At 43.2% G+C, this 144,179-nt stretch overlaps 1 protein-coding gene across 3 annotated transcripts; it reads left to right on the top strand.

Annotated features, from left to right (window-relative positions):
- The first annotated feature begins 56,937 nt into the window (after nt 1-56,937).
- Nucleotides 56,938-114,226, top strand: LOC147446258 (calmodulin-binding receptor-like cytoplasmic kinase 2). Of its 3 annotated transcripts, XM_086525524.1 has the most exons (9): nt 56,938-57,131; nt 70,937-71,148; nt 101,655-101,960; nt 102,934-103,187; nt 103,420-103,588; nt 103,671-103,760; nt 103,843-104,141; nt 106,788-106,884; nt 113,438-113,575. In XM_086525524.1, the coding sequence occupies exons 2-8, from the start codon at nt 71,037-71,039 to the stop codon at nt 106,842-106,844; spliced, it is 1,287 nt and encodes a 428-aa protein (XP_086381650.1). In that variant the 5' UTR covers nt 56,938-57,131; nt 70,937-71,036; the 3' UTR covers nt 106,845-106,884; nt 113,438-113,575. The 3 variants fall into 3 exon arrangements, with proteins under 3 accessions (XP_086381650.1, XP_086381648.1, XP_086381649.1); XM_086525522.1 differs by lacking the exon at nt 106,788-106,884 and having other exon boundaries at nt 56,950-57,131; nt 113,438-114,226; XM_086525523.1 differs by lacking the exons at nt 56,938-57,131; nt 106,788-106,884 and adding an exon at nt 57,230-57,454 and having other exon boundaries at nt 113,438-114,226.
- Nucleotides 114,227-144,179: the final 29,953 nt, after the last annotated feature.

Genomic DNA, 144,179 nt, shown 5'->3' with positions numbered 1-144,179 from the left:
GAGACGGGGCCCATTTTTTACCACCCTCAATTTGCCTCGAGATACCCCCTTTCGACCTCCACCACCGATCCCAGCGCTCTCTACCCGTGCCCTTTAGTGGTGAGGTTCTCCCTCCCCGGCTCTTGGCAGCACACAAAGAGAATCACTCTCTCTCTCTCTCTCTCTCTCCTTGCTTTTTGTAGCAAGCCCTTTCACTCACTCTATTGCTTCAATATGCTACAGGGAGACCCTCTCACTCTCTTTCTTTTTTGATATAGAGAGATGATTTTTCTCTCCCTTCAATTGAATACAGAGAGCGTCTCTCTCTAAAACTCTCTCTATTTTTTATAGCCCACAGAAGCCTTCCCTCTCTCAGGTTTTGATTCAAAGCAAGGCAAAAGCCCCTTTCTCTATCTCCCAATCTCTCTCCCTTTGATTTGCTACAGGGAAATACTCTCTCTCTTCGTTTTGATTTTCAGCAGGGCCAAGTCCTCTTTCTCCCTCCCTCGATTTCCTACACAGAGAGAATCTCTCTATGTCTCCTCGTTCCTCCACACAAAATGCTATAGGCTCCCTCTCTTGCTTGTTTATGCTCAAGGCAAAGCCCACTCTCTCTCGGCTATGCAAAAAACAGAGAGGTTTCCTCTCTTGATCTTCTCAACTTGATACAAAAACTCTCTCTCTCTCTCTCTCTCTCTCTCTCTCTCTCTCTCTCTCTCTCTCTCTCTCTCTCTCTCTCTCTCTCTCTCTCTCTCTCTCTCTCTCTCTCTCTCTCTCTCTCTCTCTCTCTCCAAGTCTTGGTCTATCTCCTATGCACGCACGCACACTCACACAATACTCGAGGTGCTCAATATTGCTCACAGCATGCTCTCTCTCAGCAGGCAGCCGGCAAAGAGGCAATGGGTGCATCTCTTCCTCTTCCCTTGCACGAGCAGGCACAAGCCCAAAGGCATCTCTTCCTTTTATTTTCTTTAAATCAATTTTAACAAGTGATAACATCACAAGGCCTGCAAAGGGCACATCAGTTCTCCATTAATATAGCTACCTTTATAAAAGAAAATTCCAAGCCAGCTTTCTCTCTCATCCTCGATGGACAATCAAACTAGAGACTACTCAGATGATAAAGCAACACATTGGCTTGTGTTTGGATGAATCATTTCCAATGAGAAAAATCATATTTGTTTAATGTTCTCTATTGGGGTTTATAGAGTTTCATATCAAGTATCATGTTGGGAGCATGTATAATTCAATGTGTTGCACTAGGCTTCATTAAAAAACCAAGTCTTTGAAGATTTGACAGTGTATCAGAGAGTATGGGCCATGGACTCAAGTCTTGAACGCAGTGAGGCATTAGCAAGACGATGTGAAGCTAAGGGCTGGTGAGCTTTGAGAGCTATTGAGGTTTGGGGATTGTTTGTGCCCGTCCTTTGTTGTCACCCTTGTGTCACCTTGCCTTACTGGATTTTCTTTTCGCCCTTGAGGTGGTGGGGTTCGCTCTCTATTCTATGTGCTAAGGTTCTACCCCCTGCCATTTGGCTAGGTCGCCTGTGGCTCCCAAGACTACCTGCGGCAATCCCTAGTTCTTGCATTGGCGCGCCAGATCCGAATAGCCTTGGGGGTTAAGGTCTAATTCACTAGCAGATGCACGCACTCAGACTCAATAATCGCGATTCTCCCATCTCAAGTTAATAATCGTCATCAGCCTTCTAAAATAATCGTTGTTCTTGCTCCCAAGTTAATAATCGTCACTTGCCTTCTAAAATAATCATTGTTCTTGCCTTTGATTGGAATTGATAAGTTATTAAAAGTATTGCTGTTTGTTTAAGAGCTTGAAAGCTTTGTTGCTCCGTGGGGCTGGAGGTTAACCAAGTCACCGGAGAATGGAATATGATATCGTCAAATTTTTAAAAATGCTAGCGGCGGGTAAAATACCCGAAATGGAGCTATCCGTGCCGATGGATGAAGGCAACAGCTCGGCCATGAGAGCGTTGGAGGATGCGACAATGTCGAGTCCCAATTCACCAAAAGCGGTAAAATGATTGGGGCCGACCCTAACAATAGCAAAAGAACGTGCTCCCAAACAAACCACAACGGGCTGGTTGAAGACGAGTTGGCAGATCGGTCCTATTTTGCTTTAAGAAAGTCCTTGCCACAGCAGGTGGAGGTTGTCGAGGCTATTACTGTAGCGATTCCACCAACGATTATCAAAAAACAGTTAGCCAGGCAAGCTCAACTAATGTTGGTTTTTAGGTTCATTGGAAGAATCCCAAACAGGTTTGAGATGATTCGATGGCTTCAGGGCCGTCAAATTCTTGGTCATGGAGGAGCAATTGAAAGTACTTTTTACCTAGCTAAAGGGTTTTGTTCACTGAGATTCAAAGAGGCCTCCATTGTGGAAAAGATCCTCAACAAAGGGCCCCTAGTATTTAATAGGACTATGGTCTGTGTGGAGCCAGTTTTCGACTCAGCTGAATCTCTACAAGGGTTCCATCCGGTCTGGGTGGAGTTTGTGGGACTGCCTAGCTGGCCATGGGATAATCTCAGGATGATAGCTAGTCAGCTGGGCACTCCCTTGTTTATACCTAGCAAGAGAGGGTTTGGCAGAACCTCAAACAGGGTTTGTATAGGATGGGATTTGTTTAAAACGCCACCTAAGAGCATGGTAATCAATGTCGGAGCTGGGCTTGTTACTATTCCGCTCAACTTTGGAATATACTTTGGAGCATGTTTTAAATGCGACAACTTTGGACACTTCGCCAAGGATTTCCCCTTGAAATCTAAGGGTATTGCAGCTCCGGCAACACAGGCCACCAGTGAAATGGCAACCCAGATGGAAGGGCTAGAGAAGTAAGGAGGGAGTAACGAAGGAGCAAATGCAGAGAAGGATAAAGAAGGTATGATGGATGTAAAAATGCAGGAAAAGACTATGGAGGAATGGATTTCCATACAATGAATTTCTGAAGGTGCATGCAGTAATAATAAGATCATTATTCCCGCCGTTACACTGAAATTTATGACAGTGACAACGGGGACGGCTGTTCAAGTCCCTGGTCTGAAAAGAGCTAAAAGGGTGAAGATAGTGGCAAGAGACTCCAAAGTACTTCAAGTCGTTAGAACACTTGAGGTGAAAGGTTCTAGTCCGTCTTCCACCCCATTAAAAGGAGGGGGGTTCATTGTCCCCATGCACAATCCTTTTGCAACACTACAGGAAAAGAAATCCCTAGAATTCAAACCCCGGATTCTCCTGAGACCAAGGAGAGGGGGCGGAGAATGGTTCGGATGTTGAAGAATTTGTTCCTCTTTCTCAATATTGAACTCCTCATTAATGATGGAGTCTCTCACTATCCAATCTTGGAACATAAAGGGGTTGAAAACTCGTAAGAAGAGTACCCTATTCTGGGAGGAAATAAGAAAGGAGAAGGCAGTCAACTGCTGGGCCATCCAGGAACACCACTTAGATGCCCATAGCAAGAGAAAGCAGGCGCTAGGAAAGAAACTAGTATTCTGGAGAAGGAAGTAACGGTTTCAGTGGCTTCCTCAGCAATGTGGACAGAGAATTGGAGCCGAAGCTGGTTCTAAACCACCCATCCGGCAGAATCTTGGGGATTAGAATCAAATGGGAAGGGCATCTCTTCACCATTGTGAATGTGTACGGCCCTTGCAATGCAAAAGATAGAGCTAAACTATGGATGCATCTTAGAGATACTCCTGTTGAAGGTGAGTGGTTGTTGGTTGGCGACTTCAATATGGTAGAAAAGAGCAGGGATAGAACAGGATCCTCCAGTATGCTGGCTGTCTCAAAAAGGTCTAAATGGCAAAGTCTGTGTGAAAAATGGGCTATTATCAACTTATGGGAAATCGGCCCATGGAATAGCACGCCTGGGTTCACCTACACAAGCCTCCAGTATGCCCGCATTGCCTCCAGGTTGGACAGATGTTATTGCTCACACCAAGCTGACTGGATACCGTCGTTGATGGAGATGAAGGTAGTCCCAGCAAAAAGCCTTTCGGATCACATACCTTTGTACATAAATTTTAAGAAGAATACAGGGGAGAAGCAAACCCCAAGAGGTGGGAAAAAAATGTTAGTAATAGGGGCACACCTATTCAAAGACCCTCTTTTCAGGAATCTAACCAAGAAAGCACTAGGTGAGCTCAAAAAAGATGTCGACCTCAACAAACACAAGGCGTGGGACCTCTTTGCTTGGAGCATTCAGAAAGAAATCAAAACCTCGGGCCCCTCAATCAAGAAAGTTAGGGAGGCACACCTACAGCATCATACTGCGGAGGTACAGTTGCTTACCTCCAGAAAAGCCAAGGGGCTTGCTACTGAGGATGAGCACAAACGATGGCCCGAAGCCAAATCTAACCTTGTTGATGAGCAGTTAGAAGATATCAGAAAGGCAAGGCTTCTCTCCAGGGAGACTGCCCTTCAACCTGAAGCCTCTAATCAAGCACATTTCTTTAGGTCTTTAAAAATCAAGAGGAGCCGAGGCCACCTCCGCTCGCTCGATGATGAGAAAGGGACAGCAGTCCATAACCAGGATGAGATGGCTAGTTTGAGGCTGAGCTATCTTAGTCAAATCATTGGACGGCCAGAGATCCAGCCCCAAGAAGTGGAAGAAGCCAAAGGGTCCTTACTTCAGAGTGTCAAGAAGAACATTCCCCACTCGGAAGCTAATTTCTTGGAAAGGGCATTTTCCAAGGATGAATGTTCAATAGCATTGCAAGCCCTTGGCAAGGAAAAGTCCCCTGGTTGGGATGAGATGATGGTGGAATTCTTTAGAGAATTTTGGGACGATCTCAAGGTCCCAATCACAAGGTTGGCCAATAAATCCATTGTCGAAGGGTCGTTGGAGATAAGTGTAAAGAGAGGGCTTATCAAACCCATCCCCAAACAGATCTGTTGTTCTCAACTGAAACACTGGCGCCCTATAACGATGATGTTGGTGGCCTAAAAAATTATTGCTAAAGTTGTAGCCCTCAGACTAGCCCCCTTACTAACCAAGATCATCTCTCCCCATCAGCATGGGTTCATCAAAGGAAGGTCCATTTATGATAACATCTTGGCAGCGATGGTGGGCATCGAGTACGCAACTGTCACAAAGCAAGAGTGTGTACTGCTATAGTTGGACCTGGATAAGGCTTATGATAGAATAACATGGACATATATAGAAGCCATCATGGAAGCTTTGGGCTTTGGGCCGCGCTTATGTGGACTGGTAAGTGTATTGGGAGCTAGGAGCCAGTCAGAGCTCCTATTCAACGATAGAATTGTGGGGTCTTTTGAGGTCAAAAGGTCTATTAAGCAGGGATGCCCTCTGGCCCCGTTGCTATTTTCCATAGGATCACATCCTTTAATCACGAAGCTCAAAGCTAGTGCGGAACGAGGGGAGTTGCACGGCCTGGAGTTGCCAGGAAACAGCCAACTCCTAGCAAAACTTTTTGCAGATGATTCTCTCCTCTTCTTGAAGGCGTGCCCCCGGGTCATCAGTGTTATGGAATTGATATCTATTATTTATTGCAGCTATGACAAGTGGAAAAGGCTTGACCGAGCTAAGCTATTGCAAAAGGATATCATATTTTATGTACATTTTATTATTCAAGTGCTCTTTATGAGCTTTGGCCATTTATGACCGGCCGGCCAGTTTGTACTCACTTTGACCATTCAAGAATCTATAAATTAAATACGTGCAAGAGGGAAATGGTCACTCTTGCACGGGGGGAGATTTCACCCAATGCTCGTGTCTATTCTTCTCTCCTTCCCTCTCTTCTCTTTCGCCGTGCCAGGCATAGCACTCCGCACTCTGTCTCTCTCTCGCACTCTGTCTCTCTCTGTTCCTGTATCTCACGATTATGCGTCAATGTGGTTACCAAGTATGCCGATTAGTATGTTCTATGGTTTGTAGTGTGCTATTTTGAGTATTATGCAGGGTAGCCAGGCTTCCAGCTGTAGCAGTGGTATCAGAGCTTTGACTACGTTCGTGGGCTTGTCGTAATCATGGCTATGAAGATTATCATGATCAAAGATAAGTAATGCATACCGTCGACTTGATTCTTTTTGTTTAAAATTGCATGTAGATGTTTACTAGTAATCCTTCAAGATCAACGTTGTGCTTTGATTATTTATGCACCATAGATTATCATGATTGCACACCAATTTACTTGGTAAGTATAATTGACTATTTGACTAGCATAAGTTGGTACTAAATTACGATGGATTTAAGTGTTATGATTGACGAGAGCGATGTACGCAAGCAAATATATGCAAGGATAGTAGGAGTTAGGCTACCATATTATTGCCAATATTGGGATCTAGAATACTTAATTATGTAGAAGGTGTGAAGAACATTTGAGGTGGTATGTTGTAGAGACAATTTCTGCTGGTGAGAACGACCCTCAAACTATCTTTTTCTTTTTTTAAGTCACACTTATTAAAATTCAAGTAATATCGTGCATCTCCACTGCTGACGAATGAACATTCCCCCTCTGCAGTTCGTTCACTGCACCGCCGCACAACTTGCAAGTGCGCGCATACACGCAAGACACCTCCTGTTGGTTTCCAGTTTCCGTAATCCTTTATTGCTAATGTAGATCAATTAGGAGCTCACCAAACTTATCAGAGGAGTCTTTATGCAGGAGTGGCGAAAATCTCTCTCTTTCTTGCATGGCTGATCAGGGCAGCAGCATGTAGCATGGATGATTCGGGTAGGAGCATGCATACCTTATCTCTCTCTCTCTCTCTCTCTCTCTCTCTCTCTCTCTCTCTCTCTCTCTCTCTCTCTCTCTCTCTCTCTCTCTCTCTCTCTCTCTCTCTCTCTCTCTCTCTCTCTCTCTCTCTCTCTCTCTCTCTCTCTCTCTCTCTCTCTCTCTCTCTCTCTCCCCCCCCCCCTCGTGACTTTCCCCATGCAGCCACCCTACCCTCCTTTTTACCCACAAAACACACGCTCTCTATCTCTTCCTATCCCCATTGCAGTGTTCGACCAAGCTGGGCCTACGCAGTTCGAGAGCCGCCCACTTTTGGGGTGCTTCTTCCTTGCCGCATGCAGGCCACAACTGTGCCAATCTCCTTCTCTCCCCCTCTCCAGTTGTGCACATGGAGCAACAAAGGCTCCACGGACAGTTAACAGTAAAGCTAACCACAAAATTTCACTTTCTTTAGCTCTCTCTCTTGCTTTACTTTACTACGCCGCCATGTAGCCAGATATTAACCACCCGCCAGTACTCCAATCCTCGCAAACACCTCTCACACACACCCAGACATGCTGTTATTTGATTAAAAAAGGTCAACCATCGAAGAGTTGTGAGTGTGCCGAATTGCAAGGGTATGAGCCCACTGAAACGATTAGATGAAAACAAGAGTGTTATGAGGGCATTGCAATTGGCTAGGGAGTTTGGTAAGCTTCCTGTCAAACCATTAGAGGCTACACCCAACTGTATTACACTTGTAGCGTCGCCGAGTTTAGAAGGCATAACTCCCTCTAGCTGGTTGAAGGACAGGTTTAGGCATTGGAGGCTGCTAAAACTTCCCAGAGACGAGGGTATACTACCTGTGAGTCGGTTATCCCCTAGAAGCAAATATGGGAGTGATGATAAACAGCCCAGCCAGCTTGGTACATCACCTTGGATGTGGTTGCTCTTTGAGTTGAGAAACACAAGGGCTGAACAATTTTGTAGAGATGGTGGGATGGTTACAATCAACATATTATTGGCAAGTTTAAGTCCGTGCTGTAATAGTGTGAATTTCCCTAACCAAGAGGACACGGTGCCACTCAGAGAGTTGGAGCATAAGACTAAGGCAGCAGGGATGGAGCCACCGAATTAGTTTCCGGACAGATTGAGGGACGCAAGGCCTTGAAGAGAGGCAAGGGCAGGGCCAAAGGTTGTGCCATGCAGGGCGAGGTCTGGCAGGGAGATGGACGAGACCTTCGAGTGTGCGGAAGCCAGGTTACGCCATACCAATGCCAACTGCTGTTGGCGAGGGAAATGCTCCAGCCCATGAGGGCCTGATAGGGATCTCTTGTAATGGCCTGCTTCAAGGCAATCAACGCTTGGGCATGACCAGCCACCTCCTCCCAGCTTAAATTTGTGGAGCTGCTGGTTGCAGCTGCACTATTACATTGCATGCTCATGAGACCCACCGTTAGCACTAGCTGTAACAAATTCTGGCGCCACCGTTGTTCGCGAAGTGAATATTTGTCTTTCTATATAGTTATTACAGCTCACCGAAATCTCCATCTCCATATCTAGAAAGCAACACGTCTACACATGTTCAAATTCAAATTTTTATTATTTATTTTATATATATATTTATTTATTTCCAAGGTGAACTTGACGATAGCCTACACATGTTCTCTTTGATGGTCGCCTATAACAAACTTTGAAGTGCAAGTTTTGGGGTATTAGGTTTATGGAAGATGGTATAATCAAGTGATGCATTAGATGCGACGGTATATTGAACCGATTGGTACATTGACAAACCACACATCCAAAGCTAGTACAAAATGTTATATGCTCCTATCTACAAATAATCCTACTGCTACCTTACTTTGTGACCACTTTGTCCAAATTCATCCAATTACAGCTAGGCTATACCACATGATTTTCTTCGTGTTTCCGTCCATCAATTTAGGTTTTCCAAGGTCATGAATTCATTAGTGGGTGTTGCCTTTTGAAGACGCCTCATAAAATAATTCATTTCATTTTTCTCTATGGCTCTCTCAACCTTAATGACTTTGCTGGTCAATACACCTTTAGTATAGGTGACCTCCAAAGTCTGCCGTGAAGTTTGCTTCTTTCAATACCGCGTCTCTAAATTATCGCATTCAATGATCTCCCTCTCTAAATATCCCGCATTGTTTCCTCTTCTCGAGAAACTCTCCTAGTGTCTATTCACTTCTAGCTAGCCCCCCCCCCCCCCCCCCCCCACCCTCAATTATATTGCCAATACACCCCATCAACAACTCCAATTTGGCTAGATAATAATATATCCACAACTCTACCTAAAGCATTAACGAATGATACACATTTGTGATGGGTAACAACACAAATCTATGCAGCAAGTGCTTCGAAACACAGGATGGATTATATCACACTATTTGCAGAGACATTATTTTACTGAAGATTCTTTATGGTATTATGTCGGTACGTAGCACAATATTTTAAACACCTTTGCGATTCCTAGCAAGGCTATTAGCATTTTATATTCGGTTGGTTAATGCTAGCACACATTAGTACAAAATGTTCTATGCTCATGCTCCTACTGTCAGTTTGCTTGGTAACCACTTTCTGCAACTTCCTCTAATTACGACTCGACTCTATTGCATGCTCTTTCTGAGATTCCTTGTATCGATCAACATTGTCAAATATCCTGCATTCTTAATTAGGGACTTAAAATTTGCTCGACTTCTCAAACTGTGAAGATATTTTTGGGTTTTCTCCTTTTCGAATAGCTCATTGTTACATTTTACTAGTTGTTGTACATTAGCACTGCTCCACACCACTATGTTTAGTTCGTTTACCACAATTTTAAGGAAATAAACGTATCTGCCTTGCTTGACCGTAATCAAATGATTTTTATCATAATCTTCATTTTTTTTTGTTACATTTCTCTAACTCATCTAAGAGTACTCAAACACTGCGAAGATTGTATTCAAAGGAATTTTTGTTGAGATGATTTGTCAATAAGCTATGCAGCTACTCAGGCGAGCTAAGGTGCTCTGGGATAGTGACCAACAAATTGTAAGGGCTTTGATATAATGCACTGTGATGTTGGCAACGTGGTAAATATATTTTCTCCTTTATGTCTTGTCTAGTCCATTGGTCACCTGCACACGGATTCGCCAATTTAGGCAGTGTGTCAATGCTCATCTGGTGCAGATTCGCCGATTTAGGCAGCACATTGATAAATTGCAGATTCATGATTTTTTAAACTTACACAAAATGTAGATCCGCCGATTTAGGTAGCATTAGTGCAGATTCGCCGATTTAGGCAGCACGTCAGGTGTAGATTCGCCGGTTTAGGCAACACCGATCACAAAATCATGCTGCAGTGGCTGGCCACCACTGCAACTGGTATGATTTTGTTACCCGGGTACATCATGAAAGTGATTTGGATTTGGTCTTATATTGTCGAATTGGAATTGGATTGGGATTTGGTATTTAATGATTTTATCACGGTAGTGTTTATGTGATGAGACTTGACATTATGAGATTACTGATGAGTGTGACCAATGATATCCTGATTCATCAGGGTATGACATATACTGCTTATTCTAGTGGTATGGGACACTAGAATAGGTAGTATGTGGATGACGGCAGGCATAAGCTAATGTTGTTTAGTTTCATAAATTTTTCTTTTATTATGTGATGTTTTTGACACAACATACTAATCACTGTTTTTGACAAGTATTGTTTGCAGATTTTCATCTTCGCCAACTGAGGACAGTTGCTTTCCAACGGAGAGGTATGTTATGGAATTGATATCTTATTATTTATTGCAGCTGTGATAGGTGGAAAAGGCTTGACCGAGCTAAGCTATTGCAAAAGGATATCATATTTTATGTACATTTTATTATTCAAGTGCTCTTTATGAGCTTTGGCCATTTATGATCGGCCGGCTAGTTTATACTCACTTTGACCATTCAAGAATCTATAAATTAAATACGTGCAAGAGGGAAATGGTCACTCTTGCACGGGGGGAGATTGCACCTAGTGCTCATGTCTATTCTTCTCTCCGTCCCTCTCTTCTCTTTCGTCGTGCCAGGCGTAGCACTCCGCTCTCAGAGGTGCGCTTGCACATGTTCTCTGCCTCTCTCTCGCACTCTGTCTCTCTCTGTTCGTGTATCTCGTGATTATGCGTCAATGTGGTTACCAGGTATGTCGATTAGTATGTTCTATGGTTTGTAGTGTGCTATTTTGAGTATTATGCAGGGTAGCCAGGCTTCCTGTTGTAGCAATAAGGAAAGCTCTGGAGATTGTACAAATATTCTCAGTAGCTTCGAGGTCCCAGTGTAATATAGAGAAGTCAAGGCTGATCTCCCTATCTGAAAATGACTCATTTGACCCTTCTAACTAGTCGAGGGAGATTGTCACAAAAGGGAATATCTTCAGACATCTGGGAGCCCCCTTGGGGGTGGACATAACTCACAAGCAAACATTTGAGTGGGTGCTAGAAAAAATCAAAACAAAAATGAGTAGGTGGGAGTATGCTCTTCTCCCATTCCCAAGTCGGATAAAAGTGATAAATGCCTTTATGATTCCTTATATTGCCTTCACTAGCCCGCTTCTCAAGATGGCTAAGTGTCGCTGGAAAGAGTTCTTAAAACCAGTGAAAAGGTTTTTATGGAAAAACAACACTAAATCCTCCAAGCCATGGCAATGGGCCCAATGGGAATCAGTTGCTCGGCCGGGGAATCAAGGAGGCCTGGGAATTCTGAACCTTGTGGCCCATGCAGAAGCTTGGTGCACCAAATTTGTTGTTTCCTTGGGTAAACAGGATCAAGTTTGGGCTATCATGATCAAAGATATTATAGAAGCAGGTCAACTTGGTTCAAAAGGTGGAAAGTGGAGAGGGGTGGAGGTTCATGACAAGCTGTTAGCCCCAACGTGGACTACCCTAAGATTGGGGGGTAGCTCAAGAGAATTGGTAATAAAATGCAACAGAATAGAAGGAGTCTTAAAGTGGGGGGGAAAATCCAGATACTTCAAGAACTCCATTTTGCATTGGTCCCCCTGGCTTTCCAAAGTTGTAGATCCGCCACAAATTCCCTATTAGATAGAGACAGCCAAGAAGCTGAATAATAAGGGTCTTAATCGACTAGGGCACTTCTGGGAAAGTGACAACAAGAGTTGGAAAACCATTGATCTCTTGGCTACCCAGTTCCAACTGAATAGCTTGGAGGTCTTGCTGGTCCACAAAGTGAGGAAAGAGCTTGACAATATAGTGATGCCTATCTATGATTCGGAGTTTGATTGGAATGCCTGGAAATGGCCCGGAAGCAGTCTCTTAGGGAAACCCCATACGAAAGACATTTACCATACAATGATGCAAAAGAAGAATTGGTCTAGCCCCCTCAACAAGATATGGAAAAAACAATGGTTGAGGAAAGGTGGGAGCAAGTAATGGAGAACATCTAGAAGCCAAAGGTTCCGTAGCACGTGAAGGTATTTTTATGTAAGGTAATTTGGGGTGCTCTACCGACGGGGGTGAATGTTCAGGAAAGAGGGATTGGGTCAGATCGATGCTTGGGGTGCAGGTTGGCTAGTGAAGATCTGTCCCACCTCTTCATGGATTGCCCAACTATCAAAGGCCTCGCAGGGAAAATATGTAAATGGGTCCAAAGAACATGGAAAATTGGTTTTTACAAGACTGATCTATTCCTTGGAGGGAAGAATTCAGGTGGTCCTGCCATCCTCATCAGCACTCAAATTGTCAGGTACTTCTTCTTGCATAATGTATGGCAGGCAAGGAACCGCCGTGTGTTTGAAGGAGGTCTTGAGGTGGCAAGCTTCGCAGAAATTATACAAGAAAGAAAAGTGCTAATTTGGACGCTCGGGCACAAGCAACACTCGGAGGATTGGTCTAGGACTACTTGTGCCTTGGTGTCAGTAGAGGATATGCCTAGGATGGGGGAAAATCTTGGCTATTGGTAATTAAAAGATCTCAGAAGAACATGATAATGGACCTTTTGTATCAAGGATAACGGGGCAAGTTGGTTGGGATCGCTGCTGATGTAATTATGGTCCCTGGATGATGTCATGGCTCAACACAAGCATGACAAGACATTGTAATTTTTTGGGTTGATTAATATAATTCAGTCACAATCGTGAGTTTTGGGGAAAAAAAACCAAATCTTTTGCAAAAGAATGGTGATGAGTTTTTAGCTTTGTTTTGCAAGTTCGTGCATGGGTAGATCATATTAACAAAATGATGCCTCTCATTCACAAGTTGCCTTACAAGCTACAAGATTTCCATCTTTAAAAAATTCCTTGTATGTGGGTCACTTTCCAATGAGGAGCTCTAGCAAGATCACTCCAAATGAGGTGTCTCCTTTGAAAGTGCACTAAAGCTTTTGTAGTGTTGTGGAGTGTGGAGGCACATAGTGCCCTCCACACTTATTGGTCCTGCCATGCCAAAATCAAGATTTTTGTCTCAAGGTTATCTTCCGACACATTGGCACAAAGGGTTGACCGAGAGAGGTCCAAAAATCCTATGGTTCTTAGATGCATTATACTCTCGAGATGGGAAAGGTCCAAAAATCCTATGGTTCTAAGAGCCCCGTACCACCATACTAATGCCCTTTGTATTGCAAACATCCTTGCTTAAAAGTGAGACCACGTCTAGAAAGATTTGCCACTGCTCAGGGAAATGTATGTCTCGACTTATAACAGTGAGACGGAAACCAATTATTCCCCCCCCCCCCCCCCCCCCCCCCCCCCCCTCTCCCAAATGGAAACGTAATGGTATAAAGTGGCTATGCTATTCCCTCTGAAAGACTCCTGAATCAGATTCAATTATTTTCCTTGTATTAAGGAAGGCATTGCCAACATCACCGATTTTCATAACTTGTAAGCAACTCGAAAGGCAACATTGTTCACACAGCAATTGATTGATCTCCCGAAGAACTTTGTCATTTCATGTTCAAAGTAGCCAAAAGGCAAGTTGGAGACCACGGGCACATTAGGTCACTTTTTACATTGTGGAAGTGTCAATGGCAAGGTGGACCCAACACGAAGAATTCATTGGAAAACAAAGAATTTTCAACACATCAACTATCATTCAAATCAAGATGATAATATAATTCAAAAAAGAGCTTACAATTGCCTTGCACTACCTTGAGTTTGCAAATTAAGTTAAGCATAGGCAACAAGCTTACACTACTTCTAGAATTTAGAAAAGAAAGTTGTTCGTAGAAAAGATGCGATAGCTCGACGGAAAGGGAAAATATTCTTTTTAGTTTCACATCCTCCACAACAGAATCATGAATAATGAGTGTTACATATGTAGATGGCGATTACATAATTTGCCCTTTGAAGGGCCATTTGAAGGCCTAATGCTATTCTAAAATAATAAGCAAAACTGAGTCGCCCCTTCCTTTCTCTTCCAAGATCCCAATTAGTTGTGCATGAGTGTAGCCCAGTTGTAAGAATAACATCAGACAGACGAACAGGTGCTTTCAGGACATGAAAACAGTGTTTAATTTTAGAGTTACAAACATTAATCTTGTGAGATTTGGCGAAAGTGATGTACAGACTGGCATGAATGTGACTATGGGAACTAGCAGAGCAATAGGCAGAGGGGCAACTTAGGGGCAATGTGCTTCAAACACACAATTTGGCTTTGTTGGGCATAGGAAAAGGCGCATTGCAGGGAGTTGAAGGTAGTGGGTGGAGCTCAGGCTAAGGGTACGGTGTTCTAGACTTATTTTCAAGAACGTCATGGAGTCTGGACCCGAGATAAGAGGGAAATTGCAAGAGCCTATTGCAAGGGGGCCTGTACAAGTCTGCAGCAGCTCTATGAGGCAGCACAAGGGCACCACAGTGGCGCACACAACAAAGGAGAAGGAAACATGAGGAAGGCAGTAAAGGAGAATGGGCTGGAAGAGTTGGATGCACATAGGGCTCGTGCTCGACATAGGAGATATTGGGCAGCGGACTATGGCGTAGGGTTGCAAACTGAGTAGAGGTTGTGGACCAGTACAACATGGTGGGTGTAGAGGTGTGGGGGGGACAACGTGGAGCTTGAGGATGGTAGCACCAAGGGCAAGTTGCAACGCATGGCTAGACAGAGCATATGGACACCAGGCAAGCTTTGGCATAGACTGTAGATTAGGCTGGACTATCGAGGCAAAGTCATTGGCAATAGATTGTCCCTATGGGACTCTCTAGCGTCATCATTTGGCTCGTTTTTTCCATCCCACACAGCTCCCCAAATCCATGGTGGCTCATGTATATCTCCTACCTTTGCTTGACACAGATGGAATCTTTCTCTCTCTCCGTGCGATTGTGCGACCTCTGTTTCCCACAGCATGCAGATGTGCATGCCCTCAGCACAGACCGGCCAGCGTAGCACCTCTCTAGACGTGCTCTTACACCCTCCCCTTATATGTGCAACCTACTCCCACTATCGCCTTCGAACCTGCCTTGAAAGCCGGTCATGCCCCTCTCTATGATTGTAACAATCTACCTTGTTGAACCATTGGAGACAAATGAGAGAGAGAGAGAGAGAGAGATAGAGACTGAGGATTACCTCTGAAATGATCCCCTGAAGAGAAAGTCAGAGAAGGGTCTATCCTTGCACCAGTCCATCTTCTCTTCTTCTCCTTTCGTCTCATGTAGCTAAATGCCCCACCTGCATCGCAAAAGAAACACTTTCCTCACTCTTGCGTGCTTCCATGTAGCTTCTGAAGCCACTTGCTCTAGAGTCTGCACGCCTCTACCTGCCAGGTACTGCCATAACCAATTTGCTCTTGCCTATTGTAATCAGGGGTTGTCATGCCAACTACAAGCTAATGGTGTATCTTTTTGGGTACCCCTATAATGAAGGCCCCCAAAAAGTTGTATCCCACGTACCTCCCTCCACGGAGTAATCACCCCACTTCCAATCTTTAACGCTTGCATTCAATCTACATTTGCTTACGAGCAAAGTCTCTGATTTTCAATAGTGTGTCATTGATATCATTTCCATAACCACTGACCTCCTACTCTTAGAAATGAGTACCAGTCATCCAAATGAGTGCCCACTATCTTATTTCAACCAATCAGCATTTTAAGCCTAGCAAAAAATGCTTGAAAATATAACTTAATTTTGTTCTATTCTAGTTAAGAAAAAGAGAATGCATCTCTATAGCCTTTGCCCTTTGGGCAGGCTAAAAAGGACAACCTTAGACTTTTGCACTTTTAATAACTATTCATAAATGGTAGCACAAATGCAAGCATAGAAAATTTTTGGTGCAGCCTGTCAAAAACCGACATGATGGTAATCCTTGCTTGCATTGCCCTTTTGCCATGTTATCCACCTACAAATTCACTGGTGACGCTTCGAGAACTACAAAATAGCACATGCCTTCCTCAACCACAATTAAGCATATCTATCTTAGGTAAAGCTGGTGTCGATGGTTATCAAATAGACACAAATGAGTGCAACACGACGGAAATGCAATACATGTATTTGGATGAAAATGCATGCAGTGGTGCAATGATGCGGGGATATAATCATAGCATTCACTCCAAAAAAAAATGCAACAAAGTCATGAAAAGGGTTCTAATGGTCACAGCTTACTCAAATGACATCCAAATTGAAATACAGGCATATATCCATGATGTACATGCTATGAGCTAGCACATATGAAATATCACCTCCTTCTGAGCACGTGAACATCATATGTGTATGATGTCTCACATCATGATTCAAGCATCAAAATGCACTTTTGTCAACATGCATAGCACCCTTAGGCCGTAATTAGCTTATGTTTCAATTTTGAAGTCCTTTGGATAGCTAGAAAGTTGATCAATTGCCATATTTTGTGAAAGACGCTAACTTTTACACTTGGAGTGCACGCAAGATCAATGGAAACCAGCAAATTGCCATCAAAGAAGAAGAGACTTTCCTTGAGAGATATAATTGCAGTAGTAGCAGAGTCCTATATAATCCCCAATGAGACACTGAAGCCAGCAAAGGCTTGGGTGGATGAAGGAACTCTAGAAAAAAAGGGCTGACAATTTACAAAGGCACATTCAGAGACCCGTCAAGAAACATGTGTATGTCCCCATGAATCCACGAGAGATCATGGATTATCCCAATAAGGAAGAGACCCTCACCCATCTGGAGAGAGCTGACTTGCACAACTTCTTCACAGTGCAACCAATAGAAGTGGATACACAAAGATTCTATCAGCTAGCAATTCCATCAAAAAGGTGGCCAAAAAATCGAGGTAATAATCACCCCTCAAATCATTGCAGATGCTTTGGGGCTACACAATGTTGGTAGCACAAAAAAGAGACGGAGTGAAGGTCTACTCTCACAAGAAAACCAACCACACCTTCAAAGACCTAGAGGATCCAAGGCTGGCAAAGATCTGCAAGCTATACAACCAATACTTTCATGCATGCAGCAAGCAACAGCAAAAGTATAAAACAATGCCACATGTAGTAGCTACCACCATCACATGGGCATTGAGAAGCAACGTGCCCAAGGGAGTCAAATTATGCCCAGTACATGCGTGAGCAAGTAATCAGAATGGGCATGGACAAACCAAAGTACATCGGAGGCGGAGAAGTCTTAACAAAGATCACATACAAAGCTATTGGAGTAAGAGGACGATGGCCAGACCCACCGACCCAGAATGAGTGGTTGAGATTTAAAGAATACACAGAAGACAAACCACCAACGGCACCACTGGCTGCGTCACGGCTCAAGAGGAAGCTAGAGATTGTACCAAAGGAAAAATCTGAAGAACCACCAAAAAGGAAAGGAAAAATGGTGATGCCAAAGGAGCAAAAACCAAACTAAACAACCAATCAAAAGGCAGGTCAAATCGTGAGATTGATTGAACAATTCAAGGCTGAACAAGCTCTTAAAGGGTACTTCAAGGAGTAGTGGGTGCCAGATCTAGCAAAGATCGGGGTGGCTCCTCAAGGCCGCTAGAGGATCAGTTTGATCACTATATTTGAGCTTATGAAGAATCTGAAAGGTTGATTGAACAACAAAATTCAAAGCCCTTCAAAGAGGTACAAGATATCAAAAGGAAGTTGAAAGAGATTCCAGAGTGAAGGAGGACAAAGAAAGTGAGCAAGGTAGAAGTACCCCACCATCGAAACCTTCCCCGGCGCCTAACTCTCAACCTCCAAGCCCAAAACCCCCAGCATCTCAACAAAAGTATTTACCTAGGAAGGAATCCGAGGTTGAACTGATGCCAGAGGAGAAAGAAAAGGCCAAAAGATGCACCTATGACGACCTCCTCAAAGCTATATATTCCTTTGAGGATGCATCTGAGGTTGTATATGGCACCTCTATCCCACCATGGTTACAAAGGATGAAGAGAAAGCTGAAGCAAAGCCCAGGGACCAAGATTCACAAAAGAAGCCAGAAATGTAGTCACCACAACCTGGAGTACTAGGGTTGGTATAGATTCCATCGGTACCACAATGGAGACCTTTGGCCAGCCAGACCTTCTATAGTAGGTGTGTTGCTAAGTCTAGGGCATCAAATTCCACTATGAGGCCCACTGACCAAACCATCGGCAAGAAATATAATGGTTGATGATGAAGAAGATTTGGAGATTCTCATCATATATTGGACAGAATCCGATAACGATCTATCACACTAGCAGAGGAGAACAGTATGCTCCAAACAAGAGATGGGAATATGCAAGAAGAATATGACAACCTCACAAGAACTCTTTAGGTAACAAGTCAAAGAGCTGAGGTGGCAGAGCAGGATCTTGAGGCTCTCACTAAAATACTAAGGGATGCTGAGAGTAAAAGAGACACAATTACACTGCAGATGGCAGAGGTCTCAAGCGATATAGAGAGCCTGCATGATGAGAAAGACAAGATAGTAGATGAGTTGGAAGCGGCTGAGGATGAGCTAGTGGAGCTAAAGGACAAATTAGCGCTCCAAGAACTCACCATACAAAGACTCATAACAACCCCAAGGGCTACAAGAGCAAGTGTTGGAGCTGATAGCCAAGTTGTGCAGGCCTTGGAAACCCAAATCATAGCACTCAAAAAAGAGCTAAAGTTAGAACAACAACAAAGAGTGCACATGGCAAAAGGATCTTTGGCAACAGAAAAAAAAATTAAGAAAACAAAAGCAAGAGCTCCAGAATGAGAATGATGAGCTAAAGAAGCAACTAGAGATGATGCAAGAGCTAGTGGTTAATCAAGCAGAAGAGGCTACGAGAAGCGATGAGCTTGCATAGCAACATCTATTGAAGCTCCAGCAAGAAGTAGAGGAAGCAAGGCCACAAGAGACGAAGCCAGGGCCTAGTGAACTTGGCATCAACGCACAAAATGAGCGCATGAAAATCCCTGAAGGTGCAGAACATCCTAGCACTTGGAGGAGAAGGTACTCATGCAAGAAGAGAAGGAACAACCCTTAACAATGGAGGAGGAGGCACACCTCCGAACATTGATTGAGCAGGCCATTGCAGAAGACCATAAGGTAGCCTTGGAGTGGGAAAAGTGGATGATCCACTCAGTTGGAGTCCAAGGGATGGCCACAAATGTGCTTAGGGAAGATTGGATGCAACCATCACTCCCCTGCCCTCTCTTAAAGTACAAAGTCATTACAATAAAGAAAAGTATCGAAGTCGAAGGAATGGAGCCAGTGTCAAAAACATATTCAAAAACATCAAAATCAGGTTTGAAACATTCAGGTGCTGAAAAATCAGATACAAGCTTTGAAAATTCAAGTTTTGAAACTGCAAGTGCCTTAAAAACTACTGGTAGCTTAAAACTGACAAATTGAGATTGTTTTAGGTTGGAAACAATAAGAGGTTGTTGAAAACACCATTGAGAATCATCATCACTATGGTGGTCATCAAACTCATCTTCATATTCTCTGAAATACATTCACATGCTTCTTGTAACCTTGATATCCGGCAAGCCATAGAGCATGACTTCCTCTTCTTACTGACACCAGTACCATGCCGCTTGTGTGCATCATCAAGAAGATCAAGAAACCAATCCAAATCCTCTTCAACATCGCACGTGTCCTGATGACATGATGCATCCTGAAAACATTGCATAACTTGATACAACTCCTTGGACAATTTTGGCATGTAATACTTGACACAAAGCTCCTCTTTTTGACAATGCTTACACATGTAAGGACATCGCTTTGCATAGTGCCCATGTTTTTGACAAAGAGAGCACTTCTTCTTCTTCTTCTTCTTATTTGCCGCCATAAATAAATATCAAAGTGATAGCAAACAACAATGGCCGCATACTAAAATAACCTTTAGAAAACTACATAAAGTTGTGTACTGCATAACTTGCATACTTTTAGGAAACAAAAACTGCCTACAACAGCAAACTGCAATTTCCTGAACTGAATTGCAATTGGCTGCACAAAAACTGCGTGAAACTGCACATAAACTATCAAGAACCTGTAAACAATTGAAAATGCATGAAAACCATTTCAGACTCCTGATACTCTTGTTTCAACCATCCTTTGTGCTCCTTCCACTTTATCATCATGGCTCTACCATCATAAGTTGCTTGTGCCCCTTCTAGGCTCGCTCCTAATCATGCTCAAGGCATGAAAAATCCTAGCATAGGATTGCCAAGTGTTATTGCCTCTCATCCCAATGCCCGAGAAAGACAATAAGAAACCTCTTACACAAGATTCATTCACAAAATAATTTATATCATGGCATTTTTGTACACAAACAGAAACCAAGAAATAGTGAGTAACCTGCATTACTAAATCATAATTGAAGCGCAATTACACAGAGAATCTGAAACTGATAGTGCACATAACCTTTATCCTCTTCCATACATGAAATTCCCATAGGTTGCTCCACTTCTTACGAAGATAGGAGTAGTTACCACTTTTAGGTTCCTGAAAACTTCCCAATATCCAAAAATGGAAATTAAGGTATAGACTTGAGTGTTTACATTAAAGTAATGCCCATAGCCTAAGAAGGTATACCCAAAACACCGTTTAACATGATTGACACCCATCTATTTGTTTCCATGCGCCTCTACTAGTCAAGCTCCGTCCTTAGTTGACATCTTGTTTGTTGGCCTAGTTCTCACTTTGCTAGCAACTGCGAGCAATGTATCTGCCCGACAACAACAACCCACTTGAGAAATTTCACTATTGACAACCACACTTGATGAATGTTATGTGTATGTTCCATAGTTGATTAGTGAAGTACTATGCTCAGCTAGTGAGTGAGATCGCTCCTTTGACCCCCAATGCACGGCCTAGATCTTGTGAGCATCTTTGAGTCTCAAAGATGGACATGGTGAAGGGGCATCCCATTAGGAAGGCTTCTATGACATTAGAGGAGTTACTCATCAAAAGTTGATTAAGCCCATGATCGGCATCAACTTTATCTTTGTCATGAAGCCTAGTAAGTAGAAACCCTTCATTTATTGGTGCTAGTTGGGAAAATTTACCAAATGCACATAGTACTTTTTTGTTTGTATCTTGCAGCATGATTTCAAGTAGTCGATCAGGTATGAAAGGGTCATTGTAAGTATCCTCGGGAGGAGTAACCTTCTCCGCATAGGCTCCATTGACACGGTGAACTAATGCTTGACCACTTCATACGCCTCAAGTCCTTCAAGGATGAGGTTGATTGTTGGGTTCATAGTAGGGGAGGTTAAGGGGAATTTTGGGGGGGCCTTACAGCATACTTCTCCTTCTTTGCTACATAAGGGGGTCAATCCTCAATTTTTGTCCATCAAGGTCCATGAACCTACGCCTCCGTCTATTCTTTGGTGTCTTCATCAAGGATGGTATTGATATTAGCAATTAGATCTGATAATCTAGCAATCACAATAGTGGGATTTTCCTTAGCCATAGCATACAGTTTGAACCATGCATGTATGTCCAGTATTGTAAGAACCATGAGCTCACAGTGCTCTTCATTATCCAAGTTTTGCATATCATGTTGGATAATGGTATTGTGGAAGTTCGGGTCCTTGATGAATAAAAATAGCCCTTGTATAAGGCTTGGGACTACTGGCACCCTATCTCCATAACCCAAGGGTTGTAGTGCAACATTCCACGTCTACACAATTTCCTACATACCATAGTAACTTTTTAGTGTAGTTTGATCAAAGGGTAATCGATGGTGTTAAAACCATAATAACCATTAGCGTGTGTAAGAAATAAACAATTAAATACTATACCATTCAAGTATGTATACAGTGTGAGAGCAAAAAGGTGATGCTTTTATTAAGAAGGCTATTGTGTACAACAACATAAGTATGAAATGTAAGTGTTTGCTTATAAGTGATCCAAAAAATATCCTACCTAGCAAGCTTCAATCTAGTTACCTGCATCCATCATAAACCAAGAGCAGTAGGATTACTTTATGGATTGTAGGTGTCAAAATATCAAAGAACGTATTATAGATGTCCACATAGAGAGGTTTAAGGATATTAAGGACCTGATTGGCCATGGTTGGAGAGCGGATGGCAGTGTAGGGGCCAAGGAGAATTTATTATATCCTTTACGCTCACCATTTCCATGATTGTCACGGGAGGTTTCATCGGCAAATAACACCTCTATGAGAAGCTCATGTCAAAGAGGGAGCACACTTCACTGCCAAAAAGCTTGAAACTTCTAAAGCAAGTCTACAGACTTTAAGAAAGGGCATGGCAGAAGCTCTCTCTCTCTCTCTCTCTCTCTCTCTCTCTCTCTCTCTCTCTCTCTCTCTCTCTCTCTCTCTCTCTCTCTCTCTCTCTCTCTCTCTCTCTCTCTCTCTCTCTCTCTCTCTCTCTCTCTCTCTCTCTCTCTCTCTCTCTCTCTCTCATTGTTGTGTTTGTGTCTACAGGCTGTGACCACCTTGTGATCAGAGGGAAAGAGAGTGAGAGACGGTGATCACGGTGCACAGGCTTGTCCCTACAGGCTGCAAATGCCTTTTCTCTAGAGGGAAGAGAGTGAGAGACAGTCAGGGTGTCTCAGCAACGTGAAGAACGCATGTGGGCCTCGTAAGAAATGGTACATGCAGCTGCTTCTCTCGGAACAAGGGCGTGGACAGCGGGAATCCGGATGAGGCTCGGTTGGCAGCTTGCAGGCAGGGCAGACAAGGACGTGCCAAGCGGCAAGCATTGAGTCACTTGGGTGACATCAAGGAGGTGTCAAGGCTATAGACAATATATTGTTGAGTCACTTGCAAGATACCCTTTCCACTCCACGTGGTGGGCATGAGACAACGAGGAGTCGGAGCAGGAGACGGCGACGTGCGGGAGTAGTAGATGAGGGTCAGATATTTTGTTTTTGCTTAGAACGCCCTACAGGGAGCTGTGTATGAAGCTAGCTTGAGTGGTTACACAAGGTGCAATTAAGCCATTCATTTTCTTGGAGAAACTTAAGAGGAAAGGGAGCCAGGGAATATGTGAAGATTACACTAAATAAAACGAATAGAGTAGTAGTAGGACCCGGCAATTGTGGGACCAATGAGAAAACAAGAGTTTATTCTTTCACAGTAGACCATAAATTACATGAACCATCCCTCTTTTACTCTGTAGTGCTCCAATAAAAAGGATTAAGCATTCTATAGTGTGTTTTGAAGAGCAAATATTTTTATTTTTTTTCAATTTCTATAGAATCATCTTGAGTGACCTTTTTGCGAGTAAGTTTCTCATCCAGGCCCCCCTTACCTTACACAACCTCGCCCTCCAATCCCTTTCTATATTCAATGTTTAACAACAAAAAAATTCGGACTCTACCCTAAACTATCACATGGCGACGTGGGATCGAGAAGTTAGGGCAATGTCCATGAAGTTTTTGTGACATTTGAAAGTAGCAAAAAAGGAATCTATTCTGGTGGGAGGACGTCACTTTGGAGGCATGTTGTGGTGTCCCTTTGACAGATCCTATCAATAGGCAAAAGTCTATTGATGAGAAAATGGAGCCAGTGGAAGCCCTTCTAACAAAAAGTATCAAGAGTAGATACTCATAATTCTCGGCAAAAAATAATAATCTGCCGAGCAGTCATTTTCCGTAGGGTATGTCCAGCTTCTAACACTCCCCCCCTCCTTGCTCATGTCGTCCCCGACATGGCTGTTGAGTAGCTTCTTCATCTTAGGCTTTCTCTCATCTTGAGCAGTGACTCATATGTTGCATGTTGAGCCAATAGTGTCGGGCCGAATATGTCAGTGTTGATTGTGAGGAAGCCGGTGTAGAAAGCTTCTTCAAAGGCCTGGAGGTGATAGGATGTCAAAAACATGATCCTTTGATACAATGCATGTATCATCTCCTTGGAAGGCTGACCAGACAGATTGTATGCACATCTGTAAGTATCTTGAAAGAAGAAGATAATGTCTGTCGCTTGGCCTGGTTTGAATGTCTCGAAGAGTGCCAAATCTTTCTCGTCATAATGCAAGATAGGTCACGCGAGCCAGTGAACAATTGATGGCGCCCGTTAGGGTTTTCAACGTGTATTGAACACTTATTCTCTCTCCTGCCTTCAAGCCTGGCAGTTTTGGATAGTTTAGCCAAGTAGGTTGGCTTCTTTGCAGTAGTACATGGGCCTTCCATGTCCGCATCCTTGGTAGAGGACAGAAACTTAGGTTATCTCTAATGACTTTTGGTGCCTCTACCAGATGGATTCGATATTGCAGATATTTTGTCAACAATGCCTTTCTCCACCTGGGCTGAGAGTCAACTATCAAATTTACCCCTTCAGGCTTGGAGATGTCCGCTGTGTACAGTGGCACTATTGGCTCCTCTCTGATTCTTTTGTTGATTGTGGCAACTTCGTACTTTAGCAGAGGATATGGGAGAGAGGGCTGTAGCCATTCACGCCGAAGGTTCCTGGCGTCTATCTTCATTGAATTTAAAGACCCTCTGCTCCCATTCCAAGGCTTCTTTGGCCGTGTCTCTGATTTCTGCTTCTATGGCCTTTCGCAGCCTCTCTTCTTCTTCTTGTGTCAGATCTTATGAATCTTGAGAGGGTTCTACAAGGATTTCCTCTTGCATGGGTGTGTCCACAGGATCTGCCACATCTTCTAAATCTATTCCTTCCATGGCTACTATCTCGGTGCTGAACTGCTCTTCTGTCTGCTGGCCTCTCAGCTCTTCTATTTGCTTTTGGAATTTTTTCTTTTCTGCTTCAGCTTGCTCTCCCATGTTCACCAGGAGGTCGTTCAAATCGGCATTTATCTTCTCAACCTCCTCGAGCTTTCTCTTTATGGTTTCCAGCTCATTCTTTATTGCCTTGTGCTCCTCTTCCATGCGGGTTTGCATGACCACTGACCCCTCGGCCATCATCAGCCTCTGCTTTTTCTCTAAGGTCGACTCCTTTTGGAGCTCTTTCATTTGTTCTTCGTAAAGCTGACTCTTTGAAGTGGTGTGAGTCGAGCTAGTAGCTCTGACTCTGGCAGGAGATGCCCGCAGCCTTTGGATGGTTTGATCTTTAACTTTAAGCTGGTCTTTGAGCTCGATGACCTCATCTTGGCTAGCCTCCTGCTCTATCTCTGCCTTCTCTTTGGCATTCCACATGGCTTCCACTTCCTTGGACTCTTCAGCAAGTTGTAGGGTTATGTTGTCCCTTTCCCACTCTGCATCTGTCAATGACTTGCTGAGTTTTCTGTATTCATCTTCAGCTGCTTGCAGTCTTGAGCTATTGCCAGATTTTCTCTTTCCATCTCTTGGCATCTTTGCAATGCCTTTGCCAGACTGGCTTGCAGCTCTGCTTCTCTCTCTATATGCCTTTGGCTTTGTTTTTGTAGAGTGTCAACCTCAGACTTGATTTTCACTTTAGTGGCTTTGAGATTAGCCATTTCACTTTCTGTGGGCATTGATTGTGCCCTTAGCCCGGTAAGCTTGGTCATCACCACATCCCAATCATTGGGTGGTGGCTGCCGGTCCACTATATCAGTGGCCATCTCTTTTAACTCCACTAACCGCCGCAGGCTCTGCATCCGCTCCTTGGGCCCTGTTCTTGCCAAGTCAAATGCGACTGTGGCTGCCTCTTCATTTGAATATCCAGTAGCTAGTAGATCTAGAAACGTGTTAAACCTTGCTTCATTTGGCTCTGGTTGCTCACTTTTGGGCTTAGCTTCTTCTTTTTGCTCTTGCTCTTGGCTCTGTTCTTGCCTTGAATCCTCTTGATCTTCAAATTTGTCTAGCTCCTCCTTTTGTTGAGTTTGTGGAGGGCTACGAGGAGGTGGTGATGGCGGTGGGCTGGACTCCGAGCTGGACGGTGGAGTTGTCGGCTTTTTCTTGAAGTCCCTGTCCGCCTTTGTCTTTCTCTCTCTCTCTTGGCTTTCCTACTCTTCTAGCAATTGTCGTCGGACTTCCTCCACTTCTGCTTCTGTAAATGGTACATTTGGGATATTTTTTGTCGTGGCATCTAGAATCTCAAAATTATTAATATAATCTTCAAATATGTCTCTATGCACCCTTCGGGATGATCCCAACATTGCTTTTAGTGATGGCTTCCATAGCTCGCTCAAATCTCCCTTTAGGGCTCTTTCGGCTCTGAAACTTTCCATTAGCCGCTCTAGTCGTGCCGCCTTCTGTGATTTTGTCTCTTTGACCAGCACTTGTACAGATTCCTTCTTTCTTTTCTTCAATTCTGGCTGCTCCTCTTGCACGGTCTCCAACCGGCATTTCAACCTTGTGGCAACTCTTGGTGCTTTGGGCTGTTCCTCTTCCTTATCTTCCTTGAGCCGTACTAGCCAGTCATTCTGTGCTGGAGGGTCAGGCCATCTTCCCTTGGCGTGCAATGCCCCATAAACCACTTTCGTGATCAGCTCACCCGACACAATGTAGGTGGGGTTCTAGGTGCCCATCTTCACCAGATTATCATGGACATAAGCAGCATAGTTGATCACCTTCGGCTTGCTCTTCTGCATTGCCCAGGTGAAGGGTGTGGCAATTGCTCCAGGCGGTATTCGGTACTTTTGTGGCCGCTTTGTACACATGTGGAAATACTGGTTGTAAAGCTAACTCATGATGGCCACTTTGGGGTTTGCAATGTCTTCAAAGGTGTAGTTGCTTTTCTTTTCAAAGTACACCTTTACTTCATCTCTTCTTTTGGTTACACTATCCCCTTTGTTGGAGAGGTGTAGTACAGCTGCCACTACTTTCTCTGTGATTACAATCACAGTGTCTGGCTTTCCCTGCGACTCTGGCCACTCCATCTTCTTTGATTGTAGTCACAAACTCCCATACTCTTTTTATGTCAATTCCTGCCGGCACAGCTTCAAAATAATTATGGAGATCTATCTTCTCCAGGTACTCTGCCATCTTGCTTCTGACAAACTCCTTGAGCTTCTGAGGTAGCATGGGTAGCTCTATTACATTTCCTTCAGTGTCTTTGAACACGCCTTGGTAGATCTTTAGATCATTTGACTTTAGCAAGTCCTCTTGAATCCACGTGTTGGTTGGCTTTAGAGTTCCTTCCAGGATGACGAACGGCTCTACTTCTTCCAAGTAATCTTTTATGATCATCCTCTTCTTCTTTGCCGATGATTTTGCGGCTGCCATAGATCCTGTTGCAGTCAGTAGTCCGAAGTTAGCGTTTTTTTTTCATATCAAACTGAGAAACTGAGTTTTAACTATCCAAATGACTTGAAAATTGAAAATAAAACTTAAAAGGAACCTGGGCAACCTTGCATGAGCTCACAGTATGATTCTGGACAAAATTTATCATTTAGACATCCTACACGTAGGATGTCTTTTCATCAGATTTTGGTGATACTTGGCAGGCTGGTGGTCCTTGGCCTGTACAACATGGCTATATGATTGGAATTGGGTTTGGGCATCAAAAAGTGCATTTTTGGACAGATTCAGGCTTTAGGCTCACAAATCGGGTAGGATGTCCACGACAGGTGGCAAATGATATCCAAATGGGTTGAAAATTGATATATGTGCTCCTTGCACCATGGTAATGGTTCCCATGATGTCATTTTTTGCACAGAAGGTCAAAATTATGCTAGAAACATCCTATGCGTAGGATGTCTATTTCATCAAAATAGCTTGAGGTTTGTTCTGTGGGTAGCTCTTGGCCTGTGGAATATGGCCATGCTCTTGTAATTTGATTTGGACAAGAATTGATGTTTGTAAGACCATGTGTAGTGTTTTTGGGCTCAAAAAGTGTATCTTGAAGTTGTTGGGGGTCAAAAATGATTAGAATGGCTTCAAACTTGATATATGAGCTCTTGAAGGTGATATAAAAAGATCTGGAATTGAAAAACACTCTCTATAGGCCAAAAATGTCATTTAGACATCCTACGCGTAGGATGTCTACTTCATCATTTTTTGCATGTGACCATAGAGATTGGTTGGCAATGTGCTCATGAATGTATTGTGCAAGGTTCATGTGATTTGGACAAGTTTCGGTAGGTCTATGACCCATTATTGCCTCTATGCCGTGACTTTGCGTTTTTTCATGCATATGAGGTCAATTTTGGTCCAAATGTGATGAAACTTGGTGGCTAGCATGTAAAGGTTATTCAAAAACTTTGTGCACTAAAAAATGTTGGGTTTTGTGCCCAGAAATGGCCTTTAGACATCCTACGCGTAGGATTTCTCCTGATGAAATTTTTGTGGAAATTGCTAATGGTGCCTGCCCTTAGTCCCCATGAGTCCCTTTTAAGCCTTATTTCAACAAAAAAGTCAAGTAGATAGAAAGTAACTCCCTGTGTGGATTTCAGAGCCTCCGAGCCATTTTCTGACTTTTGGAGTGCTTTTTGGCGATGAAATTTCTTGATGTTGGTCTCCATAGCTTCCTGATCCCTTGGAGATCCTTGCCGTATGGTTTTTGTCGACTTTGGCTTCACCGAAGCTCCGTTTGGCAATTTGTCACTCTAGAAGCACCCGTGGTTGCGTTTACATGTCTTCGATGACTTATGGTGGTCTACCACCATAGGACTTGGTTGTTGATGGTCTAGGAAAGCCGCTCGTGAAGTTTGGTGGCAAACGGACATGCGGTTTGGCTGCGAGAGCTATTTGACACCATTTCTGAAGTTTGGTGCCGCTTCGGGTCACCTTTTGGTCATGTGGGCTACATAGACTTGTCGAGATGCTCCTACCCATGAATTTTGGTAGCATTTGGGCGCCTCTCCGCCGATTTCCCATTTGGTGGCCTCTTGCGGGGCTCTAGGAATTAGGGTTTTTCCCGATGGTTTTCTACTGCCTTTGGACATCCAAGACTGGTCTCCTATGCTAGGGTAAGCTGTCGATGAAGTCTCATTGCTTTTGGGTTAGCTGTTAGGTGGCCACTTCTACTTGTAGGTCTCTACTGCCCGCTTATTGTGTGAACCCTACGCTAGTTTTCGCGACAAAACGACAAACATGCGCGAAAAGCTCAAGGTGGTGAGCCTACCTCTCATGTCCAAAGCCCATCGGGTAGTCGTACGCGTCGTAGAAGCTGCTGGAAGTTTCGTTCGCTCTAGGTGGCAAAAGCTCTCTCTCAAAGGTCAATAGTGGAAATGAGCTTAAAATGAAGTGAAAATTTCTTATAATGGGGGTCCCCGAACCACTTTTCATGAAATTTGACATGTGCTCCCAACTTCTTGCGAGATGTGGTTTAGGCTCAAAAATATCTTGGTTTGGACTCCATTTGCCCAGTTTGCAAGAAATTTGATGTTTCGGTCACAATCTGGCCAAAACACGCTTTCCGCTCCAATCTCATAATTGCACCCCCATTGTACCATAGGTTGTCCTATCGTCACTGATCATCCCCATATTTTTTCTTTTTCATTACGACCGTTTTTCACCTGCTTTTTGTATTTTTAAAGTTTTTTTGCCAAAAAAGAGCAACATTAAAAGGAAAATAGCAAATCAAACCCAAAAAATCCCCAAAAATCATAATAAATCAAAAACATCACCGCAAAACATTATATACACTCACATACAATTTTTATGGCCGGATTTCTCCATTTTATCAATATTTTGCCCGAAAATGGCTATTTTTACTTATATACACACACCTAGGGGCTTGATTTGGCGTTTGGCCCCATATACTTGTCTATTCATGCTGTATAAGGGCATCTGTACTTGGGTTAGTTCAGAAAATTTCGCAATCAAACAACAACCCTTAAAAATAGTCGAAAAACATGCCCTTGTTTGCTCTTTCTGCCATTGGGTCCGCATTTGAGAATGCCTCCCCCCTCCTAGCCGGAGTCCTCTCGGACGACAAGGTATCGCCTCGATGTATGTGTCGTGCAGGGGTTGAAAAAATTTATGTTAATGCTTGGCTATGTAATGTGGCCCTATATAATGCATACTCGGTCAATGCATGGAAAAATTAATGTTGTGCAAGAGAAGGGTATAAGCAAGATGCTTATTGGCATTCGTCGTTGAGGTTTCATGTTTTCTTTGCAAGTAAAAGCTGTAACTCTACTGCTCTTTGTTTGATTGTTTTTCTTGCAAAAGTCACTTGCTTTGCCGCTACTGTCGATATGGCCGTAGTCGTCTCCTTGGAGAGAATTTTCGTGGCGGAATTGGCCGTAGACCTTGTCTCTTTTGCTTTCCATTGGTAGCCTTTCTTTGGCGGTTTTTGTAGGTTTAGTGCTACTGCCGTGGTTGCCATTGTTTTGTTGCTGATTGGCACTCACATAAATCGGTTTGCCGATTTCAGATGCAGTTGTCTGCTTTCCGATGTTGCTTGTACTGAAGGGAGTTCCTGTTGCTTCGGATTCGGGATCCAGATGCGAGTCGTATTTGAGTTGTTGCTGAGAAATTTCTTTGGGATCCATATCTTTTTTATTCCCTTCGTTTTTTATTGAACTATCTGCTTCTGTTGTATTGTGGTTTGTTTGCCATCTCATTTCTATCCTTTCGCACCCATACTTGTTTTTCTTGTGTTGGTAACCTTGATGTTTTCACTGCGGTTGGTGACTTCTTATACTTGTAGTGATCAATGTTGGCAGTTACCTGTTTGTTTACCATGGGTATCGTGTTGTTCTTTAGTGGCACACTTCCTTTTGGCTCTTTATCCAGTGATTGCATTGCTGGCCCAGCTGATTATTCCGAGGTTGTTGAGCAAAGGCTACCACCTGTTGTTCTTGTGCATGCTAAATTTTGACTGCATTTGCATTCCAATCCATCTGCACATTGTACTCTTTTTGCCAAGGTTGTCCCAACAACATGGGGTGTTGTGTGCTTTCATCCTCGACCACATAAAACTTGTGTGGGTAAACATATTGATGTAATTGTACATGCAATATAGTCCAGCCCAATGTTTTCAGTGAATGTGATGTACTACTTTCCAGCACTTGTGGAGTAGGATGAAGTTGACATGCGGGCTTGAGCTGTTTGTATAATCTATAAGAGATCAAATTTTCTTGAGCTCCAGAATCAAGCAATGCCGTTGATTCAACTTGATTGCTACCCACTTTGACTGCAATTATTGGCTCCATTGTGTCTTCATCAAAAGTCGTTAGTCGAATGGCATTGATTCGCAACGGTGATCCACATTGTTGTTGTTGTCGTAGAAGCCTTCTTTTTGTAATGCGTTCTTTTGCTTCTGCTTGAGCTTCTTCTCGTACCCTCTGTTTCTCCTTCATTCGTTGTTTTTCTTGATGGATTTGTTGAAGCATATCCTGTGTTAGTGGTAAATGATATTTCTTTAATCGACACCCACTAATCCAATTTGGCATTTCTTCACCTGCTAATGTAGCAAGCTTGACGGCTCCGCTTTGTGATAGGTCACTAATCACAAAGGGTCCCATCCCTCGCTTTTTAAGTTTCTTGGCATGTTGCTTCGAGGTATAAACAAGTACATAATCACCTGTTTTGAACTCTTTCGTGCGCACATGCTTGTCAAAAAACTCCTTTTGTCTTCTCTTTTTAGCATAGATCGAAGGTACAGCTCTCAAGCGAAGTTCATCTAGCTTTTCAAGATCATCGATTCTTGAAGAGAGCTCATGCCCTGTCCATTCTAAGCGTTTTGCTACTCGTAGAGTTGGGATTAAATGCCCATAGTGTTGAGTGTAGCTGCTGATCCCAGTTTGTTCTTGACTCTGACACAATTTTAGTGAGAACCGTGCACAGTGTTTTATTTGTGTCCTCAGCTTGTCCATTTGCATGTGGATGATATGGAGCAGATTTTCTATGTATGATCATGAATTCCTCTAGCAGATATTCAATGACTTCATTAAGAAAATGTGTTCCTCGATCACTGACAATTTCTATTGGTAAACCGTATCGTACAAAGACATTCTCATACAAACATTGTGCAGTGGTTCATGCATCTGCTTTTGTGTTGCCTTGGCTTCCGCCCATTTCGTGAGATAGTCCGTAGCCACAATGATATATTGGGTATGGGTGTGATATGCAGGCGGTGAAATAGGTCCCACAAAATCAATGCCCATTTTGCAAATTCCCTTGCTCCCATCATTGGCCGTAGTGGCATCTCATCTCTCTTTATCGGCACCTTGGTGCGCTGACATGCATCACAACGCTTTACAAACTCGTCAGCATCCATATGCAATGTAGGCCACCATATTCCTGCGGTTAAGACAATTATCGCCGCCTGAAAAATTGCCTCCACCTATTCCGCCATGTGCGTGTTCTAGAATCAGCAGGTATTCACTTTCACTTACACAGATTCTAAGTTGATTGTCCTTTTCTCGCTTATAGAGTTGGTTTCCTATTAAATTATAGTTGCGAGCCTCCAGCTCTATAGCCCTTTTCCGTGCTCTTGTTATGTTTTCAGGAAACGTCCTTGTGGTTAAGAAATCAATGATATATTGGCTCCATGCAGGTGCAATGTTTACCTGAAACAATGTCACGTGATCCACTAGTCGTTTGGCACTACATATAGTACAATTGTTAGCATAAGCATGTGTGTCCGCGTACATAGTTGGCCAATAAACCCCTAACTGTTTCAGTCTCTGGTGTGTTTTCACAGTTGAACAATGAAATGCACAATCCTGGACATGTGCTTCTTCAAGATAACACTCAAATTCCTCCGGATTTATACATAATCGTAGAATCTGGTCCGATCCTAGATGATACAGCCGTCCTGCAATCAACTGAAAGTTTTTTGTTTGTCGAATTGTTTGTTGTTTGGATCTGTCTTCCGCGTTATCAAACCTACCTCAAAAAGGAAAGAATGCTAACAATTTCCTGAGACCATTTGGGTATCATTTCAATATTGAAAAGATAAGCATCTGGTATGTCATCATCTACTCCTTCAAGAGCTTCCCCGTTGTGTAGCCTTAAAAGATGATCCGCTCGTAGATGAGTTTTACCCTTTTTGACTACCACTGTGAAATCAAACCCTAGCAATATAATAAACCATCGTACAATTCTCCCTGTATTGCATGGTTTATTTACCAGATACAAAAGAGCTTGATGATCTGTGAAAAACACAAATTTGTTTGCGAGCAAATAATGCCGAAATTTCTTTACAGCATAAATCATTCCTAACCCCTCTCTTTCGGTGGTTGTGTAGTTCTTTTCCGTACTATTTAACTGTCGGCTTGCATAACAAGCTGGAAAATCCATTGTTCCGTCTCCAGGTTGAGCCAGAATACTCCCGATTGCATATGCATATGCATCAATGTGAACATGGAATATCTTTTCCCAATCCGGTGCTTTAAGTACCGGTGCGGATACGAGGTTTTTCTTCAGCTTTTGGAATGAAGTCTCACACTCCTCAGTCCAGTCGAAACTGACTAACAAACAATACAGAGGTTGTGCGATGATTGCATACATATATATGAATCTTCGATAATACCCACAGTGTCCCATGAAGGATTACACTTGTTTTGCATTAGTAGGCCTGGGCAGGTCTATGATGACTTTGATTTTGTCTAGGTCAGTGGTTATGCCATTTCTTGAAACTATGTGTCCTAAAATGCGGCCTTGCCTAACCATAAAAGTACACTTTTCCGGGTTAAGACAGATTCGATATGTTCTGCATTTTTCAAATACCTTTTGCAAATGGTCAATATGTTCCTCTCGTAGAAGAGAGTGTTCACAAAGATCGTCCATGTATACTTCTAAGAATTTTCTCAGGTATTCTTTGAACGCGTGCGTCATTAACCTTGAAAGGTAGTTGGGGCATTAGTTAAGCCAAAAGGCATCCCATTCTGTGGCAAACTCTGTTTTGTGTTGATCCTCTATTGCAATTGTCAGTTGGTTGTACTCTGAAAACCCATCTAAAAAGGAATAAGCCCATTTCCCGGCCACCCTCTCAAGTACATGTTATGTGATCGGCAAGGGATAATTGTCCCTTATGGTGGCTGCATTTACCTTTTTGAGGTTTACACACACTCGCAGTTTTCCGTTCTTTTTGGGGACAACCACAATGCGTGACACCCAATCTGTATGTTCAATTTCATAGATGAATTCAGCATCCATCAGCTTGTCAATCTCCTCTTTGATTCGTTTAGCAAATGTGTCATTATATGTATAAGGACGTTGTTTGCTAGGTTTGGCATCTGATTTCAAAGGAATTGTATGTTAGCATATCGATGGATCAACTCCTTTGAGGTCTTTGTAGGACCATGCAAACACATCTTTATACTTCTTGAGAAGTTGTGTTAGCAGTTCTTCTTCTTCAGGCTCTAAATCGGTTGCGATATAGACCGGCTAAGGCTCTTCACCTGGTTCAGCGACGTCTATCCGTTTGGCATTTTTCGGCCCATCGTAAGATTCTTGGTTTGTTCTTTCCCTGACTGGTGGTGTCATTATGATTTTTCTGTCCTGGATGGTGAATTTCCAATAGTGTGATGGTACATTCATGTTTCCTTTTTCTGACTCCCCTTTACCATCACTATCTCCCTCAGTAGTCCATACCTCTCGTAAAGACCGTTTTAGTTCTTGGTATTTCTTTTTACACTCCAATTTGGTCCACTCTGGGTCCTTTGTTGTTTCTTTTTTTTATTTTTGAGATTTTTGTGATTTTGTTTCTGTTTTAGCTTTCCGTACTTGTCTTATTTCCTCTCGCGTCCTTTCCTTTCGAACTTTTGAGAATCTTCCTGATATTTGATCTTTTACACAATCCTCTGCTTTGACCAGCATTAGATAGTGAGTTTTATCTTTTATCCTGGGCATCAGGTTCTCTCTCATTTTGTTTTCTGCTCGTTTTCTCCTATAGCGTTCTTGGCGTCTAGGGTGCTGATTGGCAAAATCATAGAACTTTATATTCTCTGTTTTCTCCTCACGCTTACTTGAGTTGTCTGAACACTCATTATCTGCATCGTTATTTACCTCCAGATGCTCATAGGAGTTATAAAACTCTTCTTGTTCTGGTGGTTCTACCATCTCATCTCCTCCTGGTATAATGCTTACATGTAATAGGGTAGCACATCATAGCCAGCCTTATCGCAAAATTTTGTTGTTGGACTATCTGTAATGGTACAAACATCCAATGTTGCTAGTATGTGTTCCCATTCCAGAGGTTCTAAGGCATCTTCAGGAAAAGGTTCCGGAATATAATCCTTGTCCTCAATCGCTCTTTCTAAGACGCATTCCTCTCTTTTTAAGCTCCCACAATGTGAAGCTCCGTACATCCATAGCTCTTTTTGTTTCCCTAACCATGCTGGGAGTTCCGACCCTGCTAATGTAGCTGAATCAAACTCTTTCACTGGTGCCTGGTTCACATCCTTGTAACTATGGTCTTTTAGGTGTATTTTGGTTGTTGTCTCACCATGTCTTAGGTATATGTGGTCGTAACCCCAATTCTGGACCATCTTCAATTGTCTCATGAATGGTCTTTCAAGATGATCTCATAATTGTTCTTTTTGTCGAAATCAACTATTGCAAATGTATGCTCATACTCGATTCCGCATGAGGTGACAATCACTTTTTCTAAGAGTCCTAGAGGCTTTTCCATGAACCCATCTGCCAATTGCAATTTCATTCTTGTAGCTCTCAAAGCTAGTTTTCTCCATTTTTTTCAGATTTCTTGTGGCAATAGCAACTCCTGCTCCACTGTCAAGAATAGTTTTGGAAACTACTCCTTGGAATTCTACTGGTAGCATGGTGTTTCCATCTTCTCCCTCTCAATACTCTCCAACCTTGTTTAAAGGTACTGGCCTAGCATTTAGTTGAGGCCTGTCCAATTCCTTGATCCCTTCCTGAAGCTTTGAGGTGGGGTCTTTCACTCCAAATTTTTCTAGGCATTTGCCTACTATGGTCCACATGTTTGGTCGTAACCTTAGGAGTTCGGCTAGTGTGATTGTGCATGCCACCGGGGTGGACAATAACTCAATCAACCCTTGTGAATCCATCACTCTGTTAGAAGAAAGTCTTTGAGATGGGATTGCTCTCACCTCCGACTTGGCTTCATACTCTCCTAGCTAAGAGGGTAGAGTTTTTAGCGAGTCTAGTTGGCTGTGCCCCGAACTGATTGACCCCTGGTCTCCCCCTTGTGAATGCATATCAAAGTTCATTTGTGATCTTGCCTCAAATTCTTCAATAGGAGGTAAGATCTCGTTTTTCTCTTTTCTCGTGGTGTTCATGTGGTAACTCACCCTGTTAGCTTCGTTGGCCTCACAGATTTGCTTCCACAAATCATCTAAACCGTTACAATCCTTACCCATTTCTACCAATGCTTTAGGTTGAAACCCGTCACTTGCCTCATCTGTCATATTTGGCACTATGATAGGCTCTCCCCTAGACTCATAGGCATTCGTGAGTCTTTCCTTCGTTTCTACTTGTTCCTCTAAAGTTGGTTTGATAGGGGTTGGAGATGGTGCTTCATGCCAATTTGCTGGTTTACCAAGCGGGTTTTCTATCAAGGATTGAGTTGTTTCAATCATCTTTCTACACATTTTCAACTTCTATTTTTCTATTTCAGCATATGGATAAGTCATCCATCTTTGCTCTTGGGTTTGGTTCTTTTTGAGTCTGGCTTCGTAAGCTTTTAAAATTGCATATAACTGCTCATTTACCTTGTCTGCCAGTACTGATCCTCCCGATCCTGCACTTTTGGGTTCTGCTATTTCCTTGGGTACTATGGTTGCCGTAGGGTGTGAGCTTAGGCTAGCTAGATCCTCTAACCGCTCTAATCCATCCTTTATGTGTTTTAACTCCTCGGATAGAGCAGTTCTCTCTCGCTCTTTCTTGGCTTTCATACGTGCTTTTCTAGCTTTCCAAGTTCTTCTCTGATTTTTCGTTTCTGAACTTGGGACATCGGTTTTTGGCTCTTCAATTATGGGTTCGTTCATCATTTTTTGAGCTTGGACTCGCGTCACTACCTGAATAGGTATGATAGTCTCATTTTCTGACCCTCCACTGGAAGGCACTGCTTCCAGCATGTTCAAGGTGGTTTTTGCTCCTTTGCTAAGGTTCTTAGGGCAATCAGGAATCAAATGAGTAACTCCACACTCGGTGCAATATGCATTGACTCTAATGATTTCATCATGAGGACAGTCTCTTACCCAATGGTCTCCACCACACTTGTAGCAGGGTCCTTTAGGCTATTGAGGTGCTCCTTGAGCTCCTCTTTGTTGGTATGCATGTCTCTGTCCGCCCATGCCTCCGTTGGCTATGAACAACAATGTTCGTTTATCCAAGCTATATCTTCCTTCTCTTGCTGCCTGTGCAGCAGTTGGTGGTCCTGTATTTCCTATCATGCTCCATGGTTCTGGTGTTGAGGGTTCTTCCGGTGGATAATAGACAGGATTTGCAGCATATCCATTGGGATCTTTGTAATATGCATGCATAGACACCAAAGCCTTCTCTTCTGATTCAGTTAATGTTGGTTGTGTATCTTATGCCGACTGGTCGTAATCCTGGTAGGGGTGGTTGTTGCCCCGACACTGATTGTGGTCTTTCTACACCTACAGGCCTGGTAGGTTGCCTGCTTGATACCTAGTCATCGGTGGAATTTGAGGAGATGCTACCTGAGCTTGGGGAGCGTAAGGTCTCTCTCTCACATATCCCTTGTTATAATAACATTCCTCTGTCCCATGGTTTGTCCATTTTTGTTCAATAGCACACCACTTGGGTTGTTTAGCCTGGGGTTTGGCGTACAAATTAATCTTTTTTAGCACTTCCTCTACAAGCTGCTCCTGGTTTACAACTACTTCTCCTTTCGGTGGTGTCTTAGAAGACTTGCTTCCACTTTGTTGTGAGGATGAATCGTCGTCAAGATCCTTGAACTCACCCTCTTTGTAAACTGCACAATTGTCTACAAGGTAAAGAGTCTCCTTAGTTAACTCATTTAAGGTCGTGCTCCTCTTCATATGTAAGTCTTTCTGGAGATCTGCATTCCTTAGTCCTTGGATAAATATAAGCATAAGTCTGGACTGAGTTGGCAGTTCTTCCACAGGGCAGAACTTAACATATCTTTTTAGTTGTAGGGCTGCTTTTCGCACAAATTCCCCGTCTTTCTGTTTGAATTTATGGATTTGCGAGACTCTATTATGAGCTATCCCCCCTTTGTGAGAATTCCTCGATAAACTCGTCAAACACCTCCTCCATAGACTCAAAGTCTCTACGCTCCACAGAGTCAAACCAAGTAGCAACGTCGTCCTCTAGGGTTAGTCCAAACCCTGCAAATTGGGTAGGGAAGTCTAACACCTCTTCAGCTCTAATTACACGCACAAAGGCTGCTACATGATCTCTCGGATCTCTGTTTCCCGTGTATTTCTTGTTTACCCATTTTTGCACTTGAGAAGGTCTAATTCTACGATGGTCTACAAATCTCATCATTGGATCTCCTTGTCCCAATCTATATACCTCCTTTGGCCTTCTGTAGTAGGCTGGCTCCTCTCCCAATGGTGCTCCTAAGCCATAATTTCTAACAGTTCTTGCAAGAGATGGTTCATCTCTTCGAACTCGTTCTATGGGTGGTCTTCCAGGCTCTGTTGACCCTTGAGTCTTTGGCTTAATCTTTCCTTGATACCGTGAATAGAGTGGTGGTTCTTGTAAATCCCTTAGCCCTCGTACAACTTGATAACCATCTCGATTTTGGTCTTGTTCCAATGTTGCACTCTGTCGAAGCCATGCCTGCAATGATGGCTGAGTTGCTGGTTGGTTTTGGTTGTTGAGTGTCTGCGGTCGGGTAGAATGTGAGGTCGCGTCATACTCTTCTGAAAAAGGATTTGTCGACTTGCTAGGGGTGTAGGTGGCTCTTGGCACTTCATCGGGGGCATATGTTGATGTTCTTGGAACTCTTGCCTTTTCTACCTCCTCTGGGAGAATACGTTGGTATTCTCAAAAATGATATCCTTCCCCATAGCAATTTCATAAGAGAATAAATAAAGAAGCTTGTCTTTGCTTAACTCGTTTGGGTATGGTTCTTTGCAGCGAAAGTAAGAGACTATTCCCTCGCTCTCATGCTTGTAAATTCCCACATTCTCATTATAAGTTGAGACCCTGGTTGTTTTCTTATCATACATAAAAATTCTCTCATGCTTGTAAATTCCCACATTCTCATTATAAGTTGAGACCCTGGTTGTTTTCTTATCATACATAAAAATTGCTCCAGGTCGATCAATGTTTGGAGGCGATTCTTGAGTTTCTGAAACCATTTTCCCCTTCGCCACGTTATCTCCATATCTATTGTAATTCTCAGGGTTACTAACTATCAGATAGCGGTTCCCCTTTTCGTCTTGGAATCTATCTCCATCATCATAGACTCGAATTATCTCCGGTCTCTGAGCCGGTCTTTCCTCAATACAAATACACTTGCGTCCTCGACAGTCAGAATAAACTAGGGCTCCCCTCGAGTTTGTTCCTTCTAAGAAGATCACAGTGAACTTGGAATCATTCAAAGGATTTAGGGAGGTGCTTCCTCCTGGCATTGGTCCGTCATAGGTGAAACCTCCTGGCTGTTGACTACCCATCATGAAGAAGGATTTGTCTGATGAAGTGTCAGTATCACTACCCTCCTCAATAATTGGTGCTAGTGGATCTAGCCTTGCTTGAGTTACACTCTCCTCGGTGAACACTAAGCTACCTTGGTCACCTGCCACCTTTTGGTCTCTAAAAATGTATCTTCCTGATCTTAAATTCATCAAACTTAGCAATGCAATTTATCACAAATCCAACCACTCACCTGGCAAGGATCAGTCTCCACACAACTTCTTGCTTTGCTGCTGAATATACCTGTACACAAGTGTTTAATTTCGGCAATCGAATCAAAGCATTTAACCGCTAGAGGTGATCTTAGTAATGATTGGTATAACTAGAGAGTTAACCTCAACCACTACTGTATTTTATACACTGCTGATGTTCTGGATTAGGTCTGCTAATCTGGAACTGTACTTCCCTTTTATGTTGGTCAATTTACCTGAAAAGTCTGAATTCTGTCTTTGCTCCGTCAAAAGGTCAAACAAGGTCCAAATTCACTTCTGAAAGAAGTTCTGGAACCCTTAAGTCAAATGGAACCTCATTGTATAAGCTTAGTCAAATTTTCTCTTCACTAAGCCCCAGTAGACATCCTACGCGTAGGATGTCTCCTGCTCTGTTTTGCCTGGATTTTTGCACTATGGATTCCCCTTGATGTTCTGAGTCCACATTTGTTTTTACTTTTTTATTTGGACACCTATAAGCTGGTCAATGGATCAGAAATCTGTTCCGACAGCCTGTTGTTGGTCTGATCAATCTAATTAACTCCAATTTGGACCAAAATTGACTAGGAGGCTTGCCTCAGGCTATACAACACCTTGCTAGGCCTACAGTCAGTATCTGGCTTCAATTTCTTGCTTTAGAAATTCTACACGTAGCATGTCTTTTTGCTCAGAATGGCTTCAAATGCATAGCACAGACTCCTCTTGAGATGCTGATCACCTTGGTATGCTCAAAATTAGGTTTGGAGTGCAAAATCACACAGATGACATCCTACACGTAGGATGTCCTTTTGGTATGTTTAACCCCAGACTTGACCCACAGCTTCTCCTTGATGTCAGCAACCCAGTGGTATACTTAGATTTTGGTTTGGATTTCAAAAGTCTCCAATTTTAGTTGTTCTAGCCTTTTTCAGTAAAAAGTGCTAAAGTCTGCTTAGAACCCAATTTTCTCACCCAAATGAGATGAAACCTCTCTCAATCACTCAATATATCATGCAGATCATGCTCATGTAGCCATCCTATGGTTTTGGTCTTAAAATAATGCCTTGGCACAATTTGGGTAGGATGTTTGGCAATCTCAGTATATCTGGCCTTATCCTATCAAGATATGGTCAACTTTCCACTTTCCATGTGAAAATAGGATAAAACCCACCTTCTGAACATACTGGTCAACTCAAAATTCCAGAATTCCCACCAAATTAGCATGTAGACATCCTACGCGTAGGATGTCTCCTGGCTTAAAATTAAATAGTTTCCTGACAGAAATGCTCATGATACTCTGCAGCTCTATCAGAAACACTCACAGTAAATTTTGGACTTCACTTCAGCTTTCAAACACACTTTTGCGTCTTTTACAACCTTGTGATGAATCTAACAAGAAAGTATACTTGCATGAAGTGCTCTAGATCCCGAATCATGATGTCCTACTTACTCTACTCCTACTCATCATGTGAAATGGTGATAATGGTGTTTTGGTTGCTTCCTGGCCTCTTTGGACTCTCAAGCTCTCCTCTCACCGCTTCTACCACTCCAACTCCTACTCATCAACTCAACTAATACCTAAAACTATCTCAGTCTACCTAAATCTACCTAAGTCGAAGGATCTAGGCCAGACACACGCTCCCTAGACTCCCTCTAAGACCTAAAGAGTCCTCCACCCTCTGATCCTATCTAAATGTAAAACGAGACTCTTGGCAAGCCAAAAAATCCCTCTCCTCAAGGACTAGTCTCGGTCACCTACCTAAGGTTTTCGTCCCCGACAGCGGCGCCAATGTTGGACGGATACGCCGCGAGGGACGTCAGCACAGCGAGAACTCACCTAACAAGATTTGTTAGCTAAGGACGAAGCTCGACCCACAGGCGCATGGAAGCAAGCATAGGGTGTCAACCTACACTCGACCAACTCTTAATTAATTCCTACAGAGGTCTCTACCCAATGTCTAAGTTGCAACCTTCAGGAGTGTATAAGAGGAAACTTCCTACAACGCTTTCTAGAGCCGAATACCCATCAAATGATCTCGAAACGCCACAGAACTTGAAGAAGACCCTACTAACACCAATAGGTCGCTCTCCCTAAGGTCTATGAACCAAAATCCCAACCCAAAACACCTGGTGCAAAATCACGTAGGATGTTTGGCCGAAATTTTCAGGTCGTCGTTTTCGAAAACTAAAGTGTCTAATGTGTAGCTCTACTCAATGCGAATGCGTGGATATGCTGCAATGCAAAATCGGACAATGTATGCTCACCGAATCACCAGATGAAGCTCGTAGATGGAGCTCGCAAAACCTGACCGTACGCGCGCAATGTAGGTATTGGCGCGTAGCTCTTGTCGGGGGCAACACGCAGCACTTCTCCGCACTCGATTCCGACCACTGGTGCGCGTATAGAGTCAAGATGAAGCTCTCACTCTCTCTCGTACACAGTTCGCTCACTCACAAACTTCAAACTTTTTAAAATGACAAAAGGTCCTTCATTAAGGTCAAAAAGTGGTATAAATACCTTACAATTCTCAAACCCTAATGTTCCATTTTAACCATCTACTCAATCTAAATGTCAAAACTGGAATACAATCTAGAAACTTCTGTAAGTCCCAATATTTACAAAGGTGAAATGTCGGGTTTTCTCAATAAATGAATAATTACAAAAAATAATAATTTGTCGAGCATTCATTTTCCGTAGGGTGTGTCCAGCTTCTAACACAGCTGAACATCAAATGGATGCAACAGTGGCTTTGCAAGGAATGGACATATGTATGAAAATGTATTTGGCCTTACCCCATGGCAAAGAAGCAGAGCACTCTACTTTGACTGATTCTGCATTAAGGTATTTGGTGTGGGCACAAAGCCCTGAGGATTGGAGTGAGTAATCAACTTTTTGAGCTAAGGTTTACGGTCCTCTATGGATTAGCTATTTTTTTGGATTCCAGCTTGCAATTTCCATTGCAAATTGGGTGCCTATTATACTCGATAGTTTATGTTACTTAATCAATTAGGAATTTATTTTGTCACAACGATCACCTTCTATTGATTGACCATTTTGTTAGACTGCCTACACTTGACATTATGGTAGGACTTAATACAACAAAGCTTTTTGTGTTAAAATTCTCTTTATTTTCGCTCGAAAAAATTCCACGCTCGGTTTTTTCCGCTTAGTGCATGGATTTCCTCGCTCGCAATGATCTTCATTACCCAAGTTGCATATCATGTTGGATAATGGTATTGTGGAAGGCCAAGTTTTTTATGAATAGAAGTAATTGTATTAGTCTACGGACCGTTGCAAGCCTATCTCCATAATCAAAGGGTTGTAGTGCAACATCCCACGTCTACTGATGGTGTTAAAACCACAATAACTATTAGTTTGTGTAAGCAATAAAAAATAAAAGACTACACCATTCAAGTTTGTATATAGTATGAGAGGAAAAAAGTGATGCTTTTATTAAGAAGTCTATTGTATACAACAACATAAGTATCAAATGTAAGTGTTTGTCCTTCAAAGTGATCCAAAAAACATCCTACTATGCAAGATTCAATCCTGCTACCTGCATCCATCATAAACCAAGAGCACTAGGATAAGTTTATGGATTGTAGGTGTCTAAAGACCAAAGCACATGTTATAGATTTCCACATAGAGAGGTTTGAGGATATTAGGGACCTTATTGGCCATGGTTGGAGAGCGGATGGCAGTGTAGGGGCCAAGGAAAATGTCTTCTATCCTTAGGCTTAGAGGGTTCCACGTTGTTGCTTTTAGATAGCATATGGTTGGTAGGTCCATGGTTGAGGGGCAGGCGGTTTCTGCATCTGTTGTGGGTAAATGGGGTAATGGGGTTTACAGAAGTGGTTTATTGTTGACATGCAAGGTAGTGGAGTGGTCCACACATGCGATACTATCATAAGGTACATTTGGTATCGAAAACCATTTATCCCCATGATGCGCTACCCTTATTGGATTGAAACCAGGCTTTGTAGGATTTTCTTTATAAGTGTCTAAGCTAGTGGTCCCACCAAGTAGCTTTCTTTATGCTCTCTTTGTGTGTGTGTGTGTGTGTGTGTGTGTGTGTGACCCCTTTCTTTCAATCATTAGAAAAGAAATGGACTCATTTTCGGGCCTTTCAACTCTAGTGAGAGAATGCTCCTTAGCCAATAGAAAGAAGGCTAACGTTACGTTGAAAAAACATTTTTTCTCATTTTGAAAATGTCCATGAAAACCATTTTGGTGAAATCGTCACTATCATCAGAAAAGTAAGGCGCTTGATAATGACATCTGGCACAAGCGCCGAACGCCTTTTTATGACCTGTTGTTGCTATCATATAAAGTGAAGTACTTGTACTTGTGCATCTCGCACAAGTATCAATCACCTTTTTATGAAGTACTCGCAATTTAAATTCGAACAGATTGTACTTGATAGGTACTATTTAAGACTATGAAGGAGTCAGAACCAAGCGAATAGAGGCGCTTGAGGGGTCTCTGGGACCTCTATTCGCTTGTTTCTGACCTTATGAGGCCCTAGGATTAAGATATAGCACTTTTTAAGCCCACGGCTGCATCCGGAACGTCCAAAAACCATAGGATAGCTCTTTAAAACACCGAAATCTAACGGCCCGTTAGATTTCGGTGTTTTAAAGAGCTATCCTATGGTTTTTGGACGTTCCGGATGCAGCCGTGGGCTTAAAAAGTGCTATATCTTAATCCTAGGGCCTCATAAGGTCAGAAACAAGCGAATAGAGGTCCCAGAGACCCCTCAAGCGCCTCTATTCGCTTGGTTCTGACTCCTTCATAGTCTTAAATAGTACCTATCAAGTACAATCTGTTCGAATTTAAATTGCGAGTACTTCATAAAAAGGTGATTGATACATGTGCCTCTATTCCATGGAATTATTTTTATATTTTGAAAACAACTCTTATGTGTTTTCTCTCATCGCACATCACATCACTCATTAAGATTCACAAACATGGAATTTTGTGTACACTTAAGTTGGGCTCTCGAAAAGCATTTTGTACGAGCATGCATTTAAGTGATTGAGAAAACTTTTGCATATGTACTATGAGAAATAGAATTCCAAAAAAAAACTTTTGCATTTTTCATAATTACCTCTCTCTATGCTGAGTTGGCGTTTCTTACAGGGCCCAAAATTGAGTCCAAGTTTCTCCTAATGGATGAGTTTCTATGTGATTTGAAGCAAGCTTCCATCAAGAAAATGGATCATGGCACTCAAGCAAAGAAAAATAAGTTATCACTGCTATGTTAATTTTTTTCTCCTTCTCTCTTTCATCTTCACAACATATGTATAGCATAAAAACATGTAGGCATGCATACAGAGACATGCACATACCATAGTACATACAATTTTCATTGAAACACAAAATATTTGGTGGGGGGTACCTTATTGAATGCCAATAAGCTAATTAAAAAAGGTTTCCAAAGATGTCATATAGTTGATGTGTGTGTGTGTGTGTGTGTGTGAGAGAGAGAGAGAGAGAGAGAGAGAGAGAGAGAGGGGGGGGGGGGGGGGGGGGGGGGGGGGGGAGAATTGGCCATCAATCCAGCTATGCATAGTGAGCTACTCAAGTAATAGAGGGAGATTTTGAAAAAGGGAGAAAAACAAATGATTATTCAAAAATTGAATTCAAAATTTGGGGGGAAACTCATATGGATTCAAGCATGGCCCGAAGACCAAGCATGTTAGCATGGCTTGTGGACCTAGAACATTATTTGCAATTCAACACATATTTGAAATAGTGAACTTAAGCATCATATTAAGACTAAGCATCATTGCCAAACTAGGAGTTCCAAAAAAAGCCCAGACTACCCTTCAATTTTTCCACAATTTCCAAAATACCCTATCATGAACCTCACAAGCATCTCCAAAGACTTTTATTTTCCAACTCTTCATTGCAGAAAGATTGGTTCTCCCTTAGAACAAGATGATGAACCTAGGATTTTACATGCACTTTGACATCAAGCATGGTTGTAGAAGCAGCATTTTGCAGAGGCCTTATGAATTCTTGACATTCAAGCATCCAAGCATGGGCACACGACCAAGCATCCCGACACATCCTTGTGAGCAATCACCCGTACATGGTCATTATATCAAAGCTTATAGCATGGTTTCAAGAGACGAAGAACAAATTTTTGTATGAAGCATGGTCTCATGGCCATGTTCACTTCTATGTATTTAGATAAGGTATTGAAAACCAATAACTTGGTATTTGGGGCCAAAATTCCGAACTTGTATTGATCCCTAGCAGGGTTTTGGGACCAAGCATCCAAAGATATATTGAAATTAAGCATACTAGATATAGCTTTGGGACCATCCTAGGAATCTCTCTAAACTATGCTCATGTTGAATATTCAAGCGAAACTTACCAAAATATTCATGAAATGTATGAAAATTCTCAAAATACCCCTTAAAGTTTCAAAACTTTCCAATATACCTCTCATATTTGGCCAAAAATTCCTAAATTACTCTTCAATTTTTCCAAAATACCCCATCATTAACCTTGCAAACATCTCCAAAGACAATCTCTTTTGCACCTCTTCATCGTAGAAAGATTGCTTCTCCCTTAGGACAAGATGATGAACTGGGATTTTACATGGTACCATGACAACATCAAGCAGGGAGGCCTTATGAATTCTTGGCATTCAAGCATCCAAGCATGGTTGCATGACTAAGCATTTTGTCATAGTCTTGTTTGGAGTAATCACCCTTTCATGGCCCTTATATCAAGCTTTATAGCATGGTTTCAAAGCAAAGAACACATTTTTCTATGAAGCATGGTCTTATAACCATGCTCACTTCTATGTACTTAGATAAGGTATTTTAAACAACTACCAAGCATGATTTTAAACAACTACCACTACAACGATGGTCTTGGGACCATGTTGACTTTGTAAATCTGAGGGGGTCAAAGCATGGTTTGTTGGTACAAAAAGGAGTGTCCTTGACACAACATATGCTTGGTGATTCTTGTGTGTAAAAACCATGGGCATTTTTTTGAATTGGGGAGGGCAAATAAACTTCTTTTTTAACTAAATGTTTTTTTAACTTTAGAAGCATGCAATCCTAAGAAGAGGTGGGGGGTGACGGCGGGGCCGGGGGGTGGGGTTACAGTTGGGAGCTTTCACTCCAGCACCTCTCTCTCTCTCTCCCTCCCTCCCTCGCACGTCCCTCTCCATGTGTGTCTCTCTCAGTTTTGAACCTTCTCGCCTTCCTTGCTGCCTCCATAGCCACTGAGTTGCTGTGTTCTCTCTCTCTCTCTCTCTCTCTCTCTCTCTCTCTCTATTTGCAAATGGATAGTAGCGCAGGAGATTATTGGCTTGGTGATGCTCAGTACCTTTCTTTCAATGAGATAAAAGGTGATGCTCAGGACCTCTCTTTCAACAAGGTAGAAGGTGATGCACAGCTCCTCTCTATCGACGAGATGGAAGGTGATGCACAGTTCCTCTCTTTTGACGAGGTACAAGGTGGCCCAAGCAATGTTCAGCAGATGCACATCAATTCCATTAGCACTAGTATTCCAGCTGCATGTATCGGTAATTGGGCTTTTCTTCGTGATTATTGGGTTGCAAAGAAACGCACACAGAGAAGCAAGGAAAGACATCCTACGTTTGCTCTTGGATTACCGAAAACCAGGTCAAGAAAGAACATTTGTGCAGCGGTGGCTCGATGTTGGCGTAAGCAAACAGTAGGGATTGCAAAGAATGAGCAGAAGGAAATATTCCGGCAACTCCTGGACCACCAAACATTTTCCTTGCTGCAACCATCAAATTTCAGCAAAGTCGAAGACACTATTGTATCGGGTGTGCGGAACACTTTGACTCAAATCAAGGTCCCTCATTCAGCAAGTGAACTTTTTTTTAAAGAGAAGCTCTTTGGCAATGATTCTGAACAATAGTACAAACTCACAATCAGTAAACCAATCCAGAATGGCTAGTATCTTGGGGATCCATCAAAGGAATATAGCTGCAGCAAGCTCACGGCTAGAGAATAAAGATGAAGATGAAGTGTTGCCATTGAGTGCTTGTGAGAGACAATTGCCACGAGGAACCGTTATTACCAATGAAACAAGAGATTTGGTATATGCCTTTTGGACGTCAGAGAGCAGAGTTTCACCCAACAAGAAAGACATATGCAAGATGAGAATTGGAAGGAAAAGTGTCGTCAAACATCCTATACATCTACTCGACGAATCTCAGGTACCAACAACTTCTAGTAATTGTACATCTTGTTTGGTGCTACTTAAGGCTTATTTGGTTCAGACAGTACCAAATTTGGTAGTCTGCTGTACGGCAGAGGGTGTTTACAGTACCAAAGAATATCTATAAAGTACCAAATCCTAGCTATCGAGTGCCAAAGCCTATCCATAGAGTTTAAAACCCTCTCTATAGAGTACCAAAACCTAATTATCCAGTACCAATGCCTATGTATTGAGAACCAAAGTCTATTTACAGAGTACCAAACTCAACGGATACCACCAAAGCCTCTCTGTAGAGTACCAAATCCTATCACTATAGGACCAGGATCTATTTACAGGGTACCCCACACTTTTGATAGTACAAAAGCCTATATGTAGAGTACCAAATCCTGTCTATCGAGTACCAAAGGCTATCTATGGAGTACCAAAGCACATCTGTAGAGTACCAAATCCGGTGTATCGAGTACCAAAGCCTATGTATGGAGTACCAAAGCAGATCTGTAGAGTACCAAATCCGGGATATTGAGTACAAAATCCTAGCTATCGAGTGCCAAAGCCTATTCATAGAGTTTAAAACCCTCTAGATAGAGTACCAATACCTATTTATCCAGTACCAATGCTTATGTATAGAGAACCAAAAACTATTTACAGAGTACCAAACTCATCGGATACCACCAAAGACTATCTGTAGAGTACCAAATATTCTCTATAGAGTACCAAATCCTATTTGTAGAGTACCAAAGCCTATCACTATAGGACCAAAGTCTATTTACAGGGTACCCCACACTTCTGATAGTACCAAAGCCTATATGTAGAGTACCAAATACTATCTATCGAGTACCAAAGGCTATCTATGGAGTACCAAAGCACATATGTAGAGTACCAAATCTGGTATATCGAGTACCAAAGCCTATCTATGGAGTACCAACTCAGATCTGTAGAGTACCAAATCCGGTATATCGAGTACAAAATCCTAGCGATCGAGTGCCAAAGCCTATCCATTTTTCAAACCCTCTCGACAGAGTACCAAAACCTATTTATCCAGTACCAATGCCTATGTATAGAGAACCAAAGTCTATTTACAGAGTACCAAACTCATCGGATACCACCAAAGACTATCTGTAGAGTACTAAATCCTCTCTGAAGAGTACCAAATCCTATCTGTAGAGTACCAAAGCCTATCTGTAGAGTACCAAAGCCTACCACTATAGGACCAAAGTCTATTTATAGGGTACCCCACACTTCTGATAGTACCAAAGCCTATATGTAGAGTACCAAACTCATCGGATACCACCAAAGACTATCTGTAGAGTACCAAATCCTCTTTGAAGAGTACCAGATCCTATCTGTAGAGTACCAAAGCCTACCACTATAGGACCAAAGTCTATTTACAGGGTACCCCACACTTCTGATAGTACCAAAGCCTATATGTAGAGTACCAAATAATATCTATAGAGTACCAAATCTTCTTGCTGCATGACAAGTGGCTGAAAGAACGAGGACATTCTCTGCAACAACATTGGGTTTGGTCAGATGGTGCTGCTTCACAATTCAAGGCCCGTAGACCTTACTATTTTGTGGCCAGGTACTATCAAATGGCAGGCTTGCACATGATGCATAACTTCTCTGCATCCGGCCATGGAAAAGGTGAGCATGATGGGGCAGGGGCAGTCATCAAGAGAACTTTGACGCATGAGGAATTGAAACCAGATGGCTGGCGTATGAAGTGTGCAACCAATGTTGTCAACTTTTTGAAAGCAACTTTTCAGCCAAGAGAACAGTCTTAGAGGTGTAATACGCAAAGAGTCTTTTGGCTTATTAGCGCGGATGAAGTGCAGCGCAATCTGCAATGGGACTGTGAGCGCATCGTTGGCTCTCGCTCATTTCATTGTGCTGATGGCTCACAGGACAATCGCACCGCCATACGCTTTCAATCACTTTCATGCTTTTGTGATCCGTGTATGAGTGGGTTGTGGAGAAGATGCAGGAACAGAATGCACATTGAAGAATGGAAATATGTTTGCATCAAACCATTCCAGAGTCCGGGGATACAATTAGGGATGGCGAATCAGATGACGAGGAGGAGGGTGGAGATTCAACATCGATTCCGATGAGCCAAGTGTCCAACCTGCCACTATATGAAGGATGCCCTGAAATGTTAAGTGGCATGCTGTCCATAGGGGATAATTTTGCAGTGAAAGCAGCTGAGGCAAACGAAGACTTCTACATTACCAAATGCACAGAAGTGTTGTACCAAACGGTGAAAGCACAAAAGGATAAGTGGCATTAAAAAATTGTTAGAGGAGGGAAGGTTGTTGAAGGCTTTTTTTATGGCCAAGTTGAAGGAAAAGTTGATACATCCGGTAATGATCTACTCACATCTTGTTAGGGCCATACGTTTCCCGATGGAGCCTATTGCAGGATCCCTAGGTCAAATTTTACAATACAAGTTGTCTACTGAAGTATATGAGAGGATATACAATAGCATGCCATATCCTGATGATGAGAGCGAAGGTGCGTCCATGTTACTTGAGGGCAATGAGAAGCCCTGATTGAACAACTGAATCCGGTAGTCAATAGTACCAAATCCGGTAGTCAATAGTACCAAATCTGGTAGTCAACAGTACCAAGTGTTTTCCGCACTATGTGCTTTTTAGTGACTGAGTCAACTTGATTTTTTGGCCCTGAGATTTATCTGTTCTCTCTATCTAGTTCTGTGTTGGTATGTTACCTTTCAGTACATTACTGTTTCAGTTGTCCTCACTATATGTGCATTAAAGTACCAAATTTGGTACTTTTTGGTACTGTTGAACTTGGTTGTACGTCTGTCCACTATTACAGTACCAAATTTGGTACTTTTTGGTACTGTTGAACTTGGGTGCACGTATGTCCACTATTATAGTACCAAATTTGGTACTTTTTGGTACTGTTGAACTTGGGTGCACGTCTGTCCACTATTACAGTACCAATTTGGTACTTCTTGAACTTGCTGTATCACTTATGGTTTACTTTATTGCTCTATCTGTTTCTGTGTTGGTATGTTACCTTTCATTACATTACTGTTTCAGTTGTCCTCACTATATCTCTACTTTTTGGTACTGTTGAACTTGGGTGCACGTATGTCCACTATTACAGTACCAAATTTGGTACTTTTTGGTGCTGTTGAACTTGGGTGCACGTCTGTCCACTATTACAGTACCAATTTGGTACTTCTTGAACTTGTTGTATCACTTATGGTTTACTTTATTTCTTGGTATTTTTCAGTTTGTCTATTCGTATTTGATACGACCACCTTGAGCAATGTCTAGAACTACGTTGATAACATGAAAGGTATGCCAAACATAGATACTATCTGCCTCAAAAATTAAAATGTTGGGCAACCTGGTTAGCTCCAAGAGGTTTCAACAGTAGAGATCAAGATACCAAGATAGTCTGAACAAGAAAAGTGGTTTTCCATTATGTATAGTATCGGGTTACAGAATTAGTTAGAGGTTTCAACAGTAGAGATCAAGATACCAAGATAGTCTGAACAAGAAAAGTGGTTTTCCATTATGTATAGTATCGGGTTACAAAATTCCACTATTTACATGATTATGGCAATCTCCTACCTGGGGGGATCAAATTTATAGGAGTACCCCTCCATCTGCATGAAGTAATCAGTAATGTACCCAGAAATATCGTCTTCAGTGTCAAAGACTGGGTTGTTGTGAGTGTACGATGTTGGGTACCGATCCCTTATCCACTTAGCAACCAAGGCAAAACAAAATCCAGCAAGTAAAACGGGTAATCGGTTCCTACTACCATTGGATCGTATGATCGGATTTCCATACAATTTTCATAGTCATTTTTAAGAGACTTGTATCTACAATCATCTACAAGAATAGTGTTGCTGGCATCGTACTTCGGGTGCCTTGCCCATAGCGTCCGTAGCTTCTTCAGAAAAACGGGCTTATCACCCATGTCTTTGGGCACAACCGGCACCTCCGACATATGGGGCCGTTTCACAGTCCTCTTGGGAGAGAATATCTGCTAATGCCAAAAAACGAGGTTAGAGGTATGCGTAACTTATGTCCTGCAACATTCAAAGCGGGCATGCTTTACCTGCAAATTTTTTTTGCCTTCTATGGTTGGGGAAGCACGCGTTCACCATGTGTAGCAGTTTTTCCCTTCTACAGCAGGACCACAACACTAGGCTGGCTTTCTGTTTAAGCCGTAGGATGAAATGCTCCGCATCCGGCCTTACAAGACAAATTACATCCTTTTGGAGATAGACTACTTGTGGCATGTGCTTCTCTTCCAAGCACTGAAGGGCTTCAGGGATTTCGTTGTAGCTGGTTATTAGCACGCCATTAAGATCAAGCACAATCATCCGCCCGGGTCTAGCAGCCACACCAAGCTGCAGCAATGTGCTTACCGGTGTCTCGTCTAGCCACCAACTTACTACAACACCAACAGACATAATGAGTGGGGACAAATACACAGTGCAAACATCATATCTAAAACAGAAAACTGGACCAAAAACTACCAAATTTGGTACTGTATTGCACAAGTAATAAGGAGTATCCGAAACAGCAAGTTCAAGAAGTACCAAATTGGTACTGTAATAGTGGACAAACGTGCACCCAAGTTCGACAGTACCAAAAAGTACCAAATTTGGTACTTTAATGCACATATATGAGGACAACTGAAACTGCAATGTAACGAAAGGTAACATACCAACACAGAACCAGATAGAGAGAACAGATAAAGCTCAGGGCCAAAAAATCAAGTTGACTCAGTCTCACTAAAAAGCACATTGTGCGGAATACAAGAGATTCTCACTGGCTACAGTTTGCATGCACGGGATAATTGATCACAGGTGTGATTGCGCTTCTTTCTCTACAAACCGAAAAGTTTATGCAGGGCCGCGAAATCAGGGGAATCACCTCTCCGCTTAGAAATAGCATCGGCAGCAGTAGTGTCCACAACAGTATCGTTCGCAAGTACTTCTTCCTGCTCATCCTCGGCCTCCCTCCGATCTTTGTTGCCTTCCGACCCCTCTTTGGCCTCCCCTTCAATCCCCTTTGTGGTTTCCACCCCCTCCCCAACACCCCCCTTCGTGGCTTCTTCCTCCATCCCTTTGGGTTCTTCCTCTCCCTTTTTGGCCGTTGCATCATCGAGCTTTGTGTTGGCAGCATCCTGGTTTTCCTCCGCATCCAGCTCCACAACAACAGGGACTTTACCTTCCTCCTTGTCCTTAGTCTTTTTACTATCTCTGGCCTCCTCCTCACTTTTACTTCGCTGTCACCTGTCTTTTTATCATCTCTGGCCTCCTCCTCACTTTTACTTTCGTTGTCACCTGTTGCCTCACATCTTTGCCCCGTCACATTGTCTTTCCCTACAGAATTACCTTGCTTCAGATCATGGAGAACATATGATATCTCCCTTGTCACCTCATCCACGTCCCATATTCGACTTGCAGCCGACTTTGTGGCGTGCTGGTCAGCAACTGCAGCATCTTGCTCCTCTGCAACTGTAGTGGTTTGCAGAAGGTGTTGTAGTAAGAGAGCAAGGCGGAAGCTAAAAAATGTGTTGAGCAATTGCGCCACTCATAAACGCATGGTACTGTGGTGGGACTTTTGGCACGGTTTCAAAACACCACTCGCATTACTTATTGCCCCACCCACGTTTTCTTTCACGAAAAGTTTAAATCATACAAATTTCCCTCCTACCATTCTTTAACATAGATGAAAAAAAAGGTTCCCTCCAAAGTGTGGACATATGTAGAGTACCAACCAGGTAGAAGTAAAATAGGTCCTTTTTTTGTACCACCAAACCATATCTAACCAACCCAAATTATTTTCTCGTATTAAACTGGTTGTTTAATGTGGGAGAATAGATGGGAAGAAGGGTTAGAATATAGACATGTGCTTACAGGTCTATCTCAACATGGTCTAATGGTAAAGGGGTCCAAATAAGAGATAATATGTCAAAGAGCAAGGCTAGCTAATGGAGCTTAAAGACCTTAGGGTTAGCTTCATTAAAGACCTCCAATTGTTAGTGTTAAAAGTCCTTTGACCTTAGGTAAGTTAGGGCTGTGCTTGAGGTGGGAACCCGGCCCAAGCTTGAGGTGCTTGTCGTACTTGCTGACTAAGGTGCTTGATGACCGAGGTGCTTGAGGTGCTTAATGACTTAGGTGCTAAGGTGCTCCATAAATAAGGTGCTTGAGGGTAAGGTGTTCCACAAAGTCAACATAATCCCTACTCATGAGGGGGCAAGCCCTCTTTGTAGGGGCTAGAGAGAGAACACACACACTCTCACACAAGGCAAGCTTGGTACCAAGAAAGCAAATAGGACACTTGTCAAGCTCCTCTTCATGTTTCCCTCATGTTGTGCCTAAAGCCTATTGGTTAGCCTCCCAAGGGGTCCAATGATAATTTAGTTAATTTAATTATTTGTCTATGCATTTATCAAGTCCTCTCTCTCAAAGGGGAAAGGGGGAAACTTGCCCTAAGACTACCCTTGTTGCTTGATATGCACTAAGCATGTGATTAGCCAAGCTCGAGGAGGTCCAATCAAATGCAAGCTAGTGCTAGAAGAGGGGGTCGACCAAGGAAGGAGGGGGCTAGCTTGGGGGGTATACTCTCCCACACTCTCTCTCATTGCGTGAAGTGCAAAGAGAAAGAGCTCCATCCCGAGATCCATCTCCTTCTCCACCTAGTAGAGAAGTGGAGAGCCTACACCAACACTCTTGGCTATGGAATGCAAATCCAACCAAGAGCCATGCTTCAATGCTTAAGCTTTCCATCTTCTCCATCTTTATTACTATGCTATTATGTATGCTAGCAAGAATAGTGATGATAAGTGAGGAACTATTTCTTTCTCCTTTGAATGTTTCTTCTTCCTCTTCCCTACCATCATTCCCCGCTAGCTCTCTCCACCTTTGAAGGTGTTTGAGGCCTTGGGGCTGAGGCTGGGGATAATTAATGATGTTTACAAAGTTTATGTTATGCTCATGATGCATGAAGCTTTCCATCTTCATTGCATCACCTAGGTCACAACAAGGAACACAAAGATTGTATTGTATCAAGTCTCTCTTTATGGGACAATCTATAATACAAAAGCCTATTGGAGGGGGGACCGGCTCACATAAATCCGGTCCTCAGCTGTTGTCAAGTTCTCTAAACTCTCTCTCTCTCTCTCTCTCGCCAAAAGTATTGTTCATGCCAAGTTAATTAATTATTATGGTTAAGTTGCTATCGCTAAATAAGTTCACTCTCTATGTTCTCAAAGTAGTCTCACAAAAATGCTTTCTCTAATTCTCCTAATTCCGCTATTCTCAAAGTTCATCGGCCATTTCCATTACATCATCCCTTGCTTGACCTCCTTCTCCATGATTGCCTTTCCCCCTTGTTGCATGCATGCAAAACCCACATTGGTTAACTGAAGCTATGATACCAGTATAAGACCATAGGGTACTAGAAACTTCCAGCCCCACTCAACCTTCATCGACCCCTTTATAGACTAGCTGAGCCTTTGTGCTTAGTTCCCACTAGGACCTTGTCTGTCTTGGCTTACCCTTGGTCTTACAAGAAGTGGCTAAAGATTATAACAATATGTGGGAAGTGAAATGGCCAAGCTCGATGAAGATATTCACTCGGAAGGTGTTGTGGGTCACTATCCCAATGGGGAATAAGATTCTTGCTAGAGAGATTAGAGCTAACACTTACTCTGGGTGTAAAGCAACTTGAGAGGATCCTTCCTTGTGGGGTCATCCCACCAAAAACTACAAATGGGTACAAAGGGTGTGGAAGATACTCTTCTTTAGGAATGGTTTGGTTATGGAAGGGAGAAGATTTTAGAACCAAGCAATTCTGCGTGCACACAAATTTACCAGATACTAATATTTGAAGCAGATTTGGAAAGCCCAAAACCTTTGGGTCTTTGAGAGAAACTTTGGGGTAGCTCAATTCAATGATATCGTGCATGAAACATTGAACTTATATATTTAATAAGGGTTAGCTATGCAAGTGAAATAATGGAAACATGCGCTAAATTACATTGGCAGCTTGGACGGTGCCTGCTAGGATAATACAAACCACTGATCTTCAACTGGATCTATTGGATAAGAAAAAAAACAGGGTCTCTTGCTTATTAATAGTAAAACTCCCTTTTGGAAATATTGTCCCCTAAAGGCACAGGTAGTGCTTGAGGTTCAATGTACATTCTTTATTGGGTATATGATGCATGAATTTAGGGGTTAAAGAATCAGAAGGAGAAACACACATGCCTTTGTATAGAGTATGTCCTTATCAATACGACAACAGTTAAGTCCTCCACCAAAGGTATTAAGCATGATGATCAAACCCACAACATTGGTTTGTGGAGGCTTAAGAAAATTGATAATTAGCCTTCAAATGGAGCTCAATAAGATTTAGTTGAAGGTCATGTAGCACTAGAACTCTCCCAATCAATAACATTCTAACTGAGCTCCAATATCAGCTTTTGAAATAGAAACTCATGCGCGTGTCGCACTAAGGTACTCACCACAATCTCTTTTGCTTGTGGCTTGCCATACCACTGGAGTTTAGTTAAAAGGCTACCCGACTTCACTAATCGAGTTAGCAACTCATAAGGCCCTCACTTTTCACATTGGGTTTAATTAAAAGGCTACCCCACTTTACTACCACTTTTCCAAGCGATAAGAGTTCAGAAACCATCATGAAAATTCTATGGCACTTTTTGGCATGCAAGTCGCAATGGCCTTAGTGTTTGGTTGGTCTTTTTAGCTTTGGAGAAAAGGAAGTGATGGTTGTAAGTGGACACCTTCAAATCATTGTTTTCTTTTCAATGTTAAATCTTGAAGTTAAAAAAACCAAAACAATTCTCTTTACTTTTGCGCTCATTTTTTGAGCCCCCCCCCCCACCCCCCCAAAAAAAAAAAAAAAAACCCTTTCATTATTCCTTCCTCTCTCTCTCACACACACACACACACACACACATCCTTAACAATACCTTTGTTTATTTTTGGGGAGGCAAGGAGGTTGAAAATCTACCAGAGGGGGCAAGCCAGCCCTACTGGCATGGCCGCCAATGCCCGTCCAGTGTGACACCCGCCTAAGAAAAATAATGAGGAGGATGCGTGGACTTGACTCCTGGGACTTGGGTGGTGGTGGGGGGTAGGTGCCAACTGCTCTTAAATGCAAGGAGAACTGACAATGTCGACTCTCGAGTCCATTAAACCTCGACGAGTTTTTTATCAGCGGCTTCGACAGTACACGGCATCACGCAGCCGTTGCAGAAGATCAAGGTAAACTTTTCTGCCATTCTGTATCTCAATGCAAAACTGGGTGAAGTTTTCTCTTGTCCCACGCTTTGGCCCGAGTAGAGTATGAGCTCGTCCAAATGGGTTTCAACTTGTGGCAGTAGTTTAGCGTTCATCATGTTAACACGGGCTGCTTAAGTTGCAACAGCCTATATAGATGGTCCACATACCCTGGGGGGTTGGGTGGTTTCGTGAACAAACTGGTCAAAGTCGGGAGTCGTAAGAGGAAGATGCTGTGATGGATCACCTCAATCGGCCGCACATCCGTGTTGCATCCTATATTGTTGGAACCTCTCTCAAGCTGACAAGTAGGTGTCACATGGGTTCATTGAGGGGCCCAATATGCACTGGAAGCATAGTAGCCTTTGCCCCAGTTTGTGGACTGTATTTGAAAAGTTCTATGGGTTATAGCCTGACCTATTAAGTGTCTGTATGGAACTATACAGCTAGTCCTTTCCTTCCCTCGCCGGTCATGAGCAAAATCGAAAGTAGTGTCAAGTCAAATAAAGCTTCTCTAAGATTGGACATCAAGGAAAATTAAGTGTGTTTGTTTTCTTTCCTTCCTTCATAACTGTCTTTATGACAGATATAAAGGAACTAAGATTTTGTATGTGACATTCCTTACATGTACATCTAGACATCGACACCAAGTATGTTTCATTAATCTTTGGTGATTCTTCTGCTAGGGATTGACATTTCTTTATTATCTTTTGTTGATAGGTATTTTTCTCTTCACACATGTGTCACACATCCATCTATGTACCTATGTGTAGAATAGTCAGGTCTGCTGTGGAGAACCAAGCTCCAAGAGTAACATTCTCAACTGCATCGTGGGTTACTGCAAGCAGCAAGATACTCCGATTTCTTAGAAGGGAAAGCAGTACTGGGCTGCTTCCTACTTGCTCTAAGAGACAGCTCTTTAGCTAATTGTGAAAACATAGTCTATAGGGGAACAAGACGTTTTCAGCTTCTGAACATTTTTAAAGGCATCTTTTAATATAGATGAATGGAGGGCTAGAATTGGCATCCTTCTCTTGGTTGACAATGTTTAACTATGAGAGCATGCAATTTTGATTTGGATACATTGTTGGTGTGGATTTTTGCGTCCGAAAAGAACTGCATGTGTTCATGCCATTCATATGGTATTTGAACTTGTTTTGGATGTATTGTAGGTGTGAATTTTAGCATCCAAAAAGAACTGCCATGTGTTCATGCCATTTATATGGTATTCAAACTTGTTTTGAATGCATTGTAGCTGTGAATTTTTGCATCCAAAAAGAACTGCCATGTCTATATGTTATTTATATGGTGTTCAAACGTGTTTTATATTTGTGGTCTACATTTTGAAACCAGTTTTTACATGCAAGGCAAACAAATGCAAACTCTTCAATGTTTGAGATTTTTGCATTTATGGTCTTGATTTTTTTCTTGCCTGCTTCCCTCTTCCCCATATTTATCTTGTCTTTTCGTGTTAATCCACCCACAACAGCACCGGTCACGCGCACATTGGCTTTGTGTGCCATGTGGACATGCTAAACCTACTTTTAGAGCTGAGTTTTGAAAGAGCATAGAGGATTTTGTACTGGAAGGTTAGTGAGCTTGTAGATAAGGCGTGCATGTCTGGACGAGTCGATTAGATCAAGTTTTTGCCATTCAGAATCCTCTTTGCATGCATGGTTTGTACACATCTTTGATAGCTGTTCTTACACTTTGGTGGCATCCGGCAACACTAGCATGTAGTGCTAGGTAATAATGCTCCCTAAGTTTTATTCATAAGATATTCTCTCATTTTGGTCCACCAAGTGTGGAACACTTGGCTATTAAATTTTTTGTTATCTTTTTCTCCCTTTTTCCCTACAGAAGTGGTCTTAACGACCTTTTTGGAGACACTCTTTGAGGTGTTATTTTGTAGCCTCTTTCCAATGGCAAAAGAATTATATTATCCCCAAAAATAAGTATGCCATACATGTCCATGCTATATTATGCTTGTTTGAAGTATTTTTATGGAGAGAGAGAATGTATTGAGCCTAATGAGAGAAGTTATTACCCTTGAAGCTTTATTTGTGAATGACTTCTTGGAAGATCTTTGCTTTGATGTAGACAAGCCTCGAGTTGAGATTTTGGGTCCCTATGGGACTCTGCCCTTGTGCAGAGAATTATCGTTTATAGCTCCGTGGGACAGTGTCCTTGTGATCATCCAAGGCAACTAGTGGCACAAGGGATTTAACCCATGTACATAACTACACTTGGGGATTGAGCTAGAGATAAGAGAATCAAGCTAATTAATAATGCTAATTAGACTAGTGGATTGGCAAAGCACCGACTTTATTAAGGCTTTGATACCAATTGCTAGGTACAGAGCTGTGGAGGATTGAGTAAAGTATTATTCATGATTAACAATCATAAGTGCATACACAAGAGAATGGATGTTAACACCTTCAATCTGAGCACTTTGAGCTTCCCAAAAGCTCGCTTGTTGCTTTGAGCTATGAAGTTAGTATTGTGTTGATCCAGTACGGAAAGCAACTATTCTACCTTGCTTCATCTCGACGAGGTTCCGTGCGAGAGCGAGAGCCTTGAAACCCTTGCAACCTTTGCTTGTTGGTTATGTGAGAGAGGCCCCTTGTAGTGGCCTTAGGGTACTCGGGCGCCCTCACACTCACCAAATGTGAAAAAACCTTGAAGTTTCCATGGTGGGAGTGTACAACAACGCACACACACACACAAAGAAAAATGAATGAAATGTTATATTAAATGTCTTCAAAAGGCCAAAGTGTTATGAGACCAAACTGATACAATCTTGGTGGATCTAATCCAATGTCTAGGTACAAAAATAAAAATAAAAATGAAGTAAAATGAAAGACTAAAATCATCATCATCAATGCTCGTGGCAACGGGCGTTGTCTGAGAAAGTATTGCATTGGTCGTTGAAGAGCTTCCTTCGTCAATGTTTGCCTCTGTAAATAGTCGTACTGGGCGTCTCCCATGTCGTGCTAGAATAGTTCTGATCCTCTAATGGAGCCTCAGTCAATGTCGTGGTCGCCCTCGTAGACGTGGACGTCTAGCTCGCCCGAGCTCAATGGCTCTATCAACTAATATACCTCTGGTATGGGTGGGCTGTGAAGTTTGTTGGGAAGCATGCTCGTCTGGTAGCCGAGTCTCTACTTTAAAGAAGTCAGTGATCTCCCTCTATGAATGTCTCCATTGCCTGATCTCCTCAAGAGACTTTCCGTGTGTTTGCGCAGCTCTAGTAAAAACAACCCGAGGTATCTCTGATCCTGATATCTCATGACTCTAGCCAACAGTCCAAATCCCTCTCTGAATAGACAATGAAAGCGGCCTTGTATCTCATAGTATAGCAGACAATGACAAATGTGGTGTAACTTTGTCTCTGGCTCTATATGACACAACTGGCATATTCTGGGCTCTGTTGATACTCTCCTAAATCTGCCAGTTTCTATCTCTAGCTGATGCGATGATGTGAGCATCTGATCAATAGCACATCGTATCCCATAGGATAAATGAGTGTCTATATAGGCCGGTCTGATCACATATCCATCCTCTGTTAGTTGGAGAAGATGCTCTCTATAGAAAGCGCTCAATTTCTTGTATCGGTTGTATCCATGTGCTCTTGGTATCAAGCTGAATCAAATCCTGACGTTTGAGTCTACTGACCTCTATTTGTGTGAGAGATAGTGAGGGTGCATCCAAGGAGTATTGAAATGGAGGCAGTCTATCCATGCTGAAACCATGATGTCATCTGTCCATACCAGCATGCTGTATCCCCCTATAGCGCTAGCTGTCGAGATGACTCAAGGGCTAGTCGAGCATCTCTGTCTTTGGGGAGGTCCCATAAATTATACATGAAGGATACTGATCTAGTAAGTGCCTCGACCACGAGGAGGGGGGGGGGGGGGGGGCGCAGCTAGCTTGGCTTGAATAATCTCATGTGGCATCGAGGCCTTAGCTCGAATCATCCGAGAGATCATAGAGGCCTCTCCATCCATCTCCATCTATCAATGCTACCAAATCTATCGTGGTTAGAGAGAGAGAGAGAGAGAGAGAGAGAGAGAGAGAGAGAGAGAGAGAGAGAGAGAGAGAGAGAGAGAGAGAGAGAGAGAGAGAGAGAGAGAGAGAGAAATGAAATGAAATGTTATATTAAACGTCTTCAAAAGGCCAAAATGACCTAGGAAACCAAACTGATACAATCCTTGTGGATCTAATCCAGTGTCTGGGTACGAAAATAAAATAAAGTTAAGTGAAGGACTAAAACTAAAAGACTCAAATCGTGCTTGAAAATCATCATCATCTTCATCCATGCTCGAGGATGCCCGACATCGAGCGTTGTCTGAGAAAGTACTGCATCGGTCGCTGAAGAGCTTCGTCAATGTCTGCCTCTGTAAAGAATCGTACTGGGCGTCTCCCATGTCGTGCTAGAATAGTCTTGATTCTCTGGTGGAGCCTCCGTTGATGTCGTGGTTGCCCTTGTAGATGTGGGCATCTAGCTCTCCCGAGCTCAGTGGCTCTGTACACTAATATACCTTTGGTAGAAGTGGGCACTGAAGTCGGCTGCGAAGCATGTTCATCCGGTTGTTGAGTCCTTGCTCTAAAGAAGTCAGTAATCTCCCTCTGTGAATGTCTCCCACTACCTGGTCTCCTCAAGAGACTTTCCCTGTATTTGTACAGCTCTAGCAAAAACAACCCGAGGCATCTCTGATCCTGATATCTCATTACTCTAGCCAACAGTCCAAAGCCCTCTTTGAATAGACAGTGGAAGTGGCCTCGTATCTCGTAGTATACCGGACAATGACAAATGTGATGTAACTCTGTCTTTGGCTCTATATGACATAACTAGCATATCCTGGCTTCTGCTGGTACTCTCCTAAATTTGCTAGTCTCGATCTCTAGCTGATGCGATGATGTGTGCACTGACCAATAGCACATCGTATCCATAGGATAAATGAGTGTCCATATAGGCCGGTCTGATCACATATCCATCCTCTGCTAGTTGGAGGAGATTCTCTCTATAGAAAGCCATCTTCGTGCCCAACTCTTGTACCGGTTGTATCCATGTGCTTTTGGTATCTAGTTGAATCAAATCCTGACGAATGAATCTAGTCTCCAGCCATATGAGAGAAATGAAGCCGTGTGACTGAAACCATGATGTCATTTGCCCATACCAACATGCTGTGTCCCCTTGTAGTGCTAGTGGGTAAAAGGCATAAACAAGAATGGTATCCGTATTAGTTCCCAACTGTTAAGTACTCTACCCTCGAGGAAAGAGTGGGAAATGTGCACCTCCGATCATATACCACATGCCAAAAGAAAGTCCAAGCTGCGACGGAAGTCCAAGGAAGGGAACAATGAGAGGCTATTATGGAACTATATGTCCGATGATGAGGAACCAAAGAACTGCACTAACCACCATATAGAATGATGATCTGCAAACTATATCTGAAGGAACTTCATTGGAACTGAAAGTGAAACTGTAACGGATCTGTCTGGAACACCACTCGAGAGAATATCACCTCACTCTCATAGTGAATCGGAACAAACATCCAGCAGAATGGAAACACATCAATACTGAGACTGCAGCTAACATGACAAGATCAAAGGAAGAACCTGCTCCCAAGCTCTGCATGAGAAGAACAGGGTGCGGCTCAAGCACACCATCCAAAACCGCAAGAAATGGGCAAGGGAAACCTAGGACTGAAAGACACCATGCGTGGTACTCCGCTGAATAGAGCACCGGTAGTCGACTGAAGATAATAACCTAGAAGCTCCCTCTGAAAGAGAAGTATCCTCAATAGTACGCTTTGAGGTAGCAAGTGACTCAACCCACGTCAGAATAGAGCAAACACTGATACTGAAAGCTCAAGAGCTAAAGTTGAGAACTCCCCCAAAGATGGGAAGTCCCCCTCCCGCTCAATCTTGGGAAAAGAGAATAAGTACCACCAGAAAGAAATCTGAGACAACGTGGAGTAAAACTGCTTCCTCTGAAAATGAATAGCAAAGCTGAATAGCAAAGCTTGAATGTCATGAAACTCGAGACTCAAAGAGAATCACACCACCGGTAAACTCGGATGCGAAGAACAGGAAGACCTAAAAGGTGGTTACCTGAGGATCATGTTTGCCAAAGAAGCCGTAAGGGTCCAAATAGACCTAGCCGGAAGTGGAACTTCCATCGTGAGATGGAAAATGAAAATATCAACTGAATCATCAGCGTCCTACCCAAAGGATAGGAAGCTCCGTTGACAATTATAAGAAAGACGTGTATTTGCAAAAGGCAAAGCAAATCTGCCAATCCATTTTCTCGAAGAAAACACAGGCATAGAAAGCTCCTCCACAAGGGATGAAGAAGATCCTACTGCTGTCCAAACACTCCTCTTTGAAGAAGAAGCCGGAAATGAGTAGCTCCCCCATTGGATCCAACAACGGCATGCTTGCTCTCCTTGCGGAAAAGCACGATAACATGACTCCATCTAGGATTACTAAGGCAATCCAGCATTGCTACACATCCTAGAGTCTCCATCGGATTCCTCTCAGTGAAGAGAGGTCGGGGTAATCAAGGGTAAAGGTGGGGAAGTCGTAAACGAAGATCCAAGGCCTCCAGATACCCAAAGCTGCCCCAAGCTTGGAGAAAACCAGGAAAAAAACAGCAAGCTTCTTCTCCCTCAATTATGTCCATGACCGCACCAGATCAGCCATATCCGAGCACTCAGGTGGTAACACCATAGAGCTCTGATACCATGTCAAAGGTGGCAGCAGAAGATGCAATGAGGACAAGACACGGCTCGTGATCCGGTGGGTACCTCGACTCCTATCTAGAACACTTGCAATGCCAAACACATGAACAAGGCACACCTGTGGAGAAGAGAGATCTGTCACGTGTACATCTAACCCTATGTGCATGTGGACAAGCTACTTCATGACAAGGTTTCAATTAGCTTAGCTTAGGAAGTGTTCTCGCACCTTTGTGAGTTTGTTCATAGACCGTGCATACCCAGGCACTTAGAGTAGATGCATATCCTCTGGTTGCACACAACATGATCATCAGCATTACCATCAGATTCCATCAGGAGCATTTTACAGTGCACAGAACCTATTTTCCCTATTTTAGCCATTTTCACTTATTATTAATAAGTAACTTTGTTGGGAAACTGGATAGGGCAAATTGGCTAAGGATATATATAAGAAAAGCTGCCAAGCATCTACCAGTGCACCTTCTCAGCAAGACCCTTGGCGGAACAACTTAACGTTTTCAGCCATCAAGAAAAGCCGAGCGTTTTCAGCATTTGAGATCAGCCCCAGCGTTTCGCAGATTGCAGATCATGCCTTGCGATAGCAGATCACAGCAGATTCCCTAGCGTTTTTGCAGCAAGACAGCAGATCAGCCTAGCGTTTTTGGAACAGCAAATCAGCTTAGTGTTTTGCAGATTCCCGGCGACAAGAGTATCATTACATCAGCGTTTTGCATTTCGAGCAGTTAGATTCCATACCGCAGCCCCCAAACCTCGCAGATCTCACCTTCCCACATTAGATCCTCGCCGCACGATCAAATCAGCCAGCGTTTGCAGATTCAGCCCGCTATTCGCAGATTTCAGCATTTGTGTTTTTAGCGCATCATCGTCACCGCCGTCATCACCGACATAGAGTCAAAATTCAGTAGATACAAGATTTGCAGATTTCAGCCCCTAGCGTTTTCAGTTTTCAGCCCCCGTCTCGTCGTCGACATCGTCGGCAAGACCATTGTAGAGATTTGTGCAATCAATAGCAAAGACTTCTATCGCCATCGAGAGAGGGGCCCTTGGAGGAGGGTTTGACAACTTTTCTGGTGTTGTATTCTTCTCTCTCTATCTCTGAGCCTGAGCACCTTCATTCGCAGTGTTTACCACTTGTTTGTGATCATTTGCACTCTCTCACTAAGGGAACGGAAGGCTCTCCCGTACGTAAGTAAAAGGAATCCTTGAGCAAAGTTCGGAGCACTCATCTTGAGCAAAGTTCAACATTCACTTCCGCTGCACCTTACATTGGTATCAGAGCTTTGAGAGTGTTCTGTATCACTCAAGGAAAGAACCGCATAATTTGTTTTTGCTTGTGGCGGTCGCACGTAACCCAAGTCCACTTGGGCGTGTCGATTCCTAATCGTGTTTTTGAAGAGTGATAGGAATCCCAAGAAAGAAGGGCTTGTCCAACCTCCCCTTGTTCCTTTTTTCACTCATTGAGAAGGGCTTGACCGTGCACTTCGCGGTCGGCCAATCGACGTGAGGTGGGAAAAAGCAACCTTGGTGTGAGCGCAAGGCGTGCCAAGGGGTGCGCCCGCAGGGAAGAGTAGAGCTCGGGTAAGAGAAGATCCTTCTCTAACATAGATTGCAAGCTAAAGAGGAACCTCAAGAACTCAAGACCCTCAAGAACCACAAGAACCCAAGTTCCTTGTGAACTTAAGAACCCCAGACTTCAGTGTATGGTCATCACCCGAAGCAGAATGGATACTTTGCATGGAGGTGATGAGCATGGAAGTGGCGAAGAAGAATTTTCCCCACTAGCAGGTTTTTCCGACCCTCCCATCTCCCCATCTACGCCAACCATTGCACCAAATCCTATGGAGGCTTTGGTCAAGACAATGATGGACATGATGATACGACAAGAAGCGCAATGCGTCGCCTTCGAGCGTGAGCGTGAAGAAAGAATGGCAGCCTTCGAGCGTGAGCGTGAGTAAGCGCTTGGCGGCCGAAGAAAGAAAAGCAGAATTGAATCGCGAGCGCAAAGAAAGAAAGGCCGACTCGGAGCATGAGTGTGAGTAAGCGTGCTTGGTGGCCGAAGCGAACAGGGTAGCCTTGGAGCGTGAGCAAGCACGCTTGGGGACTGAAGAAAGAAAGGTAGCTATTGAGCTTGAGCGTGAGCAAACACGCGAAGCCCATCGAGTGGCGGTCGAATACAGACGAGCGGCCTTGGAGTTAGAGCGTGAGGCATAGAGAGACCAACGCATGCAAGAGTTGGTCCTACAGGTACTCACCTCGAAAATCGAGCCAGCCAAAGATGTTGGTGGTTCATCAAGTGGCGCAAGCCGAGATTCGGACTCCAACAACCCCGTCACCGAGAAGTTGACGTTCGGTAAGTATGAGGGTAAGATGGATGCTACTATTATTCATTCTTGGTTGCATCAATTTAATGCTTACTTTGCGATAACTAAGAAGACAGGAAATAGCAAGGTTTTAACGGCAGCCATGTACCTTGCCGGAGATGCTATTAATTGGTACCACGCATGGCAATTTGGCCGCGCCTAGAGGCAGTTGATGAAGATGTGCCCCTTGCTTTCAATTGGGCCGACTTCCCGGACAAGCTCAAGGCACGGTTAATGCCACCCCAATACCTAGCATGATTGAAGGACGATTGGCGCGGTCTCAAGCAAAATGGTATGCCAATTATGTCTTTCTCTAATCGTGTTTTGCAGCTCGACACCCAATTACGCAAATCGGATGCTGAGCGCAAGGAGGCATTCCTTTATGGATTGGACGAGTATATCAAGTTTGATGTCAAGGTACCCGATCCAATCGATCTCAACAAGGCGGTAGCGACTGCTCTCGCACAAGAGATGAAGCACAATAAGGGAAAGCCTAAGGAAAACAAGACTTCTCCAAGTACCACTCAGACTTCTCAGAACCCTCAGAATGGTAAGAATGGTAAAAACTGTAACTCTTCTAACCAATCTTTCTCTAGTCTCTAAGAAAAGAACTCACAAAATGAATCTAAGGGTAAAGCTAACACAATTGCCAAACCTAAGCTCACCCCAGATAAAAAAGCAGCATAAGAAATTTTAGGAGGATACATCACGTCAGAAGAACAAAGCATTTATTCTAAGGAAGGTCGATGTTATCATTGTCACGTCAAGGGTCATATAAAGAAAACATGTCCTAAGATTGAATCTAACGAATCTAAAGAACCCACAGAATCCACATCCTTTGTTAATGCCATAAATGAGAACCCGAGTTTGACCCAAGTTTCTCATGATCCTCCCATTGATGAGTCTCTCATTAAGTGTTATGGTCATGTAAAGGGTCAGCGTTTTGTCATATTGTTTGATCCAGGAAGTATGCATGATGTGATAAGTGACTCTTGTCGAAAGAGCCCGCTTGGAGGTTAGCAAGACATCTCCTTTCGAGGTGTCAGGCTTCGCTCCCGGTATGGACTCTCTCATCATGCAAGAGTGCCTTGATGTGTTGTTCGCTGTTCAACAAGCGTCCTTCCGCAGAAAATTTGTAGTATCTCCTCTCACAGGATGTGATACGCTTTTAGGCATTCGATGGTTTCGTGAGCATAAATGTAACAAACTTGGACACTCCAAGTCAAGATTCTACGGCGACGCAACAGAGATTCACTTCAAAACAATTCACAGTTCACAATTGATTCGACACGGCCCGGTGGAGTTCCATGCCTAGAGATATTGGCCCCAAAGATTGGGGCCCCTTTCGGTATTTCTTTTTGTATTAATCTGCAACTCAAAGTACAAGGAGTGGGAGTGGTCTCACTCTCAGACTCTGCGTCCGGATGCTCTGAGAAGTGGGGGCCAAGCCACTTATTTATTCATTACAAGGGATGCCAAAAGCAGAGCCCCAAAAGCTGCCCTTAAAAAAAAAAATATTTAAATATAAAGCAAAGCTTCTCAAAAGCTTATCAAAACATTGCGTAGAGTTTTTCCTTCAGCCTTGCGTAGAAAAAGCAATTCCGCATAGCCTGTCGTACGCAACTGCCACGTCAGCTTGAATTCCCGCCGCAAAACGTGGAAATGCTGTACAATGGCCACGTGGCACTGCGGCCGGTCTGTTGCTAGCCGGGGCGGGTGTGTGTGTATAGTGGGGCAGCCATGTCACCAGTTTGTGACATACCCCCCTCTTGAAAGCATTGTAATCGCCCTCGATTACGCGTGCAAAAACAGAAAGAGGCCATAAACTATCTTAGTAGACACTGACTGTTAGTATCGACGCACTAGGAACACACATCTAGCATATGTACCAATCGACTAAAACAAAATTTGAAACAAAATCTCAAAATAATGGTTATTCTCGTTGCATAAGAGTGGATTACTATCTTGCATGCTCCCAAATTCTTCCAGATGCATGTTTCTTGCTACTATCATCTATCATCTATGCAAAATTAACAAGAGCTTCCAAAAACATTAATTTTTCACATGCTGAAATTTTTACAAGAGCCCTAATTTGCTTTTGAAAACCCTATTTTTTTTCAAAGTTATTGGAATAAAAATCTGTTTGCGTCAATGCGTAGGGCTCATCGAGAGGATCAACTTTGACTTTTGTTGCACATCCAAATTATGAATTGTTGAAGAGATTTTTAAAGGCTTGTGTAACTCAAATTTACATCAAAAAGCATATTTTTAGAGCTTTTTACGGCAAAAAGGAACTCCTATTTCTTCTCCTCCTTCGTCTCTTGTCATTTCGTCTTCATCCACTCCATAGCTTCCATCTAAAGGTCTATGTAGGATTGATTTTCTCGTCAGAACGACACACGATTGATGCAAGAACCGCAAAGTTTTTCTTCCATCTTTCTCTCCATGTATTGAGCACGTGTCTCCTCTGAATGCTTTTGGGTTAGTGAATTCCCCCCTTCTCTGTCGTGATCTATGTATTAAGTTAATGAGGTCCTTTTAGTTTTAGATTGCCGATTTAAGGATGAGAGAGCATTTTTGAAACCTCGTTAATTTTGGGTGTTCGATATCATGTGAGGTTTTTTCTGATAATTATGCAGTTGGAGAGTTGTGAGGATTGAAAGTGGGTTCTTCATTAAGTATTCCGAGCTATAGGCAGGCAATTAGAAGAGGGGGAGGGAGTTTTATCCATAGTTATTAGGAATGGGAAATTAGAATGCGGACCGGCAACGGCCATGAAATGCCATTCCTTGTCACGGATACTCATGCTTGAAACACGGAACGGGAACCTAGGACGGGAATGGGGAATGGAAACTTGAAAATGGCCATTCCCTGTAACTATGGAACTTTTATCATCGGATTTCATCACTGTGTAATATCACTATTATTATGCTTGATGTGTTGTGCTTTGCGCAACTGATGAACAATGGCTTATCAATATTAGGGTCATAACGAATGTGTGCTTGAATAATCACATCCTCTGGAGTCTTAGGATCTTGTGTCTTGACCTACTTTTTAATAAAACCATGAACTTGTTGAAAGCGATGCAACCCATCTAGTTTTAAAATAACATCCTGGCAATGAGAAATGTATTGGTTCAATGATCGATGCTTTTGCATTGAACAAGAATCTCAATTTGACCAATTCTGGTCCTTCTTGTTGGTAGGAAAGCGATGGTGGTTGCTTGTGTAGATAAAGATGACGCCATACCGGCTTGTAGAATCGGTAATTGGGCGTGGTATAGAGAAGAAGTTTCCTCTACTCCCTACACGTTGTTTTGAGCCAAATCTTGCATGGTTTGGTGTAACTTGACCTGCTGCGTGGTGTGCGTAAAGGACCTTGCCCATGTTGCACTTACGGGAGATTGGGGAGGGAGAGAGATCCATGCAAGACATGCGCCCCCCCCCGCCCCCGCCCCCGCGCGAGAGCTTGATACCAATGCCAGAATTTGATACCGCTGTCAGGCCCCTAGCCAATAGTGGTCAATGGCATAGGCAATTCTCCCCTCAAACCTTCATATAGGCTTTGTATGTATAGGGCCCCCATGTATGCCATCTTGAAGCCTTGCTCCCTAAGACCCTTCTCCTGACATCCCCAATGCTTATATAGACAAAAATTGGCAAAAACCAAAGTGTGCTATATAGCACTAGACTGCAAAGTTCTTTCTTGGAGAAATTGCCATATCACAATTTACAAAACCTTCACAAAAGGACAAATTTATGTGTGTAGAGAAATGAAAATTATGAGAAGACCAAGCTCACCGGAGGTTATGTTGCCCAGCGAAAGGAATCTCATTAAAGATCACCTCGATTTGAGAATGTGAGCGAGGAGGATGATGGAGACGCTACCCAGGCTATTGAAGCCTGCTTTGACACCAATTGTTGGAAGCACAACACAAGCTTGCTCTGATGCAATCGTTGAATGCACACACAAAGCTTGGAGACAAAAGAGAAGCTCACGGGCTTACAACATAGGAAGTGTTATTACTTGTGCCTTTAAATCTTTTTAGCATGATGTAGGTATGCACACACACACCCACATTTATCGAGATTCATGTATACTCATGTATAGATGTTTACAATGTTTTATGCACATTTTTGAAGGCTCAAGTGAAAGCTAGATACCCACTATTTTTTGATTGTAAATTACATAGTACTAGAGGGAAGCCTTGATATGAAGTGGAACCCCAGAATTTGCATGGCACGCGCTCGCGTGCGCACACACACACACACACACACACATGGAAAGTGCACACACACACACACAGATGGAAAGTGCATACACACCCACATACACATGGAAAGCTCACACCCTTACACACACACACATGGAAAGCGCATACACACCCATATACACATGAAAAGCTCCCCCCCCCCCCCCCCCCCCCCCCCCCCAACACACACACACACACACAAAGCGCGCACACACCCATATACACACGGAAAGCGTGTACACACCCATATACGCATGGAAAGCCCACACACACACACACACACACACACATTCCTCAGATTTGAGTCTCGAATTTAGGATAGTTTTTAGCAACTAAATGAAGTTCAGTGAATAGTTTGTCACATCACAAAGCAGGAAGTTAGAGCACTGAAGCCTCAGTTGTGGTTCTTTGTAGGGATCCTTTCATCCTATTGCTGGAGGTTATTTACCATCTGCATGTGCCTAAGTTTCTACATGGGCATCATGCTCTCCCTTGACCGGCAGAAACAGGGGGAATGATGCTGAACAATCTTGGATGGAGTTGGGCAAATGCATTGATATTTTTATGGATTTCTTTTCTACGTCAAACTGTTGAGGATACAGTCCAGTATGACAGGGTCAAATATGGTAGTGCATGCTTCTTTTCTAACTCGGAATTTTTTTTTACAATTCTTTTGTGCAATGCTACTCGAACATATATTCTGTTCGTTTGCTTGAATAGTCTGCTTTGATTATGAATCAGCAAGGTACTCTGATGAGGAAAAGATTGTGTATCTGGAGACCATCTCAGTCTTTCTGCCTATTTACATACTTGTTAAATCTGCCCACAACCTAGCACTTTTGTTTTCGCATCTGCCCGATTTGTTCTACTTACATAGTGTGGGAGCAATATGTCATATTCCACGAGACACAGGCATGACCATTGGACATTTTGGTTTGTCTCATAGGCCAATTTTTCCTTTCGTAGATGTTAATAGGATCTTACTCCCCCCACCTACCCCCCTTCTCTCTCTCTCTCTCTCTCTCTCTCACACACACACACACACACACACACACTCTCTCTCTCTCTCTCTCTCTCTCTCTCTTTTTTTGTAAATCAGTTTGATTATTTACTAGTGGGAAACCTTGAGGCGAGGAAAACCCACCGAAAAGATCATATACAAGGGGGAAAACATAGAACTATTCGGCTGTACATTATGGTTATAAGCATTCATAGGAAAGCTGATGTATCTCTGCGGTGATATCACCAACTTCCAAGGCGAACCGTAACGATTTCCTAAGAGAAAGCTTGAAGAACGGGAAGGGATCTGCATGAGCGCGATGGAACATATAAGCATTACGCTGACGCCATAGTGCCCAGCAAGCCCAATATTTGATCCACATAAAGAAGACTGCAAATTGTTGTATTGTCTGCGAGAAAATGCCAAACACCCAAAACCTTTTGTGGATGACCATCCCTAGAAAACAGAGGCGCATACAAGCCGACACACGGCGAAGGAAGTCTCTAGTGATGCGGCAATCCCACAACAAGTGGCAAACATTCTCTTCCGCAGTCGAGCAACGGATACAAGAAGAAGGGCAGATGTGTCGTGCCCTAAGAAAAGTGCCGACCGGAAGCACTCCCAGCAAACAGCGCCAAAGAAACAGTCGCTCCTTCAAAGGTAAGTGCCTTTTCCACAAGGCAGAGAGAAGCTTCCTCCACCAGAGATCAGATTTGTGCATGTGCCAAAGGGCATTACAATGATCAACAAGCCAAGGTTGCGGCAAAAGAAGAGCATAAACTCAAAAATATCTCGAAAAGGTATTTCCCGAAGATTCCAATCAAACATGCGATCACCGTCAGGCAGAGGTGCAATGGGTAAAAAATCAAGCAACATGTGCTGAAGCTCTTTCCAAAACTGACGGTAATGCATGCCTAATCAAAAATGGCGAGCGGCGAAAGGGAACTCAAAAGTGTATCCGTCCGCATCAACCACATCGCCAACCACATGAATGCCACGACGAGAGAAAATAAGCCTGGCGTGGCGAGCGGTCAACCAAAGTAAGAGAAAATGCCCGGCTCCAATGCAGACTCTCCAAACGAAGCGAATCACCTTCGTGCTGAGCATTCCATGATAGATGGATCGTAACATCTTTCCAAGCAGAAACCAAAGAGGAAGCAAGAGGACATCCAAGAAGCAAGAGGACATCCAAATACCACCTCCCAAATAGATGATTGCCAATGGCCAAATGAGGAAGTAACCACATGCTGACTTAGGTATGCAAACATAAGAGTCCAAGGTTGAATTTGTTACGCAAGCGTAGGCTACAACATAGCTTTCCTAGCAAGAACATGCCTGCGCAAATCCTAGATATAAAGACTACCAGCACGTTTAGGAGTGCAAAGCTTCTCCCTTGACATCAAGCGCAAGCCTTTCTTGTAAGCATGAGTTCGCCACAAATGGGACAAAATGACTGACATGAGAGAGTCTAGACAATGACGAGGTTAGTGTATCAGCGGCAAAAAAAACTGAACATATGCCATCAGGATACATTGAACGATTCATAGATGAACATGCAATGGCCAAGTGGATAACTTCCAGTAATGCAATTTGACATTCAAGCGTTGCATAACCCAATCCACTTTTTGAGAGTGAGTGACATTCCATCCAATTGGATATCCCAAATGTCTGGTAATCACATTCAGAGACTGTCACAAGACGGGCACCACGTGCCAACGGAAAAGAACAGATTGAACAGACTTTTAGCACTTCAATAATGATTGAACTGAAAAGAGAGAGAGAGAGAGAGAGAGAGAGAGAGAGAGAGAGAGAGAGAGAGAGAGAGAGAGAGAGCACACGCGACACAGAGTGGCAGAATTCCACCCCAGACAGTATTGGCCCCAAACCTTGGTGCCCCTTTCGGTATTTCTTTCTATTACTTGAACTTAGTACAATGCTGGTACTCGCGCTTTGCACCTTCACCCAAAAGAGTAGTCAGAGACTGATCCCTCTGCACTTATTAAAAGGCCCTTGGCCTTGAAAACCAGTTTACATGAAAAGCTTGAAACTCAAAAGCAACTGGCTCAAAAGTTGGCGTTGAAAAGTGCCCATCGTAAATCACAGAAATTTGTACAGGTTGCCACGCAAGCAAGTCAGTGTAAAATCAAGGAATTTCGTACAGGCTACCACGTGGCACTGTCAATGCAAATCGCGGGTGTCTGTACAGCTGCCATGTCATCATCTTTTACGCACCTCTATGTGCGTGCAAGCGGGTCTTGCTTTATTTTTAATCTCTTTAGGTTCCTGGGTCCCATCGGACGGGGTCCCAGAAGTAGACCCACTCGACGAGGATCTGTAAGTTGGTGAGAACTTCAACTTCTTCTGTTGCTTCTAGGGTTTAGTCCCCTCGGCCGGGATCTGCAAGTCGGCTCCATTCTTCAATGGCTTGACACGTCAGCAATTTGTGACCGAGACACAATCTCACCCGGCCACAATAGACTATGCCAATCGCAAGCACGAAGTGGCAAAAGCTTTGATTTACAAAAGTTGACTTTAAGACCAGCCGCAATGCCAAACAAATCCAAAGCTTCCATAATCACTTGGACATCAGTCTGCTGATTACGAGGCATAAACAACGAGTCATCCGCATAAGCCTGATCTATAAAGGTACGACCCGAGGGTAATTGCAAACCATGAAGACGCTCAACAGAGGTCAAGTGATCAAGATACATCAACAGGGGGTGAGTGGAAATAGCATACAATAAAGCAGTGAAGGGGCAACCTTGCCTAACCGAACAGCCAAGAGGTCAAGAGTCCGTTAATTCACCTTCCAGGATCCCTATAGTCGTACAAGAAATGAACCACATTGGCCATTTGGGACCAAACCCTAGGCACCTCATCCTGGCCGCAATGAAGTCCCACTGCACAGTGTCAAAGGTCTTTTCAATATCAACTTGCATAACCATCACACCTTGCTGAGTGTACTTAGCATACTCCATGCCAATCATAACATTAGCCAAATTGTCCATGATCTGGCTGCGTGGAATGAAACCGTACTGAGGCTGATGATCCCTGTAAATAGATGGTCCTTAATGCGGTGCACCAACATTTTAGCCAATATCTTGTAAACCACCGGCATCAAAGTAATAGGGCGCCAATGACGGAATTGCTCGCAAAGCGCTTGCTTAGGCAACACTTTAAGGAAACCTTCTTTCCAAGAAAGTGGCAATCAAGTAAGATCTTCATCTTTTAACTTTGTTTCATATTGTGGAAGTGGAGCGACATGACAACGGTGCTTAAACTCATGTTTGACTTTACAAGTAAAATCCTTGCTCATATGGACGGTAATGAGAAACGAGTGTGACCATGTAGGAATCAAATTCTCAGGCCGAGGTCTTATTTTCCATATCATATCTATGTGGTACTTAGACGAAAGTTTGACCTTAAAGAGATTTTGTCAAACAACTTTGAAATTAGTATCCAAACCACTATCAAACAAGCTCAATCGACACCCAAACAAGGTCAAACAGGTTCAAATTAGATAAAACAAGTTCATTCACGTTTGTAAATGGGTATGTTAGTTACCCTTGTAGGGTAGCATGCTCAAAAATCTACATACAAAGTTTTTCATGTGGTTAACCATACAAGAAGGGTATGGGCTGCCCCTATGGAGTATCATAATACAATTGATATTTCTTTTGACAACCCATGTTTGGGAATGTGCAATTAATGCATTAAAAAACATGGCCCATATTATGGTGTTTTGATGATGTGGCAAGGTTTCTCTGAGACTAAGGTTCCCCATGTGAGGAGCTTGCATAAAGACTATTGTTTATGGATTGTTACCTCTGTATAGAGACCTCCATAGTATGGTGTACATTTTGAATCTCTTGTTTTTACTACGCATATGTGCGCTTGTCATTCACTGGTGGTACAGTGGCGGCCTATGTCGCTTGCAGCACCTTGGAAATAGTTTTTAATGGAGTGTTGACTACGATAGCATGGGTATGATTGTGTTTGTTGTTGAGTGCTAACCTTATGTTGCAGTGTTTGCCATATATGGCACATAAAAATTGATGGACTTTGCTTAATAGTCTTGATTTTATTCTACGGTTGTAACAGGCTTGGACACTCCAAGCGAGAGTTCTGCAACAATGTAATGTGTAGCGGAAGTGAATGATGGTGTATGGCTGAGGATGAGTGATCAGTGATGATCAAGGTTCCTTTTACTGACAGGAAGGGAGAGCCTTCCTTAACTTAGTGAGAGAATGTGCAATGACCAAAACAAGAGAGTGGAATGCAAATTATGAGTGAGTGCAAAAGAGTGCTAGAGAGAGAGAGAAGAGACGACACTAGATGGGGTCCCAAACCCCCCTTAGAGGGCCCCCCTCTCTATTGCTAGAGAGGTATTTGCTTTAGATTGCACAAAGTTTGGTACAATGCTTCTAGATGCTGTGGTCCTTGACGACAACGATGTCGACAATGACGATGGTGTCGATGACGACGACGATGTCGACGACGACGACGATGTCGACGATGACGACGTCAAGGCTGAAATCTGAAAATGCTAAGATCCGAGGCTGAGGATCTGCTATTGCTGCGAGGCAAGGGCTGATCTGCTACCGCCGAGGCTTGCAAGGACTGAGAGTTTTGGGCTGAAAACAGAAAACGCTGGCTGATCTGTGCTGAATCTGCAAAACGCTGGCTGGTGTTTGCTGGAAACTGAAAACACTAGGCTGAAATGGGTGCTAGGGTCATGACGGCGAGGATCTGCAATGGATGCTGCGGATTCACATGAGCATCTCGCTCGTTGCTGTTGCTCTAGCTCGCTATCGCCATCGCCAATCCCCCCAGCTCCCCCTCGCACTGCCCTGACCCTACCAGCCGTGCCTCGTCCCCCCCCGTGTTGCCTACCCATTGCGCGCTGCCCTGAGCTGTCCGCCTGCCCCTCACTCCCCCCCTCCTCACGTTGCCCACATTCCCCCACTCCCACCTCGTGCTCCCTTCGGTGTTGGTTCACAACGACACCGACTCGCCTTGTCGCTTCTTTTCGTTCGCATCGACGCCCTCGACTCCCCTTCCCTCGCCTTCGCAACAGTAGACTCAGATGGAGGATTTTGCTCCGCCACAGAGGGACTTCACTAAAAGCCCCCTTGCTCGACCACGCAGAACCCACCATCCGACTTGCTCTTTCGCCAAAAAGCAAAGCAAGCTTAGAGGTAAGGTGTCTCGCCTTCAAGCCACTTCTGTTATCTGCAAGATTCTCGGCATCAGACTCAACAGAGGGGAGGTGCGTGATCTCCTCCAAGCCCGCCTTCTCAGAGATGTGGGCAAGATCGTCGATGTTCAGCTTCTTGGATGTGGCTACTACTAGATAGAGTTTGAGACTCGAGATGGCATCCAAGGTCATTGCGATGAGCCCCCTGGCCATCTGAGCAGCTCATGCTCACTTTCGATAGTGGCGCCACGGTTTCGATCTAGCAACCGATGTTCTTGTCGAGGAGACAGACCTTCCCATCTCGATCTGTTTCTGCGGCTTGAGGAGAGAGTACCTTCCGCTCCTGTCCAGGATTGGCTCAGATATTGGGACCGTCATGGGGACACCTTGTACGGTAGTCTCAGAAGCTGCCAAGGCAGTTGGCATCCCCACAGTATGTGTTCTGGTGCGGGACACTGACACCCTTCTGAAGGTCATTCTACTACCTCGAGTGAGTGGTGGTTGGCTCCGCCAGAGCGTTGAGTATTCGGGCCTTCCGAATCAGTGTTTCATTTGTCGACAGATGGGCCTTCTTGCGAAGGCTTGTCCATGGAGGAGGCCCCGACCTTTACCTCAGACTCAACCCCAACCTACTAGGGCTGGCGAGCAGTAGCAGAGAGAGTTACAGGGTACTCAGGTAGCCTCACCCTCTGAGCCTGGGGCTCAGGCAGAGGAGGGCTGGCAGCAAGTTCGTGATTAACGTCGACAGGGGCCACCACCTCAGCCTAGCCCTCTGGGTGGTCGCCAAGTTTCAGGCCAGCAGCAGTGGGTTCCCAAAGGGAACCGTTTTGACCCTCTTCAACAAGACGAGGGTCCTGCTCCTCCCTCCATCTCAGCCTCTCCTCCCCCCGAGTTCCCCTCTGTCCCTCCTTCCCCCCCCCCTCGGCCTCCTTCCTCCTCCCCGTCTCCCCCCTCTCCTTCCGTCGCTCCGCACCCCCCCCACTCCTCCATCCCCCACTACCCCTCCGCTTCCTCCTCTCCTTTCGCTCCTACCCCGCAGCCGACCCATGGGGTAGGACCTTCCTCGGCTGCTAGGAGATCTCTTGGCAGTGCTTTTGCCACGAGTCTCTTGGCGAGAGAGGGACAACCTTTCTTGCGAACCCCCCTTCTAGTGTAGACTTCTCCCTTTGCAGCAGTTCCTCGTGGACTTACGAGCTTCGACATTTGTCGTAGGTGGGACTTCTTCGCCTATGATTTCACTCGGTCTCTCGACGACCCTTCACCAGACTTTGAGGCAGTTTGCTTCAGAGTCCATGTACTGTTCCTTGCAACTAGAGGGATAGAGGCCCTGGGCACAGCGGTTGGCTTCTCTTTTACCCTATGTCGTAGGGACCAGTCTGAGTGGACGTTGGAATCAGTGATGGAGCGGCTGCAAGCACAGGCCCTCGAGTTCTCTCACCACATGGGAGACCTGGGGGTTACAGACCTGGTACAGACTTTGTGGCCGTTGGCCAAGTTCTCAGTGACACCTCCAGACTCGACAGGATGTAGACACATTGTGGTACACTTCTTTACTGACACACAGAGCCCACCATGCTATGTATACATACATGAGGACTCTTGGACAGACGAGGTTGCCTTGCGCACGACAGACTCTTCTTGGGCCTAAGCCAGACTGTGAGGATTAGTGGTGCTAATCCTATAATTAAGACTTGAAACTTCATACTTAAGATCAAAATGAGACTCAAGACACTGAATGTGTGTTTGATTGCTTGAATGAATGCTTTAAAACTGAGAACAATAGGCTCCTTATATAGGAAATGAAGAGACACAAATGAAAAGACATGTCTCATGGTGAAGAGACGTGACTTTAGACGTAAAGACACATCCTTTCGGCGAAGAGTTGCAACCATTGGACGAAGAGTCGCAACCATATAGCGAAGGGGTGTGACCAGTCGTCGAAGGAGTGTGGCTTTTGGCGAAGAGGCATGTCTCTTGAGCGAAGGGTCGTGACCATCCAAGCGTAGGGGTTCTCCTTGGCATGGCACTTTGCGTATCTGCAACTAGGAGTAGATGTAATACTGTAACATAGTCACAATCGTGACATTCCCTCCCATTTAAAATGAGAGCCCGTGTCAAAAGAAAGTTCTTTGAGTTATCTGAAATCTTTGTCTTGAACTTTTGCTTCTTGCGAAACCTTTTTGCTTTGATTGCTAAATCCCATGTCATTGCATTATTCAAAGACTTTTTAGAGGAATCTGGCATAATCAGGTTGACTACAACAAGAGATTGATCTTCAAAATCCTTCATGTGATATAAGACTTTTGGTTCAAAATCTTCCAATAACTGCAAAATATTTAGTGAAGAGGAAATAGTCTCAAGGCACTCTTCAGATGGGAAAACTTCAACTTTAGTAATCACTAGAGAGGATTTTGGCTTGAGATTGTAATCATCTTCTAATAATGAATCCCAAAATTCTTCAGTATCATCTTCCAAAATTGCCACTTCATGACTTGTAGTTGGCATATCATCATCCAATAAAGAATCAAAGAAAGCATAATCGTCTTCAAACTCGGAATCTGCAACTATGTCCTTATCTTTGTTTGGTAACGAAGTATCACTTGGAAAAGCTTCTTCATCAATAAGAATTTTTGCATCTGCATCGGAGATCATATTCGTTTCATAACCCATTGTATCATGCTATTTGACTAGTACACGTGAGGCTTGAATCACTCATTCCGCATGATAAAGCCTGTGTAAAACCAGTTCACGTCCATATTTGAACAAATTGATAGTATGTCCTCAAAAGCTAATAGCTGGATCATATTGGAATAACCAATGCTGACCAAAAATCAAGTTGAATAAGATAAAGGCATGACCTCAAAATCCGGTTGATCTGCATAATTTTGAATACCGAACTACAACTGTCGAACTGTCTCATCACAAGTTAAAATTGATCCATCTTCTAATTCCACATCATATAAATGAGATGCCTTCTGAGTTGGCAAGCCAAGCTGTCGAACTATTTGAGTACTGACGAAATTATTCGAGCATTCGCTATCCACCAAAACATTGATGGATCGACCATTGAGAGTTCCAAGAAGGCTCAAAACTTGCTTTGAGAGAGGCTCCAAAACTGATGAACCACATTGAGCATGCTTCATAAGAATAGTCGTATCCCTTGAGACATGAATTGTATTGACCATTGATTTTCTTGTATCTTGAGCATAAGCTGGTTGTTCAACATTCGATAATGTTTCCGCATTGGAATTTCTTTTCAAATTAGACGGATTTGGTCTCTTTGGGCATTGATACTATCTATGGTCACCACTGCAAATTATACATAAACCATCCTTCTTTGAAGTCGAAGATGCATTTGATGAAGATCCTTGCTGAGTATTGGAGCACAGATTTTGAGAAAAATCACGTCCTTTACCACAATCAAGTGGAGGAACATTTGAGGAAGATCTGCTTTGAGATTGTCGATCTTGAGAATAGAACCTTGAAGTTGAATAAGGTGCTGTTGCTTGCTGTTTGAACTGGGATTGATGCTGTTGATTTTGGCTATAGCTTTCTCTGCGATCCTGTTGTGAAAAGCGAGCGGTGTTTGGAGATCTGTCACCAGAGAGAAAATTCCGTGTAGGGCGCCGATTATCGCCAAGACATTCCACATAGGCAATTGCAGCATCTAAGGTGGTAGGGTTGTATTTGTGCACATCGTCCTTTAGGTTGGGTTCAAGCCTGTCAATGAAACTGTGTAGTTTATCAGAGGGGTTGAGATCCTCTATCTCCAGAGTCAATCTCTGAAACTCTGTGATATACGGCGTCAAGGAACCTGTTTGGCTCAAGCGGCGAAGAGAGGACTGAGCATGAAAATCCGCATTGGCAGGTTCCAACGCCTTGCGAATAGCACGCCGGAATTTGTCCCAAGAAGAGGTGTGTTTACCATCAGCAACCCGTCGTTGCCACCAAAGAAATACTGTGTCTTTGAGCAGAGAACTAGCTAGTGCAACTTTTTTATTTTCGACCAAATCTGTGTTTGATAAGTACACCTCCATTTTGAATAGCCATTGGTCCGGCATGCACTTGTCGCGACGACCATTATAGGGCTTAGACAGTTTAACATCCAGTTTCTTCTTTTGTGCAGCATTAAAATTTTCATAAAGTAATTGAAGTTCGCGATTGTCTACCTCATCTGTTGGATCTGGCTCGTTTTGTTCGTCCACTGAAGCTTCGGAAGAAGGTGTTGAATCAGCATGTGTAGTCCGAGAAGTTGTAGGACGATTCCGGGAAGTGTTTTGCGTCTGCATCTTGATCCAAGTGAGTGTGAAGTGATGCGAGGCTTGTGGAAAGTGTGGCCATCTGCACTTTGATAAGAGTAAGGGCATCTTCAGATTGACCACCTCCATCCCGAGAATTTGGCATGGTTACATCTCAAAGGGAACTCTCGAACAGGTGCAGGAGTAGGTGCTCAAACGGGTACTTCGTGAGCGGAAATTATGTTTAGAACGGGTTCTGGCTCTGGGGTCGGGTAATATTCTCGGGTTTTGGAGTATCGGATATGACGATCACTTCGTGTTCTGGCAGAATTTCTTCGGGAGTCTCGCCTATGTATGAGAGGTAGGAACCTGTTTGTGGCGTACGTCGACCATGCAGCATGCGGGGGAGTGCATGTGCAAGTGCCAGCGCGAAAGAAACTCTGGCTGGACTTTATATTTTCTAATGTAAGTCTCTTTGGATGCCTTTTTTTTACTTGTTACTTGAAGGTGTGGTTTCACATGGTTTTAAAAAAATTGGGGCAGACCAGCCAAGTGTGGCCGGCCACTAGGGACGCTAACATGGGGTTAAAAATAAAACGTGCACTGTTGATGATTTATCGAAAATAAAGGCCAGCGAAAAGTCACCAAAACAGCTAGCGAAGAGAAAAATTAGCGAAAAGTCACCAAAACAACTAGCGAAGAGAAAAAAAAGGTCAGCCATGCGACCTTAGCCCAGCGTTGCAGGGTTCTGTGAAAGGATGCGCAAAGGGGCTAGATCCCTTGGGAAGGGATGTGCACCTCTTCATGCAAGGGGAGGTATGCCCCCCAAGGGGTGCCATGTAGGTGAAAAGGTGGGGCAGCACTGACGAGGCACGACGGAGGGGTACCTTCAAGAAGGGCAGGGCAGCCGGTGAAGAGGTGCAGTTCGAGAGCTCGTGCAGTAATTCTCAACACGCACATGTATGCTGCTTGCTGTGTGTCTATTCGTAGAAAGGGGTGCAAGGGCGGGTTCAAAAGGGTGTCACCCGAGCAAAGGTGCACGAGGTTCTCTGGGTACGCCACACACACATATCTGTGTCCTGTTTGTTATTTGTGGAATTGGAACATAAAAAGTCATGTTACCTCATGCTCGTTTGTGTGTGTGTGTGTGTACCACCTTTCTTCTGCTTCCATGCAACTCCGAGAAGGGGGTAAAGTGTAGCGGCGAGGGTGAAAGGCTCACAACCTTCGGGTCCCGGGAAAAAAATTGCTCTGATACCACTGTGAGGATTAGTGGTGCTAATCCTATAAATAAGACTTAAAATTTCATACTTAAGATTAAACTGAGACTCAAGACACTGAATGTGTGTTTGATTGCTTGAATGAATGCTTTTAAACTAAGTACAAGAGGCTCCTTATTTAGGAGACGAAGAGACACAAATGAAAAGACACGTCTCATGGTGAAGAGACGCGACTTTAGATGTAAAGACACATCCTTTCGGCGAAGAGTTGCAACCATTGGACGAAGAGTCGCAACCGTAGAGCGAAGGGGTGTGACCAGTCGTCGAAGGAGTGTGGCTTTTGGCGAAGAGTCACGTCTCTTGAGCAAAGGGTCTGACCATCCAAGCGTAGGGGTTCTCCTTGGCATGGCACTTTGCATATTTGCAACTAGGAAGGAGTAGATGTAATATGGTAACATAGTCACAATCGTGACACAAACACTCTTTGCAGTCACGCCTATCTAGGGGATGCTTGGATGTGGATTATTCCCCATCCAAGCCAGCCTCAAAGATAGCGCGGTTAGCTGCTTCTGCAACATCAGTTCTTTCTTGTTCTCCATGAGGATTGTCTCATGGAACGTGCAGGAATTAGGTGGGCCCCAGTTTCAGCGTCAGCAGGGTCGATTGTGTCAGGAGCTTCAGCAATGCCTTGTGGGCGGCGAGATTGATATTCTTATGCTGTAGGAGCATCATCTTTCTGAGAGCCGCATTAGACGTTGTGGTCAGCTTTTGCGTGGACGATATGAGACATTTTGGTCACTGCATTTGGACCTGCAGGTATCCTAGGAGAGGTATGTATGACTATTGCGGATTCTTAACAGCAGGCCACATTGGGTAGAGGCATTATTGGCTTGGCAAGGCTCAGTGGATTACTATACCGGTTCAGGGCTGCCTCTTGGGCTTCTTGAACATCTATGCGTCCAATGTGGCAAGTGCACGTGTAGAGTTTTAGCCTCACATTGTAGAGTCTCTGCCGCATGCAAAGCAATGGTGCATTGGGGGTGAATTCAACATGATGGGGACCCCTCTGCCGAGTTGGTAGCTTGGGAGAGGCTATGTATGACTTTGAGGGTTTCAGATGTTTGGCAACACTCTGGCTTTGTGAGGCCCCCAAATAGGTTGGCCTTCTCTCTCTCTCGGACTGTAGAGTGGGAGGAGTGAATCTATCTAGGATAGATCGCTTTTACGCCAGTGATCAAATATGTGACTTGGGTGGGTCAGTTTGCATTTTGGCTGGGATGTCTTTTTTGGACCATGCACCAGTGATCCTCACTGTGAGAGATAGACAGAGAGGGAACGCACGATGCTACGCATCCCTTAGAGGATCTTGTTGGATTCAAAGCTCAGAGAGCGAGTGGTGGCTCTTTGGACAGAGGGCTTGGACATGCAGGACTCTCCTGCTGACAGAGTGGCCTCTGGACTTGCTTAGCTTAGTCGCTTCTTTCTTCAGGAGTCTACGGCTCGTCTAGCTGCAGCGAGAGAGGAGCAGTGTCTTCGATGGGGCGTTGCTTCCTTGGAGAGGATGTAGGAGCTGCACCCAGATAGTCCTTGGTAGGAGGAACAATTGCAGTAGGCTCGCTAAGAGCTTACCAGCATAGAGGAGAGGTGACATGAGTTTGCTTTCCATCGACAGGCGTCTCAGTGGACCCTAGGTGGGTGACAGAGTGATTGGGGCAGTGGGACCCCGCCATGCGCACACTAGTGTCAACTAGTTGAGGAGACCTTACGGGTCAGTGGCTTCAGAGCCCGAGGATATGCGTGCAGTTGCTACTGACTTCTATCGTGACCTGTTGTTAGCAGAGCCTCAGTCAGAGCGTGAGGATGCATGCAGAGAGCAAGGTTTGGCACAGATGCCTTGTCTTGTCACTAAGGAGATGCTCCAAAGACTTGAGCTGCCTCTTTAGTTAGAGGAGCTCCATGCAGGCCTTAGAGCTCTTTCCTGAGGTAGTTGCCTTGGTGAGCACTGAGGATGGTTTGACTCCCAGTTTTTTCTTGGAGTACTGGGACTTGCTTGGCTCAGATCTGTGCAGCCCTTTTCAGTTTATCTTGCACACAGGGGAGATGCCTGACAGCAAGAGTGAGGGTTTGATCTACCTCATTCCCAAGGAGGGTGGCTCCTTGGATGAGATTCGGCAGTGGCGACCCATCACCATCCTCAACTCAGCCTACAAAATTCTAGCCAAGGCTCTGAGTTTGAGGATTCAGACACTTCTTGAGAGCATTATACATGGGACCCAGACAGGTTTTGTCAAGGAGCGCAGTATCCTTGACAACATCTTCCCTTTTTGGGAGGCGTCTGCCCTTGGCGTGCCTCCGAGGTGAGGATCTGGTGATCCTTCTTCTCGATTTTGAGAAGGCCTACAACAAAGTTGACTGGGACTTCTTGGAGGGTACTCTACGTAGGATGAGAGGTGTCAGCTCTCTACAGACGTGCACACAGTTAGGTGCTTTTGGCAGGAGGTAGAGGAGACCATTTCATGCTCACACGCTCAATCAGACAGGGCTGCCCTCTAGCCCCCTTCCTCCTTTTGTTCTATGCTGAGGCGATGAGCAGATTCTTGGTTTCACAGCAGGTTGGTTGCGTGGCTTAGCGCTCCCTATTCGGGGCGATGAGCTACTGGATGCTGAGTTTGCAGACGACTCAGCTTTGTACTTGGAGGGCCAGGAGGCCAACTTGCACAGGTGTGAGCAAGCTCTTGAGACCTTTTGTTGTGCATCAGGCGCATTGATCAACTGGAGGAAGACAATGACTTTCTGGGTTGGCAGTGCTCTCACGCCTGATTGGCTGCAAGGTGAGGGTTTTAGATGGATTCCCCCAAGGACTGCAGTTCGCTACTTGGGTTGTCAGGTTGGCATGGACTTGTGTCCTGAGCAACAGATTGCTCCCCTCCTCCTGTCCATCGTGAGGAAGTTGTTACATTGGAGTTCGGCACGGCTTTTCTTGGCAGGCAGAGTTGTAGTGGCCAACCAGGTGTTGTTGGCTACTATGTGGTACATTACATCTTGCTGGATCTTTTCGAGCTCCTGCATCAACCAGGTAGAGAGGCTGATCAAGAACTTTCTTTGGACAAGGCGCGACACTCAGATAGCCCGGGCCAGAGTAGCTTGGCAAGTCATCACTCTACTTTATTCTCAAGGGGGGTTGGGGATCATAGACCCAACACAGCAGAGCAGAGCCCTTCTTGTGAAGTTTGTTGTCAGAGGAGTGCTTCTAGAGGAGGAGCATTGGAAGGAGTTTTTGCTTCAGCGGCTTAGAGCTCGAGCGCCTCAGACAGGAGGCCCCTGGAGACCTTCCATTAACTGGATTTTCACAGAGATGTGCAGAGTTGGTTTGAGCAGGAGACTGGAGGATTGTGCCCCTAGCTGAGTTGTCCTTGCAAACTGCTCTGGAACTACCAAGTGCCAGTACCCTCCAACTTATAAAGTTTTGCATGTGGCCTAAATGACTTAAACTGAGCCTAGCCACGCTCTTATCACTCGGATTTCAATGCCGATCGGCCCAACCATCTCGTGGCGACCTGGCCTTTACTGTTGCAAGTTAACAACTCGGCCACCAACCATTTCACACTGGCCATACAATGTCCAGCTAGCTGTGAGAGGGTCCCAAAAATCAAATAAAAATCAAGGGAAGGAAACCAACAAATAAAGTTTCACAGTCTCGTGACATGGGAAGCCATGGCATCAGCAACCTCACGTTTTGAGGCTGTCCAAGAGGCCGATCGGAGCATAACCCTCTTGATGGTTTAAGAAGCCCTTAAATGGTATAAGTGCTTAAAAAACTGTTTTAAGGCACATCCCTTATCCATAAACGCTCGATGTCGAGCGCAAGTCTGTCATTTGTCTAATAGTTTGTTGCAGACATACATGAGCCTGGCAAAGCGTTGTCGATTCACAATTGGACAACGAATGCCTGTCAACCCAGAGTTAGAGCTCTTGATAAGCATATTTGGCATCCTCAACATCCCCACGTACTGAAGCATGTGGTGCTTGCCATAATCCTAAATCACTCTTTGTACACACACAATGAAGCCAAACCAAGCAATATCACGATCAAAATGCATTTGGGCGACCAATGGGGGAATAACATCATAAATTATCTTGCGAAACTCGTCATGCGAAAGATAGGCATTCTTGATGTGCAGTAGACGTTTCCTAGAGAAACAATGCAATTGCCCAAAGTGCAATGTCATCACAACAGGGGCATGGTCGGACAAGAACAAGGTGTGGTCCGTTCTCATCTCGCGTACAAACTCATCATATTGTTAAATGTTGAGGACATACCACCAATCTAATCATGCACGATATGAAGAGTGAGCATTATGATGAAAAGTGTACCTAGAAACATTTAGATGCAAACGGCTCCACAAATCCAATATTTGTGTTCATGCAATAAGATATGTCCAAGCCGAAATTGAGATCGCTTGCTGCTCCCTACCCGCTCGCCTCGCTTCTTGCTCGCCATCGCTGCCTCCCACCATCGTTGTCCCCCTCCTCTCCACCCGCGCGCTGCCCCAGCTCTACGCAGCGTTGCCTAGCTAGCTTCTGCAGCCCTCGTGAGCTTCCCTCTATTCCCCCCCCCCCTCCCCCCCTTGTTCTCTGCCTGCTGTCCCCACACACACTGCCTCCCCCCCTCGCTACTTGCCTCGCTGCCCGCAGCTGAGGACCCCCCCTCCCCGGGTTTTGCTTGACAGGTTTGTCCAATTGCTCTCTCGCTTTTGGTGTGCTCTCACCAACAGGGTTTGGTCTCGCCTTCATTCCTTCTGCTTTCTTGTGTAGCAGCAGACACAGATGGAGGATTTTGCTCCGTCACAGAGAGACTCGACGGAAGCCCCCTCGCCCGACCCCGCAGAACCCACCATCCGACTTGCTCTTTCGTCGACAAGCAAAGCGAGCTTAGAGGCAGAGGTGGCACGCCTTCAGGCCACCTCTGTTATCTGCAAGATTCTTGGCACCAAACCAAGTAGAGAAGAGGTGCGTGATCTCCTTTAGGCCCGCCTTTTAGCAAAGGTGGGCAAGATCCTCGACGTTCAACTTCTTGAGCGTGGCTACTACCAGATAGAGTTTGAGACCCCCGCGATGGCGTCCACGGTCATTGCGATGATCCCCCTGGCAATCCGAGCAGTTCGTGCTCACTTTCGACAGTGGCGCCACGGTTTTGATCCAGCAACCGATGTTCTTGTCGAGGAGGCTGACCTTCCCATCTCGGTCTGCTTTCCCAGCCTGAGGAGAGAGTACCTTCCGCTCCCATCCAGGATAGGCTCAGGGATTGGGACCGTTGTGGAGACACCTCGCACGGCAGCCTCTGTAGCTGCCAAGGCAGTTGGCATTCCCATAGCACGTGTTCGGGTTCGGGACACCCACACCCTCCCGAAGGACATTCTACTACCTCGGGTGAGTAATGGTTGGCTTTGCCAGAGTGTGGAGTATTCGGGCCTCTCGAATCAGTGTTTCATTTGTCGTCACATGGGCCATCTTGCAAAGGCCTTTCCACGGAGGAGGCCTCGACCTTCACCTCAGGCTCAGCCCCAGCCTCCTAGGGCTTGCCAGCAGCAGCAGACGGAGTCACAGCCTCACAGGGTACTGAGGCAGACTCACCCTTCGAGCTTGGGACTTAGGTAGAGGAGGGTTGGCAGCAGGTTCGTGGTAGATGTCGACAGAGGCCACCACGTCAACTTGGCCCTCCGGGTGGTCGCCACGCTCTAGGCCAGCACCAGTGGGTTCCCACAGGGAACCGTTTCGACCCTCTTTAGCAGGACGAGGTCCCAGCTCCACCCTCCACCTCAGCCTCACCTTCGACAACCCCTCCCTCCCCCGAGTTCTCCTCCGTCCCTCCTCCCCCCTCTTCTTCTGTTGCACCCCGTGTCCCCACTCCTCCATCTCCCACTAGCCCCCTTGCTTCCACATCTCTCCCTGTTCCTCCCCCGCAGCCGACCCATGGGGCAGGACCATCCTTGGCTGCTAGGAGATCTCTTGGCAGCGCTTTTTCCACGAGTCGCTTGGCGAGGGAGGGACAACCCTTCTTGCGTATCCCCCTTTTGGTGCAGACGTCTCCCTTTGCAGCAGTTCCTCGTGGACTGATGAGTTTCGACATTCATCGCAGGTGGGATTTCTTTTCCTACGACTTCACGTGGTTTCTTGGTGATCCTTCATTAGACTTTGAGGCAACTTGTTTCAGAGTTCATGTACTGTTCCTTGTAGCTAGAGGGATAGAGGCCCCGGATTCGGCGGTTGGCTTCTCTTTTCCCTTATGTGGCAGGGACCAATCTGAGTGGACCTTGGACTCAGTGCTGGAGTGGTTGCAGGCACAGGCCCTCGAGTTCTCTCACCACATGGAAGACCTGGGGGTTACAGACCTGGTACAGACTTTGTGGCCGCTGGCCAAGTTCTCAGTGACACCTTCAAACTTGGCAGGATGTAGACACATTGTGGTACACTTCTTTGCTGACATGCAGAGCCCACCATGCTATGTATACATACATTAGGATTCTTGGACAGAGGAGGTTGCCCTCCACACGACACGCTCCTCATGGGCCTGGGCTAGACAGTCTTTGCAGTCATGCCTATCTCGGGGACGCTCGGATACGGATTACTTCCCATCCAAGCCAGCTCGAAGATAACACGGTTAGCTGTTGCTGCAACATCAATTCTTTCTCGTTCCCCATGAGGATTGTCTCATGGAACGTGCAGGGATTAAGTGGACCCAGTTTCAGCGCCAGCGGGGTCGATTGCGTCGGGAGCTTCAGCGTTGCCTTGTGGGCGGAGAGATTGACCTTCTTATGCTGTAGGAGCATCATCTTTGTGAGAGCCGCAGTAGACGATGTGTTCAGCTTTTGCATGGGCGGTTTGAGACATTTTGGTCAGCTGCATTTAGACCGGGTGGTATCTAGGGAGGGGTATGTATGACTATTGTGGACTCTTGGTAGCAGGCCATTGTGGGCAGAGGTATTATTCTGCCTGGCAAGGCTCAGTGGATTACTATGTAGGTTCAGGGCTGCCTCTTGGGCTTTTTGAATGCGCCCAATGTGGCAAGTGCACGTGCAGAGTTTTGGTCTCACATTGTAGAGTCTCTACTGCATGCAGAGTAATGGTGCATTGAGGGTGACTTAAACATGTTGGAGGATCCCTCTGACAGGATTGGAGGTAGCCATGCAACTGTGCACGAAGCTGAGTTGGCAGCCTCGAAGAGGCTATGTATGACTTTGAGGGTTTCAAATGTTTGGCAGTACTCTCGCTTTGTGAGACCCCCAGACAACTTGGCCTTCTCTTGCTCGGACCGCAGAGTGGGAGGAGTGAATCTATCTCGGATAGATCGCTTCTACGCTAGTGACCATAATTGTGACTTGGGTGGGTCAGTTTGCATCTTGGCTGGGACATTCTTTTCGGACCATGCACCAGTGATCCTCACGGTGACAGATAGACAAAGGAGGGGGAGCACGATGTTACGCATTCCTAAGAGGATCTTGTTGGACTCTGAGCTCAGAGAGCGAGTGGTGGCTCTTTGGACAGAGGGCTTGGACACGCAAGACTCTCCTGCTGACAAAGTGGCCTCTGGACTTGCTCAGCTTAGTCGTTTCTTTCTCGAGGAGTCTATGGCTCGCTTGGCTGCAGCGCAGGAGGAGCAGCAGCGTCTTGGACGGGGCGTTGCTTCCTTGCAAAGGATGTAGGAGCAGCATCTAGATAATCCTTGGTTGGAGGAGCAGTTGCAGCAGGCTCGCCAGGAGCTTGCCAGCATAGAGGAGAGGTGTCATAAGTTTGCTTTTTATCGACAGGCATCTCAGTGGACTCATGTGGGTGATAGAGTGACTGGGTCTTTCTTTGAGGCAGTGGGACCTCGTCATGCACACACCCGTGTCAGCCAGTTGAGGCGACCTGGCGGGTCAGTTGCTTCATAGTCAGAGGATATGCGTGCAGTTGCTACTAACTTTTACCGTGACCTACTGTCTTGTCAGCAGAGCCTCAGTCAGAGCGTCAGGATGCATGCAGAGAGCATGTTTGGACACAAATGCCTTGTCTTGTGAGTGGGGAGATGGGCCAAAGTCTTGAGTTGCCTCTCCAGCTAGAGGAGCTCCATGTGGCCCTCAGAGCACTTTCCCGAGGTAGTTGTTTCGGTGAAGATGGTTTGACTCCCAGTTTTTTCTTGGAGTACTAGGACTTGGTGGGCTTAGACCTTTGCAGCGCTTTGAGTTCATCTTGCACATAGGAGAGATGCCTGACAGCATGAGTGGGCTTGATCTACCTCATTCCCAAGGAGGGTGGCTCCTTGGATGAGATTCGGCAGTGGCGGCCCATCACCATCCTCAACTCAACCTACAAAATTCTAGCCAAGGCTTTGAGTTTGAGGATTCAGCCACTTCTAGAGAGCATTATACATGGGATCCAGATAGGTTTTGTCAAGGAGCGCAGTATCCTTGACAACATCTTCACTTTTTGGGAGGCATCTGTTCTCGCGCGACTCTGAGGAGGTGAGGATCTGGTGATACTTCTCGATTTTGTGAAGGCCTACGACAAAGTTGACTAGGACTTCTTGGAGGGTACTCTACGTAGGATGGGCTTCTCAGATGCTTGGATCAGAGGTGTGTCATCTCTCTACAGACGTGTACACAATCATGTGCTTTTGGCAGGAGGTAGAGGAGACCGTTTCATGCTCATACGCTCAGTCAGACAGGGCTGCCCTCTAGCCCCCTTCCTCTTTCTGTTCTATGTTGAGGCGATGAGCAGATTCTTGGTTTCACAGCAGGTTGGCTTACGTGGCTTAGCGCTCTCTATTCGGGACGATGAGCTATTGGATGCTGAGTTTGCAGACGACTCAACTTTGTACTTGGAGGGCTAGGCAGCCAACTTGCACATGTGTGAGCATGCTCTTGAGACCTTTTGTTGTGCACCAGACGCACTGATCAACTCGAGGAAGACAGTGACTTTCTAGGTTGGCAGTGCTCCTACGCCTGATTGGCTGCCAAGTGAGGGTTTTAGATGGATTTCCCCAGGGTCTGCAGTTTGCTACTTGGGCTGTCAGGTTGGCCTTGACTTTGTCTCCTAAGCAGCAGATTGCGCCTCTCCTCCTGTCCATCAAGAGGAAGTTGTTACATTGGAGTTCGACAGTGCTTTCCTTGGCAGGCAGAGTTGTAGTGGCCAACCAGGTCTCGTTGGCTACTATGTGGTACATTACATCTTGCTGGATCTTTTCGAGCTCGTGCATCAACCAGGTAGAGAGGCTGATCAGGAACTTTCTTTGGGCAAGGCACGACACTCAGCCCGGACCAAAGTAGCCTGGCAGGTCATCGCTCTACCGTATTCTCGGGGGGGGGGGGGGTTGCGGATCATAGATCCAGCACAGCAGAGCAGAGCCCTTCTTGAGAAGTTTGTTGTCAGAGGACTACTTCCAAGGGAGGAGCCCTGGAAGGAGTTTTTGCTTCAACGGCTTAGAGCTCAAGTGCCTCAGGCAGGAGGCCCCTGGAGACCTTCCATCAGATGGATCTTCACAGAGATGCGCAGAGTTGGTCTGAGCAGGAGACTGGAGGATCATTTTGCTGTGAGCCTGCTCGCTGATGGGAGCAGCTGCGGAGAAGTCTGGAGCAGCACCGGCCCACTTGCACGGAGGAGCGCCTGAGACGGCCCCTTGTTTGGAACCCCATGGTCAGCACTTAGAGAGGCCACGTGGTTGGTAGTAGGCCTCATGTTTGTTGGGGTCCCACGGCAAAGGGTCCAACACGCACTCTAGGTGACTGGCTACAGTTCTCAGGTTTATCAGAGGAGCTTCAGAGCAGCCAACTACAAGGCATGAGAGGGGTGCACAGCATGTGTCAGGACATCACAGAGCCAATACCAGGTGAGTGGCTTACACCTCTTGAGACAACAGTTCCCAGATGGATGGAGGCCTTCACGCGAGTGGAGGTCCTCATTCAGTTTGGGCTTTCTCAGAGACTATACCCTCCATGTTCTTTGAGATACAGGGCGAGGGTCGATTACAGGGAGTCTCAGTAGAGGCTCCACAGGTTGCAGAGTGTTGTTTTTTCAGAGGATTCGAGTAGTGGGCATCTGCGGGAGGACTTGTGTCATAGATCTTCACCCAGCAGCTCTTGAGACAGGCCATTGGAGGTTGTGGGCTTGGGAGAGCTGTCCACTTGCACAAGGTAGGATCAAAAAGTACGTACGGAACGTATCGGTACTGTAGGGACGTTCTATACGAATCCGTACCGTATGGAACGATCTGTACTTTTTACTTTTTTTGTAAAAAATAAATTCCGGCTCTATTGGAGAGTTTCGCCTTAACCTTGCGAGCAGTTTTTAGGCCACAATTTGTAGACGTGTGCATTGAAGGCGCAGAGATTGTCCACTGCAGAGAAATAGAAAGTTGCAGAGAGCTCTACGTAGGTAAATACTCTCTCTCTCTCTCCTCTCATGAGTCATTTGAGCGTTGATATTCTTGTTCAATCATCAACGTTGTCTTAACTTTGAAGTCTCTTGCAATAGTTACACAGTATGTTGTTGTCTTGTAAAACATGTCTTTGCATGTCTCTATAAGTTGCTGCCTTCTCTCTTATTTTTTATTGGAAATGTCCTAGAAAATTTAATACTTTGCGGATTTTTTTACAAGAGTACGTATTTTTATGTACATAATTTTTTTTCCTATATGGGACAACGTACAGTACGTACATATACGCCATGTACAGTATGTTCTGCACCACCCTGCACTGGCACGAGTGTAGTGGGATCCTGGAGAGTGGTTTTGGAGGGATCCTTTCTCTTCAGTCGATCATCAAGGGGTCCCTTTCTTTCAGTACAGTGTTCGACTAGGACGTCACGTATTGGCAGCACGGAGAGAGGCTCGTCCTGCAGCAGCACCTCATCGCCAGATAGCCGCGGCGAGTCACTTTGTTCCAGTGGCTAGTTGCACATAGAGCTACCGCAGTGGGGAGCTGGCTAGTACATAGTGGCCTTTCGGCAGCATGCGCAGCTTGGGACCATCCTTTGGAGAGTCAGCGTCACTGTTTGTGTGACTGTCCTATGGCACAACAGGTTTGGCTTCGGATCCTTCGGATGATGCCAGCTCTTTCCACAACACGACAATACACTTAGGGGACAGTTGCTTGGTCCACTCTCACGGGTCTTGCACTACAATTTGAGCTATCCTCCACTAGCAAGATGATAGCGATACAAGGGGGTCGACCTACACTCTAGTTTGCTCCAGAGCTTACTCCATAGGAGTGGTGGAGTGAGAGAGAGGTGTGTTGGGAGCTCGTCTGTGGCCTGACACTCTGGTTCATCTGGCGGGCCTGTTGCTTCCGCATCTTCGAGGCTCGCCTTGTGCCACCAGCAGAGACTATTCGAGATTTTTGGCTTACTCTTAGGGGACAGTTCGAGAGACTTCAAAGCAGCTCTGAGGCGTTCCTTCGACTCTGGCGCCCTGGGCCTTTCTGCACCATGGTCCTTGGTGAGCTCAGATGGCACTATCGTCCACCTGTGTGGCTTTTCCCTCCTCCCATCTCCTCATTTAGCCCTCATTGTACATATGTTGTTTTTTCATTGGGAGAGTCCCCTTATGATTGTTGTAGCCCTCTCTAGTAGAGGTGGTTGTAGCCCTATGGGTAGTTTTATTAACTAATAGAAGGATCTTTTTCTCGGAAAAAAGAAGCGTTCACATGAAAAGTTGTGCTCTCCCAAAAGCTCCCAGCACTCAAAAAATAACGCTAGAGGTTACTTTCATGTTTTGCGGACTATGCGTACATGTACCATGTTAGTAGGTTTTGTGTTTTGCGGGCCTTGTCTGTACGACAAACCACGTCAACACTTTTGCCTTCCCTTTATTTTAGGATAAAGGCCTTGGCAACTCTTTGTAAGTTGGAGAAATAGGGTGGGGTTTGTTAAAAACCCTAACCCTTTGTGCCATGTCACAAACTTGTGACATACCCATCTCTTGAAAGAAGAGTAATCGTCCTCAATTATGCATGCAAACGAGACAAAGGAGAGAAACTAGCTCAATAGACACCGGCTCTATCTACCCATGCACCGGATACATCGTTGATCTTCTCCTGTATCTAGAAGGGCCCATAGTACCGCATACTAAGCTTTGGGAAAAGCTTCTCCTTACCCTTCCTCTTCCTTAGGCGTGTTTTCTCAAACTGAGGTCGCGCCCAATCATTCTCCTTCAACTGCAAGGCGCATCGATGCTTGTTTACTCCCTTACCGGTGTCTCATTGTCTAGATCCTGCGTCAAGGTGGTAAGGTACATACTGTACATAGTACTGAATGGATCACGTGTAAGGTACGTAAAATTCGTTCATTATTTTAAAAAACGCTTAAAATCTACAATACTTTAATAGGTGTAAGGTGCAACGGAATGAATGTTGAACTTTGCTCAAGATGAGTGCTCCGAACTGTGCTCAAGGTTCCTTGTTCTTAGGGAAGGGAGAGATTTCCGTGCTTTAATGAGAGAGTGCAAGTGATCACAAACAAAATGAATGGACACTGTGCGTGAAGGTGTTGAGATTGAGAGATAGAGAGAGAAGAGAATACGACACTAGAGACGTTGTAAACCCTCCTCCAAGGGCCCCACTCTCGATTGCGAGAGTGGTCTACTATTGATTGCACAATCTGGTACAAGATGCTGATGCAAATCTAATGGGGCCATGTCGAGGCCGACGGTGTGGACGACGAGGACGAGACTATGGCTGGAAACTGAATGCTTCAAACCGGTAACTGTGGTACCAAATCGGGGAATGATCTGCTAACTTGATGGCTAGAAACACTCTGTTTCCTTTGGCTGAAAACGCTGTTCTTATGGCTTGCAAAACGCTGAAATGCATGTGTAAAAACGCTGGCCTGCACTGCTGGAAAACGATGCTGCTGTTGTACAAAAACGCTACTGGCTGGCTGATGCAAACGCTTTTTTGAAAATGCTGATGCAAAGTTGCAAAAACGCTGCCTAAGGGCTGAAAACTCCTGCTAAAAATCACTGAATCTGAGGCTGAATATCTGCTGCAGAATCACTGCTTATGGCTTGTGATGCTACTGCAGAAAACGCCAAGGTCAGGGCTGATGGCGATAGTGGTCTGTTGCTGAAAACACCAGGAATCAGGCTGGAAAATGCTGAAGTGGCCTTGTGGAATAACGCCAGGCTGATGGGTTCTTATTCTTGCTGAGAGTGGGCCTGTAGAGCAATGCTCCTGTTGCCTCCTTTGCTAGAAAGTGCTAACGTTAGGTTGCTTATATATTATCTTAGCAAAATTGCCCTACCTAGATCCCAACAAAAGTCACTTAATAAATAAGTCAAAAATAGGAAAAATATGTTTTATGCATTGGAAATTTCCCTTGATGGATTCTGATGGGAATGCTGATGATCATGTTGTGTGCAACCGGAGGATATGCATCTAATCTAAGTGACTGGTCATGGACGGTCTGCGAACAGACTCACAAAAGTGCCAGATCACTTCCTATTCTAGACTGACTTGACGGAACTGAAGCCTGGTCATGCTGTAGCCACTCCACGGACACATAGGGTTGGATGTGTCACGTGACATCCCCTCCTTTTCAAAGTGAGGTACTGGTACCGGATTGTATGGCGTCGAGGGGGATCGCCAATAACATCCGGAATCCTCGAAAGGACTATTCGTCGGCCCACTCGAATGCGTGGGTCATGCGATACTTGAACTTCATAAAGGTCTGCAATGCTTGCTTCTTTGGGCCGCACCGAAAGTGACACAAAATCATCTGTAGCTCCTTCAATGCTTCAACTTTGTCTATGGACGTAGGTCCAGCTTCTTCAAGAATCTCCAAGGCTGAAAATTCTTGAAACCACTTCCAACACAAAAACATGAACATACCTATTCCATGTAAAGTGAGTGGAGAAAAATGCACTATCTTATAATCTATAGGTGAATATAAATGCACTGCCAACTAGAGGCTGGGTATCTTATAATCTATAGGTGAATATAAATGCACTGCCAACTAGAGGCTGAAATTTCCAATCGTAAAAAACTATGCATGTACCGTATGTAAGGTACATTGTATCATACTGACGCATCGTATCTTACGGTAATGTACATATATACCTATCCAACCTTGTCTTGCGTGTATTAATCTGCTTCAAAAATCTTGTCCTTAGTGGTCAGAATTGATGGAACCTTTCTGACATCGTCGACAATCTCAAATGGAGCCTTCTCCGTAGATGTGTGAATAGTGTTGTTGTAAGCAAACTCCACAAGAGGCAAATACTTCCCCCCCTGAGTCTTGTGATTAGACGTATAGGACTTCAACAACTCCAAAACCGTTGAACTGGCTATCATCGATTGCATGTGTGTGTGAATGAAACGATGTTGAGAATTTAAGCTGAGTGCCTATATTCTCCCACATGGCTCTCCAAACAAGCTCATAAACCTAGGGTCTCTATTTGACACTAAAGATATGGGCATGCAATGTAATCTGAATATCTGTGAGACAAACTGTTCGGCCAAATGATCAGCTTTAGTTTTCTTCTTCATGGGAATAAAGTGAGCGTGCTTGCGGAATCTGTCAATGATGGTCCAAATATCATCATGCCCACTTTGAGTTTTTGGAAGAACAAAGATGAAATCCATTGCTATACTTTCCCAAGGCGGTCTGGAATAGGTAGAGGCTGTAGGAGCAAGCCTAGATATTGCAGTGTAGCTTCATACTTTCTAGGGATGAGAAACTTTCAAGGTTGCCCTTCCCATATTAGAGGCTCTAATTCACTTTGACTTTTGTAGGGCAGGGCCATAATTTATTTACCCTTAAAACTTAAAGGTGGTCATCAAAACATATTGTCACAAGCTGTTGACGTTCATGGGTTCTAGATCGTTCTTAGCCGATGCATTGTAGAAACGAGAAATTATGCCTTCAAGAACGAAGTGTATGGCTATGCCAGTGCTAGAGCTGATACAAGCTACATCTATGCATAAACTTCAGAAGCCGAGTTCGCTTAGGATGGTCTGCTGAATGTTAGAGATGGCAATCGGGTGGATAATTTTTGGCCAATAGTTTGGCGAGGTGTGAGGTTGGTGATGCTCCAATCAACGGCTATCGTCTCGTGACGAAATCAAAGCTCCAATGCTAGGAGGGTTTGAGATGTCGATTGAGTGAAAGTAGTGTATGATCGTTTATATGAATTGTACAAAGTGTGCCTTTGGTGTTATGGTCCTGCTATGGATATTCACGGAGTTACCGTCTCTGATGATGATGTACAATCAAGAGGATCTTGTGAGATGCGCACGTGCACTCCAAAAGATTGGTTCAATAGCTAAATAACCTGGGTCTCTAACCATCAGTTGGTGGGAATCGACTCCTTAAAGGTATAATGTAAGAAAAAATGAATGAGAGGCTTTTCAGTCGTCTGCAATGATGACGAGATGGGCTTCACGTGAAGGGAAGGAACGCCATAGGAGAGGGGTGAGCGTGGGTTGCCTAATGGAGCTGCTAAGGTTGCCTGCAGGCCCCATACATACATATGCCATCAGATTTTCATCTACATGGACTCCTTGTCTCTTGCTCGACATAGCCACGCTATATCTCCAGCAGCTTTCTCTCCTTCCAATCAATTCATGTTCATCCCCCTAAACACACCATTTTTGTAGAAGATCTTAACTTGCTCAACTTGTGAGCATGGGTTTTTTGCCTCAATCTCCCTCTCAGAAATCTGCATGCTTGACATAGCCAAGTCGCTCCAAACTTCATCTGAGGCTTTTGCAAGGAAAGTGTGAACTACTACCATGTTTGCATTGAAGTGAATCAATTTTTGCATGGGAGAGTAATGGCGCAGGAGCTCCTTGTGTTACGTTGAACATCGAAGGTTGCATGATTCTTTAAAGCGCTGCATCGCACATGAGTCGGAGGTCGGAAGTAACGAGGCGTGCCAAGAAGGGGATTCAAGAGCACGAGGGATCAGAGAAAAAGAGATCGAGCTCAAGACGGGAACAACCAAGGAAGAGGGAGAGAGAGCTGGGAAGGATGTGTTATTGGCTATTGCAGGTGGGTAGAGCGCTCGTGGCTATGAGCAAGGGCTGGTGTGCAAGAGACTAGGTAGGATGAGAAGAGGGGGAGAGAGCGACCTGGAGGGGAGTTAGAGTGCATGAGACCAGACAAGCAGGGCCGGGGGATTGCTGTGCAAGGCCGGGACTTGTAGGCAGGGGAGCCTAGGTGAGCTTGGGAACGTTGGGGGGTGGGAAGCGGCAGGCTGAAAACAAGGGGAGAGGGGTGTTATTGCAGATGAAGGGAGCTCTATTTGCAGTTGAAGAAGGCATGAGCAAGCACAAATGAGGTTTTTCCATGGAAAGAGGCGGTAGGGTGGTGCCGAAAGCTCATAAGGGCCACTGCAAGCCGCAGTAAAGTACGCCACACAAAAGAAGGGATGGCATGGCAACTTGGAAGCTAGGATGGCCATGAGCAGAGCGAGTACAGTGTGCAACCACGAGCTTACAAAAGAAACACAGTTGGTCTAAGGCGGAATATCAAGGTTCTCGTCTGAAGCCCAAAGGAGGTGGATAGCTGGCCACACTCTTTCGCTCATGCTTAACCGCGGACTCGCCGAACTCTACACTAAATGGAGGGTGTTTTCTTCATGGCCTTCATCATTGTATACCATCTAGTTGCAGCAAATTGAGTCAGGAGAGTCATAGGTATATTTCATATTCTTGGATCTTGAGTAAATATTCTCAATTTCTCTCCGCTATCGTGTCTTATTATGTATCAGTGTGGGTCGGGTATGGGCACGGGAAATTGTGGTTAGCAGATTGGGTGTCTTGGTGTTTTCTTCCCTCGGCGGCATGTGTGACCAAGGGATAGTTGTAAGGGTATATGATGTAACGGCCAATAAAGATAGAAGAAAGAAATCCTCTGGGTTAGTTAGAGAGTAGAGGGCTTGGTTTTGGGTGGTATAGTCCAAGTCCCCATCATCTTCTGGCGATCCCATTGGGGAGAGGTCTATTTTTTGTGTCGTAAAGCTTCCAGATAAGTCTTGAAGAGCAATTCGAAGGATAACTCCAACCGTGCTAAAGTTTTAAAGGTCAAGGAGTCATAGATGGCGTATTCCAAGATTGACAAGTTGTTTAGTGGAGCGCTAGGGCAGAGGATCCGACCTTGGATATGGCTCGTGGAGCTAGAGATGGAGGAATTGCAAATCTGCATAGACGAAGAAAAGGCAGATTATGTGTGGCAAGGGCTTCGCGGAGTTGCATGGAAACTCTATTGCAACCTCTCAACAACAGAGCAAAGAAGTTGGTACCAAGTGAAGCTAGCTCTGCTTCTAGCCTTTTGTGAAGACCAAAAGAGATTTATGGGATCGACCATTGAAGCAAAGACGGACTCGGATAGTGGAGAGTCATCAAATTCTACCGATAGCGGATAAGCAAATGAATGTGAGGATGATTGGAGTGGCAGAAGCTCGGTTAGTGCTGAAGATTTGGGGATCTCGAGCAGGCTTTTAGGTGCAGTACTCGATGGAGTGCATACTGGAGGCGAGCAAGAGAGTGAAGCGGATGGTCATGCTTCTTTTAGTGCTAGGCTTCATTATGGCTGAGTTTGCCCTTGATCTCCGGAGTCATGACAGAAACTCAGTACGCTGAACTTTGTGTTGATGTATGCTCATGTGTGTGTGCGTGTGGTGTGTGTTGTGTTGGGGAGCATATGTTAGTACCTAGTTCTTCACCCACTATTGGGCACTGACGACGTTAGTGGGGATGTCGTGGTGTTTAGTCAATACTATGCATGACGGAGTTGATGGTTATATTGTCTTGTGGGTGACTACCATGGGTCTATACCTTGCACTTTCCTTCAAGGGTGAATCTGGGCTTATCCTGGATTCATCAGGTATATATATCCAGATGGTGTACCTAGTTCAGATGAAGATTTCAAAGTGGTATTAGAAGCCAGTTTGCCAAGGCAAGAGGGTGGGCAGCCTTGCCATGATCAGCAGCATGCGGAGGTGCATCAAGTTCCAAAGTCGGTGTGTGGCCGTGGAGAGGTGTCTCCAGTAGCAGACTCTGTGGGAACTGATGGAGATGCAGCCTTGGAGTGCGGGTCATCATGTGTCGAGGATGAGAGAATATTCCCGTTGCACAATTTTGATACCTACTTGGGAGTTTGAGAAGGTATGGGATGAATTCATGTCTTGCTTAACTGATGATGTGACTAGTGAGCAGGTGCACTCAGAAGAGGAAGCAGTGGTTTGCCAGGTGATAGAAGCTCTGCCAAAGCAGGGGGTTGGGCAATCGTCCGCTGTCAAGGAGCAGGTGGTGATGGAGATTGAGGCCGCAGTGGAAGAAATCTCTACTGAAGAAGATGTGGTGTCCATAGGTGAGCTTGTGGATGAGCACTTGGTCACTCCTGGTGCAGATTTAGAATCTCTGAATGTGTTCAATGGCGAGGAGGAGGGTTTGGATGATTATTGGTGTTTTGATGACCCGGATGTTCCGATGGATCCCTCTCAATAGGTATATGTCGACAAGGCTTTAAGCAAGATCGAGGCACTGAGAAGCTTGTCTCGTGTTAAGGAGTCAAAGGAGCAAGAGATGCAGCAGCCAATGCTAAAAGACACCTCTCTCGACACTCATAAAGCAGAGGAAGTCAACATAGGAGATGTCTCTCTCATACAAAGTGTACATCTTGATAAGAAGCCGCAACAAGAGGGAGGGCAGGCCTTTCTCTCTCTTGCGGAGCATATGCTGCCAAGAGGAGTAAGAGATGTGATGAGCGTAGAGTCAAAGTTTCTTTGTAGCAGCGAGAGCCAAGGTGAAGTGGTCTTAGAGGATGAGGGCCATGCTGATGGCAGATATGATGACTTTGTTTTCTTTGATGATCTCTTATTGGAGACAGGTGATGTCCCTCCTATTTCACCTCGGGCTGATGTATGCATATCTAGCGAGGTTGACTTTGATGATTTGGAGAGTTTGCTCAATGAAGATAAGCCTCTTGTTTAAGTGAAGAGCCCTCTCATAGTTCATGATGTGAATGCAGATGCCGGTAATGTGTACAAAGCCTCTTTGGAGGGATATATGCTCTTGATAGTATTTTAGAGGCCCAAGTGGCTACCACGTATGCCCATGAGGACAATACATGTATAATAGAGTGCAGTTCGGGCCTTGGTGATTCCCTTACAAGTTTTCCTGCTCATGGTAACAGGGATGAGACTTTTGAGCCTACCATATGTGCTGCTAGTGAGGGCTTACATCGAGGTCCGACCATTTCTCATGGGAAGGGAAGATATGCCCAGCTTGTTTGGGATCTAGGTGGGAGTTGGTCTTCAAGATGGGAGGCTGAGAGCTTTCCCTTCACACACACACATACATGCAACATTTTAAGGTAATGCGACTGTTGTGGGAATCGTTTGTGCTTGTAGTTTGGAATGTTACTGGATTGTTTTGTTTTTAAACAGTTCTGTTATCCTTATAACCTTGTTTGATCGTATAACCAACAAAGATGGTGTTTTCAGATTTTTTCAAGATCTATCCTCAAGCACTCAGCTATTGTACGATCGAACCTGTAAATGATTATTCAAGGCATATTCCTTCATTCAGTCTTGGAAATGAAACTTTACTCACCAAAAGCTCTTCAAAGCATAACCCTTTCCTTATTTTGTGTGGAAGTAAACAAGACTCTGTCAAAACTTCACCCTCAAGCTATCATCTGGTTTCTTGTGGAGGCTGTTTCTTCATTACATGGGTTTTGTTGTGCCCATGTGTTCAGCGCAGAAAGAGACCAGATACTAAGGAGTTATCTCTCAGAGCAGAAGCCACAAGTAAGCATCTGTGCTCTCTTGGTCGTGCGTGTGATTAAGCATTGCAACTGTGTATGTATGTGTGGTCTAGAAAAAAAATGGAAAGCATTTCTTTCCCTTGTCTTGGGTCTCAAATGCTATCTTCATTCATTTCGACCTTTGCAGAGAGTAGACCACGAAGATTGTTGTACATGCTTCCTTTCTTTGTCAAGGCCAAGGGTGCACTTAAGTAGATGGGTGAGAAAAGCATTGAATGCGTGTGTATATATATGTGGGGGTGGTCATGAAGAACATGGAAAGGATTTTATATAAAAAAAAAATCTATCTCACACTCAATTTTGTCTGTCTTGAGACTAGACTATGGAGATTGTGGTTCATCTACCCTTTGTTTGTCAAAGCCACAGAGTGCACTCAAGAAGGTATTTCATACTTTATCGTGTAGCATAGGCTTTGTGACCATGATATTAATTGGGCTTTTAGGAGGTAGTTCTTCAGCATCAAAAGCTCACCATATGGTCTTAGAAAATCTTGAAGCCAACAGCCCTTTGCTTGAAGGTAATACCCCTTAATGATAGACCCCAAAGAACCCATATTCTTTTTTCAGGTAAAATTACCAAAATACCCCTCAAATTTCAAAAATTCCCAATATACCCTCATATTTGGCCAACAATTCCCAAAATACCCTTCAGTTTCTCAAAATTCCCAAAATACCCCTCATTAACCTCACAAACATCACTAAAGACATATTTTTCTTGCAACCCTTCATCGTAAGACTGTTCTCCCTCAATATAAGATAATAGAGCTAGGATTTTCGATCTCTTAAGATGAAATCATTCATCATTTTTAGACACAGATGCCTCTAATTATTTTGTTGGTTGTTGAAATAGGTATGCTTTTCATCTAAGCTTAGAGAAATGTTTTCTGATCAATATTCAACTTGGGTCATAATTTGTGGAAGCGGAAACAATTTTTCTCTACTTTGACTGTTCTACAGGTACTTCCACATCCGTTTCATTGAACGAGAGCTCTGTTAGTGGTTCCTTTTCCATCAGCTCAAAGAATTGTGCTGCTTCTCCCAGTAAGTCTCCACAAAAGTTCCGGGGTGGTCAACCTTTTACCCTAGCTGAACTTAGTAAAGCTACAAGAAACTTTTCTCCCACTTGCAAGATTGGACAGGGAGGTTTTAGTGCTGTATATAAAGGGAGGCTTTCAGATGGCACTGTCGTTGCAATCAAGCGAGCAAAAAAGGTCTTAATTTTCCACCATTTTCAGTTGGCTTTTTAAAAAAACCTTATATGGAAGCAGTTCCGGTGGTTGGTTATAAATGGTCTGCTTGCATGAAAAAAAGGAATATTTGTTTGCATTCAGTTAGAGAGCTGCTTAATTTCCACTTTTCATTCACTTTTTACCATTTCTGATCTTATGGAAACATTTTGTCAGAAAGTGAACAGTAATAATGGCAAGGATTTTTTTGTGACAGAAAGTTTACGATCCACGTGTTTCTAACGAGTTTGAAACAGAGGTGCAAATGCTGGTGGATATTGATCATTTGAATCTGGTGAAGCTTATTGGGTACTTTGAGGAGAATGAAGAGCGCATTTTAGTTGTTGAGTATGTCCCCAATGGCAACTTGCGCGAACATTTAGATGGTGATTCTTTGCAATGACACAATATTTTTTCTTTGAGTTTCATCCTTGATCTCAGAGGGAAACATCTTAATGTGATTTACAGGTGCACATGGCATTGTTTTAGACCTTGGCATGCGCTTGGATATTTGCATTGATGTTGCTCACGCCCTCACGTACCTTCATATGTATGCAGGTAGAATGAACAAGTACTCTTCATATCAAGCCACCTGCACATTCCAGTTGGTGGATACTGAACTGTTTTTTGTATGATACAGGAAAAACCATCATACATCGAGATGTTAAACCTTCCAACATTCTTTTGACTGAAAAATATAGGGCAAAGGTTGCAGATTTTGGCTATTCAAGAATGGGCCCTCTCGAGATGGGGGAGTCCCATGTGTCAACTCAAGTCAAAGGAACTGCTGGCTATTTGGATCCGGAATACCTGAAAAATTTTCAGCTAACAGAGAAGAGTGATGTGTATTCTTTTGGTATAGTTCTTCTCGAGACAATAAGTGGAAGGAAGCCAATAGATCCGAAAAGGGAGGTCAAAGAGAAGATAATGTTCAAATGGGTAAGTTTGTTGCTTGTTTTATGCAGTGGTTTAAGGCTTGATAGGATTATGCATCACCATTTGTATCTAAGCTTTTCCTTGTCATGAATATCGTTTTATTTTTCTTGAGCTTTGTTTATGTGCTGAGTTTCAGGCTAGACCATTATCTAGCGATGACACACTAGATGTTTAGATCCAAGGGATGGCTCACATCCATGCATTCATTAGAGGCACATAGATATTATGAGGGTCGTAGATAGATATGGCTTCCTAGGCCACAAGTTGTAGCCTACCCACAGAGACCATAGTGTCCATAGAAACTAGAGAGACTTCCTAGTGACTGGCTTTCACTAGAGATAGTTAGACATTCTACACGATCATTACCACGGCCATCTCTAGAGACTTTCTAAGAAGGTGAAGGGCTTAAAAACATTCACTAAGCTAATCTCACAGTTACTCATGAGTTCCCGTCTTGCGAAAGATGAGGCTAGCTTGAGCTGCCCCCCATGATTGATGGTTGTCCACGGCGCTCCTCTTGTACCACAAGTCATTCTTCAAATTTGGATTATGATAATCTTTTACTCTTGAACAATGTGAGGCAGGTTCGCTTTGGACGGACTCACTCGTCCTTGTGCTCTCAAAAGACAAAAGACTTCCAATGAGAGGCTAACTTCTTTTGTCCTTGGGTTTTACACAAACACTACGCAAGCGAGGTTTTGAATTTCCAATCAATTTTGAAGTTTAGGGTGAGAGTGGAATGATCAAACCACTTGAAATTTATTATCTAACTATTACCAAGCATGGGTACTAGAGATTGACTTACCAATGGAAGATGCTCAATAACACCTATAGATTGTGCTACGACCGTTTCTGAATTGAGAGACTCGGTCTCTTACTGCAACATCTTTCAAAACTGCGCTATCGCTATGGGTTGAGGATCATGCTTCCAAAGAAAAATATTGCCAATCTTCGTGTAGAAGTACACCACATCCATTGAGTTTTTTGACCACGCAATCATGATGAGGCTCAATGCCGCGTATAGTTAGCAAACAACATAGCCACTTGCACTTTATTCACATTACAGACCTATTCAAGTAAAGTTACATTTTTGTAGTAGATCTACCTCCTGCTTAGCTTTAAGTTAGACGTTGACTTGAGCACTAGGCTCCCTCCCTCGTCACTATATAACAAAAGCTAAGTTTGAGATAATTCTTATCCATGTGTCATAATGTGTGACCTACCATCTGTTGTGTACCGTACAACGCCATTTTTGGTGAGGCTATCTCCTACGATGTTTTGTATTTCCCTTTTGGAGTGAGCCTAGGGTCATTCGAACTAGATTCATTGATCTTTTTAGTGTTCTTTTCTTTGTTCTTATTCTTTTCCTTATGTGTCTAAATCCTGAAACAAAGGATTTTCCTACCATTCCCATTATGTGTAGTCTAGCACAAATCTATTGTTGATGAATTCTTGGCTTGGCTGTCTTTAACCTACCCTTTTTCCTCTTCATCTTTAGAAATTGGACTAATTGAATAGCATCGACAATGTCTTTAGGTCCCTGACCTCCATGTCGACGAACTTGATTGAGTGGTCCAACCCAAAGAAAAATGAATTCATTCTCTCATAATCCGACTTTCTCAATTGCCCGTTTAGTTGGGACACTCCATTAGCAAAGGACGCGACATGTTTCCCATTTTGCATCAAAGATTGAAATTTTCTTTGTTATTCTTTTGAGGTATTGTGAAGGCAAGCAATGCATGTTGAGATCTTCATGGAACTCACCTCACTTTTAAGTGAGGGGTATCCAACAAAGACGCTTCATTCGCCTCCTTATGCGTAGCTCATTTTCTTTCTATGCACTCTTGTTTTCGAATCTTGGAGTCACGTGAAAATTGCATAGAGGCAAGGAGAATCTCATTATGTTTGGACTTTGAAACAACTTCAAAATAGGCATTGAACTGATGCAATCAAGAATTAGTGACTAGAGCATCCATTGTACTATCAATAGCTTCGTTACTTTTATTATTTAGACCCCTGGAGATCTCCAGCAGAGCTTTGAGGGATGGACCTTTGTGGATTGATGTGTTCAGAAAGAGTTTTAAGTGAGACAATGCCCTAACTTCCTTGATCCAGAGGGATACTAATTTTCAGATTTACAGTACAGATTTTCCCGTTGATGAGTTTTTCCTTTGTATGATTGAGCGCCAGATTGATGATGCTCCGAGGAGATTGATATGGTCAGAGATTGGCGCATCCCTGGGGTTATATAAGATGCTATAAGATTTTGCTTTATGTTAGTATGATATTTTTGAGGTCATTGTGATAGGGTTTGTCCAAATCAGCAAACTTCATTATAAGTGGTCTCTCTTTTGATGCATCCTTTCCTACTCTCCATGCATCTATGGGTGACTTTTCGTTTGCCCCATTTTTACGCATAAAGCCAATGCATCCTCTTTTTATCCCACAACTTGTATATTCAACGCTTGCATTTTCCTTCTCCTCTCCTTTCATTTATGATAGTAGAAGAAGGTGAGAGGCGTGGGCTCTGATTTGTAACCACTTCTATCCTTTTGGTATTTTCCTCGTGATGTTTGACTGCATCGGTAGAGGCCTTCAGTCTATTCTCTACAAGCAACTTCAGCTCTTTCATTCTTCTTGTATATGCAGATCCGTTGTACTGCTTCGAGTTGTCTCACCTTCATCAAACTTGCTCTCACATACTGAAAGTTTGCCCTTAAGATCTTCAATAAAAGAATGCTTTCCGGTATGCACTCTCCTTCATTTCTACGGTTCAATAGTAGCAAGTGCAACATCCAATTTCTTTTGTACCACAGATTCCATTACATTCACATCTGCTCTCAAAATGGCCTGCATTTCCCCTTTTAACACTATGTACATAGCAATGCAAAATTCACACGTCCTTTTTTTTTTTGCCGAGCATTCCTCATGTGTGTATATATATCATTCTTGCGAGCTTCCATAACAGCGTACATTTCTCTTTCCATGCTTTGGTCAACCCTAACTATCATGTGCACTTTCATACATGAGTTCGTCTTTGGTTTTAGAAAGATTTCCCGCTCTTAATGAACCTCATGACAACATGCTTTATGGCACCTTGTGCTCGAAAGTGTGCTTTGCTTTTGGCGGTGTTTGGTAGATAGCTTTCGTCGTCGGGATCTGCTGATCTCTTTGGCTCTCTCTAGCAAAGTCCCACGTGATGCAGGGCGGGTTGTCGTGTAGTCTGCTACCTGAGAAGGGCCGCTCTGGAAGTAGTCTGTGACTGCCCTTTGGATGGGCTCCCGCCTGGAGCACCTCATCCTCTGTAGTAAGTCCTCTCTGTGTCGCCGTAATTCGGGCAAGAAAAGCCCAAGACATCTCTGATCAGTGTAATCCATCACCCTAGACAAGGGCCTGAAGCCATCTCTGAAGAGAATGAAAACGTCCCCTAATCTTGTAATACACTGGACATTGGCAGATATAGTGTTCCTCCGTCTCTGGCTCAATGTCACATAGCTCACATATCCGCTCCTCTGCGGGTGTCGAAATATCTCTCCCTGTCTCCATGTGTAGCTAATGAGAGGAAGTGCGAAGCTGACCTTTCACGCATCGGAGCCGATGCGAGAGGTGTGAGTCCATGTATCTCGGCCGCACAACGAAACCATCCTGCTCTCTATGAAAAGCCATTTTCTTTCCCAACTCCCGAGGGGGACTCAGCCAGGTCCTCTGTGTATCGAGTCAGTGCGAGCGATGGTGCGTCCCAGGAGTACAGAAAAGGTGGCAATCTGTCCATTGCGAAACCATGTAACTCAAACCATGCTGACATCTATGCATACCAACATTTGGAGTCGCCTAGTTGGCGGGATGATGAGAGAGAGAGATGAAATGAAATGATATATTAACGTCTTCAAAAGGCCAAAATGACCTATGAGACCATCAGATACAAAATGGTGAATCTAATACAATGTCTGAAGTACAAAGTACAAAAAGTACTGAATGTAAAAAATGAAAATTGAAAATGAAGTGTGAAATGTGAAATGTGAAAATGTAGAAAAGCCCTCAATGACAATCTGGGTGTCGTGCTAGAATGCCTCTGATCCTCTGCTCGAGTCTCCGTCGATGGAGTGTGCTCTTGTGTCTCGGTCGTGGTCGTCTCGATCTCCCGAGCTCAGTCGTCCTGTCAATGAGGGTGCCTCTGGTATGAATGCGGGTACAACCCTGTGCTGCTGGTTGGTCTCCTGGCTCCCTCGATCCAAAGAAGTCTGCGATCTGTCTCTGTGACTGTCGTACTCCATGTCTCCTCGGCAAACTATTTCGATGTCGGTGTAGCTCAAGTAGATATAAGCCAAGGCATCTCTGATCCTGATACCTCATGACTCTATCTAGGGGTCCAAAACCCTCCCTGAATAAGCAATGGAAGCGCCCTCGTATCTCATAATACACAGTGCAGTGGCATATGTAGTGTAGCTCTATCTCAGGCTCTCTATCGCATAGTTGGCATATCCTAGACTCCGGTGGTATCCCTCTGAATCTACCCGTCTCAATCTCTAGCTGGTGTGAGGATGTGCGAATCTGACCAATAGCACATCGTTGACCATGAGACAAATGAGTGTCCATGTAGCTCGGACGAGTCACAAACCCATCTCCCGAAAGTTGGAGAAGATGCTCTTTGTAGAAAGCCATCTTCGTGCCCAACTCTTGCATCAGCTCTACCCATGTCCTCCTGGTGTCCAACTGTATAAGATCCTGACGAATGAGTCTAGTGATCTCCGTCCGTGTGACTGGCAGGGAGGGTGCATCCAGGGAATACTCAAAAGGAGGCAATCTATCCATGCTGAGACCATGCCTCGGAAACCATGAGGTCATCTGCGCATACCAACATGATGCGTCTCCCTGCATCGCTAACTGTCTAGAGGACTCAAGAGCCAATCTAGTATATCTGCCTCTATGTGTATCCCATAGACTGTGCATAAAGGACACTGATCTGGTAAGAGCCTCAATCTCTATAGGAGGGGTGGCTACCTCCGCTCGAATAATCGCATGTGGTACGGAGGCCTTGGCTCTAATCATCCGGGATATCATAAATACCAAGGGTCTCTCCATGTTCCTCCAATTGTCATGATTCACAGATGGTCCCCAAACTTGGACCCCATAAAGCATAGCTGAAGCAACCAAAGTATCAAAGAGCCATAGCTTTGTTCGTGGTTCTTGAAACTGAACCTGCAAAACACATCCTCTCTAGCCATCCCAATGCCGCATAGGCTCTGGACAGTCTAGTCTCTGCGGCTCTCCTCAGAGTAAACCTCGGTCCCGTGAATACCACCCCCAGATATGTATATTCATCTGTGTACTCCACAGTGTCCTGACCATATACGAGTGTAGGTGCCGATCTCTTGACCCATTGTGGTGTGGTGTTAAACACCATAACCTTGGTTTTACCAAGGTTCACAGACAGTCCACTATCCTCTGCAAAGTTGTGCAATGCATCCAACTGTCTCTGCATGCCCTCTGGCGACTCTGATATCAACACAATATCATCAGCATATAATAATAAAGGGATCCATGTCCCTGCTAGCTGAGCGCCTCTGTCACCCTCTCTGTCAATGTAGTCAGAGACCTTATCTACATACATACCAAAAAGTGTAGGGGACAAAGGACACCCCTGTTTCACTCCAATAGTGGAATGAACAATGTCAGAAATCCCCTCAAGAGTGCGTACCTGGCCAGTCACTGAGCCGTATAAAGCCATGATCCCCTATATGATCTCTGTGGGTACTCCCAACTTCAGTAGCCTGTGCATCAATCTGGCCCTCAGCACTCTGTCAAATGCTTTGCGGAAGTCCACAAAGCAACAATATATCCGTCTCCCATGTGCCCGACCCTCCTCAATAATGGCTCTGAGTGTAAGAATATGGTCCAAAGTGGAGAAACCCCTCGTGAATCCAGCCTGTCCTGCTGCTCGTATGCCCTCATTTTCTGCCCATTTACTCAGTTGCTGTTCAAGAATGGATGCATACAACCGTGCCAATGTGTGCCCTATCATAATAGTACGGTAGTTCCCTGGCACCGTGGGATCCCTGCCTTGAAGAGAGGTATAATAGTAGATAATCTCCAGGACTCGGGTAGTCCCTCACACATGACACGGTTAAACAACCGCGCAAGAACCTCTGATAGTAAATCTCTAGCATGTATCAAGTGCTCTGCCACCAAACCATCATGAACATATGCTCTCCTAGTCCTCATCCTGTCAATGGCGTTCTTCACCATCTCAGTGGTAAAGAAGGTACTAGTGGCTGGACATGGCTCTATAGTGTCTGGTAATGGTGGTTGCCCAGGTACTGTATATAATGATGCTGCATACTGACCCCAAATCTCGGGAGAAGTAATCATTGGAGAAGGTGAGTGCTCATGGAAGAGACGCCAGGCCTCACCTGAATCTCGACTCAAAAAGAGCTGATACAAATCACGTTCCATCTGGGCTAAAAAGGCCCACTTCTTCCGTTGCACTAAACGCCGAAGGGCAATCCGAGACTGTCTATATGTAATGACTCCAAGTATAAGCTCGCTCTGAATCTGAACTCTCATCTCTCGGTACTCCTCATCATACCAACTATTCTGAGGCATGTTCCCAGAACGTCTTCTCTGATCTGGTTGAGTGTGTGGGTATGCCTCTGCTGCTGCCCCATGCAAGATCTCCGTCAATAGAGTGGTGATCTCCTCCACGGTATATACAGGCTCGGCTGCCCACATCCGTCTGTAAATCTCCTCCACATAAACTGAGTCCGTCTCTGGTGTAAAAGTATACCGTGTGTGTGCAATCCTCCGTGGTGTCTGAGAGGCACTATATTGGAAAGAGACTGAAAAAGTCAGGAGAGCATGGTCCACTGCTACTCCAACAGGTCTGGGACCCACATTGAGATCCTGAATATTAGAGATGAAGCTTGGTGAAGTCATGAAATAGTCCACTATACTGGCCCCATGTCTGTGTGAAAAGCATGTGAATCCCCCATATGAAGGAAAAATCTCTAGACCATTAAGTATGGCCAAACCATGCGTAGTCGTCATCTCCATGAGATATCTCCCATACTCTGTGTGCTCTCTATCCTGTGAGTGTCTGTCAAGCTCCCTCTCCCATATATCCATCTCTGTAAGCATCTCCTCCGAGGTATCATAAAATACCGTTTGGGAGTTGGTCGTCCTGGCATAAAAGTCTCCCAAGAGAATGATATCTCCATCTCTAGAGAACTCCCATATGTCATCATCAAGTATAGAGAAAGGGGATTGCCCTCTAGGTGAGGTATAGACTGATGTGCTAGGGGGAAAGTAACATATAGCAATGTATAAGAATCTGCTTGTCTCAGCTCTCAGTCTCACCCACATGTATCTCGCCCGGTCATCTCTCCGGACAATCTGTAATATCGGCTGCAACTCCTCCTTGAATAAGACTGCTACCCCTCTTGAACCTCGACTCCCATGCTGGGATCTAGCGTTTGGCCGACAAGGTGTCTCCCATAAATAACGAGTCACACTTGGCATCAACTGTCCAGATTTCTGACGTGTCTCTGACTAAAAGACAATGTCTCTATCTCTGAAGCTATCCTCAAAGGCACCCACATCCAGCCTATATGATCCATTACAATTCCATGCCGCCATCCGGAGTGTGGTCCCATATGTCTCGCACCGTCATGTTTTGCGTCTTTCCAAAACCACTACTTTCCCTCCTCTATAAAAGGCAATTTTTCCCTTCTCCCTTGCTGCCTTGATCTCTGGCATCAACTCTTGCATATGTGCTATTTGTGCTAAAGTAAGGTCATCCCCCATAAATATTCCAGTTTTCTCAAGTGTTGGTCTCTTCTTCATGAATTCCTTCCTTGTTTCCAAAGTCGGGAAACGCAAAATAAGTGCTCTCTCTTTGACGTTTCCCTTCTCATCCACTCCCTTCTTTCCTACTCTCCAAGCACCTGTGTGCATAGGTTCCGGGATGCTCATGCGCTGCAAAGAGTTCCTTCACTTCGTCTTCTACATTTTTGGTGTCTTTGATACCAGTAATACGCATATGGAGGGCTCTAGTCCTCCTCTTCTGTTCCTCCTCAATGGTCATATTGATGATGGTAGAAGTCTGTGCGGCTTCTGGCATCCGGGCCTTCCCTTTCTTTGCACCTTCAATCCATTTTTCTGCTTTGTCAACTTTCTCCTGTGTTTTAAAAAGGCGCTCCGCCCATGAGGAAGCCTCTTTCGAGTTTTGTTCTTCCCCTTCGCGCAGAGTTTTCACCTGCTCCTTAATTTCTTCGAGGTCCTTTAACATCGAGGCCTGATTTCCCATCTCCGTTTTGGGCATAATTTTGCAAGCTGCAAGTTCCGCTTTAAGCTCTTCAATCACTGCATCTTTTTCCTTCATGCACTCTTCCACATTGGTTTTCCAAGATTCAAAGCTTGCAATTTCCTCATCCAACTTTTTCTGCATAATACATTCCATTACATTCACTTCTGCCTGCATTAGAGCTTGCATCTCCCCTTTCATAGATAGATACATCATATCATGCTTACCAAGCATCGCTTTATCCAATTCTTTCCTCATATCTGCATACATAGAATTCTTATAACTCTCTGCGTTTGCATACATCTCTTTCTTGATGTCATCTCTCATAAAGCTGAGCTCCGATTTAATCATCACTTGAAGCCTCTCCATCATTAAATCATGTTGGACTTTGACGGTTTTCCTTGCCCGCAGAGAGCTTGGCGAGAGTATACTATCTCTGTTCCTCCGCTTGAATGTCGCTTTCATTTTTTGTGGGGTGGTGAAGCCACTTGCATCACCATCCTCGGTTGGTTGGTCCATCCGAGAGAGAAGAACAAAGCGAGCACTGAGTCGAGGCCCTCACCAGCAGAGGTCTCGCCTTCGCCCTGGTTGGCCTCTCCCTCGTCACCAAGCCCTCGCCCTCGTCCTGGCTGACTGCTTTCGTCCTCGCCCTCGCCCTGGCTGGTTGGTCTCGTCCTCGCCCTCGACCTGGCTGGTCTCTGCCCTCACCCTCGCCCTGGCTGACTCGTCCTGTCTGGCTCGTCGTCGCCCTTGGCTCTTCTCCGCCCTCGCCCTTGGTAGGCAGCTCTCCCTCGCCCTTGGCAGGCAGCAGGCAGCTCGCCCTCGTCCTTCAGAGGTCAGGGCCCTCGCCCTCGCCCTCGCCCTCGCCCTTGGCAGGCAGCTCGGCCTCGACACAGGACCAGGAGCTCGCCCTCGACCAGAGAGAGAGAGAGAGAGAGAGAGAGAGAGAGAGAGAGAGAGAGAGAGAGAGAGAGAGAGAGAGAGAGTGGTGTGTGCGCAGGCTTTCAGGAAATTTCTTGATGGAAAGATTGTAGAGATTCTTGATCCCAGGTTGGAAGTGTCAAATGCGGCATGTATGGTGGTAGAAAGAATTGCAGAGCTTGCTTTTCAATGTGCAGCACGGACAAAGCAAGATAGACCCCCTATGAAGAATGTTGCAGAAGTTCTTTGGGATGTTCGGAAAAATTACCAGAGTCTCATGCTGGAGAGAGAGCCCCCGACCCTAGAAAAGAAGGTGCCAACCCTTGCATCCATGGGGAGGAACTCCATGCCAGCAAGGTCGTCGCAACATTTAAATATGACAAATCTTGGAGCTGCAGAGCCTGGGAAGAAGAAGCTTGCATGTAGTCAAAGTTGCAAGGCTCCTGTAATGACAGGGGGCTTGTGAGTGCCTAAATTTATTCATGGGCAACAATCTGTACATATCCTTAGACAAGGTGAACACAACAAGGCAAACTTTTAAAGCTGCAATGGAGAACACAAAAAGGACATGGTGCCTTGCTACTATGCTGTGTTTAGTTGGATATTTGAACCGCCGTCGAATGTTTTGTGCTACCAGCTATGTGCCACAGTTTTTTTTAACCATTTGAACGCGGTGAAGGTAGTAGGGAGAAACTTTACACATATCATGTATTTACAACTGCACATTGCTGTACATTACACCCAAGAGACGCAAACCGCGAGCCTTGAACCCTCAACCTTGGTGAGCCACAAGGTTTGTAATTGGCTGCTCTGACTAAGAAAGTAATTAGGTGTGCAGATAATACTTTATTCATCAGAAGGGTTTGTACATGGCATGCATATCAACAAATCGTTGATGACCTAGTTAATCTGTCTTGCATTTTTGTTGGCACTACCTTTCGGTAGAACGGGAGGTTGTATGTTGAGACTCTCTCTCTCTCTCTCTCTCTCTCTCATGAAAGGCAGTGCTTGCGTCTGCCTCCAGACGCCTTGTTGAAGTAGATTATTTGCTCCATTACACTGCTTAAATATTTAGCAGTTTTTGTGTAAAGCCTTGCTACAGCACTTGGATTATTTATAAGTAAAGCTCTGCTTGGGCACCAACCTTGAAGCGTAGTTTTGCATATGGCAGGTTTTAGTCCCAAGCACAGCTGATCTTAACAAATGCTGCTCAGAATGCGCTTTGTGGGTTTTCGAAGTGTAGGATTTCCCTGTAGCAATAAAGCTGGGGCATGTTCTAGGATCTTTTTGGCATGTCGAGGAAGGCATATGCGTTATGTAGCTTCACTTACTTGCTTTTCATGAAGTGTGTGCATTGCTTTTTCCATAAAGAGGTCTCTCCTCCTTGTGAGTTCTACACTCGTCGGATAGATCTGTGAGATTTCTTGGGATTGTTCCTACAATGTTAAAACCTCTCTCTCTCTCTCCATGGGAACTGACGAGTTTGACAGCAACACATCAAAGATAATGATAGATCCAAAGTCTACACCAAGTTCAAGCGAAGATTCAATGGAGATATGTGATCCTGGTTCACCAAAAGCATGAGGGTAGGCAACCTTGCGGCAAGTTGTGTGCATCTGGTTCCAGAGATGGTGTGTGGCCGTGGAGAGGCGTCTTTGGCACGAGGCTCTGTGGAGATCAATAGAGATGGGATCCTTGGACAAAGTGTTCAAGTGTATCGAGGAGGGAGATGTTTGTGACTTTTATGTGTTTTGGTGATTTGGCTTTAGATGGTGAAAAGATGGGATGAGTTCATGTCTTGCTTGACTGATGTGATGAATAAGCAGGTGCAATCACAAGAGGTAGAGATAGTTTGCAAGCTTAAAGAAGTGTTGCTAAAGCTCAGATCCTAGATCATCTTTGTGACACAAGCCTTTGAGAATAGGCTCCAATTGGTGTTCTAGTGTAGATCTCACATCTTAATTTCATAGTCCAAGTATAGGAGTATGCATGGCAGAGCATCATGATTGGTTATACTTGTTTATGACTACACTACAGAGTGGAGTCTATGTACATTGGCATGGTAACCTTGCAAAGAGACATTCTAGTCACAGCAAAGACGGATGAAGCAATTTCTTGAGTCAAGCCTACAATGGACAATGCTTTGTGGGAACAATCCCTTCATAAAGTTTTTAATAAGAACAAGTATTAAAAAGACTTTAGCAAGTCGTTTAGCAAATTTGGAGGAATTCCCGACTCTGGAATCCAGCTACCCACTCTGTATTGTAGTCATAAACTACAATACAGAGTACCCCTTCATAAAGTTTTTAAAAGCCTACATGAGAGAGAGAGAGAGAGAGAGAGAGAGAGAGAGAGAGAGGAGGCCCATAATCCACTTAATAATCGGGAGCCCCATATGTACACATTATAGTCTAGCAATTCAATCCAACGGTCAATAAATTGACTCCAAAATCTGTACTTCCCCCTATGTCCTTATGTAGGTACTAGGCTAAAAAGGCTTTGGCAAGTTATTTTGCAAACCTTGCAATCTAGATGTGAAAAGCTTGTTTGTGGGCTCTTATCATAAAACACGTAGTCTTTATATTGCTCAACTTATGGTAATCTCGTGTGTGTGTGTGTGTGTGTGTGTGTGTGTGTGTGTGTGTGTGTGTGTGTGTGTGTGTGAGAGAGAGAGAGAGAGAGAGAGAGAGAGAGAGAGATTATCTCATGTGTATATAGATGAGAACTAGAGATGGAAGAGAATGTCTCTCATATGCAAAGCTAGTTTGGGTTGGCTGTTGATATAGGAGAGAGCTAAGGAGTAAATTAATTCAAGTGCTTGTTGAAACCACGATGAGAGAAAGCGAGATCTCGTCTTCAATCAACTTAAAGTTGAAGACGTGTGCTCCATCAACGGGAACATTCTATCCAACCTAGAAACATACAGTAGTGCCATGCAAGTCTCAATTAAGGTAGAGATAAAGGTAGCAAACCATATCAATACTCAAAGGTGCCAATGGATACTATTGGTGTATCGTTGGTACTGTGCACATAGGAGTCCTCTCCAAAGTCTTGCAACAAAAGGGGCTTTGAACTCACCACACCAAGGTGTACAGCCTAAGGTTTAACCTCTCGACCGTTTACTTTGCTTGTTTACTAGTGCAAAAAGAAACACTGATAAGTTGAAAATAAAATTTCTAAATCCTCTCACACAACTTTTACTTTTAAATTTGCTATAGAGTATTATACTACATTGTTTTCCACCAAAAACCATTTCCCGCCATCTTCAACACTACACCATGGATACTTCATATAATAAACTTTCGAGTGATATCAATCCAAATTCTTTGTAAGAAGTACGATACTCACCACTTTTGGATTCCCTATTGAATATTTTGTGGAGTTAGTCAAGAAGCAATTCGCGACCAAACTGAATCATTGGAAAGATTTGGAGACTCGGCAAGCGGCCTACTTCTAACCACACAACCTTTGAACATAAAAAAAACATCAAAGTATCAAAGGTCATCCATTTCTCTTTTGCATTTGAGAAGTTTGATAGTAAGCAAAAGGAAAAATATTTTTGGAGAAAGATTATTGAGCGTAAAAAATTAAATGTACATCTAATCACATGGCTGCAAAAGCTTCTTTACAGTAAATGCAGTAAGAAACATCATGTCCTTTCTACCTTCACAGTTTCACCTCAATGATCATCGTTCTTGGAGTAATGTTATTTGTGTTCAATATGATTTGATTTCCAATATACATAGAGATTTTGACAAACTTTTTTGAATGTACAAAATTTTAATGAATTTTTTGACGACACATCTCAACAAAATGAAAGATTGACTTCAAGAAGGTATCTAGGTTGAGTTAATTGGAATGAAGACTCTCTCCTAACATCGACACTCCACATAATCCTAAAAACTAGCTCCTTGTTGCATATGCTTAGTTTGATCAATGGCTATATCATCATTGTTTGAATCTATATGCACAAAGGTTTGTTCAGTTGAAACTGGCAGTGCACAACAGTAGATGAGAGATTTTGATTTATTTTTTCCCATTTCCAGGAACCGAGTACGGGTGGCTGAGAATCCCAAAATGTTGGGTGAGACTATAGGGATAAGCCTTTAGCTTACACTCTATGTATGACCAATTCCTAAAGCCAAGCATACTAGCATACACCACAATGTACAAGGGTACAACCTCCTATATAGGAATCCCTAACACATGCTTCTCATGATATGTACACATGCAACACATTATAGCCATATGCTACATGTTGTATCCCACATGCTACTTGCTCCTTTACCATTTGTGGTGCATATCCCTCTCGCTTTTATTTCCACCTTCCATCTTGAGATAAAATAAGACCACTATGCTAAACTTGTAATCTCTCTGACATTCCAATCAGTCTAACAAAGTTCATTTCATTGTATTTACACTCTCCCTAATCTACTTGTAAGGGTAAGATCAACTTCTGGCACCATGTGGGAAAGGCCCTCTAGTCACCTAGGAAGGATAAATGATGAGATTGTCCAATAGCAAGAGGGTGCAAACTCTCTGGCCAATGATTATAAAGCAAGCCTATATAGAGGTGACCTTCTAATCAATCAATGACCTTCTAGTTAGATCCCGTCAGGTCCTTAGGAATTGATTGCAGTTGATCGCATGCCTCTACTTCTGTATACGCACCACGATTGCCCTTCGTTTGGTAGAGCACATTAATGCTACGTTCTAGCGCTTCCAGAGCATATCCTTGAGCGTCACCAAACCGACACCTCCAATCCACATCTTACCCTACTTCTCAGCAATGTTTTCATCATACTCAAGCCTACTACAGCTTCACAAGCAGCTTGTGAACCTCGTTGCGGTGCTGATAGCCAGCAATTCCCACCCGCGGGCGACCCCTGCTCGACCTTTAAACTACCGCTTCGTAGCTATGACCGACATTAGACATGCAGACAAAGAGAGGGAAATTGGCCCTTATTAAGAACCTCTTCCCATAGTCTTGCCTGCCACCAGAGTGATGTCCATTCTTAGCAGTGTTTTACTAGTATTTTTCACTTTTAATTAGAAGCTTGTTCTTGCACTAAAAGGGTCCTTGCTCCAAGCCCTTGTCTAGCTACCTTTCTTGCAAGTAGCCGGCTTGATCCAATGGAAATTGAGCTTCAAGGGAAGAGCTCAAGTTGAGATACAAGTGCATTTTTAAGGCATAAAGCGTCAAAGCCATTCAAGTGAGAAGCATTAGCTTCAAAGATTTGAACACAATTGAAATGTATGCCAAATTTGATTTGTCACTTTGATCATATGATGAGCTACCTTTGTAAACGGGTTTAGACACTACTGACACACTCAGTGTACGGTAAGACTGCCCATAAACATGAGCACACACACAAGCACAAAATGTTATGCATGTGTGTATTACAACGCTGATCAAGAAGGATGCATCCTCAACACAAGGGACCAATGACATGAAGACAACAAATGACAACGACAATGCCATGAGGATGAAGATGACGACAACAACAATTAACGACATGAAGACAAATTCTGGAGGGGATACACATGATTACCCCCTCACATAAGATGAATGAAGGAAATTTTCTATACTACCTAGGACTACTAGTGAACCTACTAAGTCTCACTTGTGAACCATAGTGATGAATCCGATTGAGAACCACTATAATTTATCATGACACATTGATCCATGGTGATGAATCAAATTGAACCACTATGATGTATCAAGTAAATGAATCATGTTAGCTTAGGAGTACATCATGACAAGAATCCATGAACCAAAATACATGAAGTCATTGTACACCCCAAGTTTGGCTTAAGGGGGTGATTGTAAGGGTAAGCCCAACTTGTGGCACCATGTGGGAAAGCCCTCTAGCCACCTAGGAAGAATAAATGATGAGATGGTCCAATAGCAAGATGGTGCAACCTCTTTAGCCAATGATTGTAAAGCACCAACTTATATAGAGGCTACTTTATAATCAATCAATTGCACCTTGAGTCCTATCATTGTGTCTACTCTCTCTCTCTCTCTCTCTCTCTCTCTCTCTCTCTCTCTCTCTATTCTTGCTTTTGGCATAAGCTAACCCTAATCACCATCTCTCTAATCCTAACCCTAACACCATGCTTAAGCTAAGGCTTCATCCTCCATAGCCCTAACACTAATCATTGGTGATCAAGGAGTACGCTTTTGCATCCATTAACCCATCAAGTGGTATTAGAGCCAACGGTTCTACACTTAGGCCGATTGATTTGCATTGCATTAGCATCCCTCATAATCTTACACTCTAATCACTACTTGGGCATGAGCATGCTCCACTACCCTTTGGTGAATATGTGATGTGAAGATTTCACTTTTGCATTTTTGGTTGCAATTAGTGTGTGTGTGTTTCTTTGCATTTGAATCTCTTGATTGCATTTAGTGAAGTTTTTAGCATAATTACCCATTTCAATTAGTTTCTTTTGATCTTACAATACATCACATTACTTGTGTGTGGAGCAAGTGCTTGTCAAGAGCTTTCCGTTGAGCCCAAGCATTACATCACATTACTTGTGTGTGGAGCAAGTGCTCGTTAAGAGCTTTTTGTTGAGCCCAAAGCATGATATTTTTGGGAGGGATTAAGCCTCATTACCACTGAGTGGAATTGCACAAGATTTTGTTTTGAAGCTTCTTTGTTTTCCCTCAGTAGTTCAACAAGTGTGTGTGAAGCTTTGAGCATTTAAGGCTTCCCAACATTCTTGGAGCCTCATAACTTTTCTGGAGTTTGTGCCATCAAGCATGAGGTGAGAACCTCCTAAATATAGGAGGCAAGGTTAAGTCAAAGGCCTAAATAAATACGGTGCTCACACAAACTGGCGGATTTCAAATTTGCTCAGGCAAATTTATTAGATCTCGTCAGGTCCTTAGGAATTGATTACAGTTGATCCGAGGTCTCTACTTCTGCATACGCACCACAACTGCTCTTCATTTGGTAGAGCACATTAATGCTACCTGCTCGCTTCCAGAGCTTATCCTTGAGCGTCACCAAGTTGACACCTCCAATCCACATCTTACCCTGCTTCTCAACAATGTTGTCATCATACTCGAGCCTACTACAGCTTTGCAAACATCTTGTGAACCTCGTCGCGGCGCTGATAGCCAGCAATTTCCACCCATGGACTACCCCTGCTGGACCTTGAAACTACCGCTTTGTATCTATGACTGACATCAGACTTTTTTAACTGAGCGGATGTTAGTTAACAGAAGATGCTAAAGGCCCGAGCCTTACGTATACACATCGAAGATCAACATGAAGAAGTAGTGAAGATTTGGGTCACACGTTTTTCATAATTTCCTAAAATGGCAATGTATTGTAATTTCCCGATTCAATTCAAGCCATTGTTATATTTTTAATGTGTTACGGGCTCAATGGGAGTTCCAAGTTGTAAAGATCAGGTCAGTTAGTGTGCGTAGGTTGTAGATTCAGTAAGTGGAGGAGCCCTAAAGGCCAATATACTATCAACTGAACAATCATGACTAGTACTCATCTTGTTTCAAGAACACCTATATGAAAGACAAAAGATCAACACAGAAATACAAACACATGGGATGGATAACATCACAATGCACTTTACAAAAACAATAGTACTATAGAGGTAACAAATAGATATTTGTACCAAAATTGAAGATCAAGGCATATGAAGTGCAATCAAGACCCTCCCAAAGTAGAAGGCCAACTAAGTGAGAAGCTTGAAGCTTTCTGCAAAGCTTTGGGCTTGCTTCCCTTTGTGGACTCATCATGTCCTCAGGGCCTGGCACTTCTGTATACATTTTATGTGCTAGCTCTTGTTCACCGCATCACCCCCAGGGGGGTTTGTTACCATGTACACATGTAGTAGTGATGTGTGTGGACACACTTAGGACCGTTGTGACATTTTTCCCTCACTAGGAGGTCCCCCCCCGTGCATTGTATATACGTCCATCACTCTAGGGCTATCTTATCTTTCCATTGCATACTAAGTAATACACTCTTTGTTGTGTTCCTTGAGCTTCCTTTGTCTTCTCCAAGCTTTGTGTGTTTCCCTGCAACCCTAATCTCAACAAATTGTTGGCTTGGTCTCTGATCCACTCGAACAAAGAAAAACTCCAATGACATTCATTGTTGATTTTTCACGATTCTTGGGGCAGTTTGGAAGTATATGTTCTACTGCACAATCATCACAAAATCCAAAAATATTTGTGTGCTCACCCTTATGTGGACAAGCTTGTGCTTAATAATTACCTCCACATCCTAACAAGGACCTTCCTTTTGAGTGGCTTGTTGTGCCTCCATTTGTTGTCTTGTCCTAGGTGGGTACCTTCTAAGTCTGTAGTTGTGATTTGCTATGAACATGAGTGTATTTTCATCCATCATATAATGATTCTTTGTTGGTTGAAAAATGTATAAAGGTTTTGTAGCCTTGTCTGAGCTTACCCAGGAAGGATAGCCCTCATCAGCATACACAATACATTCAGGCTCTCTTTTGTAGGTCTTTAACACTAGGTTGGTAATGGGACACTTTTATGTCCTGGACACTTTTATGTCCTATTAAGTGACCATTTTCCTTGAATTATGTCAAGGGTTTCAAAATGGATTTTGAGGTGCTATCTGTCTAAAAAGTTGTCTCATGAGCTGAAAAAAACTCTACATTTTTTTGGAATATCAATTCCATCTTTAACCTTGTCCTTGCACAACATTTCACAACCTAAACTATGTGAAAAAACGGGTTCTGTTTTTGGCTTTTTTCAACTTTTTTCAACTATACCACTCTAGAATTCATGTTTGTGAGGGCTATAACGCTAGAGAACTATCTTTAGTAGTCCTCAACATGTCCTGATGCTTCTAGGGAGAAATATAATGTTAAAGTTGTAAGTTATGACCAAATTACAAAAATTATCAAATCCTATTTTTTAGCCAATTTTAGCTCTTCTATGATTTTTTTGGTGGCTTTCATGATATCCAAATGCAGTTTTGATTTTCTATGTCGCATATTGTAACATAAAGCTAATATTCCTTGAGTTTTGGGGCACCTAATACCCTATTTTGCGTAGTAGACAACGATGGTTGATTTTTTCAATTATAGAAGAAAACGAAACATTCTAGTATATCAAGTATAGCTTTTTCAATATTGTCAGTTTCTTGTGAAAACTACATGCATTTTGTAGGTAGTAACCATATCTAGTCATAAGGATCAAATTTGGCTAGATATTGAATAATTTCTATGGGATTCTACAACTCATAATGTTGAACCCAGTTTTTTCATGTTTGCTGTATTTAGCACTTCATCTTTGTCCCCAAGATTCCCCTAGGTAAGAGATGTATTATTCTTTTGACATGCTCCATGGCTCCTTATGAACCTAAAGGACAATAGGGAACTAAGAAAACATGCATATATTATTTGTATTGAGTGTGGCTATAGAAACTTTGATGATAGGTTTGCAGAATGGTAAAAATTCAACTTTTTTGTACCTATTTCTTTTGGCAAAACAAAAAATAGTGTGTGAGAAGCAATCATATGTTCTGATCACCAACCCATTGAAGTTAACTAGGGAATTTATCTCAAGTCCTACAAAAATCTCTAATCTTATTTTTATGCAAAAAAACATAAGAAATGACTGTTTTGATGAAAATGTACTGGTCCATCAACTTTGAAGGCTTGGTGTGACCAAAAGATGAGAAATTTTACAAGGTTCTTATTTTTTCCATGGGTAGTAGGCCTTGAACCTCATGAAAGGATTTTACAAAATGAGTGGATCTACTATGGTTTTGGAGGTTTTTTTCAAAACCCTGAAAGGACACTTTTTTGTCCTGTTAGGTTACCAACCTAGTGTTAATGGCTCTTCATAATATGAATTCATTGGAAATATTTTTTGACTTGTGAGTGCTTCTACAGGTTGCGTAATTGAACAATTTCCCTATTGACTTGAGTAAAGGAGGATGTTGGCCCAAAACAGGTTGAGGCTTATCTCCCCCTTGTGCTACGTTATTTGGGCCTATTTGGTACCTCGACAATGGGGGCAAAGGTTGCACCCCCGGAGGTCCATATGTCCTTTCCCTCATGTAATTTCTGTTGTAAAAACACTCATTGGTCTCATGATTGGTATACTTCTGCTTGATTGCACACCACTTCAAAGCTCACAATAAATTTATTGTTGGTGGCGGTTATTGCCGTAGGTTCGGATATGTCAATAGCTTTGGTACATTCTCTTGATCACTTCCTCAAACATATGATCCACATTTGGTGCACTTGAAGCCAGAACACTCGCTTTGTTGTCGGTTTGCATGTAGTTGAAGAGGCATTATTGGTAGTATGTTTTGCATCCTTTGATACTCTCCGTAAACCTTGCGATTGTCAATTAGATACAATGCTTCTCTAGTGACCTATTCAAATGTGGTGCACGCTTTTAAGTACAGGTCCTTTTTGAGAGTTTATTTTCTCAAGACCTCTATAAAGAGAGATGATAATCTCTTGTCTTGTGGTAACTCTCTGAAGTGAAGCGAAGCTTCCTTCACTTTTTTGTTCTCTTTCTGCTTAAAGGCGTAGATTTGGAAATTTTTCTTTTTGAGAATTTCTAAGCAAAATCTCGCAGGAGTTGCTTTATATTTAGGAAACCTCTGTTGTTCAATGGGTGGAACCATGTCAATGTTGTTCCTTCCAAAGGTAACCCAAATCTCTTGTACTACTGTCTGTGGAAATTCGCTACTTGTTTAGCACTCAAAACTTGCTTAAAGAGTGAGCCATGTGCATATGGATACCCTAACCCATTGTACTTCTTGGCAACACAGTTCACCACTTGACATGGTCACATTCGTTAGGTTCTCCTAAAATGACATCTCTAGCTTTATATCCCCCACTAGGAACTATAGTTGGAGTTCTCTGTGCAACTCTCTCGTTTGGATGTAGATCCCTCTCTTCAGTCTAGGTTTTGGGGGCTCTCACAGTATGGATTGTGCCTAGAGCTTCATACCCCGGTGTGTGGTCATTAGAACCCTCGAGCTTAAGGATCCCATTGGTCTTAGTATTGAAAATTGAAATTGACTGAATGAGTCTTCCACCGTGGTTTTATTTGGACTCACTCTTTCAAGCTTTGGTCTAGTCTCTAAAACAGTTGGTTTAATCATGCTAGGAGTGACATACTAGTCCTCCAAAGTATGTATATATCTCTAGCTCTTTATGGTCTATAGTAGAGTATCTTTGCCCATACTTATCAAGCATGATTACATGGGTATCTCTACCTTCTATGTATGTGAAAACATACAAGCATTTTTTTTGACAACTCTCTTATGTAGGGCATGTCGCATTGATAATAGAGCATTTGCTCTTTGTCGTAGTACTTGTACAAACCCACATGAGTGTTGTCCGTGTGGACTCAAGTCGTCTTATTGACTCGTCTTAGCTTCGCATGAGGAATGTCGAAGTTTGGCGGCTTGTCTTCGGGCTCGACATCAACTTTGTCTTTGGTGCCTGTCAATCTCCATTTTTCAACAATGTAGGGATTTTGCACAACTAGGCACATTCATCAAAGTACCATTGTAGTCCATTGGCTTTATGCCCTTGAACTCACTAGGTCTTTCTTCTAATTTTATGTTGGGAGAGGGAGAGACAGATTGCTTGGACAATTCAACAATTACTCACAAACATCACCATCAACATGTCACTTTCTCTCCCAAATCCAAGAGCACACACACCTAGACTAAACACACACACACACACACACACACACACACACACACACACACACACACACACACACACACAAAGAGCATGGATTTGACAAGGACATAGTGTAAGAGATGTAGAGATAATTAAAGGGTATACATCATGATTTAGCATAGTCTAAGAGAGAAGATCAGATAATCTTGCAAGTGAATGGCCTAAAATCATAGCCCCAAACTCCATGGCATCCCTTCTTGTGGTGTTTGGTATTTAATTTATTATTTGAGTTTTGGGTGCCAAAATTGGAGTCCCCTCTTTTACATGTAGTCCACTTTAGTACTTGAGTGGAGAAAATCAATTGCATGTCCCATAAGGGTGAGTTCTCACTAGAGCTATTTACAAGCATCCAGAGTGGCTTATTGAATAAAAAGTCTAAAATACTGTGCAAAGGTAAAATGGTCGAGAGGGTTATTATTTGCAAGCGTCTTCTTTTCAACTCCCAAAATTCTAATCTACAAATCATCATCAACTCGCTATTAGTAAAATTTGGTCAAAAAATTTGACTTGATGATACCCCGATTTGAGGTCAATTTTGCTGAAAATGTTTTCCCATTTTAGTTTTTCAAATTAATCATTCACTCTAGGAATATGGAACCTATTCTTGATGGTGATCTTGTTTAAAGCTTTGTAGTCGATACACGTACGAAAGGTTCCATTTTTCTTCTTAACAAGAAGTACTGGAGCTATTTACAAGCAGCCATAGTGGCTTATTGAATAAAAAGTCTAAAATACTCTCCAAAGGTAAAATGGCTGAGAGGGTTATTATTTGTCAGCGTCTCCTTTTCAACTCCCAAAATTCCAATCTACAAATCATCATCAACTCATTATTAGTAAAATCAAATAGATAGCACATAATTAACCATTAAGCTAGCTATCCCAATTGCAGTTAGCCACATACAACATGAGGGTGCCCACTCTCGTAACACTTTACACAATAGCGATCCATACCGTCTTTGTAAATTTTTGCACTATGTTCATTTTCAAATTGGTATTTCAAGTGCAGTAATTTCATGGTTGGTGCAGGTTGGGATGGTCCTGCTCCCATATAAGTTCCCTCTTTGAAACTCACACTTTTGAAGCCCTAAGCCATGTAGGTGTAAGATCTCTTTGAAGAAATATCAGATAGATTTTTCTCAAGAATTGTCTCTAAGGTCAGCATCATCTGCCCCTGATTCACACTCTTTTTCATGGAAATGTGACTAAACTAGTCTTCTACATTAGGGTTTCTACTATGATTGCAAACACATCAAGAGAAAACACTATTGCACAACCTTGATCTATCACCTCTTTGGTGGCTCCCAAATCCTCGAATTGGAATCACCTTAAGCTGCACACTCTCTAGCCCTTGCAATCCGTACAAAAAACACTTTGTGGCTATGAGTTTACGGCCTTTCTGCCAGTCAAAAATTTGGAATCAACAAAATTTTTATCGTGCTTTTGGAAAAAAAATCAATTTTGCTTGTAGAATCCTCAAATCAAGTCCAAATTCAATTTTGAAAAAACCACTAGGCTTCTTGTGACTAGTTCTAGCTATGGTACAAGTCTGGTCTCAGTCTATAACAAAGGAACATGAATCCCGATTTATGTACCTTTATGGAAGAATGTAATGAAACTTGACACACAACTTGCCCTTGGTAGCTTGACCTTAGCTATATGCTTTTTGTGTGGTTTGGACTAGTTTAAGTCAATCAAAAGTCAAACCTTAGGTCTATCTTTGAGAATTTTGGCTTTGAGGTGTGTTTGCCCCTTTTGACCCACTTTTTGAATTCTTTTGGCTACCTAGCTTTGGGAAGTATTGCTCACACTGACCTCTGCTATAGGCCGGTATAATTTCAATCCAAAAACTCAAAAAAGGTACATGGATCGTGATTCATGTTTCATTAAATCTGAACTTAAAAGTTGTCCTACAAGTTACTTATGTTGTTAATAGCCTACTCCCAAAAACGTTTTGGATTTGAATCACTTTTTGCCAATCAAACTTGAATTTCTTTGTCTGCTTTGCGGTTTTTTTTTTGCTCTTTTAGCCAATCAAAATTGAATTTTTGTGTTTGCTTTGTAGTTTTTGACTAGTTTATGATGTTTTGCTCTTTTAGCCAGCTTTTTCGGTAATGTTTTCTTTGGGAAAAATGTTTTAAATAGTCTCAGAGCTACCTATTGCTCAAATCTCCAGCGAAAATCATGACAAGGTATATGGATCACGATCCATGTTTGATCTCATTTTGGCATGAAACTTGGTCAGCCGTCTATGCCATGTAGATGCTAATTCCAAAAGTAATTTGAGTTTGGATCACTAAAAGTTGAAAAATCCCAAGTTTTGGTTAAAGTCCCAAGATTTTGAAGGATTTTTTACAATTTCTTCATTTTGAGGGTGTTTAGGGCATGTCTAATGAGCTTCGTGTTTCCACATTGTAGGAAAAAACAAAATGGAGGAATACCCTCTTCCGACCAAGTTTTGCTATACAGTCAAAGAGCTTCATGAGGAGTATGGTCTGAGCATGGAGGGTGTGCTTCCAAAGAATCTTACGGAAGAAGACCTCCCTGATGACCAGTGGATGACTGTTTCAAGCAACACTACCAGAAGAATGCGAAGATTTACTTGAATCATGTGAAGCCAAGTCTGGTTGATGATTGCAGGTTCCTGTTCCACAAGGTATACCAAGATCCTCCATCTTGTGGGGAGATCACTTCAAAGTATGCGCACTGCTTTGATTTTGAGAAATTCCATGCGACAACAAAGGACCCTGCATGCCATAAGGTCTCATGGGTGACGTTTGGAGAGATTGTACTCAATATGTGTGCCAGCCACTCGGGAGGGTTGGAGCGGAAGGTTGAAACGTGGTAAAGGGAAAATAATGCCTCCCACGGAGACCACCCGTCATCTATTATAAAGCCCCACCTTACACAAAGTGGTAGTAATCTCTGTATAGAGGTAGAGCCCCCACATCATCACATGTGGACACCTGACTATGTTATAGACGTGGAAAGTATTTTTGAGAGAGTGCCTCAGACATGTGTAGCTATATCTGATAGGCTGAAAGAGTTGAGAGCAACTCTATAGAAGAATAAGGAAACTTTGTTAAGAGCAGAGGGTTCCACTGCTGTTGCAAAGCGGATAAAAGATGACATAGAGCACTATAAAGTATAGCTTGCAAAACTAAAGCAGGAAAACCCTTGCAATGATGAGGACATCAAAGAGGTGGAGGCTAATTTGGGAGCCAGTCAATGCATGCTTCACCGACTTGGAAACAGTGAGGACATGAAGAAGCTTGAGAAGGAGTTTGATCTGCAACAACAAGTAATCCTTGACATCCATGCCTTGAGAAAGTGGTTTTGGTATTTTTGGTAGTGTTAATAACTTATATTTGCTGCTGCATTGATAATTCTAATACATTTTGGTGATTTATGGTAGTTTTTGATACTTCAATTAATTTTCTTAGTATTGGTAGATTCTAGTGGTCTGGAAGTTTTGTTTTTTTGGTAGTTTGAAAGCTCTTGGTATTGTTTTAGTATCTGTAAATCCTGCTTTGGTAATTTTGTCAGCATTTGATCCTCTTGCTTATGTATGGTAGTTGCATATTTTAGGTCGATTGGTAGCTTCAGTTAGATTTTTTTTAATCTATGCTATTTTGGTAGTTTTTATACATACTGGTAATTTTTGGGTCTGTTTGGCTCTACTTTCTTATTTTGGTATCTTTTATCATGTTGTTTTTAGACACTTAATAGTCTAGTAACTTTTCTGTTTTGGCAATCTTGGTAGTTTTGGAAGTTTTGGAGGCAATGGTAGTTTTGGTTGTGTTGCTAGTACCTTTAAACCTTTGTTGAAAGCTTTTGGTAGTTTTTGGTTATGCTTTGGTAGTTTATGACGTGGATCTAACAAGGTTTTTTTGGTAGTTTTGGTTATGTATGGGTAGTTTATTTTTGTCTTGGGTATATTTATAATGCTTTTGGTACTAACTGGTATCTTTTGGTACTATTCTGGTTTCTCCTTTGGTGGTTTATGGTTGTTTTCTATCAATGGTGTTTTTGTGGTATTGGTAGTTTTAGGTAGTTATGGTAACTTTTGACAATGCTCTTTTGATAGATGTTAGGGTTTTTGGTTTCTCTTCTTATGTTTCTACTACTAATTGTTAGCTCATGGTTCTGATTTGGCTCTATTTTTTGTAGTTCATGGCTGTCTTTTGTCATTGATGACTTGGTGGTCTTTGGTACTACTTGGTAGTATGATGGCTTCAGTATTGCCTGCTAGTGTTTGGGTACTTATTTGTGACTGCTTGTATTGCTACTGGTTGGCAACATGCTGAGTTTGATATGTTGGAGGCAACATGGAAGGAAGCACAAGGACACACCCTCTTTGTGAAGTAGATGGTTGTTGATGTTAGACTTGGGAAGCGATTCACATTATATCCTAGACCCCATGTTGTTGATTCGGTGGGTATGATCCACATGTTTGGCATGTGTGTTGCATGTGGTGAGTTGTTGGAGTTTGCAGGGGTTGTTGGAAACTTTAGGCTTGAGTGTCGACATCGGTATCATCCCCTTTGCTTCACTGCTTTTTTACAAAGCATGGATCATTGTGCCAAACCTTATTGCACTATGATGATCTCCGAGGTGGAAAAGTCCTGGGTTAATGGGCATCATGTTGTGAAGAGTAAGTATACGCATGTTTTGCAAAATCATATGCTTACCTGCACTGAATGTGAGGTTGGTTGTAAGTATGTGTTATATTTCTCTATTTTTGCATAGGAAGAGGATGTTGATGTGGCTGGGCCCAATGGAAGAAATGGAGAGGCGGTCAAGGATGGGCAAGGTGCCACAAAGTCTGTTGCAAGTACTCTATGGGAGGAGGATGGGGTTACTAAAGAGATAGGGGATATTCTCCATGATTTAAAGTATGGTAGTGTGGAAGGAAAAGAGACTAAGAAGGGACAACGCTATGATACCATGGGGGATAGTGAAGGAAACAGTGAAGGAAATGGTGGCTCAAAGGATAAAGATGCTAAAAAGACTAAAGACAATATGGGAGGTAAAATCCCTCACATAGTGGAGCTGGATGTTTCCGAACCAGATGTTGCTAACACAAAGCTTGGAGATCAAATCACTAGCAAGGATGAGAACAGGGAAGGTGCAGCGGTCAGGAAGGGAGTGGAAGAACCTAAAGGGGCACAAAAAGAGGCCAAGCAAGGTTGGAAGCCAACAAGGAGGATGAGGGGGAGGCCGAGAAGGGGTTGGAAGCCAAGAAGGGGGATGAGGGGTGGGTCAATATGGGGGTGGATGCCAAGGACGGGAAAGGGGTAGATGATTTTAAATAAGGGGAAGGGGCACATGCCAAGAAGGGGGAAGAGCTAGAAAGGGGGAATGCAGGCAACATGAAGAACAAGGACGGGCCTGAGGATGCCAAGGAGGAAGTGGCAACAGAGGATGACAAGGAGGAAGTGGTAGCAAAGGATGCAAAAGTGGACAACATCAATGACCATGTGGATCCATCTGCTGGTGATGCTGTATAGAATTTGACAAGTGATTCGACTGATTTGACGACCCTGTCAGAGCTTTTTTGTGTGCAAAGAAATAAGCGTAGCCGCACACCCTCGGCTAGTTGTCGTGTGCATGCAAATTGTAGCCTTTCTTACATGCTTATGTATTTCGCACAATGTGCATTTCATTTCACTAAATCAATTCAACTTTTGGCCTTTGTCTTTCATCTCTTGTTCTCTCTATGATATTTTGGTGTGTTCAACTTGTAATTGTGCTCCAATGTTAATATTCATTTCCAAACTAAGTACTACACACTACATTACCAATTTGGTACTAGATAGTACGAAATTGGCTCTATTGAATACCAAATTTGGTACTTTTTGGTGACATACCAGTTGTGGAAGACAAATTTGTGCTTGATGAAGCTTGTAATGAGGGCTGAAAATAGGCTCAAAAAAACCGCACTTCTCATTTGTTGCACAATCAAGTCCTTTCTCTTCTTCTCACTCTCCACTTGCATCAATCTGTCCCGTTCCAACATCCATGAAAACCTTCCCAGACACCTCCCTGCTATCCTCTTCTCATTGGGAAAAAATGTCAACTTCCGTACACCACATTGGGAGCAATCCCCCTTCAAGAATTTCTTGGCATGGTATTCACTATTCAAGGAGGCTTTGGGCACATGATGGATTCCCACATACTAGTGATGTGCTGACATACTGCTTGGTTTGCAAAACACTCTCCTATAACATCACTTCTACAACATATGGAGCACGTGCAAAGGTGAAATTTCTCATGATGCCTAAACTTGTTTTGCCGCATCTGATTAAAAGCCTCTTTGAAATAGAGCAGCTGCACATGGGATACACATCAGCAAGTAGGCCGCTCTTTCAACTTCCGAGCAAAGTATGGCTTTAATTCCTCAAAGAATCTAAGAGACACTCCCACTGTAGGGTGAGCCTTTTTAAATCTTTGGTATAGCTCAGCCAATGGCATTAAAACAAAGAACGTTGGAAAAATCCAACTTCATGCAGATGGTAAAATTCCATTCATGCAGAAGTGCCAAAACTGGCTAAGGACAATACCAAATACGGTAATGTAGAACCATGTTTGGTAGTCTACCAAACTTCAAACATCCAAGCTCATCACCCATGGTTGCAACATTCTAAGGAGGACTCACACTTCGTTGGTATCCCTTTATATTATTCATAAGGGTCTTGGTGCTTCTATATTGTCTAAGCTATCTTGAGTTTGAATTTTGTATTCCTCCAAATCAATGATTAGAGAAGCATGCCCTCTACTATTTTCACAATAAATTGGCATTGCTTTGAATCGCAAATAGTGTTTGTTTGATTTAGATTGTGAAAGATCACTTTCTTTGACGTACTCACCATCGTTGTCCCCAGTGCTTCCAAAAGATAACAATGTCCTCCTTTTGCATTGTATAAAGTCTTCAATCTGTTCTCTCATATCCTTGTACTTAGGTTAGCATTCGTTAAGTTTTCTATAGGGAGAAGACCAAGGCCCCATTTTTGGATTTTCTCTAGATTTTTTTTGTATTTTCTATGCTCCCAACTATAATCATTCTAAGAAAGGATTTCTCTTGAGAATTTCTTGGGATCAAAATTGTTGGGGGAGGCTGGGAGAGAGGCACCTTTTGCTTGGTTGGTGGCAAGTATTCTCTTCATCCTGCAGATTTAATGTTGAAGAGGATACCTTCTCATTATTATGGACATTCTTGTCTTGTGGTAAATGAATCTTTGAGGACACCTTGTCATTATTATGGACATGCTTCTCTTGCGGTAAGTGAATCTTTAAGGTTGATAATTTATCTTGTGCCCAACTATTCAATGCAACTCGGGTGTCTAGGTATGTCCATTCCCAAAGCAAACCATGAAGGCACAAACATATATAGAAGACTTCTTGCATTGATGTTGCTCTTGCATATGATGTGTATCAATCAAAACCCATGTAGTCTTTAGCAAATTAAGTAAGTCCCTTGCATTTCAGGCAGAGATGCTTTCTAAGCACTCGTTCTCCATGTTTTGATGAAAGAGCACAAGATTTGTAAGCGAAAGTTGCTAATTAAGCACAGAAGTGGCCTCTACTAGAGGCATGCCAACTATTGTAATAACAACGGAATCTCTCTCTCTCTCTCTCTCTCTCTCTCTCTCTCTCTCTCTCTCTCTCTCTCTCTCTCTCTATGCGATTTCCCTCTAAAGTAAAAGATCAATGCTAAGGCCTCATTTTAGGGCATGGTTATCTAGTTAGGGAAAAATTTAGGCCTCTATCTATAGTAACGAGATACCAGGATCATATATTTCTTGGACTCTCTATTTTTTTAGGTATACTGCTACCTTTTGTATATGAACCCATGAGGCTCTTAATACCCACCCTTTATAGGACTAGTAGTGTTTCTCATACCCCCAACTATGGTAGATTAGTTAATATAACATTTCTTTTCTCTTTCTCTCTCCCCCCCCCCCCCCCCCCCCCCCCCCCCCTCTCTCTCTCTCTCTCTCTCTCTCTCTCTCTCTCTCTCTCTCTCTCTCTCTCTCTCTCTCTCTCTCTCTCTCTCTCTCTCTCTCTCTCTCTCTCGCGTGCACGCGATAGATTGGCTATGCGATTTCCCTCTAGAGTGAAAGGTCAATGCTAAGGCCTCATTTTAGGGCATGTTTATCTAGTTAGGGAAAAATTTAGGCCTCTATCTATAGTAACGGGATACTAAAATCATAGATTTTTTGGACTCTCTGTTTTTTGAGGTACACTGCTACCTTTTGTATATGAACCCATGAGGCTCTGATATCCACCCTTTATAGCACTAGTAGTGTTTCACATACCCCCAACTACGGTAGATTAGTTAATATAAAATTTCTTTTCTCTTTCTTCCTCCTCTCTCTCTCTCTCTCTCCCCCCCCCCCCCCCCCCCAACATGTGGTAGATACCATCCCTAGGGCTCTTGATACCCACCCTTTTACATCTCTAGTAGTGTTTTCTCTCTCTCTCTCTCTCTCTCTCTCTCTCTCTCTCTCTCTCTCTCTCTCTCTCTCTCTCTCTCTCTCTCTCTCTCTCTACATAGCGTTTCACTTCTCTCACCTTCCTAGCTAGCAACGTCAATGTCTAAGGCATTTCCAAGCATGACGTAATTTTTCAACAGCCCTTGATTTAAAATAGCATCTTGGTTACCTTAATGTGAGCTGAAGATTAATAATTAGGTACTTGAATTCGCTCAGATGGCTCTTCAGCACGAGGTGCAATTGGCTGGGGAGAGCTAGCACGAGCAACTAGATGACATTAAGGACAATATATTGTGAAGGTAATATTTGGGGCGGCTCACTTAATTAAAGCATTACTCGCTTCATGAATGTAAAGAAGAGAGTTTGGGGGGGGGCAGGGTTTCATGCACTTCAAGCCACACTTTGGATAAAAATATTTTTGAGCTGTCTTATATTCTTAGCGCAACATTGGTGGATGCTATTGCCCTTAGCTTCTTTTGGGTTTAATTTTAAAATAGGGCTTATATATCAAACGTGGAATGCACATAGTATTGCATGAGCAGATAAAATTTGCAAGCAATTTTGGTCATTTTTTGTGATTTGTAGGTGATGTCTTACCTCACATTTAGCTAGGGGAGCACTAGCACGAGCACCATACTGTGCAAAGGTGGGTGTTCTTGGTGATAAACCAAAGTTGTGAGCATAGGAGTTCCATTTTTGGATCATTGAATGCTTCACAAGGTATGCCCTCATATGAAAACCCTACATGATGATTGATAGAAGCATTGAAAAGAGAGAGAGAGAGAGAGAGAGAGAGAGAGAGAAGGAGAGAGAAGGAAAAGAAGAAATACTTAACTTTGTTAAAAATTATCTTGATGATTTAGGGAGTCAAGACCTTTTACTCCTCAAGGAAATGGCATAATCAATCTACCACAATTGGAAGTGTGTGTGTGTGTGATATATATATATATATATATATATATATATATATATATATATATATATATAGAGAGAGAGAGAGAGAGAGAGAGAGAGATTTTATTATCGTCCTCGGAGGTCAAATATGACCTATGGGACCAAAGTTACATGTGACGTGGTATGTGTATGGATGATAAGTGACTCTCAATGTTCCAAAATTATGGTGATGAGAGTCACAATGGAGAGCCCACACTGTGGCTGGGAAGTGTGTAGGTCTAAGTCATGGCTGAAAATGTGAAAGAAGCAAGTTCGGATGTGACCAAAATTTGAGCACTCTAGTAGTGTGTGGTACTCAGACTCTCGAACTTGCAGTGAGCATAATGTGCACAATTGATTTGACTCTTCTCCATTGCCCCAAAGCCCTGTTTTGCATCGAAGGGAATGGGAGCTAAGCCGAATGACTGATAAAGCGTATCGCCGACAAGGGGTTCGGATGTGACCAAAAGTTGAGCACTCTAGTAGTGTGTGGTACTCAGACTCTCGAACTTGCAGTGAACATAATGTGCACAATCAATTTGACTCTTCTCCATTGCCCCAATGCCCTGTCTCACATCGAAGGGAATGGAAGCTAAGCCAAATGGCTGATAGTGCGTATCGCCGACAAGGGGATAGGCTCAAGCATGTAAGTGTGAGTACGGTTTCCTATTTCAGCAAAGAACATGGTTTTGTAGTTGGGGGCAATATGGGTGGTGTAATATATGAAGCGTGACCCACCGGATTTCTCCCAAGCCCTAATACATTGGCGTTGTAGAAAAGCTTCATTCACTTGGGAGTCAATTGAAGCATCATGTAGCAAGTGTAATGCATCCCATCTCCCAAACCACTTCTTTATGTCTTGCATCCATCCCGTGCTCAAGATATTGCTTTTATGTGTCTTTTGAACTTTTTTTCTTGCTTCCTATGCAATTGTAGGAATTTGATGTGAGGGGTTTTGACACATCTTTATCATGTACTCCACAACCCTTTCCATGCCCATAACCTCAATTGGAAGAGATCCCGACTCAAGAAGTAGGAGCATATATGGTGTTTGTGTATTAACTTGGAGAAAGTTTGTAAGCAAACGTTTTTGGAAATTCTCAAACTCTTTCCAAGTAGACTTTAAGATGCTCCCGCCCCACACTTCAACTCCATAAAGAAGAACTGGTGTCACCAATGCATCAAAAAAATACTTCTTGAGAACCCAAAACTTAATGTTTGTCGCATTACACATGTTCTCAAATGCATAATATGCTTTCTTTCCCGCTTCCAAACGATGCATAGCACATTCATGCCACTTGTCATTGGACGGAACCTCAAGGCCAAGGTACCTAAAGCTCTCAACAACTTCAAGTGTCTCATTGTTGTACACAATGCATGGCTTCTCCTTATGGTTGGTTTTCACGAGCATAACCTTTGTTTTGGATTCATTCACAATTAACCCACTATGCATGCAAAAGTTCTCAAGAATAACCATAAGCTTTTGTGCATCTTCTAAAGTGTGTGCTAGAAGCACTACATCATCCGCATACAACAAAAGCATGATTACCGCATTGCAAATAGTGACCTCTTCAATGCCTTTTTCTTGCATAAATTCAAGTACCATTTGTTCCAATTGATCGATGCGTAGACCAAAGAGAGTTGGTGACAACGGACATCCTTGTTTAACCCCTTGTGCTTACAAAAAATTCAGAAATTCCTCTTCCCATGCACAATTGACACATCACCTTCTCATAGATTCAAGAAACCACGAGCATAAACTCACTTGGAACTTGGAGTTCTTCCATCCTTCTCCACAAATTGTTACGTGGAATCATACCAAAGGCTTTCTTAAAGTCCACAAAACAACAATACAATCGCTTTCCTTTCAACCAAATTTCCTCCATGAGAACACGAAGAGTGGCAAGATGATCAATGGTGCTATGGCGTCGACAAAAACCCGCTTGTCCTCTTGCACGCTTGTCATTCTCTTCAGTCCAATCACTCAATTTCGTCTCCATTATGCACCTAAACAACTTTGCCGTAAGATACCCAATCTTTATAGTCCGGTAGTTGTTTACATTCTTTATATTCCCTCCTTTATGCAAAGGCTTGACCCAATTAGTACTCCAATCATAAGGCATATCATGTTGAAGTGCAAGGGTGAACATATCACACATTCACTCATGTGTAAAATCTCCCGTCTCTCCGGCTTGATACCTTGAAGATCTCCCACTTTGCGAGTGGCCGACTTTTCAAGCCCACCACATACATCTTCAATAGTAAAAAAAGAGGGCATACATGGGAGTGAACCATAAAATGACATTTTTTTAGCATTTGGATGCTCATGTAGTTGCCTACAACGTGTGTACATATCCACAAGACTCAAGTTACTAAAATTCTCAACCCGCTTGTCCCTCAACTTTCTCCAAAATCTTCCACATGCACGTGCCTTTTCTTGGACTTGAAAAAAATATTTCTTTACATCCCATCTTCTTCTCTTCTTTTAAATCAATGCCTTGTATGTATGCAAATGACTTTGATAGTTGTCTTTGTCTATAGTTGCATCAAGCTTTATCAAGGATTTGAGAGAGAGAGAGAGAGAGAGAGAGAGAGATAAAATGCTATATTAACATCTTCTAAAGGCCACAATGACCAAAGAGTTACATCATGGTGAATCTGATACAAGCCCCGGATAAGAAGAAAATAATTAACTAACTAAAAAGAAACACTACTAGAGCTGTAAAATGTGGGTATCACGAGATGTAAAGTGTGGGGTACATATACACAAGGCGGAAGTGTACCTCAAAGAAGAGATAGAGTCCAAAAACCCTATGATTCTATTATCTCATTGTTCTAGATAGAGGGGTGATGACTATGAGAGATCTATTGAGCATAGCTGAGGTAACTAGAATATCAAAAATCCCTAGCATTGGGCTTGAGAGAGAGAGAGAGAGAGAGAGAGAGAGAGAGAGAGAGAGAGAGGTTGGTCATATCTGCTATTGAAATTGAGGATGCACAGACAAACTAGAAGTGCTATTGAAATCCACCTCTACAAAATGCATTGTAATTTTGTGTTGTAAGCATTTTATTTCTAATTCTTGTTATTGAATACCTTGATTGAATCGCTAAGGGCAGATCCCAAGCTGTTGTAAAGGCTAAGGTCATATATGTTCAACTTGACACAAAGTTCTTGGAAAATTAGATGGCCAAGCACAAGTTTTAGCATGAGGGTCCACTCACTTGGGTTCCCTTGTTCTAACTTCATGGTCACAAAGCTATCTATCTAACAAGGGAAAACAGCATTGAAGATTTGGCACATAAGTTTAGGCATGTGGGTTATGTGCCAACTCTTGGAGGATTTTTTGCCACAGAAAAAATGCCAAATGGAGATATAATTCAAGTAACCGGAAAGACAAACAATGGGATGAGTCCTTTTGGGGGGACGTGAGTTGCCATTTTGATCAAGAGTTGTCTAAATCTCAAACCTGGGCACATCTTCTTTGGACAAAAGGTGGTGGTGTGTGATAGAAATGATCGCTTAAAATCTTGGACAAGGGAAGTCAATTTTGGTGAGAACTTATTTTGATCTCATCCTATATACTATAATTTATTAGTTTGATTTAATGGGTTTTGTAAATCTTGCCATGATGATGCCTCCAAGTCTGTGCGTGTTAAGTGCACAATCACTTCCTTCTCGGATGATGAGGAATGTTTTTTGTTGTTTGCCTTGGATTGTCTTAACAGGTGAGAAATGCACCTTGGCATGTCTTTTGAGTCTTGGAGTCAAACCATGTCATAATTTGCTAATGTGTCTTGATTTTTTTTCCTAGTTTGATACAAACACATATCAAGAGGACGCTTACTAGTGAGATCCACTTTGGTAATTTGATGGACTATACCATTTATCCTCTTAATGCAACTTATCCACTTTGTATAGCCAAACATAAACTTCTCTTTTTGTTTCTTTTAATTCCTGTATCCAAGCCTCTGTGCTCAAATTTTACGTAGAGTAAATTCAAGTGGGAGCTCTCAAAGAGATTAGAAAAGATTAGTGTCCCCAAAGATGCCCCAGAGTAAAAGAATGCTACAAGCAAGCCATCCATGCACTACTAGGATGCTTTGTCACTAGGGACGTTTTTTTGCGTCGTATAAGTGACAAAAACCACATCGCTATCCGCATCATTATAGTACCGTTGCATAAGTGACGTCCATAGCGACTCAAAAGCATCGTATAAGCAATAGAACATGTTGTCACTTAAGTTTGCTTAAGTGACATAAATAATAATCATTTTTTGGAGTCGTTTAAGCGACATACTGTTCATTTTGTTGCTTAAGCAATGCTATTCTTTTTTTTTTAAGCACATATTTTTCGGGCTCTTGGTTTTACTTGCTTAATTACCAAGTATCTCTCTCCCTCTCTCTCTCTCTCTCACAACAACAAGGTTTGAAGTGGAAAGTACACATTCGGGAGCGTTCTACATATACTACATCAAAAAGACAATTGGTGAATTTATGCAAACATAAAATCTAAAGTATGAATGATCACGATATGGTCTTTTCTTCCTTGACACTATTCAATTAAACAAAAACGATCTAAATAAATTGAAAATGAATGAGAAAACTTGACAGTACAAACAAAATGACTGAAACAAACTGAATATGAATGAAAAAACTTAATAGTACTATACAAGTAGACTAGAACTCTGACTGAAGCACATTGAGTATATAAATCATCAATGTAAGTATATATGCAATGTAAATACCCAAACATGATCATCTATCTAAATGCCTCTACAAATATATATAAGTATCGGACTCATCCGAATGATCCTACTATACCCGAGCATGTGAAGAGTGTCCCCCAGCATGTGAAGACGATGCAATGTGTGCCCGCTGCTCGTCTATCCTCCTACCCTCCTCCTCCTCCTCTTTCGCAAATGAGCTTGATATCTCTCTCGTCATGAACCTCTTGCATTCATAAAAGTTAAATTATATCGATTGAAAATTAAAAACTAATTTGAAAATCATTTTAACTTAAATAGATAATTCAAAGTTACAAATATTACTTACAAAAGGGTGTGTTGGTGAAAGGATGCGCTGTAAGGCTCTGTATCCTTGGTATGTTGCCATCTCGATCTCTGCTAGAGTCGAAGGTCGACTGTAATCTTTGGTCTGTACAAAATAGATCCAAAATTTAGAGTTGTTCTTATTCACATCAAAACTATGCTATGAAAATATATAAATATATACTTACAAAAGTGGCTATGAAGCTGGCCTTGCCCATGCTACCCAAGTGGGACGTGTGGTCGCTAGCCACTCTAGCTTGTGCTGCCTCCTACATTTCATTTATTGAAAATAAAATGATATGAAATTTACATTATAGGTGGATACATAAGTAATTTAATTTGAAATTCAAATTGTAAATTGACATACTTTGTGCTGCGGGAATGCTACCCGTAATCGCATCTCTCGTTGAAAGTGGGTCATTCCATGACTCTTCATGGAATCTCGGAGGTTTCTTATTTTTCAGGGATCATAGCATTCTGTTTATGTTCACAACAAAAGAAAACAATGCATGTTTGTATGTAAAAATATATGTATGTATACACATATATACATATATATATATATATATAAATAAATAAATATAAATAAATATATATATATATAAATACATACATATATATATATATATATACATAATATATGTATGTATATATATATATAAATACATACATATATATATATATATATGTGTGTGTGTGTGTGTGTGTGTGTGTGTGTGTGTGTGTGTGTATCTATGTATTTATGTATGTGAATAATATGTACATGCATGTATATATGTATGTATATACATACATACATACACACACACACCAGTACTTTAGTCAAATTAGATTTAACTCTAGAAAAAAAACACATTCAGATTTCTCTTGTTGTCCATCGCCTCTATATTATAGCCATGGAGACCACTCTCATATGATGGGACATTAAGAAGAGCCTTCAGAGAGAGCGCCTTCAATTTATTATGAAGAGGAACAAATTCCATGTTGGTGTGATAGATGTCAAGGCTTACATTGAAGGCCGTGACGTCAAGGTCGTTCATATGAGCTGGATTGGGGTGTTTATGCTCATGCACCAATGCTTGCACACCGAGATCAAGCTATGGTTAGTATTCTTTATTTTAGTTTTTATATTTATTTAAATTCTTATAACTAATTGTGTCAATAATGTAAATAATATTTCACATGTAGGGATATGCATCTCTAGTTGATGATGAGGATACCATCTATGATCAAGCTACTCATCATTCTCACATACAACATGGTCATGCAATCCAAGAATTGCAAATGGATGTCTTGCAACAATATTTGTCTCCCAATCTTGAGAGCGAGACTTGTGGAAATTATGCATTGCCCAATCGTCTAGTGTCTTTAGTGGAGACATATAATCGCAGACACTATGGGGGATGACATGGAAGATCTCTTCCTAGAGATGGAGAGGTTTTAGCTTTTGGCGTGCTCATTACATGATAACTCTTTCTAGCCTTCCGAATGGAGGACGTGGTCTATTCATTGCACAAAATCTACAAGTCCCACCACATTTAGAGGTGACCCTTATGTGCTTTTGTGGACCTATATATGGATGGGGACCTTGGCATCAAATGGCGCGCTATATCCATAGCATGACCACTTATGGTTTGTGTCTCAATGCAACATCCCTTTTAGATAGAGGCATTACCCATGCAAAAATTCAAAGACTTTATGTAGATGACATACCATATATAGCTGGCTTAATTAATAGTAGTTGGGGAAGGAATGCAAGAACCAATTGCATATTTGTGGAATGCAAAAATGGACATAAACCGGAATACATGAGCATAGATGCTCCAAAATACATATTTGTAAATGCCATTAGATCACTACGTACTACCGGTGATGAACTATTAGTGAACTACGGATTTTATAGTCCAAAAAGAGCACCTCCACCTCTAGATTGAATATGTAAAAGTGTATACAAGAAACGTACACTTGTGGGTTATGTGTCAAATTTCTAAAATTTACACTATTTGATACTATTTAGTTTTTTAAAAAAATTTCCTTTGTAACTGCTAAGTATGTGTTATACAAAATATTAAGTTCGATTTTGTATATAGAATGCGTCTAAGTGATAGGTTCCAGAGTATGATATTGAAAATGATGTGCGTCTACCTTCTCAAGGCATCTCACGTATGCCAATTGAGTGCATGAAACTCCTTCATAAGAGTGATCCAAACAGCTATGAGAGATTAAAGAAACTAAATGGTTTGCATTTTGACAAAGATAATGATGTTTTCAATGACAATGATGGCATGGATGATTTTATTCATGATTGGTACGAAAAAAGTGAAGCATGTAATAATAGAAGTTTTCTTAGAGCAAAAACACTTGAGCAGACCTCTCAAGGTGCAAATTATCACGGTTAAGCGTGAGTTTGCTTATTTTGAACCTCCAAAATCGTTATGCTTGGTGTAATGCATCCGTTTCGGCACTATTAAAATAACGTCTTCTCTGTTGTCAATATTTATTGTATTATATTTGAATGTTTAATACTTAATTTGCATATAGTGTTTGCTCAAAATGTTGTAGGCTACTATCTCAAAAGTTCTTACTCTCAAACATCATCCTTCCTACATCAAGAGATGAAGTAAAAAAGACGTTGAGTGAGCTTGGACTCGATTACAACATCATACATGCATGTTCCAATGCAAAAACGTAATGCAAAAATGAAAATGCATAACCAAATGTAAAACGTCTCGTTATAAACATACGAGAAAATAGATCCCTCGTAAGGTGCTTTGACATTGATATGCCAAAACCGAAAAATGAAAGAAGATTCAGAGTTCAAAGAATTTTAGTATGGACTTTCCTAGCTACAAATTCTCTGCCGGTATTGGTTTGTGTTTAAGTAATACAGGCAAATACTTTTCATTTCATTCTATTTTTTTATCATCATACTAAATACTTTATTATGGATGTAGAGTGCTCAATCAAAGGTTATAAAGCTTGTCCCTCGTGTGATGATTGGTGAAATCTACGTATAGTAAGCATCTCAATAAAAATATGTACCTTCGACACAGACGATTCTTACTCGAAGATCATTTGCTATGCTGAAGAACATAAACTAGACATTTCAATGGAAAGGTCGAGAGTGGACGATGTCCAAAATGGATCACACCCGCAGATATGTACTTAAAGTGAATCGAAGGGCCCATTATCAATCCAGAGTCATAGCTTACAAGCGATGGAGATGATGATCGATCTCAAGAATGGCCCCCTTTAAATCCCTCTATCTTTGTATGGTTTTCTTTGAAGTATTGAAATGATTTGAGGATCGCTCATCTTCTTGATTCTATGAATATATTCAAAAATGTAGGACACTCTTTGTGGAAACATCTTATTGGTTTGAAAGACACGGAAGTATCTCAAAACGACTTAAAATATCAAAATTACAAACGCAACTTGTGGCCTTATGTTTATGAAGAGACGGATCGAAGAGAATATGCACCTACACCATGGGTGTTTACTTTTGAAGAAATTGACACGATTAATCAAAGAATATGATCTATTTGCACACCCATGAGATATGGTGCCTCATTGAAGAATATATTCATTGTGGATGACACGAGTCTTTCAAACTTGAAGTCACATGATTGACATAATTTCATCAAGGTAACCCAATCTTTTTTTAATCGTAACTTCTTCCTCCAACCAAGGGATACTAATTTGATTGTAAATTGATACATGTAGCATGTTCATCCCCTAGTTATTGATGGTTGCTTAATGAGTGATATCCAAGATTTATTCTATCGTTTAAGGAAGCTAGACAAGATGGATCACGTCTAAAGAGATTGATACAAGACCAATACCGCAAAAGAAAAAGGAATGCATCGAGCTTCTTTGTTTGGCAGAGAAAGAGTTGCCGATGTCTTTTCGATATCCAAGTCCACATACTCATTTATCGTATGGATGAAATAGAGATTGCAGATAATGTTAGCACTCGTTGGATGTTTTGGGTTGAAAGATGTATTGGAGTTTTAAAAAGAGTTTTGTTTACCAAAGAGCACAACAAGAGGATTTAATGGCCAAGGGATGGGTGCTTGGAGAGTGCATGTATTACCTTTCAGAGTACCTTGAGCGTGTTGACATAGCTGCTCCTTGGAGCTAGACAATGGAAGAGTCTCCTACATTGTCATATGAGGTGTTATGTGGCAAGGGCATTCCTTGCAAGCTCACAGGTGTAGAATGCTTGAACATATCCACGTTTTTTATTTACAACTCACAATGTATGGAAAGATTTGTCGAAGAGTACGAGGAAGTTTGCAATCCACAAAGAAGACAAAGATCTAGCAAATCTACCAAGACTCAATCTCCATCCATCCTTTCATGGTTATTTAAACGTGTCTCGGACAGCTAGATATTGAGACTAGCAGATCTATGAGAGTACCAACAGAGGATAGTATATGTCAATTGTGTCATATAGAGCCAAAGACAGAGTTACATCACATTTGTCAGTTTGATATAATATGAGATACGAGGCCACTTTCATTGTTTATTCAAAGAGGGCTTTGGATTACTGGCTAGAGTCATGAGATATCAGGATCTGTCTTTGATTGTATCTACTTGAGTTACACAGACACAAAGATAG

This window comes from Adiantum capillus-veneris, chromosome 12, assembly GCF_014529385.1.
Source record: "Adiantum capillus-veneris isolate H3 chromosome 12, ASM1452938v2, whole genome shotgun sequence".
Classification (NCBI taxonomy): domain Eukaryota; kingdom Viridiplantae; phylum Streptophyta; class Polypodiopsida; order Polypodiales; family Pteridaceae; genus Adiantum; species Adiantum capillus-veneris.
This window is presented reverse-complemented; position numbering and strand designations above follow the sequence as displayed.

What these genes read in the sequence shown, in the direction of transcription:
- LOC147446258 (XM_086525522.1), top strand. Translation starts at nt 71,037, where the DNA reads ATGATGCTGAACAATCTTGGATGGAGTTGGGCAAATGCATTGATATTT. An exon ending in GTATGACAGGGTCAAATATG is followed by an intron (nt 71,149 to 101,654) that starts GTAGTGCATGCT and finishes TGGTGTTTTCAG; the next exon opens with ATTTTTTCAAGATCTATCCT. An exon ending in CAATCAAGCGAGCAAAAAAG is followed by an intron (nt 103,188 to 103,419) that starts GTCTTAATTTTC and finishes TTTTTGTGACAG; the next exon opens with AAAGTTTACGATCCACGTGT.